Source organism: Phasianus colchicus, chromosome 17 (assembly GCF_987193195.1).
Source record: "Phasianus colchicus chromosome 17, bPhaCol1.hap1.1, whole genome shotgun sequence".
NCBI classification, from domain to species: Eukaryota; Metazoa; Chordata; class Aves; order Galliformes; family Phasianidae; genus Phasianus; species Phasianus colchicus.
Window position 1 is genome coordinate 9660131 of NC_143452.1, and position 116632 is coordinate 9776762.

At 52.8% G+C, this 116632-nt stretch overlaps 5 protein-coding genes, 1 long non-coding RNA gene and 1 pseudogene across 19 annotated transcripts; 4 read left to right on the plus strand and 3 right to left on the minus strand.

Moving 5' to 3' along the window:
* Window positions 1–10572: 10572 nt before the first annotated feature.
* LOC149915624 (ammonium transporter Rh type B pseudogene) lies at window positions 10573–11921 on the plus strand (annotated as a pseudogene).
* Window positions 11075–21244, minus strand: C17H20orf204 (chromosome 17 C20orf204 homolog). Its single transcript, XM_031589621.2, has 6 exons — window positions 21199–21244; window positions 19784–20064; window positions 17459–17593; window positions 17213–17275; window positions 16981–17133; window positions 11075–16309 (listed from the first exon to the last, which is right to left on the minus strand). The coding sequence occupies exons 1-6, from the start codon at window positions 21242–21244 to the stop codon at window positions 16178–16180; spliced, it is 810 nt and encodes a 269-aa protein (XP_031445481.2). The 3' UTR covers window positions 11075–16177.
* Window positions 20698–44139, minus strand: PRPF6 (pre-mRNA processing factor 6). Its single transcript, XM_031589607.2, has 21 exons — window positions 43984–44139; window positions 43179–43347; window positions 42299–42417; window positions 41619–41697; window positions 40708–40884; window positions 39730–39885; window positions 39077–39171; window positions 38484–38640; window positions 38106–38268; window positions 35612–35730; window positions 34872–35090; window positions 33356–33478; window positions 32640–32761; window positions 31429–31567; window positions 30356–30475; window positions 29480–29656; window positions 28483–28616; window positions 27901–27992; window positions 25787–25901; window positions 23457–23583; window positions 20698–22688 (listed from the first exon to the last, which is right to left on the minus strand). Exons 1-21 carry the CDS (start codon window positions 44052–44054, stop codon window positions 22536–22538), a joined length of 2826 nt encoding a protein of 941 aa, XP_031445467.1. The 5' UTR covers window positions 44055–44139; the 3' UTR covers window positions 20698–22535.
* A 6547-nt stretch (window positions 44140–50686) lies between these two features.
* SAMD10 (sterile alpha motif domain containing 10) lies at window positions 50687–60389 on the plus strand. Of its 4 annotated transcripts, none has more exons than XM_090151986.1 (5): window positions 50687–50803; window positions 55094–55284; window positions 57199–57367; window positions 58599–58739; window positions 59056–60388. In XM_090151986.1, the coding sequence occupies exons 1-5, from the start codon at window positions 50773–50775 to the stop codon at window positions 59118–59120; spliced, it is 597 nt and encodes a 198-aa protein (XP_090008112.1). In that variant the 5' UTR covers window positions 50687–50772; the 3' UTR covers window positions 59121–60388. The 4 variants fall into 4 exon arrangements, with proteins under 4 accessions (XP_090008112.1, XP_090008111.1, XP_090008110.1 ...); XM_090151985.1 differs by having other exon boundaries at window positions 59013–60386; XM_090151984.1 differs by lacking the exon at window positions 50687–50803 and adding an exon at window positions 53250–53450 and having other exon boundaries at window positions 59013–60387.
* A 5839-nt stretch (window positions 60390–66228) lies between these two features.
* ZNF512B (zinc finger protein 512B) lies at window positions 66229–93953 on the plus strand. Of its 9 annotated transcripts, none has more exons than XM_031589547.2 (17): window positions 66229–66333; window positions 70303–70419; window positions 73830–73909; window positions 74646–74774; window positions 75087–75259; window positions 75408–75661; window positions 76432–76503; window positions 78306–78440; window positions 79729–79853; window positions 82342–82434; window positions 83280–83378; window positions 84046–84333; window positions 84910–85101; window positions 90434–90535; window positions 91437–91499; window positions 93114–93212; window positions 93543–93953. In XM_031589547.2, exons 2-17 carry the CDS (start codon window positions 70305–70307, stop codon window positions 93834–93836), a joined length of 2313 nt encoding a protein of 770 aa, XP_031445407.1. In that variant the 5' UTR covers window positions 66229–66333; window positions 70303–70304; the 3' UTR covers window positions 93837–93953. The 9 variants fall into 9 exon arrangements, with proteins under 9 accessions (XP_031445407.1, XP_031445448.2, XP_031445431.1 ...); XM_090152265.1 differs by lacking the exon at window positions 66229–66333 and adding an exon at window positions 66553–66657; XM_031589588.2 differs by lacking the exon at window positions 66229–66333 and having other exon boundaries at window positions 66551–70419; window positions 75451–75661.
* A 2696-nt stretch (window positions 93954–96649) lies between these two features.
* Window positions 96650–100090, minus strand: LOC149915625 (uncharacterized). Of its 2 annotated transcripts, none has more exons than XR_016472001.1 (3): window positions 99394–100090; window positions 97064–98060; window positions 96650–96887 (listed from the first exon to the last, which is right to left on the minus strand). It is a non-coding gene; the product is annotated as an uncharacterized LOC149915625 (long non-coding RNA). The 2 variants fall into 2 exon arrangements; XR_016472002.1 differs by having other exon boundaries at window positions 97045–98060.
* UCKL1 (uridine-cytidine kinase 1 like 1) lies at window positions 98903–111711 on the plus strand. 2 transcript variants are annotated; one of them, XM_031589517.2, is made up of 15 exons: window positions 98903–99144; window positions 100762–100955; window positions 101226–101332; window positions 101503–101673; window positions 101935–102006; window positions 102799–102988; window positions 103428–103489; window positions 107214–107233; window positions 109194–109292; window positions 109400–109493; window positions 109645–109707; window positions 109961–110083; window positions 110344–110451; window positions 110779–110935; window positions 111363–111711. In XM_031589517.2, the coding sequence occupies exons 1-15, from the start codon at window positions 98903–98905 to the stop codon at window positions 111437–111439; spliced, it is 1779 nt and encodes a 592-aa protein (XP_031445377.1). In that variant the 3' UTR covers window positions 111440–111711. The 2 variants fall into 2 exon arrangements, with proteins under 2 accessions (XP_031445377.1, XP_031445385.1); XM_031589525.2 differs by lacking the exon at window positions 107214–107233 and adding an exon at window positions 104493–104509 and having other exon boundaries at window positions 111363–111710.
* The last annotated feature ends 4921 nt before the right edge of the window (window positions 111712–116632 follow it).

The following is a 116632-nucleotide window of genomic DNA, read 5'->3' on the forward strand; positions in this document are numbered from 1 at the left end:
CCTCACGCTTAATGAGCGTTGGTCCATGTTACGGGGGAACGGCACAGCTCGGGGTGGTTGGCAGGATGTGCAAGGGGCCGGCGGCCAGCGGGGCCAGGGTGGATGTCGTGGTGGTCCTGGCATGTGTGCCCCGAGCGAATGGGGCAGGGGGATGGGGATGGGGACAGCACTGACACACTCAGAGGAAGTGATTCTGCAGGAACACTGGTACCCGCAGGGGTGAGCTGCGTCACCAGAACGCCAAATGGCAAAGAAAGAGCATCGGGAGATGTGCTGGGGTTAAAACTGGCAGAGAGAGATACAGCATGGTGATGTCCCCAGGCATTGCATGGCAAAGTGGGAGCTGCCCCATTCCACCCCATGCGCTGTCGGGCTTTTTGGCAAACAGGCTTGCATCTCTGCTGGCTCGTCCTCAACTCAGCATCACTTCAGCTGCAGGAGAAGAGCTCATAGGTCACAGAAAGGAGATGCAGAGGAGGAGAGCGGGGCTGCACACACAGCATCCATCCCATGTGCCCCACACTGCCCAGCCGCTGTGCCATGGCAGCCCCACTCCCCTCCACCGATGGGGTCTGATCAGAAAGATGGACATGAAAGTGGAGCTTGGCTCTGTTTTCTCTCTCATTCAGAACATTCAAAAACTATTAACTGTGGTGGGGGTAAAAAAGCAGCTGGTTTTAATATCGTGCTCTTCCAATTGTGTTTCTTTTTTTTTCTTGCTTTTCGCGAGCACTTTAAGTGACATGGTTACATGTATTTGATTAAAAAGCTGTAATTCAACGAGTGCGTTTTCTTGTACCGTACAAAACTGCTTAAAGACACAGGATTTATTTATGGTGGTCTCCCAGTTTTCTAGCTCTGCTGAAAGACAAGATGACAGGAGAATCAAGGAAAGGGGACAAGAGTGGCAGACACGGACAAGCGATCCTGTCTGCATATCCCAGTGTGGGGAACATGAGTGAGTCCTTCCTTGCCATACAGAAAAAATCCCATTAGTTCCAATGTAGGACTCATCCTGCTGCCTCCATGCACGTCCTGGGGCCATCTGCCCACCCCTGTGTGCTGGTCCCAAAGACTCCAGCCCCTTTTTGCCCTTCCCAAGGTTGGGTCACATCTCACAAAGGATTTTGGGGAATGGTTGAAATCTCCAGGCCTGGAGAAGCAATGGATAAGGTGGAGACAGGGGCTGGCAAAGCAGTGACAAAGCCCATAGTGACCACAAGAGAGACCCCAGGCTTTGAGGACGTGGACCCAGTTCAGGCTGAGCTGTTCCAGTGCACTGCAGAGCACATCCCACACCAGCAGTTCCAATTCTGAAGGAGGAAAAGGCCTTTATGAGATCCCAGCGAGGAGCCGGGGCCACCAGGAACCCACAGTCTCCTCCTGTTAACCCTGGCATCTCCCAGCTCCATGCCACGCTCACTTGCACTCCGATGAGTTTTCCATTTCAGAGTGATGCACTGGCCCCAAAAAGGTAGGGGGACAAGGTGGGGGAGGTGACAGCAACATGGGGCTGCCCAAAGGGCGATCCCACCTGCAGCTGTGGGGTCCTGCCGTCCCTCTCCCTGCATTGCAGGGACGGACCGCTCCCAGAAGCATCTTTTCCTTGGCTCGCTCCTGCCTGGGGATCACCTGCAGTTCAGCTGATTTATGAACGGAGAATTTTTCAAACTCCGTTTCCTTTTCATTGTTGTTTCAGTTGCTGCGCTCACTTCCGCCCTCCTTTGAATAACTGCTGCCATGCTGCAGGCGATGAGAAAGGCTGCGGGTAAACACTCACACTTGGCTCCGGAGCCAGGACCCGGCTGGACACATGCAGGAAAATCCTTCTCCCCACCCCACTGCAGACCCAAACCGAGTGCCCAGGGGACGGGGCCGCCCAGCAGCCAACCCCCCCCAGTGCAGATGATGCTCAAAGAGAGCAGAGCCCCCTCCAACCACGTCGTTCCCACGGGTGGGCGCTGGGAGCATCTCAGCCCCCGTAGGGATGCAGCCCTTCAGAGCTGTGCTGGGGGGAATTCAGGCTGCGGTGGAACATGTGGTTTTCCTGGTGGGACCCCGAGAAGTGTTTTGTGGTGGCTTTCAGCCTGCGGGGAGGGCAGGGTCCCCAGGCTGGGGTTTTGCAGAGCAGAGTGGTGACACCCAGCTGCTGTCCCATCCTGTGCATGGCCACACTGGGGGGGTACCTGGGATGTGGGGGGGGCTCCTTGCCCCCATGGCAATGCTGTTGCCAACTGCAGTATGAAGAACAAGCTCTGGGGAGAGTTCAGGTTGGTTTACAGCTAAATTCTTAATGTACATATCCGTATTTGTATAGATGTATACAGAAGGAAAGGCAAAGAAGCCAACCCGCAATCTCAGCTCCGCACTCCCCAGCCTCTCCCCTTGCAGCCGCAGCCACTGCTCTCCATGCCACCAAGGACAGCCTCAGCGCAGCCCCAGCGCTGCATGCTCAGTGCCAGTCCCAATCCCCATCCCTGTCCCCATCTCCATCCCTGTGCCATTGTCCTGCCCTTCCTCCCACCGTCCGCCCCGGGGCCACGGGGAAAACAGGAAGCTGTCCCCAGCGTGCGGCTGCGGAAATGAGACAAACGGGCTGGAGCGGCCGCGAGGACGGCGGGCGGAAGCGGACAGGATATTTGGAACGGACGGTGAATTCTTGGGCTTATCTCTGTGCCGCAGAGGCTCGGGAGTCCTTACACAACAGCGCCCAGCTGGAGCAAGGCCCACGGCCAGCACCGGGGCTGGGGCTCCGTCCTCATCCCATGGCACCATGGATGGCATCAGGGAGGGGACCTGGCAATGGGTGCCATTGGGTGACTCCAGGATGGCTGCAGGATGGACTCGATGCCAGCACAGCAGCACTTCCAATGCATGCACTCCATTGCAGCCCCTCCAGCTGCTGTTTGCCTTTTCCTAAGTTATTTCTCATAATCATACCCTGTTACTGACTTACATTCAGCACATAGAGCATGGCTGAGGAATAGAAAATGTGTCCACGGTTCCCAAAGATGACATTTTGTGTGGTGCTCTAAGGGCTGCCAGCTCAGGGTGGGTCTGTAGCAGAGGCAGAAGTTGTTGGGCATCACCTTCACATTGCGTTCCCAAAGCCACTGGGGTCCCCCAGTTGGCCATGGTTCATAGCAGCAAGCTGGGGTTAATCAAAGCTCTTATGGAGATGGAGAGCACTGGTGGCACGGGCAATGGCCGGGGGTGGGTGGAGGGGACAGCCCCACACGGACACAGGGACACCACAGCCACGTGCTCACCTCAGAGGACTGCCGAGTCCAATGGAGTTGAATTATGCAGCTGAGGGGGGGACAGGGTGTGATGGGTCACTCTGGATGAGGCTGAGACTCCTCCTCTGCATGGAGGAAGACAAAGAATGGAAGCGGCCGCACATTGCAACACTTCCCCGGCGAGCACAATGGAAATGCCATCCTCCTTCTTGTGAAACAGAAACCTCATATGATCTCGCTGAAGGCTGAGACACTCTTGTAGGTCTGGCCAGGCTGACTTTCTGCACACAGCAGAAGGGGACACTGGGGATCTCATTGCCACGCACTCCCACTCGGTGAGGGCTACACGGATGAACCCACTACTGTGGCACGAGAAGGAAAGGGGGATTCCCTCTGCTGCCTTCATCCCTCTTCTTCCTCCTCCTCCTCTCAGCCCACCCTCATACCCAGCTCTCTGTGCCACCCGCACCCGCTGCCACATCACCGGGCACCGCACACACCTCTCTGGCTGCACAATGGGACAATAAACTTCTTGCCATCGACTTCTTTCTCCCTTTATATTCTTGACCTGGGATTTAATTAGCCCCCTGCTTCCTGCCTATATGAAAAATCACTTCCCCGAGCAGGTGGCTCCGATACCACCGGCGCTGTTGTTGTGTTTGTTGGGGGATGGTGGGGAAGGTGGTAAATGGGGGGAAGAGTTTGTTGTTTATTTTTGTATTTACAAAGCACAGCTTTTTCCTGGTGCCGGGCACGGGAAGAGCGGCAGGATGTGACCTCCATCCATCTCCCCCTCTCACACACAATGCGCTGTGGGTGCCGCCGCCATTGTCCGCACGGTGACGGGCACCTGGCGCCCGCCGGCACCGCCGCCACCACCTCCAGCTGGGCCCCGTGCTGTGCACATGCACAGAACAACAGCAAATTGGAAAAAAAAATAAAAAAAAAAGAGCAAGGTTGCAGATTTCCTCTCTGGAAAACAACAGGGAGAGGCGTGGGAAGGAGGGAGCGAAGCGCTGTGCCGGTGTCACCTCTGCGGCGCAGCCCTGGGGGGGTCCTGGCTGCCACTCCTGGAGCGCTGCAGTGAAGTCCCTGCGTGCATGGAGAGCCTTCGTGTGTCCCATGGGCTGTCCTGTCCACTGAGGCACGGTGTCATCCTGGCTGTCCTGGCAGCCTGGCCCTCTTCCAGGGCTCACACAGCACAGGGGTAGAGCCCAGGTATCCATCCTGTGCACGGGGCAGATGTGCTCTCCTTCCTCATGCGTGGAACAGGTGTGTCCTTTATCCCTATGCATAGGGTGAACTTGTCCCTTGTCCCTGTGCAAGAGGCAGATATGTCCTTTATCCCTATGCATGAGGCATATGCATCATATATGTCCTTTATCTCCATGCATGGGGTAAATGCACTCTTTATCCCCATGAAAGGAGCAGATATGCTCTTTACTCCCATTCATGGAACAGATGTTCCTTTACTCCCATGCATGGGGCAGATGTGTCCTTTATCCTTGTGCATGGGGTAAATGTGCCTTTTATCCCCACATATGGGCCAGTTGTGCACTTTTTCCCCATGCATGTCACAAACACACCTCTGACTATGCTGGCTGCAGCCCTGCCCAGGCCCACACCTGCCTTCCCCATGAAGAGATGACAAACAGAGCACCACCCAGTGCTGCCATCCAAACCCCAGCAGGGACACACAGAGGGGACGCACTGCCCCACGGCAACCACCCCCAGCATGTGCTGCTCCTCTAGCTCCGGGGGCCAGCTCAGCCCTGGGAGCATCCCCAAGCCTGCAGACCCCAGCAGGGCTCCAGGCAGCCGGACACACAGCTGTGTGCTGGCTCTGCACAAGCTGCTGTGCTCTGTGGAGCAGCTGGCCTCGGAGCAGGGCTCACGCTGCCCAGCCTTCCCCCCAGCCAAACGTGGGATGGATTAAGGCGTAATGAAGTGAAATCTGCCTTCTTTTATTATGCTAAATAAACACCACTATATAGACATATGTACTGGTGTTTAATTTGGGGAGAGGAGCGCACCGACGCTGATTGCATCCGTTTTCACACATTAGCGTCTGGGCAGCCAGGCTTTGCAGTGACAGAGCAAAGAGAAATGGAGCAAAGGGACGTGGCTGAGCTCCATACAAAGGGCAAACATTTGATATAACCCCCAAATCTGCCACCGCCATCTCTCCCACGATACTTTTTTCCCATGCATTATCATTGCCCCAAATAAATAGGAATCTGCTGCAGTATTTTACAGAGCAAAAGGGATTTCCCCCCAAGAGCAGCTTCTTCAGCTGCTGCCTGCGTGCAAAGCCCCAGCACCACCAAGCTCAGCTTCATATCCCATGCCAGCCCTACCTATGGCTTTGCTGGGGCTGGAGCAGAATTGCATGGCACGGTTGAGATCCGAGTATCTCCAGCACTGCAGTGTGCCCCATCCCCACTGCAGAACCCCCGTGGTGCAGCTCGCAGGAACCCCACGCAGAGCAGCATCGCCCGCGGAGCAGCTGGCACAGGGCACGCATTGCTCAATGCCCCTCTCACAGCCTCGCCCCAGCAGCAACGAAACACAGCAATGAAGGGTGGTGCCAGCACGGGCAGCACACAGCATTGCGTAGCATTGCACAGCACGGCGTAGCACAGCATGGCATGGTATCGCATGGTATGGCTTTGCATGGCACAGCACTGCATGGCAGAGCACGGCACTGCAGGACGTTTCATGGCACAGCACAGAATTGCACGGTATTGCACAGCATTAGGCAGTAAGGCATTGGACAGCACAGCATTGCATTGCATGGCATTGCACAGCATTGCATGGCATTGCACGGCGTGGCATGATACTGCCCTCCCACAGCCATGGCAAGGCTTTGTGCTTGCAGAAATGTCACCCAACACCTTGGGAGTAAGTCGAGCACTTATTCCCAAATCTTTACATTGGTTTATTTCCAAACGTAGCCCCCAAATCACCGTATCCCCCATCCCAGCAGCACATCGGCCCCATCCTGCCGAGCTCAGCAGGTGCAGCCCTGTGAGCACAGCACCCACCGCCCCACACAGCCCCCACCCCACTGCCCACCCCCAGGCCCCCTCAGCCCACCTGGGAGCGGGGCGGGCAGGCACACACGTGCTGCTCGGCGCAGTTGGTTATGGTTACGTTTGGCATCAGTCGCTTCCATTGGACTCAATAGGGGAGGGAGAGAGAAAAAGGAAAACTCAGCTCAAGGCGATTTAATAAGTTCAGCGTTACGAGCTGGGGAAAAGCTGTGGAACACACAAGTGGTAACGCAGGATTAATCTTTCCTTTAGTCTTGGGAATTATGTTTTCATTAATCCTAATTTTTCCAGATGTTTCACTCCTTATACCAGGCTCTTCAAAGCCTCTGTGGCTGCAAATTCTAATGAAGCCATGAGAACATTTTAAAGAGAAAGATTCAAAGCTTAAATTGCTTCCTTTTTTTTTTTTTTTTTCCTCTCTCTCTCTCTCTCTCTTTTTTTTTTTCTTCATTTTTTTTTTCTTTTTCTTTCGTTCCCCCCTCGTTGGGCTGTTGGGGAACGCATGTGTGTGCGGTCCCGGTGCCTCCACATGTTGTGTTACACAATGTGCTAACAAGATGGAGCGGGCCGTGGCCGCGTGATGCGCGGTGACGTCTGTTCCTCTTTGTCCCTGGGCAGAGCGAGGGGTTCGGGGAGGGGAGGGGGGGGGCTGGCCACCTGCCCAGCTCCATGGGGCAGAAGCAGCTGGTCGCTGGTGGAGGTTGCGGCATCGCCACGACAGCATGGGGGGAAGAAAAATGGATGGGTTAGAAAATAGCCAGGCATTTGGGTAGGACCTACACTACGTGTTCGGGTAGGACCTACACTACGTGTTTGGGTAGGACCTATTCTATGTGTTTGGGTAGGACCTACACTACGTGTTTGGGTAGGACCTACACTTGGTGTTTGCATTGGGCATACACTATGAGTTTGGGCAGGACCTACACCGGGTGTTTGGGTAGGACCTATTCTGTGTGTTTGGGTAGGAGCTACACCAGATGTTTGGGTAGAATCTATGATGAGCATTTGTGTAGGACATAGATTACGTGTTTGGGTGGGACATACACTGTGTGTTTCTGTAGGACCTACACTAGGTGTCCGTGTAGGACATACGCAATGTGTTTGGGCAGGATCTACAACGAGCATTTGGGTAGGACCTACACTGAGTGCTTAGGTAGGGCATACACTATGTGCTTGGGTGGGACCTACATGGGGTGTTTAGGTAGGATCTACGATGAGCATTTGGATAGGCCCTAGAGTGGGTGTTTGGGTAGGACCTACAATGAGCATTTGTGCAGGATATACACCACGTGTTTGGGTCAGACTAACAATAGTGAGTGTTTGTGTAGAACCTACAGAGCTGGAAGAGGAGGGAGGAGAACTTCACAGGCAGAAGCACAACAGCAGCTCTTTAGGAAATGCAACTTCTGCTGTGCCCATGGGGTGACACCAAGGCTAGGAAGGAAAACAGGGCAGTCCCCAGCAGCTCATGGGCAATGCATGGTGCCTTGGCTGAGCATCCCCTGGTGGCCCCCTTCACCCTGATACCAGCCCGATGTCAGCATGACACCCCCCCAGTGCCACTGCAGCCCCACACTCCCCCAGCCATCCCACACACAGGACCCATCCCCACGCCGTGTCCCCAAGCCCTGCAGTGACGCAGATGATCTGAACAATCCTCCCGGTCCGCAGCGCCCTGGATGCAGATCCATGTACTTATATGGCCTGCAAGATGCGGTGGGACTATGACCAGCGTCTGGAAATCCAGATATGACTAGATCCCTTCATTAGTAATTTCTTGTACATGACTTTCTAGACCATAGGGATTTGTTAAATTTGCAGGAGTGTTTTCTCACAGTGCCACGGACTGGCTGCTGCCAGCATACATTGGCTCGGATCTGTCAGATCCTGTTGCCTTATATGACCCGCCGTTAATTCCGCTTTTCTTTGTATCCAGCCCTCAGCAGGGAACTCCTCGAGCAGTCTCAGCGTGGATCATGCTAAAATGGTTCCCCGGCCCTCCTGCCATAAAACAACTGCCCACACAGTGAAAGGGGGATGCGGGGGGTGGATGCAGCTCTCCCTCCCCACCGCCCCGCTCCTCTCCAGATGCTTCCTCCATCCCTGCGCTCCGGTGCCGAAGCGAAACTCATCCTATAAAACCCATCCCACAAAACTCATCCCTACAAAACTCATCCTGAAAAATGGTCCTGGAAGGACCAGACTTTCCCCCATTGCCCCCACACTGTGGGGACAGCAGTGTCCCATGGGCGTACCCCGCTCTGTGAGTTAATCATTGTCTGCTCTGCAGGTCCAGGGGTGCCAATGGGGCCAGGGGGACTTTCCCCTCCCTGGTGACCTCTTGAAACTTTGCCCTCTCTTTATGGGGGCCATAAAGGTTATTTTTTAATAGCGCCCCAGCAGGGTCCCCTGTGCTTTGCAGCGGGGTCCTTGGCCTGGGACAGCTGGCATTGCTGCTCTTTGGCCTCGTGTGGGTTTGGAAGGTTGGGGTGGGTTGGGATAAGGCCTCAGGGTGCCGAGCAGCACCATACTGTCTGCCCTCGGCTTTGCACCTCTTTGGGCCCATATGCACATTCTAAAGCCTACAGCATTGCCTGGGCAAGATTTCCAGCTGGAAAGAGAACACCCACCCAAGCAGTATAGGGCATCCCGCTGAGCCCGCAGTTCCATATCAGCCACTGACAGAGATAAGGAGCCATCACCTCCATACAGCCCCCAGCTCTCTGCTTGTTAAATGCCTGCTCAAATCTCCTCTTTCCTTATAGGCAGCTTTTCCTATCAGCATTTTTTCCAGCCCTTAAACGTGCTCTGAACCAAAGCACTTATGTTTGTTGCAAAGATTCGCCATGTTGTTGGAAACCCCAAATCAAAACCCATCGAGTGGATGACGTGGCAATGGGGTATGGGTGAGGGGTCAGCTGTGCTGAAACCACTTTTCTTTCTCTTTTTTTTCTATCAGTGAGAAGGACAGGGCATCCCCTCTGTCTCATGGCATAGGATGAGGGAAAAGATGGGAGCAGGAGGAGCCCATGGCCTCCCCACTCTGCTATGGGGCACCCCATTGCACATCCCAGCCCCACATCAACCACCAGTACTCAGGAATATCGGGTCAACCCCTGTGCATCCTTGTGGTCCCAAAATGGCAATCTCCTGCCCTGGCCACGTGGAAAGGACAACCCTGAGCCTCTGCTGCCAAGGATGGAGCATCCCCTGGTCCAAGCCCACAAACCCTCATGGCCCTCTGCCCTTTATTTTGCAGTCCGAGGTGGATCAGCGCAACGCGACCCCATCGCCGTACCCAAAGGCGCTCCCTCCAACGCACCTCCTATCGACGTTGCCCTGATTTCCAGCATCGCTGTGTTGAAAAATGGCAGGGAAGGGTTTGGCAACGCGGCCGCGCGCGGATTATTCAACAATTGTTTCCCATTTTGCGCCCTCGCCTGCCTCATCCTCCAGTAACAATGACGAAGAGCGGCGCGGAGCCAGCGCCCGCGGCAGGGGTGTTGAGATCAGGGACAGCACAAAAATATCTTCTCTCTGGAACAAATATTTACCAACCCTTCTGCCTTTTGTTCTTGTGGTTCTCATATTTTTTTTCCAGACATTCACTGGCAAAATGTCACATTAAACAGCAACCCAGAAACTTCGGGGTAGCTGCTTGGCTGCTCTGGGTTTTGTTTTTCTCGCGCGCTAATTGTTAATGAATTTCCAGCCATTCAAGCCAACACAAACCTGTGAGAAAAAGATCTTTGCGGCCTGAATTCGGGGCTTTACAGGGCATCGTGAAGGTTGGGCAATGCGTGCATGGTACCAAAGCCACGGTGAGCCCAGAGCTGTCCCCATCCGGGCAGAGCCGGCAGCGCTCAGCCACGTCCTGCTGCGTACCAACACAGGGGACCCTCCCAGCATCGGTACTGCTGATGGGTTTTGGCTCTGGGGCTGCAGATGGGGGAAAGTGGGTGTATGTCACTGTGTTCCCCTCAGTCCCAGCACCACCGCCGGCCCCATGGGCTGTTCTGCTGCCCCACAGCAGCTGCCCTTTGATCTCTTCAAGACCCAAAAAGCCTCGCATCCAATTTTTATGGTTTCCAAACAGGAGCGCAGGGGTCATTTATTGCACTGAAAGAAGTGGAAGGGGGGTGGTAGGTGGAAAAGCCTCCCGGTCCATCAGCTCCTATTTCCTGTTAAAAATTAACTGCGGCCATAAAATCCCCAACACACGGTGGAGCACAGCTCAGCACCAGCCCCTGCGTTGCTGTGCCACTGCCACTATCCTGTCTCCAGCTTGGGGATGGCATTGCCACCATCCGCCAGCACCCGCTGCCTCCTGCCCCTCTCACTGGGCCTGTTCCAGGCTGCCCTGCTGTTCTTCTTCGCCCTCTTCATCACCTATGACGAGCACTCAGCTGCACCCACAAACTCAGAGGACGCCGAGCATGCAGCCAAGCAGCTCCACAGCACCTTCCCCTTCTTCCAGGACATCCAGGTGATGCTGGTGGTGGGGCTGGGGCTGTTGCTGGCTTTCCTGCCCCGCTATGGGCTGAGCGCATTGACCCACAACTTTCTCCTGCTTAATGTGTCAGCACAGTGGGCACTGGTGCTGCAGGGTCTGCTGCACCGCCTGCACCATGGCAAAGCACTTCTGGGGCTCCACAGCATGCTCAGTGCTGAGTTTGCTGCTGTCACTGTGCTCATCTCAGCGGGAGCCGTGCTGGGCAGGACGAGTCCCTGCCAACTGCTGACCATGGCCCTCTGCGAGGTGCCCATCTACCTGGCCAGTGAGTGGCTCATCATCACCCGGCTGGGTGTCCTCGATGTGGGTGGCACCATCACCATCCACATCTTCTCCTGCTACTTTGGCCTTGGCGTGTCCAAAGTGCTGTTTGGGAATGTAAAGCCAATGGTGCACCCTAAAGAGACCCCAACGCCGCGCTCCGACCTCCTGGCCCTGCTTGGAGCGCTCATCCTCTGGGTGTTCTGGCCCAGCTTCGTGGCTGTGCTGTGCCAACCAGGGGATGCCCAGCACCGTGCCATCCTGCACACCCTCCTGGCGTTGAGTGCCAGTGTCATCACCACTGTGCTGATCTCCATCCTGCTGGAGAGTGACGGCAAGCTGAGCGCGGGTCACCTGCAGAATGGCAGCCTGGCGGGCGGCGTGGCCATCGGTGCAGTGGCCGACATGCATATCACTCCAGCAGCAGCCCTGGCACTGGGCAGTCTCTCCTCACTGCTGTGCATTCTTGGCTTCCAGTTCCTCACCCCACTCCTGGCAAAGAAGCTGGCGCTGCAGGACCGCTGTGGGATCCACAACCTGCATGGCTTGCCCGGCATCCTCGGCGCGGTGGCCAGTATTGTGGCTGCTCTGCTGGCCCCTGGGGATGGCAGCGAGGCAGCAAGGCACAGGCAGGCACAGTGGCAAGCAGCTGGGCTGATGGTGGCCCTCGGTGGCTCGCTGCTCGCCGGTATGCTGGTGGGTGCTGCACTGCGCCTGCCCTGCCTGGCCCCACCGCCTGAACCACTGTGCTTTGAGGATGCACTCTACTTTAAGCTCCAGGAGCGGGCAGAGAGCCCCCGAGCACTGGGCAGCAGCACTGAGGTAGACTCCCTGGCCATGAAGGAGTGCGTGTAGGCACCAAATGTGGGACGTTCTACAGCATTTCCAGCAGGGGCTCATGCTGAATGCACAGCTCTGGCTGATGAGGATTGCAGCACCCTTCTGCCCACAGCCACCTGAAGGCTGCAAACCTCTGCCCCCATGCAGCACCAGGAGTTGAGCGCACATCCCTGTGGATCCACAGTCCCATGGATCAGGCTTTATGTCTCTGGATGTCCCTTCCCTACCTGCCAACACAGGACAGCAAATATCCCAATGCTTCCCAGGGCTTCCCCACCGCATCACTGCTGGAGCAGCATCGTGGATGAGATGGCCACAAGCGATGGATTTTTAGAGGGATTTCATAAGCTACAGTGTCCTGGATAACCCAAACCCAACCAGGGCTCCCAGGATAAATTGCACAGGGAGCTGCATCCCTTTCTGGCCAGCAATGCCCGGATTGGTGCTCAGACAGAGCCAGGTTGCAGAAAGGACCCCTCAACCCATGGAACTTTCTCCACACCCCGACAGCAGGGTTGGGAGAGCAGAAGGCAGGGCAGGGGCCCCTGCAGGAAGAGCAGCAGCCCCATCACACGCAGCCCGGCCCCACTGCCACCCCACTGAGGACAAAGGCTGTGGTCCCTTGACGGCAGGCGGCACGGGGCCTCATCCTGCCTGGGAAAGGTTGTGATTCACAGCCCTCTCTCCATCTCCATGAGTCACTGCACTCTGCACTCCTGCTCCATCACTGCCACAGAGACCACGTCAAAGGCTCCCAAAGGGGGTAAAGGCAGTGAAAAGCCCCCCCCAGTGCCTGCTGCAGGGATGGGAGCTCTGGGCACATAGGGACCCCACTCTGAGCCCCGCAGCTTGGGGCTGCATCCCCACTGCCTCGCATGGCCCCAGGCAGAGCCAACACCAAGAGCGAAGCTGGGGAATTCGCCCTTCAATAATCACAACCAGGCTCGGCAGCCCGGGCGGGTTTGGTTAATTGTTAGAATAAAATATTGTTCAGTTCTGACAAAGGAATCCTGCCCCGCAGCCCGGCGCGGCAGAACAATGGGCCCCGGCGGAGGGTGCTGTGGGCTGAGCAGTGGGGATGGGGCCTGAGCACAGCCACAGTGCCCCAACAGAACCAGTATGGCCTCATGGAGGTGTGCGTGGTGTGGACACGGAGCAGAGCCTGCTCCCTTCCTGCCATTCAGCCCACATCACACATCAAGGGCTGCTGGAGCCTGTGCTGCTCCACGGAGCTGTGATGCCATCAGGGTCTGGAATCGCTGCTGCTCCGACTGAGCCCAGCATCCTGCTTTGCTGGCATCCTGCTGCATGGTTGCAGCTCCAGCAGGGACATGGAGGAGGGTGCATGGGGCCGGTAGCTCCAGAGGGTGCTGCTACTGCCTTGGGAAACTGCTATACGAGAATCACATGCACACATGTGCATGCACATATTCATATCCACGTGTACACATACATGTCCACACGCAGCCCCAAAGCTACAGCCCCTGTGCTCATCACATACAGCAGGATGGTGGTGCTCAGCACAGGCCCCTCTCTGCTCCCTTTTGGAGTTCGCACGCTTTACCCACTCAGCCTTTTTGCAAACGCTCCCCTCAGCTCTGAGCTATTTCCCAGCACCCCCAGCCCATCTCAGCAGGGCTGCACCTCCCGCAGAGCACCCAGCACCACAGGCACTGCTCCACCAGCAAAGCCAGGCCGCATCCAGCACCCATGGGGCCACGCAGCATGCTGGGAAGAGGGCAATGAGGGCACCCAGAGCCATGCCCACAGCTTGGTGGCATGTCCCAGCATGGGCCCAATCTGGTCGACAGATGCCTTCCAAAGCAGCAACAGCCTGGGAAGCTATGGGGGGGCTGCCCTTCCCCACTGCGGGACCCAGGGGTTTGTGTTCACTGTTCCCAGCACGGTGCTCCTTTGGGGGCTGACACCCCCAGCTCAGTGCCCACCCACAGTGTCCATATGGGATCAGGGCTCTTGGAGCTGCTATTCCATAGCCAGGGGTGCCAGCACCCACCTGGGTCACGGCATGGCTCTGTACGGCCCCACTCTGCTGTCCCCATCCCCTGGGATCCGCTGTCCTGCAGCTGGAGCCAGGCAGAGCTGCTGCTGGGTGTGCCCAAGCCCAGCTCTCCTCCACCACCGCCTCCCTCCAAAGGATGAAGCAGTAAAATATTAACCAGAGCCCCTAGCGTTTATCACACCGTAAATCTGGGCTTTCAACAGCTTTACGATGCTGCAGGGAGATGGGAAGAGAACAAAACGCTCTTCTTCTTTGTCAGACACAGGCTGCGTGTGCCAGTGCCCCCAGCGCTCACTCCGTGCCCATATGGGGCTGACAGCCCCATCTCCGGCCCCATATCCCCCGCCCCACGAGTACCGCAGCTGAGCAACAGGGCAGGGCGTACGGTCCTTGATTGCTGGGGATCGGGGCCGCTGCGTTCCCAGGATGGGGATGGCACCGCTCCATCCCAGCAGCACTTTGCTGGAACGCAGCATTGCAAAAGGGTGAAACGTACCCCCGCTATCAGCTCTGCATTCATGTACCAGCTGGGTGCACTGCCAGCTCCCAGGGTTGGGGCCGCAGCACGCTGAGCTTGGCACAGAGCAGCCGTCCCCACAGCCCCACACACGCTGACCCCACTCCCTGGGGCGCTGATTGCAAAACAAGAGGCGAAGGGAGGAAGCGGTGATTGCGCTGTTTGCAAAGCGCTGGGACGCAGCTGGGAAGCCGATCACCAGCAGGGCATGCACACACCTGTGGGACAGCGTGGCACGTGGCTGCGCAATACAGCAGCTCCTTGCACGCATCCCAACGCGGCGCATCCCAGCGCAACTCAGCCCAGTGCGGCATCTCCTCCCGCACGATGCGTCTCACGTTCTTACCCTTCACACGGCCGCCCTTGAGCGAGGCGGAGGCTGGCGTAGCGCCGACAGGATGCCAAGCGCCTGGCACCGCTCAGGGGCCGGGGGGAGGGCAGGGAGGGCTGCAGGGAGGCAGCGGCTGCTGGAGCCACATCAGAGCAGCCCCCCCAGAGCAGCCGGGAGCGTGCGGTGCTGCCCTCGAAGGAAATGCGCTCACTCCCATGTGCTGCACACTTGGGCTCGCCTCGCTGCTATTTTTATGTGACTTTTCAGGCCCGTTTCCTTTTTCCGGCTGTTTTGCTGTGATTCCACCGGCGCTTCGACCTCGCTTTTCCCCTCCCTCCCTTCAGCCTCTTCCTTCACTCTTTCCTTCCTTTCCATGCACTCATTCCTGCCGCCGCACCGGGCTCCCCGTGCCCCCGAAGGCAGAGATTGCGGCAAAACCACCGGCGCTGCAAACGCTTTGTGCAGGCGGTGCCGCCCCGGTGTCACCTCCCTCCATCACCCCAAGGAAAAACAAGCAGCACCGCACGCACCCACCCCACCCCACCCCGCTTCTTCCAGCAGCAGGGGCCGTGCACCCCGAAGGGCGACCCCGAAGGTTGGACCCCCATCTTGCTTCCCTCCCCCCAGCACACGCACACAGCGGCGCCGTGCCGGCTCACAGCCCGCTGCTGCCACCTCGCGTCCCGTATCGCCGTCCCCATAGGCAGAGCACTGAGGGGGAAGAGAAGGATTGGGGAAGCTGAATCAGCGAGCACAGCTTCGCCACAGTGAGGCCGGGGAGCCCCCACCCACCCCAAAGCTCGGGGCTGCAGAGCCAGGAGAGAATTTATTTCTGGTCTCGCACAGCCCATACTCCAACCAAGGGATGGGACACAGCCTTTAGGGCTGCACTTCCCCTAAGTGTTCCTCCCAGCTGTGCTCACACTGACCCTCCATTCCCCAGATGTTTATCCCACTGCACCCCCCAGGTCCCCATCACACAGCCAGGGACCCAGGGCAGCTCTCCCAGTCCCAGAGCCACACTCACTAGGGATGCACATCCTTCTGCCCACGGATACACAGCACTCCCATGCCAGCAGAACTCTCAGCCCAGTGGCTCACATTGTCCTCTTTCTGCCCAGGAAAGCAGCTGGTGTCCTCACAGGGCAGCAGGGGGAGGGGATGCAGGGTGAGGAGCAGCACAGAAATCACTGCATCTCAGTTTTCTGCACTTCATCCCTTCTTCCCCAGGTTTCGGGTTGTGCCCCACATGTGGTCCATGGGTACCATATGGGCCAGGAGGGCCAACCTGGGCACCTGCCCGTATCTGCTGAGCCAGCTGTGGGATTCGATTCACCTCAGGGTTCGATGCAGGATGCCAGCAGCCATGAACCCAGATGGAGGATGAGGTGTTGGGGTGTCCCCTATGAGTCCCGGGGGGCTGCGTGCAACACGTTGAGCTTCTCCCAGCACGTGGCCAGCCTCTGTGCCTTCCGTGAGATCTCCTTCAGCTGCTGCCTCCTGCGCTGTGGCTGCTGTGAGGGGCGCGGGGGGCTCTGTTGGGGGTGAGAGAGTCAGGCATAGGGACAGCAGCCACCAACATATCACCCAATGCCAGGGGAAGATGCTGGCCTCACACACACACTGTGGGATGCAGGATAGGGTGCCCGAACCACACGCAGACACAGCAAGAATGAGGCCTACGGAGAGCTCAGGGGTACAGCAGAGCAAAGCATCTCTGCAGCACCCACCCAATGGCACATCCCCCATGCAGGGCAACAGGTGGCTTCCCTGCACCATGCTGATATGCACCCAGCATTAACCCTGCAGGGTTGCAGCAGGGATGTGACTCCAGCACTTCGCCAGGCAGAGCTGGGAGCACCCTGGTGCTTCCCCGCTGGTTAATGAGTTCTTTGTGGTAGGGGATTCTCCCCTGCTGGGGCTTCCCCAGCAGATCCCTGGGGATGCCCAGATTGATGTTTTGTGTCCAAACCACAGGTTTTGCCCATGAGCACAGGACTGAAGCACCCACCCATCAGGACCGTTTGCTGGGTGCAGCCTCCAGCCCAGGGCTGGGCAGATGGAAGCCCTTAGGGTTGTGCCCCCAGCATAAACCCAGAGCAGCTCTTCACCCTTAGGGATGCTGCAGGGAGAACCTAGAGATTCCCCACGCACAAGGTGGCAAATTGGGAGCTGTAGGGTGATGGGGAAGGGGTGATGCTCTCACCTTGCCAATACGCCGGCAATTCTCCCTGAGCACAAACTCCGTGTCCCGGACCACCTTCCACACTGCTGCCTCCTCAGGGCCCCGCAGAGCACCGCCCGCCACGTCCCGCAGAGACATGCTGATGTTGTAGATGGACTGCAGGATCCTCTGGTCCTGGGAGGGAGAAAGGAGAGCAGGCAGGAATGGGGCTCGATGGCTCAGCCCATGATGTGCCCATGATGTGCATCCTCACCTTGTCAGAGCGGCACACTGGCCCAGCCCGACTGCTCCTCTCTGCCGACCCGCTCAGGTTTTTCTGCAGAAAAAAAGCAAGGACTGCATCAGGCACCATGAAGCACTACTGCATTCCACGTGGGGCAGGAGTCCTGCATCGAAGCACAGCACCCTCCCCACCAACCTGCAGCGCGTACAACCCCGCGTTATGCTTAATGTCCCCTTCCAACCCAAACAGTTCTATGATCCCCCTCTCCCCACTCACCAGGTTCTGGATCTCGTGGAAGATGACAGCTCGGTACTGCCGCAGGATCCTGGCGATGCTGCACCTCCAGCCTCTGCCCAGCACGGTGGCGAGCAGCAGCAGCAGCACAGCACAGGAGAGAGCCCTGGGGAGAAGCTGTGCAGGGAAGGGCTCAGCATCAGCCACGGGAAAGCTCGGGGACTCCAAGCAGAGTTATCCCCTCTTTTACAAACGCAGCATGCAGGAGGGAGAGCAACAACATCCTCCCTGCAAAGCCATCGCCTCCTGCAGCAATCGCTCTGCTTTCAGCCCTCTTCACGACCCCACTGCAGTGCACACAGCACAGAGATGCAGGAGCTCTGTGCATCCATAGGGCCTGCCTGCACACTCTCCACCCCAGCACAGTCCCCCCTCCCAGCACCCCAAGGCCAATGGGAACTGAAAGGGACATGCCCTAAGGCAGAGTGGGGCTGCAGCTTCCCCACCAACAAACCTCCGCAGCTCAAAGCAAACAGCTCCAGGCTGTTTGGAAAGATGCTCCCCATCATTCCACAAAGCTCAGAGCAGCCTCACCGCTCAACAGACTTCCCAGCAGAGCGGGGAAACCCAAATGCTGACACCTGAGCTCACTGGGAACCGTGCACACGGACACTCTGCGGGATGAGCTCAGGTTCTTTGAAGGAAAATTGAAGGAAAGCCAGCGCAGCCTCAAATGACCGGGACCAGGGATATTTGAGCAGCAGGGTGAGGATGGGAAGCGCCCTGCACGCTCAGCATCTGCCATGAAAGAATCTTGGTGTCCCTGCTCCCCTGTGCAGCAACAGTGGCACCACTATGGGATGGCACAGTGCTTGGGGCCCATCCTGGCAGCGGGCATTGCTGCCTGCTCCTGTCTGCAGTGAAAACCCCCACCGGTCCCAGCTTTTCTCCAGCTCCCAGTGTCAGGTCTGGGCAGGCACAGAGCAGCTCAGCACCCTTCAAAACGCAGCCCCTGCGCTGCAGCCAAAGCACACGTGACAGGGAGGGTTCCATCTGCAGCTCAGGGCCTGGGCTTCCCCTCTGCTTTCTGAATCTCTGCACCAGGTGCTACTCAATGAAGAAACCTTCCAGGTTTCCACTCCTGAAACCTATATCTGCTTCATGCTACCCCCAGGACAGCGTGCTGCTCCTGGCTCCAAAGGCTGAAAGAGCCCATCCTACCCCAACACTCTCAAAGCTCAGCAGGAGCAAGGGAAGAACAGCGCGATGCAACATGCAAACCCAGCATGGTGCAAGGCTGCAAACCTACAGACAGCAATGCACAGAACCCAGGGTGTAACTCCCCAAAGGAGAATGCTGCTTCCATGAGGTCGGCCTGTCCAAAGTCCAAAGCTGCTCTCAGGAAGCATCTGCAGCCAGGAAGACAAGGCCACGTAATTTTGCTCAAACCATTAAGCCAGCAATGACTTCCCTGAAGTGCCTTATTAAACAACTGGGACCAAATTCCAGGAGAAAGCACAGCATTTACAGCATTTCCAGGCAGCCCAGCCTGGCATGGGGGGTTCCAAGAGCTCGGCAAGCAGCAGGACAGGAACCGAGAGACCTCTATGGGTGCTTCCCACTGCCCACACAGCACAAAGCATGCTGCTTCCCTCCCTTCTGCACGGGAAAACACGTCTGACTGCTGCTCTGTGGTTATCCCTCCTCCCTTCAGTGCCAGGAGGGCCAGCACTGCCCGCACACTGGGCTACTCTCAGGCTTGCTCCCTTCCCGCAGGAGGAAAACGCAGGGAGTATGGCTGCGGGACAGAGCTAATCTCTTCCCCAGCTCTAATCCTCCAACAAATACACAGAGATAAGGGAAATCACCATCAGTGATACAGCAGCTCGGGGCGGCACTCGCGCTACCCTCGGCTGCACAAAGGCACAACACTCCTTTCCAGCCCCGGGGGTCCCCGTCCCATCCTCTCCGAAGGGCCCCTCGCAGGACCAGCCCTACGTCCAGCCCCCCAGGTCCAAGCCGCAGCCCAGCCCCGGCCGGACCGGCCCTCCCCACCAGCTCCACGCCCTCCCGGCCAGTCCAGCCCCGAGCTCCATCCCGAGCAGACCCTTACAGCAGGACCTTACAGCCCCATCCCAACCAGTCCAAGCCCCCTCCCTAATCCAGCACAACCCCATCCTTAAGAGTCCCCTCCAATCGCACCGACCCCTATTCCCAGCTGCTCCAAACCCTATCCTAACCATACCCCCCCCAATTCCCAAACCTCATCCCAATCGCTTTGAACCCCATCCCATCCCATCCCCTTCTACCCCAAATCCCAGCAGCAGCGAGGTTCCAGCCCATCTCCCCTCGAAGCACCGCACTCACCATGGAGCCCCGCAGGCGTTGGGGGCCCCCAGGTTGGCCCCACGTCGCGTCCCGCTCCGCCAGGGCTGGCGGTTTGAACTTGGCTCCACGCACGGGGCTGCGGTGGGAGGGGACGGGCCCGGCCCCGTGCAGCGGGGGGAGCGTCGCGGCCACAGCACCGCCGGCCCAGCCCCGGGCTCCCCGCTGCACCCAACCCGCAGCACGCAGACCCCAGCGTAACACAACGGTGGGAAGCCGGGGAAAGAAAGGAGACGTCTCCGGGCTGAAGGCAGAGCCGCGGGCTGCTCGCACCAAGAGATCACGTCTGCGAGGTCAGGGTACGGGAGGCTGCTCTGCCCTGAAAGGCCCCGAGAAGGTGAGTGGGGAAGGGTGGTGTGGTTTCACAACCACGGATGCTGGAAGCGACACAGGTGCATCCAACACGACTGAGCTGAGGCTGCTCCTCCGTGCTGTGACAATGCCAGAGCCTGGGGACATGCAGCGCCATGAGTGCTGGTTGCTTTAATCATTCCAAATTCACAGCCAGAAGCACTAGGAGCCTTGGTTAGCACTTCTAGCTGTGAAGGGCAGGGTGCCTCCCGACAGCCCAGGACATGGCTGCAACACCCACACGCACCATGATGCTGTTACAGTGAGCAAAACGCCCTGCTGCTCCCCCCTCCGCAGTCTGAGCAGGGGACATCAATGCCAGCACATGAATCCGGGCTCAGAAAACTCTGCCCTGACTCCAGGGTTTCAATTGCTTTCACGCAGGAGGCGATGAAAGTCACCGACACACAACGCTGCACTGGGGTGAGATAAAGCAAAGAGCTGAACAGTCCGACTTCTCAGCTTGGCACGTGGGAGCAGGAGCCATCCGAACAGGAAAATGTTCCACCACGCAAAGTGGGAATACACAAGAACATACCATTGCAGACAGGACCCATATAACTTGTTTATTGAGCTCTATATATAGTTAAATTTCGTAGGTGCCATAATCTGCTTAAAAACACAGAGACATCTACGAACATTGAAGGGCTCTGAGATGGATGATCCCATTTATCTGTGAAACAAAAGAGAACATAAAGGCCCTGGACACCAGATGCAGTGAGCAGGCTGGGTGAGGGGAGCGTGGTGCCCATGAGGAGGATGCAGCCCAGCCCTGGCTGCAGGACACTCGCAGTCAAACCCTTGGAGATGATGCTGACACCTGAGAGGCAGGGAAAGCCACTGACCCTGCCCTGAACCACACGGCTTGGGTGAGATGCTCCAAACACTCCCACAGCTCAGGAGTTTCTCCAGCACAAAGAGCCACGTCACTGTGGTTCAAACCATCCCAACCCTGCAGCCACCAGGGCTGTTCCAGAGCCCTGTCTGTCCCAGCCTCCTTCCTTTCCCACAACCCATCCTCTCCTTTCCACAATCCATGTCCTCACCCTGCTCCCCAGCCTCCTCCTGCTTCACCTTCCCATAAACCCACATCACAGGGCATCCTAAGCAAGTCTCTCAGCACATCCACAATCACCCCCAGCAGATACATTCCCAGAACAGAGAGAGCCTGGTAAGCTGGAAGGTTCCCACTATCACACCCACTCTTCCCAGTCAGAGCACAAGGGCAAGACCATTCCAAGAGAACATAAGGAAACAAAGCACAAGCTGTATTTTATACATATTTTCCAGCTAAAACCTTTGATAAGGTTTTTTTTTTTCCTCCAGCTAAATACATTATATGACACACATACACAGACCCAAATACTTTTCATGTATCTAACTTCAATGAATGATCACAAGACAGTTAGGTTCATTAGGTCAAAAATAATACAGATTCCAGATTCCAAGCATAGAAAATTGAAGACAGCTTATAAAGGGTCCCAAGAACACCAAAGCTCTCCTTCCAAAACATCCACTTCCTGCCCTCTGCATCTGAAGGTGGTCATCCAAAACATGCACAGTGAAAAAGCAGTTGGCACTGTAAAAGTGCACCTTGTCCCAAAGGCTTTAATGAAATCTTATTCCTTTAAAGGGATTTCAAGGATTGCTGGATTTTGCCTCATTACTTTAAAATATGACTGTGCTTAATGAAATTGGGCATCTACAAGAATAAGGTTATACTATGTACATTTAAAAAAAAAGAAGTCTCTAAAAGTACACTCTGGAATTTCACAAAATGCTCCCTCTAGTCAGGTTTGAGGAATACTGAGCTGTGCTGCAGACTGCCAGCAGAGGAGATCAATTAGAAAAAAGGATCACCCCAGCCATCTCCCCCTGCTGCCCAGCTCCACCCCAGCAGAAACCCCCACCTTCTCCAAGAGGATTCAGACAACAGAACAGTTGGGCCACGCACTACCAGTAGTGCACAGAGTAGAGGACAAAGACAGGCACTTCATGCTACAGAGGAATCCAGAGCCACTGCTGAAGATCAGAAGCCACACAAGCAGTAATTAAGGCTTGTATTTAGAAAGGGGATTCAGGTATCAGAAGGAAAGTGCCAATGCAGCCTTACAGAACTGCTCAGCTCCCCTACATTTACACCAGCAGCAACATCCAGAGGAGATTTAGATACACTTGTGCTAATTACTGCATTGTGTGAGCCTAGAGCACTATTGCTGGAACAAGGAGGAGGAACCAGCATTTGTCCTGGAGGAAAGATCTTTCACATTGCCATCTATCTCCTGTCCTCTGAGCTCTGTGCCACTGTAAGGGCAAAAGAACTGAAAGCAGGGAAGCAGACAAGTCCTACAGAGGTGATCAACGTGGCTGAAGCCAGCAAGGTCTAGAAGGTGTTTTTCAGCTTGGCTGCCACAAGCACGAGAATCTCTCCAATCTTCTTCTGCCAGTTCACTATGTCTTTGGAGACATCACACCAAAGCTCTCCGTGGCGGGGTTCAGCGTTCTCACAGCGCTTCCTCACCTCTTCTTGTTGTTCCTACACAGAAGAGAAATGACAAATTTCAAGTCTGTGAATGCTCTGGTTTGTTCCAAAGGGCCAAACATTTCGTAGTCTTCTCCCTAATTTAAACGCTTACCCAAAGCCTTCCCTCACCCCCCACTCCCCACTAAGGTATGGAAGGAAGTTTTAATTCCAACTCAGCAGCAGCAACTCTCCTGCCTTGCTGAACAAATTGGCCTAACTACAGTCAAGCAGGTTTGGGCTACCCGAAAGAAACTGCAGCAGAAATTTCCTTTGTGTCACCGCCCCACAGGTCAAGTGAGAGGTCTTTGTGAAGTCAGAAGATAACACTTCCATCATTTCAGTAATATCAGGCAGTAAAAACTGCCATAGAGATTAGAAGTGTTCCTCCAGCTGTGTCCATGTGCAGCATGTGCTCAACACTTGGCAAGACACAGGACAAGTTGCACAAATCTAGCATCACAACTACAAGAAAAGCCTCCTATGGGAAAGCTTGCATTTTACAGAAGGAAGATTGATTTCATAGGTCTTTGCATGAACTAGCATGACTGTGGATAGCAAAGCAGCCAGGAAGACAGCTCTGCTAATGACAGTGCCTTTTAGAAATCACCACACGTCTGTGCATGCTCACTCATGACCAGATGTGACAGCCTCAGCCTCCTGCCAGCCAGCAGCAGCGTGCTGTGCCCAGCACTGCAACAATTCCCAGTGCTGAGTAACCAACACCAACCAAGGATTCCTGCTGCCTTCCCTGGTTCCCTCTGTTTCCAGGTGCACACTCACCTCTGTGCCATGCTGGAGCTCAAATTTGTAAAAGAAAGCCCAGGCATCTCCCAAGTCAGAATCAATCTTCACTGTTCGGTGGAACCATTCTCGGGCCTTCGTTATTTTACGCTCACTCCAGAATAATCTGTTGGGAAAAGCAAATAAACAAACGTCCTCTTCAGAGGAATACAGCAATCTGCAAGCACTGTGCAGGTATTTCATTTCTTTGTTCTCCCAAGAAGGAAATGCCAGATTCTGTGCTCTCCCAGGGAAGGGAAGAGACATGAGAGGACTGAGCATTTCCACTGCTTCCTCATCACTCTGCTCACTGCCAAAGGAAGAGACAGACACTCCAAAGAAGGCCAGTATTCATTACTTTTTGAGTTCAATCCTTGCTAACTTGACTGTTTATGAGGATGGATAGTGATAGGACAAGGGGGAATGGTTTCAAAGTAAGACTGGGGAGATTTAGGTTAGATATTAGGAGGAAGTTTTTTTTTGGTGAAGCGCTGGAACAGGTTGCCCAAGGAGGTTGTGGATGCCCCATCCCTGCAGGCATTCAAGGCCAGGCTGGATGTGGCTCTGGGCAGCCTGGTCTGGTGGCTGGTGACCCTGCACATAGCAGTGGGGTTGAAACAAGATGATCAATCCAGGCCATTCTATGACTCACTGTATGATTCTAACTCATTCATTTAATTTTGCTGTGGGAAGGAATAGGATTATATACATCCACCTATTTTCTCTCTCTTCATTTCTTATTATTTCAAGTTGATTTTAGCATCATAACAATTAACTCCAAGCAGTTGCAAATTGTACATGTGTTAATAAAGCCATGACTGCATACAACCACAAACACTAGGAATGCTCCAGCCTCTCCTGCCATCCCCACCTTACAAGGAAAGACACGTATGCAACACTCCAAGCTCAAACACAACCCTGGCACACAGCCCCAATGGCTGCCATTTCAAAAAGGGCACTTGTGAATCCTGAAATTTCTCCCCAGTAATTAACCAGCTGAGTCAATAGTCTATTGGTTTCATTCCTTTGCACTAAAGAGTTCATTTGAGCTAGTAAGGTCCTTATCAAATCAAACAGCCATCCCTCATAAAGAGCTTAGTCAGCCATAAAATTATACAGCTTATGTGATTGTTTTTAAGCCCTATAATACTCTTGATTGTTCCGTGTTAAATAAACTGTGATTTAAAAGGGCACCAACAATGACAGCAGAGGCTAAACACCTGCAAGTAGTGGCCATATTCAGAATAATGCCTCAAGCTTTCCACAGATGTGTGACTGACCACAGTATTACCATACCTACAAGCAAGTCACAATGGAAGGCAGAAGCTAAACTGCCTGAGGTTGCACCAGAAAGCACCCAGAAGCTGTTTCAACAAAAGTTAACATTTTTCTCACTTGCTGCTAAGGCAGAACAAGGCAGCTGTTATCTGTCAGAACCCAGCGTTGCAGTCACTGGAGTGTATCCTACAGTTTTCTTTGGCCTATAAAAAAGTTGTGAAAGAATTGGGCAACTCTCTGGGCAACATGCTTGCTGCATTAACCTCTGCTGGTATTCACAGAGGAAGAGAAGTTTGTTCCAGTCATAACTGCTGTGGAGTGGTCTGCAATCAGATCAGAAAGGATATGGTGTGAGTCAATTCTAATAATAGTTGTTCATCACTGGAAACCTCACAACTTGATCTAGAGAAGCAGACAATTCCTAGTAGACTATCTTCCTGTTCCAGTGAAGCAAACTACAGTGTGACTTGTAGTCTGCATTCCAGGAAGGGCCACAACTGAAAGAAAACTGACATAGCAGAAATTTGTGATGGGAGAAGACTAAAACAGCACAAGCTAGCTTAAGATTGAAAGTATCTGACAATCTAGGATAAAGAGAAAGGATGAAGAGTACAGCACCAGCCACTTAAAAAGCAAACAACCACCAACAGAAATGGTTCATATTTTCAAAAATACTTCAAACATATCCTGTAAAACCTAAATAAGCCTAGCTCATCTGAAAGCATGCCAAAATTCCATCTAAGGGGCACAAAGATGGTTTTCACAAACTGCCAATACTCAGTAGAAAAGGACTCAGTGTGAATGTATTACTGTCCATGCTGCATTCCCAAACACACCAAAACAGCTTGAGGGCAGCTCGACATCCCTTGTTCCGAATCAAGGGAGAGCAGCAGATTTGCACAGTTACTAGGAGACAGCTTGAGAGCTGCTACTTGCTCTGAGGCTTATTAGAGCTGCTGCAGCCAGCACCACATGCTCAAGTGCAATGTTTCATCAGGGATGCAGTTACCCGAAAAAAATGTGTCTTTACCACATCAAGCTCAGGAACTTACTTGGCCACAGCCAGCAGAACATGTGGGTCATGCTCACACTTCTTCAGGGCATCCACACTCTTGGTCTTCCGTTGTGGTCGTGCTTCAAGGAAAATTGCCTCTGACCACAGGATTCCTTAATCAAGTAAAGTAGAAAGATTGTTTAGTGTGAATCAGAGATTAATCCTTCCTTATCACGTCTGTCAGCAGGCCAGCTGTACTACTGTTACAGTTATCCCTGCACCTCCACCTCATCTCAAATCACTCTTTCAACAGGGATACTTCATTCAGTACTCTGAAATTTAGCAACGAGCCCTCAGTTCTGAATGTTTTTGTACCACAACACCAGTGTGCATGAGCACAGAGCTTAAGTCTTTCCCATAAGACACTGCACACAACAGTGGGGAACTCATTAGCAGCAGCAAACTTGTCTGAATGGAAAGCTACAGTGGCAGGTGAAGTCCCACAAGGTGCAAAGTACACCACTTGGGAGCAGTTTCATGGGTGCCAAAGAACAGCACAGTATTATTGATGCTGGCTCTCCACACATTCGACGAAGGACACGGTAGGGGCAGAAAAGCTGGGTTTAATCCCTAGTTCCTTTTATTGCCAAAAACAAGAAAGGAAACATGCTCAGAGGAGCATGAAATCTTCAGTCTCTAATGTCAGTCAACCATACCTGCTGATCACTTCAAGGCAAAGCCTGAAAGCTTGAGTCTGCCAGGACTCTATCAAAGCACTCTCACTTCCCATAAACTGCACATGGGAATTTACACCAACTCAGATGACAGCAGCGACAGACTGCAGCAGAATCTCTTCCCTTCCTGTTCACAAGATTTACTCTTTACATACAGAGTCAAACCATTTTCACAGACCTCTCTTTTCAGGCCTGCTGAGAATACAAACACTGTTGTATTTCAGTTCTATCTTTTGTGCCATCTACCTATGTCAGCCAGAAGGAATGGTAGCCAGATCAGCAACTGATGGACACAGGTCTCTATGGGTGTCCAACAAACTAAGTCTTGCAGGTTTTTCTTCCTGGTCTGTAGAGTTTTAAGAGTTGGAAGTTATTTTATTTAAACAAAATCTGAGATCTTACTGCCTATTTCCATTGCAATAGGCAGATTCTGCAAAAGAGCCTGAGGAAGCAAACACAAGTAGTGTTAGGTCATTCACAAAACAAGGCTGCTTTTGCTTTGTTGACCCATTCACACAGCAAGCAGCTTGCAGTGAGTTTATCAAGCCATAAAAGCCACTTAATTCCCATTATTTCACTGGGGTGACTTAAGCAGTCATCAATTAAACACCTTTCAAAACCCAGCCTGAAGGCAAATTAAAAAGGCTTGCCCTGTGGTAGGTTACTACTCTTTCTACTCAAGTGACATCTCTCCAAAGATGTCAACATGTTTAAAGCATTAAACCTTCCCACAATTCTGTCAAAAAAAAAAAAAAAGAAATATTATGCACTTTCTCTTCCAAACCCAAGAGGCAAATGCTTCCATTGCTGGTTAGAACCAACTAACTTAGTTAAGGAAAGGCAAATAGGACACATATCATAAGTTAAAATAACCAGAAAACAGGACTAAACACTCATAGTACACAATCCCCTTATCATAACTGACTGAAGTTTGCTGTCAGTGCAAGTTGTGAAGCACACAAGCCTCAACAGTAATGTAATCAGTGTGGGCAAGCCAACAACAGGAAGTCTCCCCCGGCCAATTATACTCCAGTAAGACAGAAACAAACATCCTTTTTTCCACCAAACTCCCTAATTATAAAAGCTTGAGAGACTTTCTTCAGTTTTAAACCTTGGCGCAGACTTCCACCAGCTTCAGAGAAAAGCCACCCATATCCATCATTATTTTGCATTAAACCTCTTGACAAACTGTGGACCACAGAATCAATGATGCCAAAACCAACCCATGTCCCCTCCCATGTGAGGCACTACAAAGTAACCAGTATTATTCACAAAAACCCCCAACTTCCCATTCTCCCTTTGTAGAAGAATGACTGACACTTCTCTAAAATGCATTATTCTGAGACGTGGCCAGAAAGGACATCTTGGAAAAAGAAGAGCCTTTACTAACTGAGCAAACACACAACTGTGTTTAAGATAAAAATGAGATCCAGCTCACCTGAATTTGGGCATTCTTGCAAGGCCTTGGCCATCAGAGTATTCGCAATGTTCTTCAGCCCAGCTCTGTACTCCAATCGCACAGACTCTAACCTGGTAACAAGGAAACCCAGTGATGATATTTATTGTAACACATTCACTGTGTACAGATCAACTCTGAGTCATGTGAAAGTCACTGGAAGTTACAAACATATGCCTATGTGAACACATGCACATTACGGACTTCTTCCCACCCCTCTCCATTGAAAAATACATAATTTTACAACGGCCTAGTCAACTTCTCATATCATTTTTTAATCTGTAATAGAAACAATATAATAAAAACAAAAGACCCCTTGATTTTCACGTTCTCTCCATGTTCCACTACAGCTATCTGTAAAGAAACAACAGGTTCCCAGCTCCTTAGAGTAGCTACACACTAGCCCTCCAGAGCCCTTCTGCTATTCAGAAGCTGTTAAACCAGAAGAAATGCTAGGATAGGTGTGCTCATAAGTTCTGTGATCAAATACCTGAGGTGTAAGATGCTTGAAGCATCTTACATTGGCCTTACAACTCACACTAAGTTCATGTCTACACAACTCACCAGAGATCTGCATTCTTTGGATTCTTTAGGCGAGACTTTTCCAAGATGGCCCTTGCTCTGGTCAACTGCCCCACCTTCTCTTCCAGTCTGGACAGCAAAAGCCACAAGGGTATGGAATGGGGACACTTTTTCAGCTGTTTAAAATAATAACAAAAGATATGGTTACTATGTAGATCTGAAAACACTAACTATAAAAAGGAATTCCTTCCTTACATCTTCATGAGGAGTTCAGAAGTGAGAGGAAGGTGACCACATCTCTCAAATTTCTCCTAGTTAATCTTATAGCACTGAGCAGTAGAAATCTAGTTTTTTGCTATAATTAAAACAGCAAGTACACCAGCTATGGCTGTGCTATCCTAGTGCCAAGCAAAAAGAAACAATACATCTCCCTTAGCAGTTCATGTATATCCTGTGCTCCATCTAGAGATAGAGAGCTCTAATAAATAACAAAATTACGTCCACAGAGTATGCAGGAAACACACTGCCCTTGAAGCTCACAAAGTCATTAGGATACAGACACTGGCAGAAACCTTCTCCCCTGTTACTTTCAGGGCAGATGAGTTTCAGGAGCATTCCTACAGAAGGACACCAGTTACCATTTAAAAGACACAGGAGTACCCAGTGGATCATCTCTTTTTACAGTGTTTACCTAACCTTATTAGCAGGGTCTTCTGTTAAGAAGTTCTGCTGTTAGTCCTTGCAGGTCTTAGAGAATTATTATGTAATGACTCTCCTGCTAGCGAGTAGTCAAGCATACAGCAAACTCTCTCAAGCAAGAAAGTGAATTTTGCACCAGCAATACTGGCTAAGAGATAAATTCTCACTGCTTATTTCAACACCCTAATATTTTTCTGTTACTGTTTTAACCAATGATAGGGAGAGAACAGAAATTACTTCTACAGTTAATCTGGGGCAGAGCCCTCTCCATCCTGACTTGAAGACAGACATCTGTCCATATCACAAGCACAAAGCAAGCTTGCAATAACATGCATCTTACCCCTTGATTGTAAGCCTCCCTTGCTTTCTCTACCAGCTCTTTTTGTTCCTCAATTTGTCCTTTCATCATCCACAATTTGGGGAAGTCTTCATAGTGCTTTAGGGCTTCCTCACAAAGCTCCTGTGCAGCAGCAATGTTTCCAAGCACCCATTCCAACTTCACAGACTTCATGAAGACCTGAGAAAGAGCCAGAACTGTTTATTACTAGCAGCCATTGGGGAAAGAAAAAAGCAACAAAAACAAGAATTCTGTCAATGCAGTGGATTTCCATGTTTGTGCATTCATTGGGAAGTTATTCATGAGCTGTAGTCTGGAGTAGAAGGCTCCCTGACTGACAGAAGAGGAGGATAATCTAAAAGATCCAATTTTCCGCATAGCAAATCAGGCTTTTTCTCTTACTTGGACAAATTAAAATGATTCTGTAGGCACAGCTAAATATTGACAAGATTTATCACACCAGAAGTAACTGCAGAGATAAACACAAGACTGTAACTTTAAATAAACCCGATGAGTACTGCCTTTAGCACAGCATAATTGATTCTTCTGCGAAAAATGTTTTCACTCTCTTTTCTCCAAGACACGCTTTTATGCAACAGAAACATTATACAAACAGCTGTAAACTGGGAATTTCCTGACTTTTGCCATTTGTGTGAAAAAATTTGAAACCCTTCACTTGATCCTAGCCTCTGTTCCCATCATGCCACAACTCTGTGTTGCAATTTGCTGGAGAAGTGCTACGCTGCCTGCAAAAGGCAATGGCAGGGAGCCATCTGGTCAATCACTTGAGGCCACAGAACTGAAGAAGCTCCTGCTTACGACTCAGCTCCCCCATTGCCACAAGAAGCCTCGGCCTCTCCATCCTCCTCACATCCCTACCCTTGCAGTGGGGGCACTGCTGCGAGCTTTTGCCAGCAGCCTCCTTGCTCTTTCATATTCATTGTTTTCCGACTCGAGCTTGACGGCAGCCAGCCAGATCTCCTCGCTGTTGGGGTTGGCCTGCAAGAACACAAAATGACAGACAAATGCATACAGTGAATCAACAGCAGATTTAATCCTTCGTTTGATCCAGATTAAAATTGAAGTCAGAGCTCTGTCAATCCACATTAGGACTTTTTCTTCAGTTCAAGCTCCTCCCAAACTTCTTTGACCTTTGAAGTTCATAGAAATTCTATGAAACAGATGCGCAACACAAAGATATATTTCAGTTGAAATGTTGGAAGCTTCTCAACTGTTGAAAAGCATTAATGCTTGATCTCCTGAACTTACAGTTCAACTACTGCAAAAATCAGAGAGCCTGTCACAGTGAGACCCTCACTTCATTGTCCCTGAACAAAATGCTGAAGCTCAGATTCCCAGCAGAGGGCTGTGAAAAGCACTCCTCAATGCAACTCATTTCAGACACAATCATGTCAAGAAATCTTCAGAATATTCACAAAAAGAACCAAGATCAAATATAGGAAATAAGTCTCTTTCACCTCCTTGCTGAGGAGCTATCATTTATTTTTGCTCCTCAGCTCCTGAGGCCTCATTCCATGTTAGAACTGTACCTCTCTGCCCATCTCCCAGTATCTAGTGGACAATTCCATTCACTTTAGAGAAGTGGATTTGGTCCAAACCAAGGTAAAACAGCAATGTCACTAATTGGGGCAGATCACTACCCTGTCAAGTGTGAAGACAGATGAGCAAGCACAAGACAATGCAGATCCATGGCTAGGTATGGTAGAAGCAACAGTACTAATAGTAATGATCTGTGAACTCACAACTTGGTGTGGTAACACTAAAAGAGCAGTAATGCATTCTTACTTCCAGCTTTTTTTTTTTTTTTTTTTTTTTTTACAGGAGAACACTTTTGACAAATAAAACTATCAAAGGACAGAGGAAATCTCATATCAAAAGGTGGCAGAAATCAGGTGAGCACTGACACCACTACACAAATTTAACACACCCACCTGGAAAGCCAGGGCCAAGATGCTTCTGGCTGCTGGCACATCTCCTGCCAGCCACTTCGATTTGGCTCCCATGAGCCACAGCACTTCTGCTTTGGGACAGTGGGCAACAGCTCTCTGCAAAAGAGCCTCCAAGGATTCTCTGAGACAAGAAAGAGCAAGTTACAATCGCTCGAAGCACTGCCAAAGGCAAGCTCTCACACTTGGCTTCCACTATCACTCAATGCTATAAATATTGTTGCAAAGTCCAACGCTGTAAACCTTGATAAGTTGTTTCATAACAAGGAAAGGGTGGGGTCTTTTTTTCCACAAGTGTTCTGAAATCAGTGCTCCACAAACGGCTCATTGTTCAGACACCTTTGTTTGATGGCTGCTGGAGAGAAACTCTGCGCATAAACAGCTCATTTGTCTTGGAGAGAGCCAGTCTTCTAAACAAACCTCAGCAGAAACCGAGACAGGAAGTTTTTCAGAATTATTAGATGAAGCTGGCCTGATCTTATTGACATTTTCTTCCTCCTCTGGAAAACGCACTTAATGTAGAACAAGGAGCTTAAAGGCCAGCCACCACTGGGAAACGCAAAGACACACTTGTTCCAAAAGCATGACACAGAACTGTCTCCACAGTCACTTCCATGCAACAGCCACGTTAGCTTTAGCAAGACTAATTCCATCTGCATGTTTACTATACAGACAGCTTGCTTTGTTATAAACCTTGTACAGAAAGGTTCAGGTGTGTGGAGTTTCATGAATAAACACCAAAATAAGAGGCCCAAGCTGTGACAGTATAATACTCATTCATAATTTGACATTATGAGAAAACGCCAGAGATGCTCAGACTCAGTACTAAAGTATTTTATCTATAGAAGCTAAACAAAACACTTGCTGCATTTCTTGGCAATATTTTATTCTGTATTCCCAATTTTTTCTAGGAATGCTTTCTTAAAGATGACCATCCCTACCTCACTTATTCATAGCTACTTCCACTAAGTAATCTCTTTTCCTAAAGCACTCTTTACGATCTCACAAAGAAAATAAGCAATCTGACCACAGCAAAGGTCAGACCTGCAAACAATGCCACTGAGCTTTCACCAGCTGAACTAATTCTGCCTATGGAATGGTACACTTTCTTGCTGACCTTGTAGCTCTTCTACCGTCGCAATCTATCACACTGCACTCAGAAGGAACAAGACTTTCAGCCGAGGATGACACAGTACCTTGTTCCATGGTTCTTTTCAAAGTATGCTGCTCTCAGCCACACGCTCTTCTTGCTTGGGAAAACTTGCAAGGCATAAGCATAAATGGCTCGGGCACACTCCAGAGCATTATGAGCAACACACTAAGGAAAAGCAGAGCAGAAGTCAGTTTAAAGTTGCAGTGAAATCAAGAGCAAGATAGAACAACATGTGTAATTCAACACAGAACTCAGAAACTATATGAATTAAGGCATTACATACTTTGATATCAGCTTTTGAAAAGGAAGCCCAGAGGAACGTTCCAATTGTCTCTTGCAGTACCCAAGTATCATGCCAAAATATAATTCAGTTTGTAGTGCATATTTAAACTATTCCCCAAATACAAAGAAAATGGGGTAAAACTTTCACGCGCTCTCTGCTCAATCCTACATCACCTCTTCAACTACAATGTTTACGCCTTGAAATTCAACTCTTAATTTGTTGAACAAGACCTTAATCTTCATTGACAGCCCATAAAGAAAGAAATAAATCAACAAACAATATATTAAGAGTCACCAACTTCCTGCTTAATGAATACTCGAGTCTGAAAAAAAGTTCTCCAGAGTGGGACTGGCCAAACGCAGGCAGATGCTGTGCACATCACATCCACTTTCAGTGATTAAAACAATCTTACTTTCCTGGCTCCAGTTCCACTTCCCCCAGTTTAGAAAAAAACACAGCATCACAGCTGGACGTACACTGTCTGCATCTTCCATCCAGGTGTGTTTCCTATCTTCTTCCTCAATCCCAATCCCAATCACAGCTCGCATGATTGCCTGGCATGTGGCCACACTTCCAGCTTTATCACATTCCTCAGCATCCTGGGGACAAGAACAAGAGCTGCTCATTTTGAGACATCAGCACAGTAAGTTAGATTCTGTAACATCAATTCCTCATCTACAAGCACATGAGGGGACATTACAGGTCACTGTGTATTACAAATATCTTATTACTTAAACATATTTCAACACTAAAGAGCACACCCACAAGGAAAGTGCTATAGCTGCACACAGAAACAATCTGAATGGTGACAACGTGTGACCTTTCCAGCACCACCTCTGGGTTGGGCTGTACACAGACTCTGCTAATAAGAAATGCAGAATTAGAGAAGAACGAAGTGTAACATCACAACTACTGAGCTTCCTGCAGCTTTTTTTTTTTTTTTTTTAAGTCTGGTAACAGAAATGGAACAGCTGTAAGTACTGAAAAGAAACTCACTGAGAGACAAGGATGCAAAGGGTGGTGGTGTTTTTAAATAGAAAATTGAAAGTAATCTTTAATTGCTATAGTGCTGTAAACAAAGTTGTAATTCATTTAGATGCTAGCAAGAATATCTGTTTAATATTAAATACTTTGTTAATTACTACCACTCTCTTAAACAAAGCAGGAACATTTTGCTGCCTGGGCTTACTGGAAGTGGCATCAGTAGTAGATTGGCTTATAAGGTTATGATTAAACACTGCAACTGTAGATATTCAGAAGGAAAGTTCTTTTAACCTGAACATCAAGCCACTTATTTGTTATTTAACGACAGTATTTGAAGAGTCTCACTAACTTGGGAAACTCAAAAATCACAGTTTTCAAAGGTGACCAAATCACTGAAATCCACAGAACTTTTTGCTACTTTTCTAGCACAAAAGTTCCAAAATAGGATGATGTGTAACAGGGTGATGAACCTGCACAGAGGCTGTGTTTTGTAAACATCCTCAGAAAACCTGGCTCCACGTGTGAGCTGTGCCTACTTCACACAGCCTCAGGAGGCACTGTGAGCCAATAAAGGACTAACAGAATATTTTCCATCTGCTGTATATGCAATATTTGTATTGACTTCCTACAACACCCTCCAAAGACCTCTCTGGCAAACAGGTACCTTTTAAGCCAGAAAAGACATATGCAAAACACATATAAATCCTTAACTGGAGGCTTAAAGCTTCCCTCCTACTTGAGGCAGCAGCTGCTTCAACTCAAAGCTGGTTATTTTCCAAGAAGTAAATCTGACATTCCACAGCTCAACAACCATAATGCCATCCCAGTGGATCGCTTATCTCAGCTCTTGGCACTCCTCAGTGTTTTAGTCACCTAATATTTTTTCCACAGGGATTTCCACTGATAAGCCCAGTGCAAAGCTGCTCTAACCTGGCATCAAGAAACAGGAAGTTTCAAAACAGAACCTGAAGGGTTCATCCGGGTCACTAACTAAGACCAGGCCAATACCTGTATCCATTGCTCTCTGTTGATTTCCACACCATTGGCTCTAAGAGATGTGATGGCTCTGTCGATGATTTTCTCCACCATCTGGGTGTTTCCATTGGCTTCCTCCAGCTTGGCAGCAGTAATCCAGATGTGACGATCTGTTGGAATATTCTCACGGGCTTTGTTAAGGACTTTACGAGCATTCTCATATGTCTCCAGTCTTGCCAGAGCAAGCCACAGCTGCAGAGCAACAAAATATGTACTTTAGATTAGAACAAGGAGACGACAACGCCTCCGTATGGCAGCATCAGCCTGAAGAGCTGAGCAGCTTTATTCTGTTTGCTACCAGTTGGCAACTGCCCTCATGTTGCACAAGCAGGCTGCAGAACACCAATGCAGAACTAGCAGAACCAGAGTCTACTACTGTCCTCAGAGCTAAATCCTAATCATCTCAAGGTACTGTTTTCATTTGGCAGGCTTACGCTCTAATATTTACTGCCTATATCCCTTTTTAAACAGCTGAACAGAAGATGCTTTGATTCAGCATTCCAGAAACAAGCAGGAAAATTTACACAGGAAAATGAAGCACATAATGACTACTAGACAAGTCAAGGGGAAAAAATACCACAGTCCACCACTCATCACATCCTTCTGCCTGGCACAAAACTACAGCGCTCACTTGCCTTCTTGTTTTCAAAGCTCTACTGCTAACCTAAAGCAGAATGCAGGGGGTTGCTGTATTTGACTTTTCTCAAGCTTACTTCAACACTAGTAGGGCAGCACTCCACAGCACGGCTCAGCATGATTCTGGCATCCTCAGGTTCTTCCAGCTCCACAGCTGCCTTCCACAAACGCACCGAATTTGGAACATGCTCAAGGGCTGGAGAGGCAAAAACAGTAATGCAAATCAGGGGAAAGAAGTTTTCCAAAGAGAAATGCAGTTTTCAAAGATAATATGTTAAAGACTTAGGTCAATTACAGATAAATTCCCTGCAAGAGAAAAGAGAACTGTAATTATATTAACTCTCGTTTCAACCATGGGAATTTAAAATGAAAATAAAATTTAAAAAAAAACTTAATTTTAATTGGAATCAAGTTTGGCCAAGACATGGGCTTTTCCAACTGCAAGCTGTAATTACATCCTGCAGTAAAACACCTAGCTGAGCAAAGCCTCAAATCTCAGCATGGTGAAAGGGATTTCTGTACTCTGATGAATATCTGAGATATTGTTTTAATACACATAACACTGATAAAAAAATCCAAATACATAAGGTTTAAGTCTATACTACTCTAATAAAGAATTTAGACTCTCTAGAATTTCCATGCCTTACATAAATGTGCTACAGCAACACAGGACTGAACACATCCTTTACCAATGGGGAAAGCGTAACTGCAGAACCAGAGAGATGAGGAAAGTTGCATCTAAAACTATTTTTGGAATTAGCCTGGCTTCCAGGTATCGCTGTTCTTTTAAGCACTCCTGGGAAGGCTGAGGCACACTGCTGAGCATGAACTTCAGAGCACATCTAAGCTCTACAGAAACGCACAAAACATTTACAAGTAGTGTGCACTGAGGTTTTGGGCATTAACCATTCCACCTCAAGTCTACAGCAGCAGGAGATTCTTCTGAAGCATTTTAGGTGAATAACATCAGCTTGCAAGAGCTGAAAGCACTGCTCAGCAGGACAGAGCATGTTTTTGTAGATAGAACATTCAATTTTTACACCTTGAGATGCATTTTGAACACTCAGCTTGCTGTCTTTAGACAGGCTTTAAAAGCTCCAGAGGTTCTGCTGGATGGTAGGAATGCACAAAGCCAAGAGACAGAAGAGAAATACACTATGAGAGATCACACCTCAGTGACATCACCTGGCCATCAGCCTTCTTTATTTTTGAATAAACACCAGGTTAAATTGCCTCTCATCTTAAGGCTGTGCATCCAAACAGTTCCAAGTGCTGCATGTTCCCTAGATAGCACAGGGGCACTGTGAAGTTGATTCCTAACACATGGAGACTGCAAGCAGCAGGATAAATTGTATTCCAACTCCACCAAAGCTTTGTGTCAGAGTTTAAGCAGGTGGTTCCATAAACTGGAACATGATACAATGCTTAAAGTGATAGGACAGATTCTGAGCTTAATGCACAAGTAATTGCTTTCACACAATATGCTTCCCTTCCAGAGCTGGACTTACAAATCTATTTCTGATCACGTAAAAGCATTCTCTCATTCAACATCCATTATTATTCTTGCAGAAGAAGGGGGTGTCACAGGAGCAATGCTCCACAGAACAATGCACTGTTTAGCCAGTGAAAATAAAACAAGCTACCAAGAAGTGCTTTCCATGCTCTAAGAGGCTATTTCACACCAATATGCAATTTACACATAACAGTAAGAAGCAGAAGGCAACTTACATCCTTTGAAACCAAGTCAACCTAATACTGTAGACTGCATCATAGGGATGTATTAAGTGTATTAAATACAGATCCCTTACCCTGGCTAGATTAAAGTCCTGAGACATAATCGATGCAATTTGGTGAATACATGCACATCAATTTAAAGTAATCAAAGAACACTGGGAACCTGCAAGGAAAACCTGGATTCAGGACAACACAACAAATTGCTGTTAGAAGAGAACAGGTTTAGGAAAAGATGGCTATTCCATAAAAGAGAAAAACCTCCAAGTTCAATACAATAAAGACAAAAGGTTTTAAAACAAGCACCACACCAAAAAGCCGTTTGTTGAGAACACAAATTGCTACACTAAAACAAATCTCAAGGCCCACAGCAATCAATTATATGATAACTCCAGAGCCTCTAAAGCTCTTCCACCAGAAATCACTGTAGTTTCCAACAAATTACAGACAATCCAAAACTCATACACAGAGCCTGACATATTTTCTAAAGCATAAGAGATGATGGTCAAAACATCCTTTTCCTCTCAGACCATAATTTTTGAATTGCTTTCATCTACCTCTCTAATCTTCACCAAGTTGGAATTGCTTTCAGTAAATAAAACACTGCTTTGCAATTGCTCTGTAACAGCAGCTTTCTGCTGAGAGATGTCTTACAAGTATGACAGCCACTCTACTCTGACTCAACAGCAGTCATTTCCATACATTATTAACAACTATTTTCACTAAGAAGGCAAAAAAAAGAAAAAGCATTTAAAATCCTACAGATATGTCTTGAACAATTTACAACACAATACAAATGGAGACTCAGACTTTGTTCCCTGGCCCTGCAGCAGCTCTCACCTTTCCTCAGGACACGTTTCTTTGCACGGATATCTGTCTCCAGCTCTGCTGCTCTTATGTAGATTCGGACAGACTGAGGGAGGTGACGGACAGCTTGGGCCACAACAGCCTTGGCTGTATCTCCAGGTTGAAGCCGAGCAGCTTCTAACCAAACATCTTCACTCTGTCAGGAAAAAGCAGCAGCCTTATTTTGTATCAAAAGGATTACTGTGAGCAGGACAACAGAACTTAGCTTTTAGCTAACTATGGGTTCTTTTAACATCGCACAAAGTGAAGCAGTCTATAGCTAATAGCAGCCTAACAGAGAGATGCTGTTGCTTGTAACCACAACCTTCTACTGTCCTGCAAAGATCAGCAGGGAAGCAAAGCAATGCTGACCTTGGGGCACATCTCAGTTCCTTTCATGATGAGATTCCGAGCCACCTGCAGTTTGCCAGTGACTTCTTCCAGTCGGGCTGATGCTATCCAGGCTGGTGGATGATGAGGATTGGTTTCTCGTACAGATTTCAGAAGCAAACGAGCTTTTTTGATATCACTAATGAAGGAGAAAAGATGGAGGAATGTTTTCAGGACACTAGCAAACAATTCTCCTGAATCACTAAGTACTTCAGTTAGTTTTTCCACAGCCCACTCGGATGTACAGTACCTGCAACCTCACACATTTCCATATTGGTGACAACTTTTATGCTACAGCTTGCTAATATTCACTAACATAGCAATTAGAGAGAATTGGTTTAGTATTTAGGTATAATTATTTAGGAACTACAGCCAGGCACTTGCAGCTGGAAACTAATAAGCAAAAGCTCATCTTCATGTTTTATCATCAAAATTTGCACATACCAAAAACTCACCTATCATCCATTACAAATTAGATGTTAGCTGAAAGCCACCCACTCAGACAGATTTCCATTTATATGCAGGATCACAGCCATTATTAAGAGGCTTAATCAGCTAATCCTTCTTAAACTTACTTGATATCTCCTCCATGTGTGGGAATCATTGAATTCAAATCTGTCAGATATCCTTTTGGGTCCACCACAGTCTGCCCACTCACAGAATCAGACACCTGGAAAAGTCAAGTCAGCACCACTGAAGTGATCACTCACAGCCCCACAGCCCTCCTGCACACATTCAAGACTGGAAAAGACACTGCTCCTATACTATACAAAAAAATCTTAAGACATTTACCTGTTACCATGACCAAGGAACCAGCAAAACAAGTCCTTGCTTATTAGCTTTTTCCCCCTCACTTCTAAAATACATGGGTTTACTTTTAACTTAGCAGTTAAAAATACAGTACCATTGAAAATACAGAAAAAAAGCAGCTTAGTTTTCAGTCACTAAAAGGACTTTTAGCCTTAGCAGTTAAAGCCCATCCTTTTAGCGCAAACCAGATTTAAACAAGAAAATCAATGATAGAATGGAAGTCAGCAACACAAGAACAATGTTTTCGGCATTCTGTCCTGAATAAATCCATACATAAGACCAAGAGGTCATAGCTGAGCTATTTCTCCTACCTACCACCCAAGAGATAATAAGACTATCCTAAAACCAGGTCTTAAATAGGAGTACCCCACCCACTCCTGGTACAGCGGCAGCAGATCCCACCTTCTAGCATGCTCACCTGGCTTAGCCTCATATCCATCAAGGTGTTCCTGGCTTGGCCAATCTTCCTCATATCCAATTCACCTGTCCCAGGTGTCATTAAGCCTGGAGTCATTCCTCCTGGGTATGGAGTATTCAAGCCCCCTGGATACGGAGTATTCAATCCACCAAATTGCTAGGAACAAGAGTGAGAGAAACAAATTCTGAAAATGTTTTCTAAGATGTCAAAAAAGAATTCAGGGTCTTTGCCCACCTGCCCTTATTGACTGACTGCCAGGCATAGATGCCAGTATCCTGTCTTACTTCTGACCTTTTCTCCTGTGCTGATGACAACACAACTAGAACAGCAGCTTCCTTGAATCACAAGGCATTTCTTACACAGGTTTTACAAATCAGAAGGTAATTACAGATTTAGCCAAGTCAGCAAAAGAGGAACAAGAAAGTAATTGAAAAATTTGAATACAAGCATATGAGCCTAGCACATTTAAACATCAATATCCACAAAGAAATCATAGACATCTGGTGCTGATTCAGGGCTAGTCAGCTACTTCTGTAACTGTATGACCAGAGTATTCCACGGCAGCACAGCAGCAATCAAAATTATCTGCTTTATTGTCAACTGAAAATTAAATTTTAATGCAGGCTCCTGGGTTGAGCAAACCACTAGGTGAACTCGCACTTTATTTCTGTTTCATTTCTGCAAGACATTATTGCAACAGAAACAGATGTTGGTTAAGCACACGAAAATTTCATTATCACCATTCTACAGCCAGAGAAAAGTAAAACTTTTTGCCTGCTTTTAATACAAGATCCAAACCTTCACTGTCCATCCTCAAGCTTTGTCTGCTAATGGGTACGTGCTGAAAGGTTCTAGCAAGCACAGGAATTTAACATCCATAGCTCCTCTGACAGACTCAAACTACAACAGGATTTTCGTTACCCCTTGTCTCTACTTACAAAGCACAGCTCAGACCATCAGCTTTGTTTCCATACTCACTGTTTGCCGCGGGTCCACAGAAGTGTGATTCTCCCCGGACTGCAAATGCTTTGCAAAGAAGCTGTCAGGGACAGGAGTCAGCTTCTCATAGCGAGGATTCCTCTGGCGCTTGTTCCTGGCATCACCAACCTCTGGAATACTCAGCCACTCCTCTTCTGTGACCTCTGCTAGCTTCCGCTGTTCAAACACAAGTTGTCACTGTTATTTCTTTTGGACATTTATTTCTTCAAGCTGCTCATGGCCCTTAATGGATTTTATTTTTTTTTTTAAAGGATTCAAGATGAATTAAAGACTTACAGGTCAAATATCAGATGTTTTCCTAATTAAATGTAAAAAAGAATTATATGCACTCAATTATGATTTGGTTTTAGTCCAGTCTGAGATTCCAAATCAATTTGTTCTTAAGCACAGCGCTGCAAATACACAAATTAACCTCAGTGCCTGCAGCAGCATGCTTTATTACTAATCATTAAACAACAGCTTAAGTGGCATATTTTATTTAACAGAAGATTTAGAGTCAGTAGATCCCTCTCAACTCCTATTCCAAAGGCACCAAATTATTCATCCTCCAAAGATGAAAAGTCTATTGCCATCTCAAGAACCAAAAGTAACAATTATCCACAAAACAAGAGCATACATTTACATTAATTTCACTAAGATATGTAATCAGTGGAAAATGCTCAGTGTGAAGAACTGTATTCCCACTTGCCCCTAAAACTATCTCATAATCACCTCCTACAACAGTAACTTTGAATGTGGCTCCAATAAAGATCCTTCTGCTTTCTCAGGAAAGTAATTCTAACCTGGAGAATAAGAAAGTCCTTGAGCAGAATCTGAGCAAATTAATGCTGAACAGCCATCTCCCATAACCCACACTGATATGTCACACTGAACAGAGTATTTTTCCTTACTTTCAAGTCTGAGAACTGTTGCTGAATTTTGGGTCGTTCCATTCGGTATTTTTCTATTTCCTCTTTTTCTCGTTGTTCCCTTAGAAAAAGGAGTACTGAAGTTATGCTCAGAGTCATGAGTCTTTAAGCAAAGTATTACAGAAAGATGTGTTCCATCAGAAGAAAGGCAAAACAAATTTTTCCAAGCACAGATTACAAACAGCTGTGACAGAGGTCCCTCATCATGTAAGACAACATTGTAGCATAAAAACAAATATTTCTAACCAAGCAAACTTCAGGATTTACCATCCTCTTAGCTGCAGGCCAGGAGTTTAACAAGTTAATTAACACTGTTTTACAAGACACCCACATCACACAACTTCTCTAATGATTGCCAGCATGTTGTGCAATATGTGAGGTGTCAATGCCATTCCCCATTTCCCCAAATCATCTTAATGAATGACAGTGAACAAATTCAACCAAATCAAATTCAACTCCAAACCAACTCTCACAGTAAGTTGTGCAAAGAATCCATCAACCTTAAGATCTTTTGCTAAAGTATCTAAGACACAGTATTTAAACAAATAAAACTTCTCAACATTTTAGCTAGTAGACAATGAAAAAGTGGAGGAGGCAGAAGAAATCTTTGAAGCACAAATGAACTAGAAAGCATTCCGTACCAATGCTCTAATTAATCCTACCTTCTTTCTTTCCTCCGTTCATCCATCCTTTTATCCAGAGCAGCATAAATAGCATCTGCTTCCTCATCATCTTTTTCGTAGGGACCACTTGAGAACAGGCTGCCAGCATATCCATTGAACTAAGAATGTGAAGGAAAAGAAAAGCAGTATCCTCAGTTTAAAGCTCCTGTTATGTACTTAGTACAGCCAGCTGTCACCCAGGACATTGGAAATGGGTAAGCAAGCTGTTTCTCACAACACTGCATCACACTAACACATCCCTTAAATAAAAGCAGCTTTCTTCTACCAATCCTACTGTTTATTGTCCCTCACCATTTCAAAAGTAGAACTGCTTCAAAGCTGCTTCTATTTCCACTTTGCTTCTATTAAGCAATAAACAAAAACCTTGTACATTTTCTTCCATCAATAACTTTTTACTCTAAAGACCACTGAAAGCAAACAAACAGAATAACACAACATTTAACTAACCAAAGTGAGGTTTAAACACAAGAGACTGCACAGGCCACATGAATATATATCAAAGCACAATGGTTTACATTCCATTTATGAAGGAGAACAAAAAAGCACATCCCATAAAATACATCAACTAACGTTGTATTTATGGACCTCTTCATGAGACTCTCAGTGCTCCATACAGATAATAAAACCACAATACAGAGCCCAAAAGCAGAGTAAAAAACTGCAAACATATGGCATTATGTATAATGGACTTTCAATTAAAGTAAAGGAAGAAAAAAAAAAAAAAGAGTTGTTAGGAGACTACAGGAAATCCTGGCCTTGAATCCTCAGCTCATACAGTGTTTCAAAGGAAGAGAACTGGGAGCTCAGGGATGCCCCTCGTGCTTGGGGAAAAGCATCTCTAGGTCAGTTATCACATCACCTCATCATAATTGGTGTCATTCAAATCTTCATCATCATCATCAGCTGTCTGATTCTTCTTCATCTGATCCCCCACTGTCCTTTTCCCTGGCGGGGCATGGCGGTCATCCACGGGGTCGTTGGCATCGCGTGCGGGGCCGATATCAGAGCGGGTGGTGAAACCTGTGGCTCTGTGTGGGTAAACCAGGGACAGCTCTTCAGCACACTGTAACCTCACTGCTACACAGCCAGCCAGAACTGCTACTTAAAGCCAGGTAATAAAAACATCGCTCTTCTGTAAGCACGGCACCAGCCAGCTCCTATCCCTGCTGCTCATAGAGCCAACGTTAAAAGAAAAATTTTAAAAATTAAAAATTCTTCTGTAGGGGAAGTTTTAGCTACAAAGACACCGGGATCACAATGCTCACCACTCCTGCATGAGGACTTTCTTTGCTGAAGAGTGTCTCAGCAGGACACAACACAGAAGATGGCCCACAGGCTGTGCAGCACTGCGGGACGTGGGGATGGGAGGAGGGGGTGCTGAAGGGAGGAAGGCCTTCACAAACCACACAGTCAGAGTCAGCTGCTCCCCAAGGGCACCATCTGTGGGCCCCACAGGGACGGTGTGCTCCGGAGAAGTGATACAACCTGAGAAGAACCACCCCGCAAGGCGAGATACTCCTTCATCCCACAGCCCGGGTAGAGAAGCGAGAAAAGAACAAAACGCGTTTCCATAGGAGGCTCTGCAGGGCCCGGGGCCCGAGGGGCAGCGGGGGGGGCGGGGACCGAGGGTCGGGGGGGTACCGAGGGCCTGGCAGCGGACTCACCCGCGGCCCAACCCCGGCACATAGCCCAGGGGCGCGGGCATGCCCAGGAACGGCTTCTTCTTCTTGTTCATGGCGGCGCCAGATCAACCGAGGCGGCAGAGACGGTGACGGCGGTGGTGAAGGCGGCGGAAGCGGCGATGGGAGTGGGCGGGGCTACCCAGAGTGCAGCGCGGCACTTCCGCTCCCGCGCGAGGAACAGGGAGCAGAGCGCCCCCTCTTGCTGCGGAGGTCCCGAGGAGAGGCGTTTGAGGCGAATGCGCATGCGCACAGCTGCGGGCACCTGAATGCGTGTTCATGCGGGCGTGCATACGCGTGTGCAAGCTCACGGGGCGCCCTGCGCAGGCACCTGCACGCTATTTGCACTTGTGCGCTTTTGCACACACACCGGCAAGCTTCCATGCATACACGCACGTTTGCACGCATACTTCCATCGGTAAACCCGGCACCTATGCATGTGCATTTGCACGCACACACACCTGCAGTGCTCCCTGCGCGTGTGCACATTCGCACCCACGCTTGCATGCTCACACCACACTTCTGCGCACGTGTGCACATTTGCACACGTAGACTCAAGCGTGTGCTCTTCTGCAGGCACACACACCTCATGTGTGCACACATCTGCAAGGACGTGCGTGTATGCAGTCTCACACACCTGCACAATTGCCCACTCACACACACACACACACACACACACACACCCTTTGCACTCTGTGCATGAAGCATGTCCCCATATGTGCTCCCATCTCACCCCAGTGCCGCAGGGTCAGCTCTCAGGAGGGCAGCATCCCCAGCACTTTCCTCCTGTTTCCGTCCAGCAATCCCTCCTCTCCTCCCCCTACTCTGCACCCAACAAAGGGCACTGAAGGACTGGGAGCTCTTTGCTGATTAATTGCAAGCTCAATCCCTCTTCTTTTGCGTTTGCAATTAGTGGATGAGATGATGATTGCTCCGTTTAGAGGCGGTGGTGCCTTCCTGCACTGGAGTCCATAGAGCAGAACGGAGCCATCCCTGCACTGAGCAAAGGGCAGGAGGGGGAAAAGTTGGGCTGGGGATGCTCCTTCACCCCTTTGCTGCCCTTTGGGACTGTTTGGGACAGTTCCCCCACTCAGAGCGGTGCTGCACTATGGGATGGATGCTCACATACAGCAGCCCCACAGGCTTTCTGTTCATTCAAGGGGCTCGGTACCAAAATGCATGGGGCAGGAGGGCACAGGGGCTGCAAGGGGCTCTTGGGGTCGGGGCTGCTTTTGGGGCCATCCGTCCCTGCTGGATTCCTGAGCTCCGAGCAGATCACAGCAGCTGCAGTGAAGACAAATAGCCCCATTCTGCACAATGGCAATCCCAACCCCCAGCCACTTACTGCCCATCTATTTTTGGGTTTGGCTGGAGCTGAAAAAAAAAAAAACCTCCCTTCTGCCAAGCAGTTGGGTGCCAGCAGAGCTGTGGCGTTTCCCAGCTTTGGGGCAGGATTTGGCCCCAGCCCATCTGCTGTTCCCCAGCTCTCATAGCCTTTATGGCCAGGCTCATACAAGCCCACGCTGGGGTGGGTCTTCTGCTCTCTGCTGAAGCTTTATGAACTGCAGGAATTTCACTTTGGGGGATATTTCCTACAAAACATGGTGGGTAGCACAGGGTGAGCACATGCTGAGGGTGGCTGGGGGCTCCCAACATTCTCTGCTCACACATCTGGCCAGAGCCTGCAGTACAGACAGGGCTCCAAGCAAGGAAAAAACTCATTTGTAGACTCAATAAAATCAATCCTAAATGATTTTTAATAATCTTCATGCACGTTCCTGGTGTTTATTACAAAATACTGGGTGCAAGAGCAGCAGGAACTGATGGAGCCTGAGGTTCGGAGCCGTATCTGACCACAAACTGGGAGCACTGGGAGCTCTGCACAGATTTCCCAGCGCTGTTGAAGCAGAGCAGCGCAGCATTCAGCCCATAAATATCTTGACCGACTGGTCTCCTGCCTTTTTAGGGTAGATGTGGCACCGAGGGACACAGTCAGTGGGCATGGTGGGGGTGGGTTGGGGTTGGACTTGGGGATCTTGGTAGCCTTTAATGACCCTGTGATTCTTGATTTGGGTATGCAAGGATTCCTCCCAGCACCAAAGCAGCCAGGTCTGAAGGCTGGCACTGTGCTCTGACCTGCCTGGGACAGGTACCACAACTCCCAGGAATGATGCTGATAAGGGCAGTGCATCACCCTCCCATCCCCAACATCCCCATGGCTCTTCCTGCTGGTGTCCGGACTTTCCAACTCTTGATTTCTGCATTCCTACAAGCTGGCATCTGCAGGGGATGCAGCGCACGTCTGCGCGGACACGCGTGGTAATTGCTCACAAAGGCTCCAAAGTGAAAAATCATCACTTAAATGGGAGCACGTCCCTGCAGATCCCACAGGGGCCGGGCAGCCCTGCACAGCTCCTCACAAAGACACCTCTGTCCCTAACCCTGGGGCCGGAGGAAAGCAGGGCAGAAGGAAAGCAGGGCAGGGGCACCCGGTGTTGGGGCTGGGGGTTTGACGTGTCCCATAGTGCAGCAGGGATGCAGCTGTGGGGATGAGACAGCTGCAAGGCTCATTCATACCCCTGCAGTGTCCCTGTTTGTTCTGCTCAGCCTACACGTGGATGGGGTGTCCCAACCACAGGGGGTAAAACAAAGCAGATCAGTCTGCCTTACACCCAGGGCTGTGCAATGCCCTGTGCAGAGGTGTTGCCGGTTTGTCGCTGATTTTGTTCAGATTTCAGATGGGAAAGGGAGAGAAAAGGCTGAACCAGAGGACTTGGTTTTAATCCCCACCTGCTCGGCTGCTAAATTAACACTTTTAGAGCCTGTTCTCACTTGATTATCGCCCCGTGTCGTGAAATCCTCTGAGGACAGGATGTCCTACTTAGCAAAATCAACGCAGCATTGGGTAAATAGACTTTCTCAGGTTTTAATTAGTCCCATGCACTGCTGTGTGGGGGCTCCCAGGACGTGGCTGCAGTGGCTGCTCCACTCCAAACCAAACCCATGTGCTGTAGGGTGGTGACATGGGACCTCTGGCATCCATTCTGCAGCCACCCCTGATCCTGCTGTGGTTCTCAGAGCAGAGCTTGGAGCAGTGCTAACGGCACCTGGCTGGGGCTGGACCTAAGTCCTGCTCTGGGAGAGAGGGACAAATCTCTGAAAGAAGCAGTGATGCAGTGGCACAGCTGCCTGGGGAGGTGGTGGGGTCACCATCCCAGAAGATGATTGGAACACAGAGTTGTGGCACTGAGGGACAGTGGGCACAGTGAGGTGGGTTGGGGTTGGGTTTGGGGATCTTGGAACTCTTTTCCAACCTCAATGGCCCCGTGATTCTGTGATTCCCAAAGGGCCTGCTGATGTGGGCTCATGCCCCACAAGTTTGCAGAGCTGGAGCCCAACCCCAGCCTGTCTGCAGTGCTATGGGTTTTAGTAAAGGTGCCTGAAAGCCCCAGTGCCCGTGGTATTCATCATCCTGGGCCAAGAGGTGGCTGGGGATTCGCTGATTGATGCCTCTTGGGGCACTGCAGGTTCCAACCACGTTCAGGTGGGGAGTGGAGGTGGAGATGGAGGTGAAGGTGGAGATGGAGATAAAGGGGAAGCAACAGACACAGGACCCCAGAGTGCCCAGCCCTATATGGACCAGTGCTATGCCCCCATGCCCTCACACTCCATCCCTGCATGGGTCCTGCAAACACAGCACCAGGCTCTACAGCCACCTGGTGGGGACCAGATTGGGCTGAGGGAAAGTCCTCAGCCAGCACAGCTCCTTAGAACATATATATATACACATATATATACATATATATACATATATATACATATATATATATATAGGTATCTTTTTTTTCTTTATGGAAAGAATTAAAATGTTGCTTTGAGTCTTTTGTTATTGCTGCAAGTGGATTGCAGTGCTGGCTCGCGGTGCCCATGCAGCTGATGGCACTGTGTGTGTCCTCTGATTGGATTAAGTTGTGAATTTACAGTTTCATTTGGGGAAACAATATTAAAAAGGAAAAAGATCTGCGTGGAGAGAAGGGAGGCAAACAGGACGGCGTTCTCAAATAATTACCACTGCCTTGAAAATAACCGTGATGCGTGAAAATCCAATTACATATATCTGTAGAAACCTCTGAGTAAAAGGCATCCCATGTTCTCAAGTCCCCCCCAGTCCTGAGCCCGTGGCCAATGCTACCCATGGGTGCTGTGGTCCTCTGGATGGGTGCTCCCTCCTCCCGCTGCTTTGGGGTTTTCAATAGGGAGCAGAGCACCAGGGAAATCAGCCACGTTTCTCCTTAGACAAATAACTTCCATCTGAAGTCTTTTTATCTCCTCTTCCTTATCCTTCCTGGGCTGCAGCAGGAGGAGAGCTGGTGTTTAATGACATCCTTCATCCTCTGAATAAGGAGCATGCTGAATCATCCCATCTGCAGGCACACTTCCGCGGGGCTGCTGGCGGGTGGGGATGGGGGTAGGGATAGGGATAGAAATAGGGATGGGGATGGGGATGGGGATGGGGATGGGGATAGGGATAGGGATAGGGATAGGGATAGGGATAGGGATAGGGATAGGGATAGGGATAGGGATAGGGATAGGGATAGGGATAGGGATAGGGATGAGAATGGGATGAGGATGGATGGGGATGGGAAGGGGATGAGCACAGGGATGGGGATGGGATGGAAATGGGCATGGGAATGGGTGCAGGGCACAGAGCACCAACTTTGCCCTCCCCAAGCCATGCTCTGGGTTTGGGCTCCACATACAGCTTTCCCCCCATTTTTTCTGTTTTCTTGGGCTGCAGAGAGCTCTCAGCCATGCACCGAGAGACCCAAAGGGAAACCAAAAATTTCCTAAGTTCTCATGTCTTTTTCATCCAAGTTGAGACATTGGAGAAGTGCCCATCCGTGGGTTCATCCTTCTCCATGGGTGTGTGCATGTGGTCTCCAGGGTACTGCAGAAATACTGGGGGATGCTCAGCCACAGCAGGACCAGGGCGATAACCCAGAGGCTTTGCAGCTCCTCAGGACAGTTTTATTCTGAAAACAGAGGAACCACAGCTCGGTGGTTCCCACAGCATTGCCACACACCATAGGGACAGCAGATCTGCACCGACCTGTTTGCAAGCAATGAGGAGGAGCAAAATTCTTTCCTCCTCACACATTAAACCTTTCTTGGAGATGTGCAATTACCACTGAAAAACCAGGCAAAGCAATGGCTGGGAGCAGTGCTTATTTCTAATAACAGCTTGGCGCAATCTGCACACATTTTTCAGGCACCGTTTGCCTTTCCCTGCCAAGGGCCCTGCACACACGTTCTGCTCTCTGAAGATTTCTGCCCGGGCTCCAAAGCTCTGTGTGCAGACAGAGACTGAAGGAGAACTGGAAATTTTGGAGTAATGGAAAATAGCTCGCTGGGTATTTGAAGGAGTCGGATGCCTGTGATAAACAATACTGCCTGAGCTTCTCTCTTGCAGAGGTAATAAAAGGGATGCCAATAGCAAGGCCTGGGAGGTGGTGTGGTGTCAGCTCAGTGCTGTGCTGTGTGCTCTGCTTTAAGAGGGGCAAGCTGAGCAGGAAGGGCTGCACCCACATCGTGCAGAGGGATGTGTGAGCTGAGCCCCATCCGGAGCAGCTCCTGCGTGAGCATCCAAACTTTTGCAATTTTTTTACAACATTTTGCAAAATCTTGTGGGTTTTTTTTTTTTACAAGTGCTGTGTGCAGAAATGAGCCTGTGCCACCCAAACACGAACTGCTTTGCTGTTGTAGCAGTGTTAGTTTTTGTGCACAGTCTCATTCCAGCTCAGTGACAGCGCGGCACACCTGCTGTGCTCTCAGCTCCTGGAACTCTCTGCTGAGGACAGGGTGTGATTTTGGAGCCAGCATTCCACAAACATGAGTTTTTCTGATCTTAAAACAAGGGCAGAGCATTGCTCAGTGCTGGGATGGGTCTGTGACAGGAAGTGCTTTGCAAAGGTGTTGTGCTCCCAGCAATACATCATGGCACAGACACCTGCTTGCCTCCATCCTGGATACACAGCTGGGTCCCAGTCCCCATCCAACAACGAACCCATGTGTCCCCAAGCCCAGTGCTTGGCTGGAATGGGCTGGAGGCAGCTGGGAGTGTGTGCCTGGAGGAGGTAGGGGCTGAGTCTGGAGCAGGGGGTGGGAGGTAAGGAAGGTATCACTGGGGCATTGGGCATCAGTAGGGAGCAGGGATCATTGGGAATTGGGTATCACTGGGGATCAGGGACTGGGCATGGCTGGGAATTGGGTATCACTGGGAATTGGGCATCACTGGAGGTTGGGCATCATTGGGAACCAGGTGTCACCAGGTATTGGGCTTGTCACCATGGCTTGGGTCATTACCGAGTGCACAGCAGCAGGGACTAGGCATCACCAAACAGCAGGCAGCACTGGGAATCGGGCATCACCGAGAATTGGGCTCATCAGGAGCTGAGCAACACCGGCGATTGGGTGGGACCAGGGATTGGGCATCAGTGAGCGGATAGCACCAGAGACCGAGCATCACCGGAGACAGCGCATCACCGGGCAGATATCACCGGGGATCGGGCAGCACCAGGACCGGGCAGCACCGTGCTGGCGGCGGGGCGGCGCGGAGCGGAGCGGCGGGCGGAGCGCCCGGGGGTGGCGGAGAGCGGCACCGCCCCCGGCGCGGGCACCGGGGCGGGGCGGGCCCGGAGCTCCCGGTGCCGGCGGCGGCGCTGGGGGGCGCGGGGGCTCCGTCCCCGCCGGAGCGCGGCCCCTTCCGAGCGGAGGATGAGCTGCGGAGAAGCCAAGGACATGGAAGGTAGCGGCGGTGGGGGGAGAGGGTGGGCTCAGGTGCACCGCGGGGGTCAGGTCCTCCTACCCGAAATGCGGGGGTTGTATATCCGTCCTGGGGGCTGCCTCCATCACCCTCCTGTCCTCAGCTCCACCCTCCATCCCTATGTACGTCCTCCATCCTTGGTGGAACGTTCCCTCTGTCCCTGGGCTCCGTTCCCTCCATTCATGCTGTTTGCCCCCTCCATCCCTGAAGCTCTGCCCCTCCATCCCAGGGTCCATCTCCCATCCCGGGGGCTGCTTTCCATCGCCCCCTGCAGTGTCCTCTCCATCTCACGGGTCTGCCCTCTATCCCCAGGATTTGTCCTCCATCCCCACGTGCTGTCTCCTCCATCCTGGGGGTCTGCACCTTCATTCTCATACGCAGCCCCCTCCATCCTGGGAATGTGGGTGTCTGTCTGTCCATACCTATTTTCATCTCCAGTTTGGGGGATACCAATGAAATGGACTATTGGGCTGGAGAAACGGGGTGCAAGGGCAGGAGCAAGGTACTGAGCAGGGTGGGACATCTGGGAAGAGCTCGGGGACATGGAATGGGCTTTCTGCATGTGGTGTGTCTGTGCTGGTGGGCTCCTACCAGGAGATCCTGCCTTTCTCACATCCCTGCCCCAAGATGATCAGGGACCCCTTGGCAGTGTCCATGGCCTCAGCAGCCCAGACACCCACAAAGACACATACAGCATGGGAAGGACATTGCCTTTTGTTCCCTTCCTCCTCCCTTCCCACTTGGCTCCGTCCCCAGCCATGTGAGGGGCTCAGGCTTTCACCTTCACAAGCAGGGAATTATGAGGAAAATGATGGGATGGTGCTAACTGCAGCAAGGGACTGAGCCAGGTATGCCCTAGGGGTGACCTGGAAAGTGTGAGCTCCATAGGGTCATTGCTCTGCTTTGGGTTTGATCCTGTCCTGCTCAGGGACAGCAGGAATTTGGGAATGTCTCAGGGCAGGACCAGGCTTGTAGGACATTGCACAAGTCCAGCTTCCAGCACTGTATACCATGGGGGTCTCAGAGAGCATCGCTGTGCCCCCTGGCTCCAGGGCTCCATGCCAGCAGCAGCTCTGCCCTGCATGGTGGTGAAGCCGCAGGGAAGGGATGGAGGAGCCTGGGACAATGGCAATGCCAGGCAGGTTTGTGGCTCATGTAGACAGTGCTGAAAGTGAGACAAATCTCTCAAAGAGCTGCCCTGCAAGTAGAGCTGTGCTCAGTTCCCCTATCCCAGGGGTTCCTGGAGAGCTCAGCTCTCAGCCCTGTTCTCACCTCGAGGAGCAGCAGCAGCAGGCTGAGCACTCCGGTGAATCCCTGCCACAAATCCCCCTCTGACTGCAGGAAAATCTCTCGCACCATTTGGTGCTAAATGCCTCTTCCCCTTGGAGACACCAAGCACACCGATGTGGGGTTTGTTCCCTGCAAAGCAAATATCTCCCAGGGACTGCTGCTGCATGTCACCCCTGGGAGCCCCTCCACTCTCCATGGCAAATGCGTCCCTGCAGCAGGGCAGGAATGGGGGACATTGATGGCATCAGGGGCACAGAGCAAGCTGCTCCTCACACCTCTGTGCCATGCTCCTTGCACCATTAACACATGAACTTGGGCTGCTTGCAACTGCATTCCCTGGGGAAGCACAACACGTGTGTGCAGGCACAAAGTGCATTTGCAGAAGGTATGATTCCACTGCCCAAGGATGCACTGGCATTCAGACATCCCATCCTCAGCTTTCTGTCTCAGTGCCACATTCCAGGAGGTTCCCATATATCTCCCCCTCCAGTGGTGCTGCTGCTGCACTGAGCTCCTGCAGCACTTTGCAGCCAGCCCTAAAAGTGTCCAGAGGGGGAAAAATACGGACAGACCATGTGCAGGGTGAGGGGAAGGCACAGCCACACAGCAGCACGGCCTCTGTGCTTCTTGCCTGCCCCACACAGCTGGAGGAGTGCCCAAAATGCATGAAAGCCAACCGAGGGAAAAGGAGCCAGCAGCAATTCCCAAGGCTGCAGGCACCCATTCCATGGAGCAGGGCCCACAGGCCTGGGGGGAATTCGGAAAACCCCCTGTGCCCAATGGGAGCAGAGGAGCTGCGCATCCTAAGCAGGGTCCTAAGGCCATGCCTGGCTTTGCCAAGGCTTTTCCTGGCCATGGTGTGCTTTGATGCCCAACTGCTGCTCACTCGGTGCCAGCTGGCCGAGCCCCCCCCCGGCCCCGCCACCGGATTAGCCGGGAGCACGCGGGGAGAGCACGGAGCTTCTCTCCAAATCCAACGGCGCGGGTCGGATTAAGGCCCTCGGGCTGCCGCCTCGCCCGGCTGCGGCTCGGTGGGATGCTGGGCAGGGGACCGGCAGGTTTGTGCCCCCCCGTGTGAGGCTGGAGGGGGCTGCTCAGCCCGGAGCTCCCGGATGCGGGGCGAGCGTGCGGCCGCCGTTTATTGGCAGAAGGACGGAGGCAATCAGCGGAGGCAGTCAGGTGTGGAAGAGGCATGAGGGGAGGAAGGGATGGAGCGGCGCTGGTGACAGCCGGTGCCGAGCGCTCGCGCGCATCCCTCCTCCCGCCGGGATGCAGCAGGGCCGCCCGTCCCTCTGCTGCGTCGCCAGCATCCGCGGCTCGCAGGGCGCACCTGAGCCAGGTGAGAGGGCCCGGGCTGGGGGGCGGTGCGGCATCCGGAAGGGGTGGGGAAGCTCGTTTGGTTTGGGAGAGAGGGATGTGCTGCTGGAATGGGGATGAGAGGAGAAGATTTTCCTCCGTTCCCCCTTTGCTCTGTAGATGGTCCGTGGCTCTGGCACGCCATCCACGCAGGCAGCAGCTCTGCCCTGCGCCATGGTGAAGCCACATGGAAAGGATGGAGGGGATGGGAGTTCTGGCTCAGCACTCCTTCAGTGCCTATGGTGGGCACCTGGGGTACCCGGGGCTGGGATGTGGGAGCGGAGGGCTGCAAGGTGCCCCCAGCACAGATCAGAACCCCAGCTCTCCCTGCTCACTGCTGTTCCGGGCTCATTTCTCCCATTGCTTCCCCCCTCTCTCCCATCTGCTCTCACTGGCTTTCCTGCTTTGCCTTGAGCTGTACTGCAAGAGGAGCAGAGATACCCATGTCCTGCTGCTCCGCGAGCCACAATGATGGCACTGGGCGCTCTGTGGTCATCTCTGGCTAAAGGTCCCCATGGTGGCAGACCCTTTCCACAGGGACAGCCCTGGCACAGCTCCATCCCTGGGCACAGAGCATCTCTGTGCACCTCCAATCCATTTATTTTCTGCAAACCCGCTGCTCCCAGGGCAAGACCTTGTTTTCCAAACAAACCTGAGCAAGAGCAAAGTTTTAGGGTCAGGCTGCTGTTTCCCAAAGATGGGTTTTGAAACTGGGAGGCCAGGAGAGGGCATGGCATGGCATGTGCTGTCCACATTGCTGGGACATGGAGCTGCTGCTCTCCCAGCACAGGTGCTCATGGTTTTGTTCAGCTCATACCCAACCATCCCCTTTTCTGGCCCCACGAGAGAGGGCTTGGGAGGCTGATCCAAAGCTGGAGCAGCACTCATGGAGCCAACTCTGACATTCCGCTTTTCACTTCCCATTTCCTACAGGATCCAACACATCCAGCCTTCAGACACATTTATTTCTGTCCTGGCTATAAATTGCACAGGCAGCATTTACATCCCACCTTCCCCTTGCATAAAGGTGTGTGGGAGAGGTGAAACCTTCTCCCCTCTGCACCCACTGGGGCCGAGCAGCAGCGGATCCCCTCCAGCCCTCCCAGCCTTGTGTTATTCTCAGCTACTGGTGCTTTCCTGCTCTGCTTTAAGGGGTGTTTGGGGGCAGGTGAGATGGGGATGCTGCTGCAGATCAGCGCTGCTCATCCCGAACCGTCTTCTACCCACACACTCCCAGCAACATCTAATCCCCTTTGGCCTGCAGGAGAGCTTTGCATCTTCATTGCAGTGCAGTCAAACAGAGTGCGATGAGCTGAACTTACAGAGGTAAGGGCAAGGGACTGAATCTGGCCATGGTCGCTGCAAAGGTGAGCACGTTGGGGTGCTGCATGCCCCAGGCCAACCTGCACCCATTGGTGTGCCACAGGTCTTCTTCTCCAACCCCATGGGAACAGCTTTACTCCACCTGGTCTCTGGAATCTAGCCGACTGCATCAGAAAAGAGTTTCCATCAGAAAGAGGCTGATGGAAAGGGAGAGGATACGGCTGGGCAGCTTGGAGCTAAAAGGGGCATTTTTGGGGGTCCCGGGTGCAGGGCAGACACCTCTCACCCTCTTTCCTTCTGCAGCCGCTGCCGCCGCCGCTCACTTCAGCTTCTGCCGCAGCCTCCTGGAGCACACGGTGTCAGCTGAGAACCTCAGCTACCGCCTGCAGCGCAGCCCCGGCACCAGCCTCACCTGGCACGACGGGCGCAGCCAGCGCGGCGAGGGCAGCCGTGCCATCAAACTCCTGCGGCAGCCGGGCACAGAGGGCTCTCAGGTATTGCTCAGTTCCAGGGTCGGGATTTTTTTTCACTGCTGGGTTTTGTGGTTCTGGGCTTTGCAGGGTGAGCTTTGCATTGTAACTCCTCCCTGCTCAGAGCTGGAAGTTGGCACCGTTTTGCAAGAGATGCGCCAGAACCGAATTCCTTGTAATGCCTTAAAAGAACAGAGGACTTTGTTATGTCTCTTAGGAGGGAAATGGTCGGAACTTGGCTAAAACTGGGAACTTTATGGCACTCATGTGCAGCAATGAAGCAGTGAGGCCAAGGTTTCCGGCCACCCCACTGCTGCCGTGCTCTGTGCTGCCATGAGGAGAAGTGGAACAGATCTTTGGTGCTCTGTAACCCCGAGCATCAAAATCATTGTAGCTTTTGGTGCCCTGTTAACCCAGGATGTTGAGGGAGCAGCAGAACCTGGCTACTGTGCTCATGGTGCCTGAGAGCTCAGGGCATTGCTGGAGCCCTTCGGTCCCCACCACCTCCATGTCCCCTTCACTCCCAATGGCCAAGCAGCACAGAGTGGAGCCACTCCCCAGGCAACAGCTGTGCCTCCCCGTGCCTTTCAGTGGGGTTTGGGAGTGAGAAAGCTTCTAATTGTGCCACAAACAAGGGAAAACAGCCCGGGGAGTGGAAGTGACTCCAATTGCTTGCTTTGGGTCCTCACACTGCTGTGTGGGCTTCCCCCTTCCAACCCCCACTTCTGGGCATTGCTGCTGCCTGCTCGCCTCCGTTCACGGCTGAGAGTTCATCAGAGAGACAGCGCAGCTCAGCCGCCTGGAAAAGCAGCCCAGCATCCATTACAGCCATCCCCACGTCCTGCTGCTCCCACTGAGTGCCTGCACCCAGGGCATAGGGCTGCTATGTGCAGGGGTACCTGCAGCACAGGAACCTGGAGCGCGGATATAGCCCCCATTTGTGAAATGGAGCTCAAAAAGCAAGAGGATTCGAGCACGTTTCTGGCTGGGGAAATTGCGGGTTGTCAGTCTCCTCTTCCCCAGTGCCCCTGAGGTTAGTTGGGTAATAGCTGCTGGGAGCTCACCGTCATCTCTGTGCGTGATGGTATGAAGAGAGCACACAGCAGCAGCAGGCTCAGCCCCTGCACTGCTTACTGCTGCATGGCAGTGAAACCAGAGCCAGAACCCAGGAGCAGAAGCAGGGTGCAGGGGTGCAGCGTGGCAGGGGGGTGCAGCATGGCAGAAGGATGCAGCATGGCAGGAGGATGCAGCATGGCAGAAGGATGCAGCATGGCAGGAGGATGCAGCATGGCAGGAGGATGCAGCATTGCTCCCAACCCTGCAACTCGCTGGAGTATCTCTGACCCCTCCACCCTCCATTTCCTCTCATTTGACATCACTCAGGGATGTGCCATTCATTTCAATAACCGCAGGATGTCTGGAGACCCTGTTGCACTAATTATCTCTACTCCTCTATTAGGCATGCTTAATTAGCCAATGTTCACACACAGAGGTCGGTGCTGGCACACTGCAGTCCAAGCACTGTCGACCTTTCTGATGCCAGCAGATGCCTACCTCATCCCCTTACTGTCCAAGACAAGGGAGAGGAGTTTGCCAGGAGGGACTCTGGGAATCCAACCCCCTGCCATTGCAGCACAGAGGGAGCTGCCTGGCTCCATACACTGCTGTGCATTCAGTGTCACCACACACTGTTCCCTGTCCCTCACATCAGGACTCAGGTCCCCCCATCTGCCACCAGCGCAGAGCCCACAGGACCCAGGTGATGTCCCCAGGGGTGGTCCTGCTCCCTTGCAGTGCTCCACTGGGCTGGAAGGTGCGTGGTGAGCTGGGCCTTCTCCCTCTGAAGGAATCATCTCTGGGCAGATGGGGCAGGACCCATCGCAGGAGTTTGCTCCTCATAGTGCTGAGCCCCACTGACACTTCCCATCTCCCTTGTAGGGCCGTGGCTGCGATCACTATGGCATCTACCACACCAGCCCAACGCTGGGCAGCCTTACCAAGCCAGTGGTGCTGTGGAGCCAGCAGGATGTGTGCAAATGGCTGAAGAAGCACTGCCCACACAACTATCTCATCTACGTCGAAGCGTTCTCCCACCATGCCATCACAGGTACTGCTGCTACCCCCAGTGCCTTGTGCTCATTGCATAAAGCACTGCTTCAGTCCCATTACGACAAGTCCATGCCTGGGCAGAGCTCAGAGCTGACCAGCACCCATGGAGTGTAAAGTGCAGTGCACAGAGCTGCAACATCATCCTCCCTGACCCTCAGTGTCCCCTTTTTTCTGGGACCAGGGATGGGCTCACTGGAGTGGGGCAGCTCTATGCGCAGCCCTGTGCCCTTGAGGAATGCAAAGCTCTAATGCAGGAGCTCAGCGAGCCCTCTCATGAGAAATAAAGGAAGCATTAGCTGGGGAACAAGGACAAAAGCTGGTTGTGAATGCCTTGTTTAATAGCCCCTGGACTGGAGGAGAGTGGCTGGATGGTGGCAGCGGCACTAATGGGTTTTGATGGGTGCCCTGTTTCCCCCATCCATCAGCCCACGTGGGGTCAGGAGAATGGTCCTGATCCGGGAGGTGGAGTGGAGAATGGAGAAATGGAAAGCTCCTGCCTGCAGGGACAGGGAACGTGATTGCTGGGGCCAGCACTGGTCCTGATGCTGGCACCTCAGCCTGCTGCCCCATGACCTCCAAATGCAAGAGGCCAGGGGCAGGCTTCTATTCTATTCTATTCTATTCTATTCTATTCTATTCTATTCTATTCTATTCTATTCTATTCTATTCTATTCTATTCTATTCTATTCTATTCTATTCTATTCTGCTCTGCCCTGCCCTGCCCTGCCCTGCCCTGCCCTGCCCTGCCCTTCTCCTGCCCTGCCCTGCCCTTCTCCTTTCCTTTCCCTTTCACCTTCCTCTTTCCCTCCCCTTCTTCTTCCCTTCCCTTCTGTTCCCTTCCCTTTGTTTTTTTCCATTTTCTCTGTTCCATTCTATTTTCTTATTCTATCCTACCCTGTGCCATCCCATCCTATCCTACCCTAGTCTCTATTCTATTCTATTCTATTCTGTTCCGTTCCATTCCGTTCCATTCCTACTTTATAATTCTACCTTATTCATCCCATCCCATCCCATCCCATCCTATCCTGTCCTGTCCTGTCCTGTCCTGTCCTGTCCTATCCTACCCTATCTTAGGATTTGGTTTGGTTCTTTTTCTCTCCCTTGTTCCCATTACATGGACACGCACCCCAGCTGATTTTCACATTGACAGTGTCCCCAACCACACATTCCCTATGTCCCCGTGGTGCCCATGGCCACTGGGCAGCTGCTGAGCCTTGCTGTGCTTGCAGGTCGGGCTCTGCTGAGGCTCAATGGGGAGAAGCTGCAGCGTATGGGCATCGCCCACGAGGCGCAGCGGCAGGAGGTGCTGCAGCAGGTCCTGCAGCTCCAGGTGCGCGAGGAGGTCCGGAACCTGCAGCTGCTCAGCCAAGGTAGGATTGGGACAGGGAGGGGAACCATGGGGAGATTGCAGCTGTGAGGATAAGGAGAGAAGTGAGTGTGTGTGAGCTGGAGCATGATGAGCTGTGCACGGGCTGTGCTGCTGGGGGATGGGTTGTGGGGTACAGGCTGTTGTGCACAGGGATGGGTTGTGGTATGCAGCACAAAGTCTGTTGGTGGCAAGGTGCACTGGAAGGGTGGGATTCTCCCAGGAAGGCTCCAACACTGCAGGCTGTTCATTCCTTCCTCTTCCCTCCTTGTTCCAGCATCTTTCGGAAATGTCTCCTAGCTGATCCGTCTGTTTGGCAGATTGTACCAACACTGTGAACCGAGCAGCTCTGGGATGGACTGTGCACTGCAGATACGAGACCTGAGCAGCATGCTTGGAATATGAAGAGACAGCTCCTGAGCCACTCCAGGGCTTTTCTCTTTCTTCTCTCTCTTTCTTTTTTATGAATACATTTCTGGGCAGAGATGGGATGCTTTCTTCAACAGACGTGGTTCCCAGCTGGAGGAAAATTAGCAAAGCAGTCAGTGGGACAGGTGAACTTTGGCCCGTCTGAGCCTGATGGGAGAGACTGCAAAAAGAACCAGCAACGGGCAGGGCTGGGCTGAGCAGTGTGGGCAACTCCAGCACGGCCATTTGTGGGATAAACAGAAGCTGCACATGGGATGCTGATGCCTTTGCACATGAGTGGTGCCCAGCACTCGGAGTGGCTGGGAGAGCTGCGGGTTCTGCTGGTGTCAATGGCTTGGGGCTTCGTTCTCCCTTCGAACTGGGCTGTCTTCCAGTGTCCTAGGAGATAACGTTATCGGCAGCAAATAAGATGACCCAACCAGGCAAAGAAATTAAAAGCAGGGCAGTCACCAGCACCTGATTCCACTTTGTGAATTAAAAAGGGAGCTGAGTCAGCAGCAGTGGAAGCCCAGGGGTCAGCACGTTCCAGGGGATGCTGCACAGGAGATGCTTCACGTCCTTTCTCTGTCCTCATCCACATGCCTGGATCCCTGCTTTCTGGTCCCAGGCTCTATTTATTCCCTCCCAATGCTGCCCGGGTTTTGTCCAGACCCTTTGCAGAGCTCTACCCCTCTTGCAAACTCCCAACCCTTCAGGGGGCTGTGACAGTGCCATCCATACCAGCACCGTCCCCAAATCCCAGCTGATGATTGAAAGGAGGTGACATTTCTAGTCGCATCCCCCAGTGCCACTGGTGCCAGGGATACCCCAGGGCCGTGGCAGAGCAGGCATCCAGGTGGCACCACACACCACCTCCTGCTCTGCAAATAAAGTCAGACTGTTGTTTCCATTTGCTGCTCTCCTGCTCGTCCTGTGATTCTACTCATTCCCTGCCCCCCAGCTAGAGAAAACAAAGTGAAAGATTTCGGCCACTGAGTCAGGGTGAGGGAATATCCCACTGCTGTCCCTGTGGGAGCACTATGGTGTGTGAATGGGGATGTCCCCCCTCCAAACATGGGGTTGCTCAGGGACTCATTTGCAGGGACCCCACAGCCCCAGGGGTTTGCTGTTCACTGCTCCTTTCCCTCCTCCACAGACACTGAAATCTGAATTTCCTCCTCCTCCTCTGCTGATATTGACCTTTTTAGAAATGCAGTGAAATTGGCTCTTCTCACCTCACTAGAACTTCAGAAGCAACAAAGCTGAGCGGATTTATTGAATTTTAGGAAAAAGAAAGAAAACAAGCAGGAAGAAAACCATCCCTCCTGCAGCAGCCAGGAGCTGCTGGCACTCCCAGCTGGAGCAAAACACAGTGTGTGGTGCCTGATCCCAACCAGTTCAGGGTGCAGATTTTCTCCTTGCTGTGCTGTCATGCAGAGCGAAGCCCCATGCAGAGCAAAGCCCCATGCAGAATGTGGCCCCATTGCTTCTTCTGTGAAATCTCTGCACCAGATCAAAACCCACCATGCTGCCGCTCCAGCCCTGGTACTGGGCACTGGGAGAGGGTGGCAGTGGGGTGGTGGCAGTGGGGTGGCTGGCAGTGGGTGGCTGTCCCTGTAGGAGGAGGTGCTGTGTCCTAGAGCAGACCATGGTGGCAGGGCTGGAGATGTGGATGCAGCATCTTTAGAAGTGAGATTTTCTGGGAGAGCTCCGGAGAGGTGAGGGGGCAGAATGGCTCCTGTCGTGCTGTGCCCAAGTGGTCTGGGGACAGTTTTGCTGTCAGAGGGTCCCTCGTTGGGACCCCAGCTCTGGCCTCGTGTGCCACCTCCGTCTGTGTCAGGCTATGCTCCAGTTCCCCTTCTGCAGCCAGAGACCCGCTGAGTTGATGGAAGCTAAAAGCAAACCCCACATCAGGGCTGCACACCCCATTCTGCCACTGCTCTGCTATTTCTGCATCTGGTGCAGCTGGTGAGAGCTGAGCATTCTCCAAGGCTGCATCGGAGCACGGGTCCGCCTCTGGGCAATCATCTGGCGCCCTCTAATGCCCTCTGTGTCCTAAGTCCCAGCATCCCATACCCGAAGAGGACCGGGGCCGGACCCTGCTGGGTTGCAACCAGAGCTATTTCCTTGCTTTCGGCTATATTGTTTGCAATAAGCAGGACAAAGAGCTATTGGGATAAAAAATAACGGCCAGCTTTTTCTTGCTTTAAAAAGGAAAAATGCAGCAATCCCTCCCCAGTGGTGGAGGCTGCTTGCAGATTGCAGCAAGGCTTCGCAAGCAAAAAAAAAAATAGTCAACACCGACACAGTTGCACGTAGCAAATGCATGCCTAATTTGTCCAAGTAATTACCGTGCCTGGCTTGATGATACAGATATCTTCAGAACTGAAATGCTGCTGATTGCCTCTCTGATTCAGGAAGCGATCTCCCAGCATTCACATTCATGCTTGGCTACAGCCGCAGCCACAGATATCCCTGCTGCATGCAGCTATGGAACACTGTTTGCTGTTGGATGTCAGTGTCTGCTCAAGGGCCAAACTGAGGCCAGTTGGGATCTGCTGCCCTTCTCTGGCTGGTTATGTGCCTCAGCTCATCAGGAACCTGTTCTCCCACCAGGTATCTGCTGGGCTATCAGTCACAACAGATCCCCATCCCCGAGTCCTGGTTCCCATCCCAGGGTCCTGGTCCCCATCCCATATCCCTGGTCCCCATCTCATAACTTTGATTGCCATCCCAAAGCCCTGCTCACCACCCCAAACACCCGCTTCCCATCCCATACCCCTGGTCCCCATCCCATACCCTTGGTTGCCATTCGAAAGCTCTGGTCCCCATCCTGAAGACCAGATCCCCATATCAAAGCTCTACTTCTCATCTCATATTCCTGGTCCCCACGCTGAAGCCCTGGTTCTCTGATCCCCATTATACACTCCCAGTCCCCACCCTGGATCTCTGGTCCTTGTCCCTGTCACTGCACACCCAGGACTAATCAATCTAAGATCATTGCTAATGAACTTGGGAACAGTAGTGGGATGGATCAGGTGCCACTCAGGGTGAGATGGATAATATAATTAAGATTTCCTCAAAGGTCCTGTCTTTCTTACCTCGTTAATTAAGCTGATGCAAGTCCCTCCATGCAGAATGCATAATGAGAGGCTCCACAGACAGAGCTGTCTGTAACCAGGAGGTGATGCTGGCAGAAAGGAAGCACTGGGGACATTTTGGCAGCCCCTGGGCCTTTGCTTCCCCTGGAGCAGCATCCTGCATCCTCTGCACTGCAAAAGCACACAGAGCACACAGGGCAGAGGACACAGGCAGGGATGAGCCTGGGGTTGCAGGAGGAGGTTGGTGATGTTCAGTTTCCAAGAGATGCAGGAAAGAGAGGAGCAGGACTGGGAAATGCTGTCCCCAAGGTCCAGGCATATTTTGGGTACTCACTTTCCCGATGGTGAATTATGACGATGAATTAATGGCCTCTTAATAAGGATGACAGTTCCCTTAATTAGAATGTATCAGAGCGGGAAGAATTGCTTCATTTCATATATTTTTCCCCATGTAACCTCTTTCACTTTCAGGTTCTCATTTCCAACCCCTGAAGGACTGCAGTGAGTGATGCCCCCCAAAGCCCAAACTCCTCCAGGCAGCACCAGGCACAGAGCAGAACAATTTTGGGGGAAAACTTGGTCTTGACACATCTCCGGGCTGGTTTGGTATGGGCTGTTTGTAGTGGGTCTCAAGTCAAAAGCGCCAAATTGCCAACCTGCAGTGAGCCACTTTGTTTCCCACCAGGTAATGGATTCCTGGGGATCATGGAACATCCCATGCTGGAAGGGACTAATAAGGATCATTGAGACCAATTTGAGGGCATCTTCACACATTACTGCTCTGTCCCCAAACCCACTATCCTCATCTCACCCCACTGCCCTGGGGCAGCCCCAGCATTGACCCCCCCAGCTTGGGACAGGCTCCCCATAGGGCCGATGATGCCCTATAAATAACTAATAGCAGCGCAGCCGTAGGGTTTCTCCATTAACTTCCCCTCCTTGCACCGCAGCCATTTTGCTTCCATGCCCTATCTAAAATTAAATCTGCTCGGATTTTTGCTTGCTTTTTTTCCCCTCTTTTTTAGCTTATATTTGCTGAACTCATTCAAGCACAGTGGGGAAAAAAAAGAAAAAGGAAAAAAAAAAGAAAAAAGTCAGAAAAAAAAAGGCTATCAGCATCATTCATGGTTGGCACATGCTCTGGTTTCCAATCAGAGGCCCACGCTGCAGGGCTGGCAGGAGGCTGGGGATGGCCTGGATGGTCATGAGTGATTCCTGCATTGTTCTGGCACCACGCAGATGGTGGCTGAGCTGTGAGACTGTGCTCTCTACCATGAGGACAACAGGGAGGGAGCAGCCACCACCAGGGGATGCCCCCAAGGGCAGCGCTGGGTTGGGGACAGGGCCATGGCAAGTGTGTGTCCCCAAAATGCATGCAGGTGACTGTTCATCTCCTTGCAGCAAGTGATGCTCAGTGCACACAGGCAACAGCTGGGCTCCAGTGCCTCCCAGTGCCACTCCTGGGCTCCCAGTGCCCTGCTGTTGGTGATGCTGCTGCACATCCCAGCTTCAGGCTGCGGTTCCCTGTGCTGGCAGCTTGCAGTGTGAGTTTTGGAGGTGCATCAAGAGCAGCAGCAGGTAAAATCTCACATCCATGTCATCTCATAGGTTGGATGGTGTGAAGGATGCTGCTGCAGACTGCTGGGTATTGGGGGCTTTGGAGTTATTCACTAGTAAGTGCATGCTAGCAGCCAGCCCTGTTCTGGGACAGAGGGGCATTCCTGGATTCAAGAACCAAGAGTGCCCAGTCCCAAACTGCCCCTGCATCCCTCTGCCCCTAGGGAGGACAGACCTGCATTCTAAAATCAAAGAATTTCCTGCCCTTCAAAGGGATTTTTTTTTGCTCATGTTTTGCATTTTTAGATGCTAGCCAGGTGTACTTCAGGTCAGACTGGCTCCTGGGCAGCAGTGCCAAGCCCCAAGGTGGGACTGTGGGGATTCATATGAGGGACACCCACCCTGCACACCCACTCCAGAAATTGGGAAGTGTGTGTGTGTGTGTATGGCAGCAGCTCACTGCACTGCTGCAGCACCTCCAGGGCAGCTGAGCCCCACAGCTCTGTCCTGACATGGATGTGGCCTCCTGGTAGCATATGGTGAGATGTGCCGCAGCCGTGGGCTCTGCATCCCTCCTCCATGAGCCACCCTTTGGCAATGCTACAATGCAGGATGATCACGATGGCTTCCCATGAGCACAAAAAGGGTGGCAGTGCTCTGGTTGCACAGCTCCTCTGTGCCATGACCACCTCCCCCCCCCCCCCCATTTTCCTTCTCCTCCTTGCTTTGCCCTTCCCAGCTGGGTTCTCACAACTCTACGCCTGGAAAACAAGAACAAAAAGGCGCTTCTCAGCATCTGTTCCACATTTGCTGTTCTTTTCAAGTTCATTCCTCGGCCCCCTCCCCTTCTCTGAGCATGGCCTGAAAATAGGAACTGTAGCTGTTGTTCCATGGTATTATTTAGGATTTCTGTACCTTGCTCGGCCACTGGCCTCTCTCCAAACCTGTCCATGTCTGGGCTGCACAGCTGCTCCCTGTCACCATGCACTGCAAAACTGTGCTTGGCCAGTGCAGAAAGCCGGACTGTGGCAGAGAGCCCCTTCTGAGCCCCTCTTAACATCCCTCAAGCTTTGGGGCTGCAGCTCTGCCACTGGCACTCCCAGCTATGCCATATGTGTGATGGCACTCGAAGGGACGCGGGTGCAGTTTGCAGCCTTGCACCGAGGAGTTGTGCAGTGGATGTGCATCAGCCCCACTGCAGCTCCACGGCTCTCCCCGCTGCAGGGAACGGAGCTCCCTCAGCTATACCCCATTCATACAAAGGAGGTGGGTTGTGCCTCCCCTCCCACCCTGCTGAGCACCCTCTGCTCCACTGATAATCATACCCGGCAATTACATCGAGCCTTACATGCTCTCTGCAGACGTTAATTAAGCTCCTTCCCCTCCATGGAGACAGAGGGGAATGGCGGGGGAGCTCTCAGCTGGTGTTGTATCGCTCCGGTGATGCGACATAGCTGGACCTTGCAGGGCGGGCAGCACGGAGAGCTCGGCCACAGAAACATCTCAATGTCCACCCATGTGGCCACAGCATCGAGCCGTCCCTGCCGGGTGTGAGCCGCGATGGCAGCGCTGCCGGCTCCTGGGAAATGCCATTCTTCCCGAGCAGAACGGCATTTCACAGCCTTCTAACCCGCAGATCGCTCACCCACGTGGCCTGGAGACCGGGGGAAACGGAGCAGGGACGGAACTTAGAGCACTGCCATGTGCCTGCGGCGTGCGCTCAGAGCTGTCGCAGTGACGTGTGACGCTGAGCAGGGCCAGCAGCCCGGTAGCGATGGACACCGGGCTGCACTCCCACCTGCCAACAGCCTCCTGATTTCCCTTCGTTGCTGCGCGGCCACGGCTACTGGGACGGCAGCAGGGCTGCAGCGAGCCCCGGGTCACGGTGCTCCTAGGGACGGCTCTGCCGACACACCCGTCCCGCTGCCACCAGCCCGCGGGGTTGGGCGCTGGGGACACGGGGCTGCCGGCGGGACGGCCCGAGCTTAAAGCCTCGGCAGCGGCCGCCAGCGCTCCGTCCCAGCTCTCCGGCCACGCCATCCCCACGGCTCGCTTCGGCCACGACCGCCGCCGTGCCCCCTCGCGTCCGCCGTCCCCGTCGCGGCGCAGACACCCCGCCGCCCACCGGGGGCGGCCGGAGGGGAACGCGGAAGGCACCCGCCCGGCTCCGGCCGCGGGTTTTCGCCGGGGTGGGCGCCGGTCCCGGCCCGGGGGCGCCGCCCGGTCCCGCCTCGCCGGGGCGGTGCCGCCGCCCTCCCGCCCCGCGGCCGGGCCCCGCCGGCGGAGCCACGCGAGAGCCGCGCGGCGCTGGGCCCGGTGCTGCCGGCGGGCGCGGGGCGGGCCGGGCCGGGCGGGGAAGCGCGCATGAGCCGCGGCGGCGGCGGAGGGGCGGGCGGGAGAGCGGCGGCGGAGCGCGGGTGGCGGCGCGCCGGGGAGCCCCGAACGGCGGCCCCACAGCCGCGGGCGGCGCCGCTTCGCCGCTCGGGGGGGCGCCCGGCCCCAGCGCCCCGCACCGCGGCCGCTGCCGCCGAGGTAAGCGCCGAGCGAGGCCCCGGCCCGGCCCGGCCCCGCCGCGGGGACCCCCCGCTCCCGCTCCCGTTCCCGCTCCTCCGGCCGCAGCCCGCGTCGCCATTTTGCCTCTCGCTTCCCCTCCCGGGAGCGCGGGGCCGGTGGCGGGACGGGGCCTCGGCGCAGCCCGGAACGGGGCCCGCGCGGGGGCGGCGGGCGGCGGGGCCCTAAGCGGGGTGACGGGGGCGGGGGAGGAGCGGGGAGGGGCCGGGCCGCGGGTCCGACGGGTCGGTGGGCCGCGGGGTGAGCCGGCCCTGAGCGTGGCCGGGTCGGCGAGGTGACGGAGAGGTGAGCCGGGAGGGAGGATGGGGGGCACGGCGACCGGGGGTGGAACGGCCCGGGCACCGAGGTGACGGGAGGTGGGGCGGCCCTGGGCGAGAGGATCCTGGCCGGGGAGCTGATAGGAAGATGCGTTGGCCAGAGCGGGAGGATGAGGGACCCGGGCACCGAGTGTGGCGCAGCCCAGGCCGCGGAGGTGACAGGTGATGGCGTGACCCAGGCGGGCCCAAGGAAGTGACAGCAGGACGAGCGTCCACCTCTGCTCACACCGGCGGTACCCAGCAGTGCTGTGACACAGTGATGTGACACGCAGTGATGTGACACGCAGTGATGTGACACACAGCCCTGCAGGTCACCGGGCAGTGGTGACACCGGCCGGTGGCTCCGGCCAGGGCTGCTCACTGTCTGCTGGGATTTTGTGTGTGTTTGTGTGTGTGTGTGTGCTTTTCCCGTTTGCTTTTGTGCCTGAGGATGGCCGAGGGGGAGGGACTTGCTAACGTGTTTCAAACAGAAACTTTCAAACCATCAAAAGCTTCACCCGCGCCCAGAAATAGGCACTTGGGTGAAGTGCAGTGGCTGGGTGCTATTTCTGTTCCATGCAAGTGATTTCCTGCAGAAGAGCCTCATAGAGGTACTAAGGGGAACCACTGGCCAGCGGGTGTTGCTGGGTTTGGGTGATGATGGTGATGCTGAAGGACCTCAGATGGACACCTGCAGCTGCACAGCCACCAGCTGCACTCAGAGCACTGCAGAGGGGCAGGGGAGGCAGCGACATCCATGGCATCTCCACAGGCATAGGGTGGCCATCCTTACCCCAGGGGTCACGTCACCTGCCAGGTGCTTCCCTCTTTGTGATTCCCCTTTCTCCTAAGGGAGCCTCTCCCCATGCCCAAAAGTTTCTCTTAGTACACAACGCTGAGCTCCTTTTGATGGCTGTCACCTGTGATGGCCTTGCTGCATCCCCATTCCCCCAGCATGCCACTCACCTCACAGCTCACTTGCCTTTTTGGCATTACCTCCATCACACCGAGCCATCAATTAATTATTGACAATAAGTGGAGCGAATCAATGGGTGACGTGTGCTGAGGTGGTTGCAAAGTGCTGGGATCGGGGGCACCACAGCATTCCCTGGTGCTGTGTGTGTGTGCTGCTGCTGGTCTACACTGACTGACAGGTGTTGAAGTGTGGAATCAGTTCCCCTTTTCCAGTTCATGCCAAATGTGCCAGGGGTCAGGCTGTGCCCAGCACCTCCTCGGGAGGAGTTGTGATAGAGTGAAGCTTGATCTGCAAAGATGCTGCAGCTGTCCCGGCCTCCCCCAGTGCATCCCAGCACCGCTCACAGCTGGGACCTGCCAATATCTGTTTCTCTCATCACCGGCTGCAAAATGCACCAAAACGCAGTGGAAGCATGGAAAGGCACACAGCACAGGCTGTTGGCTGGTGTCAGCGGGTATGACTCAAATCAAGTGAGAAGTTTGGATATGACTGAAGACAATGGGCTGATTTCTCCTTTCTGGCTCTGGGGCAATTCCTCTGGGATCCCCGGGGTTGTATTGATGGTCATGGAGTGGCATTTGGCTCTCGCTAGGAGGTTTATTGGCTTTTATTTTTCATTTAAGCTAAAAATTAGAGGGGAAAAAAAAATCAAAGCAGTATTTGATGGGGAAACAAAGAAGTTTCAAACCTCCACAACTGGCCAAAAAGGACCTCTCTGATGGGACAGAAGTGATCAGCAGTGATAGCAGGACTGCAGGTCCGGGATGGGAGTGCTCAGGAGCGATGCTCAGCCCCATGGCTGGAGCGTTAGGAAACGATGCTCAGCTCATCCCTTGCCCCTACTCCTGCCCATGCACTACTGCTGGGTGTGAACATGCGGGGTGTCTGCTCCCAGCAGGACCTTCCCTGCATGTTGTCCTTCACAAGTGGCACAGCAGGGGAGGGCACTGGCACATTTGTCCCTGTGGATGAGCTGCAGTTTGGGGAAAGACTGCAGGGACCCCACTGGGTGCCCACTCCCCGATGCAGCTCCTATCAAGATCTTCTGCTGCAGGAGTGCAAAGGAGTGGAATAAATGATTCCTGTGTTCAGCACCGAATGCCAGAGAACCTGTTGCCAAGAGTGGAATTTCTCATTTGATTTGATTAACCTTTGTGTCTGCACAAACAACCCAATATTTGTCACTGGCTGAACACTTGCTGGAGGAGTTTGCCAGCTCGTCTGGAAGCATCTGGTCTGCATGCCATGCACAGTTATGCTTTCCTGCACAGGAAGTCCCTGTTGCCACCTCTGGAAGGACACCTCAAGGGACAGCACAGTGTCCCACACTGTGATAGCAGTGCTCTGGAACTGGGGGCATGCAACCACCTTTTCCATGGTGTGGGTACAGGGAAGCTGCTCCCCAAACACCGCAATCCCACCGGGCACCTGGGCAGGGTGATTGGGGATGCTCAGGAGGCACATCTTTGGCTTGGATTGAGCTGAACGATGCAGATGAGGTTATGTGAGAGGCATCAGAGGCTGACAAGTCACATCTGTGTTTTAAAAAACATGTGCACGTGGGAGAGAAGTGTTAAGCAGAGGTGAAAAGAAGGCAGCAGGTGGCACTTCCTGCAGTCGCACTGCTCGTGTCTGGCTGAGCATCAGCATTGCTTCCCTGGCACTGTCCATGGTCTTCAGGCTGGGTGTGGCCATGGGAGCCAGCAGGACCCACTCCAAAAGCCCTGACACCCCTGGGGCAGGTTTGGTCCCTTGGTGCAGCTGGGCTCTGCAGCAAGATCTGAGTTGAGGGCTATAGCGCTGCATCCAGACCCTGCTCATTGGTCCCCAAACCCACACTTGCTCAGCCCAGCAGTGAATTTTGTCTGCATTGCAAGAAACGTTTACAAACCAGGCAGGCTGAGCTCCTCCTGCAAGGTGCATCCCTCATCCTGCTGCATTGTACCGGGCTGTACAGCCCACAGCAGTGCACCTGGGTGGCTCACTCCAAGCAGCTGTGTTATCTCCCTTCATTCAAGTGTGAGGTTTGGGTTCAGTGTCTGAGGATACTTGAAATGAACTTGGGCAGAAGCAGCCACTCCATGGCCTTAATCCTCCTGAAGCAGAGGGGTCTCCTGCTGGTTGCTTCTGCGGGGAGCATGACCAGGCCTTCCGTGATAATTTCTGATGTTCATTATTTATAGAGAAGCCAAATTGAATTATTAATACAGAAAATTTAGATAACATTAGCAATTCTCGGTTTATAACAGTTTCCCATTAATAAGGAAAATTGGAAATTTATCACTACATCTGTTCATTAAAACTCACTATTTTTTTTTTCCTTTTGGTGTCTTAAATGAAAGCATAGAAATAAACGAAGAGGAAAAGCCATTTACTTGTTACTTCTCTGGACGAAGCCAGCCCATAATTTTTAATAAAGTCTTTGCTGTTATACGTGGAGAGGAAATCAGCTCATCATGAAAGCAGCTTTTCAACCATGTCTTTTGCATTGCTCAGCCAGAGGACAGATACTCAGAAAGCTATCCTGTTTCTTCCCTTTGTGGGAATGCTTCAGCTGTCAGATTTCTAATTTCCCTCCATTCCAGCAGCTCTCCTTGCTTTCAGCATGTGTTCTTCCCAGCTCCATGTGACTTCTAATGCATCCCCTGCTTGTTTCAGAGATGGCGGATTCCTATGCCTGTAAAGGTGGAAGGAAGACTGCAGGTTCCACCAAACCCAGCAAAGAGAGCAGGGCAGAGGCGAGGCTGAACCCTCCAGCAGAGCTCCCCAGGCTGGGTAAGGAACTGCTTTTCTGTCTCTGAGTGTGGATGGGCTGCATCTGTCTAATGAGATGGGTGTCTCTAAGTCTATTTATCATGGTGGTAGCTAAATGTTATGTGAAAGGGTGGAAAGGCTGAAATGAGTTCAGCCATCTGCTGCCTCCCGTGTCATACCCCCTGGATGGAGCTCCTCGGGGACCCATGCACTGTCGCTCTGATCGATGGTGGATTTCACTGTTCAGGCATCTCCAGACTCAAGGAGATTTTCTCCTGTCTGCTTCTGCTGAGCGGAGAGGCTCTCAGCCCCTCTGTGGGGCTCACATGTGGCTCTGAGCACGGAGAGTACGTGCACCCAGGGTTGGTGGCATCTTATCAGCGCCTTAGAAGTAGAGCAGACTTCATTTCAGCCCTTCGTTCTGATTTACTTGGACCGAAAGTGATGCAGTGGAGTGAAGAATGATGAAGGTACCTTGTTGCAATATCTGGGAAAGTGCTGAGGGTGGAGACAAGTATAGGAATTCCCTTTGTCAGGATAAATAAGGCTTAATGCTGTCCCCAACTAGCAGCTGGTCAGTGAGGGCATTGAGAGGCATCTGGACTGGGAGCTTTCATGCACTTAATTGACGTGAAGCATTACCAAAAGTTTTGAAACTTGTGGAAGTCGTAGAAAGGAAAGAAGAGCTGTGCCTAAGGCAAGCTGTGGCTGTGGGCTTGCTGGGCTGTTAGATAGGGGTGTGCTCTTCTGGCCGCTCAGGGATCTTCTGAATTGGGGTTATTTTGAAGCATTTAGGAGAGAAAGCACCTCCAAAAAAGGAGAGGAATAGCAGTTAACTATTGTATTGTGAGATTATGTGGTTCCCAGCTCATAAAGTCCCATGATGTGCAGTAGCTCCATTTCACCTGGAGGATGAGGTCCTTCCCTACATAAGCACATAGGAAAAGCCTGGGTGTGTGGTCTGAGCGTGCACGTAAGAGCAAGACTGAAAATGCAAGAGGCATAAGGCAGGTGTGGTGAGCAAGAGTCCTCAAAGCCACTCTATGAGAGTTTTGGAATGAGCCCTGCAATGCTGCTCCGAAGCCTGCAGTTTGGGGGAGTGAGCCTGCAAGGTCTTCCCTGCAGCTCTGGAGCAGTGAGGCTGCCTTGCAGGGCCAGGTGGGCAGCTTTTTAGGAGTTTTTATTTTCCTTAGAGGTTGCTGCTGCGTTGTACACGTACAGCCAGCTCTTGTAGATGAGGCCTTCTGAGTTAGTGGGATTCCCGAGGGATGCAGCATCTCCAAATGATGCCTTTATGGGTACCAAAATGAAGCAGACCAGCTGGCTCAGCTTCAGAGGGCTGGGAAATAAATGAGGAAATTGTCTTGCTTGCTATTTTACCTCTGGCTGCTGGGGAAGAAGGAATGAAAATGGAGAGACCTATGGTTTTGGCAGGGCTTCTGTAGGTAACTGGATGGCTTTCTATTTGAAGCATTTAGGTGAGAGAGCATCTCTCTCACTTACTGAGAAATCCAGGATTGGCTTCAGAGTGCCACCAGTGCCAGGCTTGGAGCTGAGCTCTGGTTGCTCAGGAGCTGGGACCATTGCTGGCATGCCTTCTGGCCTCTTCTTCATATCTGATTTTCACCAGGGAAGGGTGTTTTATATATTGAGTTAGTTGAAGTTTTTAATTTCAGTTACCCTCCGCTAGCTGTTTCGGGTTTTCTTCTCTGGGATGCTTTTTAGCTTAGTTCTGTTGTCGTAGCAAATGGCTTTCATTCTCAATCCCTCTCATTAAGCCCTCTCAGACCTCAGTCTGAATGTTGTGCATGAGACTCAGCATCACTTAAAGCATGACAATGTAAGGAGCCTTGCAGCCATCTCTCCATTCAGGTGGGTCTCTTACAGCCATGCTGACGCTCCGCACGTGTGCTGCTTGCCTCCAGAGGAAGAGTTGGCAGTGCTTTGATCGCCTTGCTTTTGACCAGGCAATTTTCATTCCTCTTGCTTGTTACTTTTGCTTCCTCCTTTTGAGCTGTGCCAACAAGTGCTTGTGCAGGCAGATTTGTACATGCCCCAGTAGGGAGCAGGGTAACAACACGGCCTGAGCTCCCGGGCCTCTCCTTTGTCCATGTGTTGGCTTTTGTACAATTGCAGCCAAGCTATGAGTCGTGCTGAAATCTATGTCAGAAAATTGCCATTTCTATTTCCTGCTATTTCCATCACTTCAGTTCAACTGCCTGACCTCTATTTTCAGAAATTGCCCTGATTTGGAATGTTTCTCTTAGCAATTGTTAGACTCTAAAAGCAGAGCATAAGGAGAGGGACTGAGCAGCACAGAGCACCCATGGTGCCAGGGCAGTCATGCGGCACCATCAGCACTGCTGGGTCCTCTGGGAGAGGCTGCTTGTGCTGTAGTTCTTCTGAGCCAGGGGGGTGTGAGCTGGCTGCCAGCACTCTGATGGTGGAGATAAACCTGAGCATGTGTCAGGTGAGCCTGGAATTGTCCTAGTGAATAGATCCCCTGCCCAGAAGCACCTCACCAAGGCTCTCCAGACCCACAGGGTGACAGCAGAAGGATTAAAGGCTCCAGCTAGGAAGGATGAAAGTTAGAGTGTTACAGTGGATTGATTTGAGAAACTTCCTCAAACTCTGCATACAAACCCTGATGAAAGTTGTCATGGTGTTTGTTCCACTTGGCTCAATACCTTCCTGTTGCAAGTTAGGTGAAATCAGGACTTTGCTGTCCTTGTGAGTCTCAGTGTGCAGTCTGGGACTTGGCACAGTTGTGCCCCACACCACCATGTTGGGAAGCTCATGATCTCTCTGGCTGTTTGGAAGTAGTGACAACATCGCAGCATCTGGCTGAACAGAGCAGGTTTCTGGATGGGACAGTGAGAGTTTGCTGTGAGCACACACAGCCATGGCCCCTCACAGAGGTGTCTGTGTCACCTCTCCTCCTGGTCTGAGCCCCTCCAGGCACAGCCTTACTTGTCCTTCACCCCTGCCATTCCCATTCCTGATGCTCCCCGTGGAAGTCAGTGTCCTGCAGCCCCAGGGCAGCTCAGCCCCACCAACCATGCAGAGTGAACAGGGGATTTCTGTGTTCAACAGCTGCTTCAGCGCACAGATTTCTTTTGCTAAGTAGCATAGTTATAGAAGGATTTCCATCTGACTCAAATGGGAGTATGGCTTTCAGCTCTGCTGAAAATACTCAATGCTATTCTTCTGCAAATTAATGGAGAGCAGTATGCAAACTGCAGGAAAAGCTGGACCGTGCTCAGTCACCTCCTGCTCAGGTGTCTGCAGGTGCATGGACTTTGCACTGAGTTGCAGGGAAGCTGGAATTGCCTTCAGAGGGGGATCTGCATCTTGGGCAGGACAGTCCAGAGCCGGGTGGACACCATGGGGTAGACTGGGCAGAAGGTGACTTGTGCTACATTTGTTTGCAGGAAATGCAACCAGTGACAAAACCGAGGGCAAGAAGAAAGGACGACCCAAGGCCGAGAACCAGGCACTGAAAGACATCCCTGTAAGATCCCGGATGTGGTTCTCTGCCTCTGCCTTGCTCCCTGCACCACCCACTACAGTCAGCCCTGCTCTGTTAAACCTTCCTTTCAGGTGGTTTAGTCTTCAGAGCAGCATGTTAGTGTGCTTAGCAGGATCTTGGGTCCTGTATCCCCTCTGTGTGAGTGCACAGCATCGCTAAGCACCCTACAAAACCCTGGTGGGGAACAGTACCCCTTCAAACTCCCCTTCCCAGTGCTGTTCCCAGATGAGCTCATTTCTCTTGCAGCCACCTCGGGTTTGGCTAACGATCAGGGAGCACTGGTTGATTTATTCCCCCTAGAATCTTGCAGTTTAATTCCAGCACACCGGCGTGGACAACGCACAGAGCAGTTAGTCGTGAGGGAATGGGCACAGTGTGATTTACCACCCAAATGAAATGTGGGGTAGTTAAATCACCCAGGCAATTTCTGGTCTGATTTATTCCCCAGCCTGGCTGGGAGCATGCTGTGTGCCTCGGAGGCACAGCAAGGTAAATTCTCAGGGGAAACTGAGAGCCTGCAGAGCCTGCAATGCATGGCCCCATCCCCATGTCTTTCACAGGTGAGAGGGAGCACTGAAACCATTGGGAGGGGACTGGGAGTGGACAGGGATGATCAGAAGTCCCATCTGTGCCCCTGGACCTCTCAGAACATAGTGGTGCACCCCCAGGCACAAGGTGCTCATCGCTCAGCTGCGTCTCTCATCTCTCCTGTTCCCAGCTCCCACTGATGAACCAGTGGAAGGATGAATTCAAAGCCCACTCCAGGGTGAAATGCCCCAATTCAGGCTGCTGGCTGGAGTTTCCCAGCATTTATGGCTTGAAGTACCACTATCAGCGCTGCCAAGGGGTAAGGAGACCAGAGGGCCATGTATCATTCCCAGTGGCCTTTTACATTGCAGTCTACAGGGTAAAGCTGCTCTCAGGCCTTATACCCTATGAGAAACATGGGATGAATATTGGGAGGACAAAGATGGGCCAGGGACAGGCTGGAAGGTGCTTACAAGTGGGTCACTTGTGATTTTGGAGGGAATGTGGGCCTTTGGGAACTGCTATGAGGGGAAGGGTATTATTACACACTGTGTCCATAACTGCATCAGAAAAATCCTGGCTCTGCTGAGGTCTGACATCCACGCCCACCTTTCACTCCCTCTCCACACAGGGCGCAATCTCGGAGAAGCTGACGTACTCGTGCTCGTACTGCGAAGCTGCTTTCAGTTCCAAAACCCAGCTGGAAAAACATCGTCTCTGGAATCACTTGGACCGACCAGTGCCAGCCAGCAAAACAGAAAACAAAGTGCAGAAGGCCATTGGGAAGAGCAGCGGCAAGAAAAGGTACCGGGCTGCGGCTGGGCTGTGTGGTAGTGGCATAGGAATGGCTGGAAGCCTCCATTCCCGTGGTCTGGGATTAGGAGTGGGGAGAAGTGTCAGGACATGTGTCTTTCAACCCCTCTTTAAACAAGCCCTCTGTGCTTTGCCCTAGAGCTGCTGAGAGTTCAGCTTGCCCCACCATCCATCCCAAACAGGCAAAGACGGAAAAAGCCGTGTCCCAGGATCATGCTGAGAATGGCGAATGCCCGGCAGAGAGCCGGGAGAGCAAGGAGTTTCAGATCGCCGCAGCCGAGGCAATTGCAGCTGCCACCCCCACAGCAAAGTCCTCGAGTGGCAAGGATGGCGGGCAGCAGGGGGGCAGCCAGGCCTCACTGCAGGAGGAAGACCCTGAAAGGATGAAGCACAGTAAGATTAGAGCCTGGGGCTATGCTGATTCAGGAGCCCAGGGGAGAGGGTTCCCATGGGAAGGGTCAGGGTTGTGATCCAGTGAATGCTGCTGAAGGTTTCTGGATGTAATTAAACCTTTTTTTTAACATCCTGCTAATTTGCTCCCATGGTTTCTCGCAGCAGTGAGTTTCACTGTGAGTTAAAAACAGGTAGTAGCTATAGTAGAGGTATTTCTGTAGTACCCGTGGGGTTGGACATGGATTGAATTACTGCAGCATAGCGAGCTGCTTAGTCAGCTTCTCTATCCTGAGTGTGGCATTAAACCAGGCTGAGTGACAAACACATTTTCCTTACCTGTTGGGTGTCAGGAAGCTCTTACTAGCACTGTGTGGCTGGCAGACAGGGCTGGACTGAGCCAGGCCATGGTTACCCCTGTCATAGCATGGGTTTGCACTGCTTGCAGCTCCCCAAGTGAACCAGCACCAAATTCCTTAGCTTGTGAGGCTCTTGGCACTGGACAGAACCCTTGGCTTCCGTCATTGAATTGGCCTTAGATACTATGACTTCTAGTTTTGTGGTGTGTGAAGCAGAATCCTGTTAGCGTTCACTAGGCTGCCTGCTGCATTCAGCATCTCCTTTATTTCATAGTGGTAAAGGCTTCCTTGGGATGAACCCTTTCCTCCTGACATGGAGTGTGTGTACAGCCCTGGCCCTGGGACAGCTGAAATCCACCTGGCAGTAAGGGTATTTGACCAAATCTCTCTCTCTGTTTCTCTCTTTTGAGTCAGGAAGGAAACAGAAAACTCCTAAGAAGTTTACGGGGGAGCAACCGTCCATCTCGGGAACATTTGGATTAAAAGGTAACATGGATGGATCAGCTGTGGTCTGTAGTATCTCTCTGGGACGTTTCAGGGAGAAGCTACAGGACATTTCAAGCCCTTTCCCTGAGAGCCTTCCCTATGGTAGAAGCAAAGGGGGAGCCACTGTGCACAGAGATGTCATGGCAGAGGAACTGGTGCCTTTGACCATAAGAGAGTTGGAAAAGAAAGGAAATGAAAGGCAGTAACATTGTTATCATTGATACCAACCCAATCTGCTCTTCCTGGGAGCCTTTCCTGGAAAATGAGGAAGAGAGGGAAGGACCTGGTTAAGTCTGTAACACAGAGTAAAGAGCTGCTGGCACCAGTGAGCTGTGAGGCAGGCGATCTCTGGCTTGGGATGCCACAGTATTGCCAGTGGAGCTGAAAATGATTTCTGCTGAGTAGAATGGTGACGCATCCATTCCTCAGACTGTCTCCAGTGCTGGTCGCCCACATTACAGAAAATGAATTCAAGGGGGAAGAGATGCGTTGCTGGGATCTTTTCTGAGAGGAGACTCAGAATTTGGCTTCTTCAGCTTGACAAAGCAAGAGTGAGTGGGACTGTGGTCGTGCTCCATCAGCACACTCAGCTGGGTATGGAGGGAGGAAACCTGGAACACCCCCAGCTTGAAAGCAACTGGATTCGTGCTGGCTATGAAACTCATTCAACTGAGGAAATAAAACATGCGTTTCTAGGCACTGGAGGAGGCAGCACCTTCCAGTACAAGTCCTGGGGGAGAAGCACTAATGGCTTTGAAGGAATTAAACACACTTACCAAAGAGCAGATGGGATGTGGTCTCTGTGATTTCCTGTCCTCTGGCTCCTGGGAAGTCTGGGTTTGTTTCCCTTAACTTCCCCGCAGAGACACTGCCACAGACTGAAATGTCTGCTGTGGGTTCCTTGTGAATAAGCCCATTCCCCCATGGCCTACTGCCTCAAATGGAAACTGAAATAGAGCAGGCATTTCCCAGTGTCCCTGTGGCTCAACATACCATCTGTAACACAACAAAGTTTGTTCCCTGGGAGCAAGGGTGCCACTAAGGTCATGGGGTGCTGTTTCTGCATGTATGGAGAGCCCTGCTTTCGAGTCCCTCTCCCAAATCATTCTTTCAGAGCCCTTTCTGGTTTGCAGGCAGCTCAGTGACGGTTGCCACCAGCCAAGTGGACTGTGCTAGGTTTCTTCTTTCTTCTTCCTGTGTTCCTGTTGCCAGGTCACCTCTTCTCCCCTTTTGTCCTTCCTCACTTTCCCAGAAGCCAGGAGGACCAGGAGAGACCTGTGTCCATCATGACAGTTGTGTAGAGAGCTAGTGGTGAGAGGTCCTGTGGGATATGGTGTCTGGGAACCCAGTTCGCCCAGTTTTCTAAAAGGAATCTTCATTCTTTGGAGGAAGCACTAGGTCTTTCCAGTGCAAGTTCACCAGCAGGAGCATCCCTTTTATATCTTGAACTTGCTGTTCAATTGCCTCTTTTGGTTTATTGCAGAATGGCCTTTTGCCTTCTCTCCAGGATGTCTTCTTCCTGGTCTCCCTTGCCAGAAGCAATCTATCTGCTTTGCCATGATGTTTCTGCAGTTCCTAAATTGTGAGGATTGAGAGAAATGATTATTTCAGTTTACAGAGCACCACATGCTAATTATAACATTGTCTGTTATAATTGCGGATGTGGTCCTACACGTACAGCCTTGCCAAACCTACACCTATCTCACTGTACCTATGCAGAAGTACAGGTATTTTTCCTGCTATGTGTAAGGTGGTCTGATGCTATTAAAGCAAGTGTTGAACAAAATCCCTTCTTTCTACAGGTCTTGTAAAAGCAGAGGACAAGGCAAAAGCCCATCGAGCCAAGAAGCTGGAGGGGGGCACCAACATGGAGGAGCTGAAAAAGAAACCTCCAGGAGCTGGTGTGAAGAAGGAAGCAGCTGTACACCTACCAGCAGGTAAGGCTGGTGGAGGCAGAGCAGAGGCAGCAGCTCTGCATGCAGCCTGGCTGCTTAGCAGCTCGGTCCTCTGCTCTGCACTGTGCCTGCCCACCTGCACAGCTTGTGATCCCTGCATCTCTCCTGGTCTGGCAGCCTCTGTGCTGAATGAGTTTTCTTGCAGGTTTGTGAGCAAAAGCAGAAGCTAGATCCAGCACAAGACTACGAATAGGAGCAGATAGTTCCTGCCCTTTTGAGGTGTAGCAGGCTGACCTTAGTGTCACAGCTGACATCCTAAAAGTAGTCACTGTGAGGATAGATGGGTTCACTGTAAGTGCTGAGAGTTAGCAGCCAGATCCTGGTTCCACCTGGCTTCAGTGTGCTCACAGTTCAAAGCAGCTCCTGGGATGCTGGCAGTTTTGTAACTTCATCTCCATGAACAATGCCAACATATAACTGACTATGACTCTGTCTTCCTGGAGCCTCCAGGGTGCAGCCTACAACCTAGCACAGGCTGCCTTTCCCTGGGAGCTCTGACAGCAGGAGGAACGCAGGATGTGCAAGATAAATACAGCTGCAGTACCTTGCACTGGTTTCAAATTTAAATAAACGACTCTGTGATCTCACAGCCATGCAAAAGCATCCAAATAAACAGACTTGGCGGATTTTATTCAGACCAGGCTTCCCTTGCATGAAACCCAGCACAGTTCTGCTGAGAACACGGCATGAAATCTGGATCTGGGTGCAGGTTTTGGCTGCACGTATCCTTTATTGTAGGTGTTTTTAAGCTGGACCTGGCCATTTAAATAAACACACCCCTGGAAGACAACACTCCCCTAACAGCATGTGTGTCTGTTGGGAAAAGAAATGCCAGAGAAGCTTTCCAGGCACACATCTAAATGGAGCCGAGGCGCTCACCTTTGTTTCACTTCCGCTAATTGTTTTATTTGGCAAGAGGGAGTTATTCTGAGCAGGGCAAGTTCAGGTGATGAGAGGCATTGTAACTCCCAGTAAGCAGAATACCAGCAGGGAATAGAAATGTGAAATACCACAAAGTGCCAGCAGGTCATGTAACCCCACATCAGTGACCCGTTGGCCCTGTTTGCTGCAGCTGCAGGAGCAGAGGGACAGGCATGATTTACACATGCATGATTTCTGTCCAGCTTTGCTTTGGCCTGTGCATGTAAATATCTGTCTTTTAAACATCACAAACTTTCCTGCTTCAGTACCTTTCAACATGACCAACCCAGGCTTATGGGTGCTCTCTGCTTGTCCCTGGGTGTCACACCTCCCTCCTCTCTCTCACCAGCAAATCCCGAGGACCAGTGGCAGCGGGAAATCAGTGAGAAGGGAGAAGTTGCCTGTCCAACCTGCAGTGTTATAACCAGGAAAACCATCGTTGGGCTCAAAAAGCATATGGATGTCTGCCAGAAAGTAAGAGCTTGCCATACTCAGTCACACAGATCTGGATTTTGGAGGGGATTGGCTGTGTGCATGCGCTGCTTTTAAATGCGTATTGGTATTTCTAAAACCAGTTCTGGGCTGTGGCTGATAGAGCACTTGCTAGTCGTCTTCAGAGAGCTGGCTGCCTCACTTTGATATACGAATTCACAGGGGGATATGGACACCTAATTCTCATCAATTCAGAATCCCTTTGTGGTCTTGGCCCCTTGTTGCCATATCTCCAGCAGAGTTGGGTATTTCTAGTAGCTAAATGAATAGTTTCAAGGCTGGAGAGATTGTTGGGGTTGTCTCTAATCTGGCCTCCTACAGAGCCCTGGCTACAGGATTTCGCTCTGTGTTATGCCTTGCATCAGGCCAGATAAATTGTGGTTGAATGAGAGCATGTCTCAGTGAGATACCAAGCCTGAGTGTGCTCAGGCAGACTGTTGAGATGCAGGAGTTTAGTAATGGTGCGGTGAAAAATTGTCTCTCCGCCACACCACCATCCATCAGAGCAAAGGATTACGTCTTCATCCATCACCTGGTGTGGTGCAGAGCCATTGCCACAGAAAGCCAAACATGGGAGCCATGGGATCAATGCCTCCCACTCTGAAAATAACTTTGCTCAGCTTTGATTCCACATTCATTTTCTGTAAATGCTTCCTCAGCCTGTGCCTCACTATTTATATGGCAGTGAGAGGCTATTATCCCTTCCAAACCATGCATTACATTGATGCCAAGCAGCGTCCTGCCTCTGCTAGTGTCCTGGCTTCAGTGGAATGGAGATCTTGGCCATTTTATCTCTTATCTCTGTGCTTTCCAAGCAGCTCCCTATCCAGGCAGGCTCCGCGTGGGCTGCAAGGCTAGCCAGCCTGCCGAATGCAGATCTTTGAGAGCCATCAGGCCTGTCTTCCCCTCTATAAATAGACATGTGGGTGTTAGCCGAGGAATTGGGGCTTGCACAGCCTGCCAAGCTTAGTGGAATCACAATGGCCTTCAGAACCAGACCTGCCTAAAAGGGCACACCTGTGCTCCGGCTGTGAGAACAGACACACCAGCCCTGGTGGATTTGCAGACTCCTGCTGTAGGAACGGCTGTGCCACTCCTTTTTCCCATGAGGCACAGTCACTCCTGAGGTAACTGTCACTCAAGGAGCTGGGGTGCTTCACAGCATCCCTGCCAGAGCAGTCTGTGGCCCAATAAGGACAGTCTCCGTGTGTGGCTGCAGTTCCACTTCCCAGCAGCATCTCTGCAGTGAGCCTATGGAATAGCTGTGCCTTGAGCTACTCCCATCAGAAATGAGTCTGGAGTGCAGGCACCCTCTCCATTTGTTCTCTGCTGTAACATTAGATTGAAGTATGCCTTCTTTCCTTAGATTATGGAAAGGAAATAAGGGATAGGAAGGGTTGCAACGTGCTTGGATCTGAAGGAGTTGAGGGCAGGTATGTCCTGCCAGCATCCCAAGTGAGAGAGTTTATTAGGATATGAACGTGTTGTGTTCTTCAGTGTTAACCAGAGCAGTAAGCCCTACAGTGACTGGCACTGGCATCTGGTGAGTTAAGGCTCTTTTAGCATTGACCTTGTTAGGATTGGTGATGCGATCTGGAACAAGATTAACCCATCAGAGCAGAGGTACAAGTGAGTCATTTCCAGTTGGCTACTGTGAGGTTTCGTTTTCAAGAGCTCCAGGATGAAGAGGGATTTGCAACTCCGTCTGCATTCCCCTTCAGCTTCTAGGCCAGGTTTGAATGAATGGTCTGTGCTGAAGGTGGAGCATCCTCCAGACAGGAAGAGCAGGAACAACCACAGCCATCCCAATGCAGTCTCCCTGCTGAGACATCCTGTCTCCTAGAGCTCAGAGCATTCCCCTGTTGAGTCAATAAATTCTTGTACTTGCCCCAGCAAAAGTCATCACTCGCTTACTCACTTTCCAAGATCCCCTTCTGCATCAGTGTGTGCATCATTCAGGAGACCAAGCTGGGTCAAACAGTGGAGTAACATGAGAAGTGTATGTGTGACTGTGTCCTGCAGTGTCTTAATTGTAAACAGTTCAGACACCCAGAAAGCACATCATACACCAGCATCTGTCATGGTTAATAGGGGCTTTGCAGAGAAGAGGCTCTCACATGTCAGTAGATCAAAGCTGCTTCTCTGTCCTGACCCTCTCACAGGAAGACACCAGGTCCAGATGTTTCCAGCCAGTGGGGTTTAAATCTACATGCAAAATTGAATGTTTTCCAAATATTGGGGCACATGGGTTTGATAACAGCATCCAAATTACAGAGAGATCCAGGCCAACAAAGAGAAAGCTGAACTGCAGGCTCAAACTGGGTCGGGAGGACGGGGTGCTGAGTTGTCTGCTGGGTCCCACCACTGGTACTGGTGCAGCAGTGGCTGCCCATGGGGCTCACTGATGAGCAACCCTTGGAGAACTGAAGGTGTCGGGGCCTCCATGGTGACTTGCCTCTGATTCCTTCAGCTGCAGGATGCCTTGAAGTGTCAACACTGCAAAAAGCAGTTCAAGTCCAAAGCTGGGCTGAATTACCACACCATGGCTGAACACGTCAGCAAGGTAAGAGAGCTGAGCAGCTCTCATCTCACACCTCATTTCTCCTCTCTTCCTAAAGATGCACATACAGAAGAGGAAGCAATCAACTCTCCACTTTCCTTTGTCTTTACAAAGGAGGGATTCACAACACCATCTCTGCAGTGTCCTGCATGCTGCTTAGTCCAGATGATAGCCTTACCCTTGCTAAGCAAAGCCATTCATTCCCAGGCAGCTAGTTAAACTAATGTTGATCCCTGGGAAAAGACCAGAGAACTGGAAAAATAAGACAGGAATTCAAATCCCAGAATGGGGGAAGATTCAGAGTATGGTGAGGTGGATTTTGAGTGGCAAAGCTCTGCCTCCAAAACTGTGCCCACACACCCAGCACTGATGGGTTCTGCTTTGCACAAGTCTCAAAATCCGATGTTTTGCTCTCCACCGTTTACATGAGAAATAGCAATAAAATTGGTTGTGAACAAAGTCTGGCAGGCAGCTATTTTGGTGCTGTGCTTAACAAGCCAGTTGTGTCTGCCTGTGAGATACCAGGGCAAGGCATAACCATATTTCTACATGTCCCGTGCTTACCAGTTGTGACTTGTCTTTAACCTGTGCATTCATCTCCTGCTCTTTAGCCTGGCTGGTGCCTTCTTTGCTCAGGAACTGCTCATTCATTTCTCAATTAACCCTTTCAGTGCAAACACAGAAAATGCATGAGCAAATCTGGTGTTGAACAGCAAAGGCTCAAAGCAGTGGGAGACCTAGCGCGAGGTTCACAGCTGCAGTGAGGCAGGGCTGTACCCCCCACTCCTGGCACAGAGGACATGAGTAAATGGTTGACTCTGTCGCTTCTGTTACTTCCTTGTTTCCAGCCTGTTCCTGTGGAAACCGCTGCCCTTGGTGAACAGGAAGAGCGGGAAAGGCTGAGGAAAGTGCTAAAGCAGATGGGAAAACTGAAATGCCCCAATGAGGTATAAGAACGATTCCTGTTTCTTGTTCTCTGAGAAGATGGAAGGAGTGAGTCCCAGTGCAGAGGGGACGTGTGTCCTCTGGGCATCCCTTGGTGTGCTCTCGACTTTGCACACGATTCTGCCTTAGCTCAGCTGTCCCTGTCCCTGTCCCCATCCCCATCCCTCTGGCTCCCAGTAGGAGGGTGGCAGCAGAGCGGGTTGAGGAGCACTGAAGTCCGAGTTCTGCCTCCTGAACCCAGCAAGGGGCACAGGGCTGCTGGTGTTGTCCTGGGCACAGTGTAAAAATCAACCGAACAGCACCAAAATGGTGACAGGGCGGTTGCAGACAAGTCACGAACAGGTAACAGGGGCGTGTGGCTGAGGTTTGTCTCTGCAGCTGGTTTGCTCTCTGCGTAGCATACTTGGCAATGCCTGCCTGCCACTCGCTGCTCCCTGCCCGCCGTCTGTCTGTCTGTCTGGGGAGCCCTGTCTGTGTGTCAGAGCAGGGCAGGTAGCACGGGGCACTGGGACTGCTCCCTCTGCCTCTCCGTGTCACTGGGGCTGGTGATCCCCCGTGTCTCAGAGGGGTTTGCAGAGCAGGACGTGTCCCAGCCGTGCCCAGATCAGTGGCACCGTAACCGCTTCGTCACAGCCCTCCCTCACCCCTCTCTTTGCCCCACCTCTGCAGGGCTGCGCAGCCAACTTCTCCAGCCTGATGGGCTACCAGTACCACCAGAAGCGCTGTGGGAAGCAGCTCGCCGAGGCTGACAAGCCTGTCTTCAGCTGCCCACACTGCGGGAAGAAATACAAATCCAAGGCTGGCCACGATTACCATGTACGGTCAGAACACCCGGCCTCAGTGAGCCCCCCGGACACCTCCGCCGCCCGAGAAGTGGGGCCATCCCTCCCTGGGGGTGACTGCAGAGCTGCAGAGCCTGTGGGCAGGAGCGAGCCGGGCAGAGCCGGGCCAGGCAAGGCAGGTGCAGACGTCAGACTGATGTTGTTCTCTCCATTCACGTTACCATGCGTGTGTGTGGCACCATGCGGTTTAGGTGGGGAGCAAGCAACAACCCTCCCCACTCCTCTAAAGCAGGAAGCTGTTTTAAAGTGAGGGGAGAGACCAGCAATTCCTCTATCCTCCAGCCAGCTCTGTGATTGCAAAACAAAGATCAGACTGTGTCCTCAGGGCCAGCTACTCACAAGCCCTGGAGTGGTGGGATCCGTCCCTGGGGAGCATCCTTTTCTGTTCTGTTGATCCCTGCTAACACTGTGTCTGACTCTGATAACCCTGTAACTAATAAATGGGGATGTTTGTACACATGTGAAGGCCGAGAGTATGGAGGAATGCCATCAGCCCAGTGCTCAGCTTGGCTGGCAGTGGGAGGAGGCAGTTGAGTGTGTGCCTGTGGTCCCCAGCTTGGGGTGCTGATGTTTCTGCAGCCGTCTCCGGCACACTGCAGGTTGGCAAACACATAACCTGAACCTGAGTATCCGCATCCCAGGACTGGAGCCCACCTCTTCTCCCCTGCTCATAGCAATATCTCTTTTGCAGCCACCAGAGGAGCCAGAGGTGAAGCCAGAGCCCCCCCCCATAGAGGATTTTGAAAGGACCCCGAGTGGCCGCATCCGTCGCACATCGGCTCAAGTGGCCGTCTTCCACCTTCAGGAGATAGCAGAGGATGAGCTCGCCAGGGACTGGACCAAACGGAGGATGAAGGACGACTTGGTACCCGAAACTAAGCGGGTAGGAGGATTTGCTTTCTCCTTGTTTCGGGCTAGGTGTACACAGAGATCCAGGAAGGGCAGCGTGGCCCCAGGTGGCTGAGCCCTCACGTCTTGTATGCCGTGTATTCAGTGAATTAGCAGTGATGGTAAATGTATTGCTGAGCAGCCCACCTAGCAGTGGAAGTGCCTTTTCACTACTGCAGCCTGTCATGTTCTGTCCTGCATTGTGTGGTCTTGGCATATTGTCCTGCAGAGGCACTGAGCTCACTGACATGCAGCAGGCAGGCAGGAAACTAGCACACAAACAAATTGGCATCATTCTTATGTGTCTTGGCATCTCCATGAGGTGCCCAGCTTAGAGAAGGATCAGGCCGTGGTGCCACCACCCGTCTTGGAGCAGAATTGGAAGGTTTAGAGCTAGTGCTCACTAAACACTTTTGATTTCCCCAATGTGTTTCCAGATGACTTCAGCTGTAATGCATTTATAGCATAAAAATAACCAAGCCCAAAGGAGCTGTTTCATTTAAAATGCTCTGCAGTCCTCAGGGAAGAGAGGTGTTGTGCTGTCCTTCCTCCCTTCATGCATTCATTCTTCTTTTCCTCCTTTCTATTGACTTTGGGTACTGGACACCAGACCTATGCGTGAGTGTACAAAGACATCGGAAGGGTTTCAGCCCCTGGCACAGCTGCACCATGACATTCCTTCGTGCTTTTTATGAGATGTTTCACGTTCAGAGTCTGATTGTTTTATGTGAGCCCCACATCACTGCTAAGAAAACAACACGCAGGGAGGATGGTGGAAGCAGACTGGGGTTGAAGACGAGATAGAGGGGAGTTGGACCAGATCCCAGGTGGCAAACAAGGCCCTTGGTCTGAAGGAGTGCGACCCTGAGCCCTGCACATGCTGCTGTCCCTGCTGTCCCCAGCTGTGCCGGGTTTGTGTTGCACAGACAAATTTGAGGTCAGTGCAGGGAGCAAATGCGTGTGTAGCTGTGAGTGTCTGTCTCTGGGCACGTCTTGCAGTGGCTGTCACGTTTCCTTGACAACACTCTCAAATATCAGCTGCTCAGTCTGTGCCATCTTTTCTTGAGGCGCAGTGCTGGGGGAGGTGGGAGACAGTGGGAGCTCTGTTGGGTCCGGCACTGCCGAGTAGCGCCTTGCATCACTCAGGACCAATTTGTGTTTAAAAGGTACTTCAGTTAAGTGTATGGAAGAACATCCCAGCATCCCAAATACAGCCCCAAAATAGCTGTTTCCTCAGGATCAGCTTCAGCCGTGCTGGCAGAACTGTTCTGCAGTGGGTCCAGCCCTGGACTACACAGGAGCAGAGCTCAGCATCCCTATATCCCTGCATCCCTCTGCATTGCTCCAGCACTGCTGCTGAGCACAAGCTGTGGCAGTCCCTCCGAGGGATCTGACAAACCCACAGCCGCTGGGGCTGCAGAAAGACAAATGCAGGCTAACCATGACCAGGGCAGATGGTTCCCAGCACACCTCCACCTCTTCTTCCCACGGGCTGTTTCCAGCTGTTGGATGCATGCTGCTGACCCACAGGCCCCTCGCTGGACCCACGGAGAGGTGAGATGTTGGAGGCCAGCAGCAGATTGCCGCTGCACCAATGCCATCTCTGCAAGATCTGCGGCATCCCAGATGGATCGATGCTTCCCAGCTCCAGGCAACACCCAGCGATGGTTGGATGTGCTGCTCACCATTTGCTTTGGAGCTCTGTCCCCAAGCTCCCAGTGACCCACTGCAGCCCTCATGCCACAGCTGGTCCTGGCCGGGAAGGGATTGTGGCTCCGGATCCCGTTGGTGGCCCATGGTGAGATGCATTCGCCTTTTCCCAGGAGGGTGGATTCCTTCGCACCAAAGCAATGGCATCAGAATAAACGATTGCTGTTCGGATCCCAGGCCCTGCAATGCCTTCATTCTGCACTAACCAAATCCAGCACTTCTAAATATACACTGGAGTCTTATTTTCTCGCGCTGATCTTTATTTGCCTCTGGATAAGCTGAAACAGATGGGGTATTTCACAACGGCCGCTTGCTGAGGATGTCAGATGGGGAAGGACACACCCCTGCTGCTTTTCTGGGAAAAATCCCCTTTCAGAAGCTCCGTGAAGATGTTGCTGTTCCTCTGAATCTCGTCTGGCCTTTGCTGGAGCCATCTAGCACCCTACCCACTATACCATACACCTACCCACTGTAAGGCTCAGCTCTGACCCAGTGCTGCTGCAGGAGGATTCCAGCTTTGGGCAGGAGGAGCGAGAGGTTGGGAGTTACCTCTGCCTGGGCTTTGCAATCCCTGTCTGCAGGGGAATGCCCTGACCCTTTTTGGAGGCTGGCTTCAGAGAAGCAACCCCGTAGAGAAGAGGAGAGATGGAAGAAAACACTGTGGAAACTCAGCTAGGTCATGGTTTGATGCTTCCTCTGCATCCCTGTGAAGCAGTTTGTGCTCTCAGAGGTTTTTAGAGGAAGGATGTCTTTTTGCCACAATGAGCTCTGGCCCCATACCCTGGTCCTTCCTGGACTCTTTAGGGAACAGTTTGCTTTTGTGCTTGCTCCTGGAGAGAACTGCTTGCCTGCTCTACTCAAGCTGCTTTAGACTGCTGGGTTAATGAGTTATTAATCGGTGACAGCTTCAGGTGAGGTGCCTCATTTCTGGTTGCAGCGAGAAGGGAAGGTCTGGTCCCAGCTGAGCTCTGTGCCAGAGCTGTTGGGTTCATGTGGTGGATGAGGTGGGGGTGTGTGCCCCCCATCCCCAGCCTTTGGGGTCTGCTCATGGCACAGGATCTGCATGGCACTGCAGTGCCAGGCTGCTCTCATGCACGGCCAGGCAGGCCAGGGCTGTGAGTGCTGGCAGAGTCACTGCTCTCAGCAACGGGCTGGTGTAGGCCAGTTTGAAAGCTGGAGGGCAAAAGTCATCTGCGGGCTTGAGTCTTTAAGAAAACCCCATACTGGAACCAGAATACATTCTAGACCAGAAAAATCTGGCTGAGATCTATCTCCCAACACAATGGCTCTGCAATCCCCGCAGAAGTCCTGGAGCTGGGCTGAGCCCTGCAAACTCATCTCACTGGTGGGCCGAGCCAGATCCCAGTGCAAGGTCGGGTGAGGACCACATGGGGGACCTGTCCTTCCTCCCTGCCCTCTCTTGAGAGCTCTGGCTGGGTGGCAGAGCTGCCCTGTGCATTGCAGCAGCTTCCGGCCCACCACCGACTGTGCTTTGGCTTTGCCTCCAGGATGGAATGAGCTGTGGTTTCCATGGGGCAGGAGCACGGGGCGATCCGAGGGGCTGCGGACCCCGTGCCGCGGCAGGTCTGTTCGAGGGGAAGATGTTGGCTGAGGCCGAGGCAGAACACATGGTTCTCATTTGTCGCAATATATTTTGGGGAAGGGGAGAGCTGTCTAGGGAGCAGAGAGGATGGAAATATGAAAGTTAATTAAATAAAACTGTCAGTCAAAGAGAACGAGCCTTCCCACCCTAGCATCCTTCAACTGTTCAGGGGAGATGGGCCGTGGCCAAAACCAGTTGTAGTCGTTTAATGATTTGGCCATGAAGATTTTCACTTACGGGCTGTTTGAGGAAAATAAATGGTAGAAAATAAAATATTCCATGCCTGGGGCTCCTTCTTAATAGAGACATAAAGATGGCTTTGACATTCCTAGAACCGCAGCGCCCTGGGAAGGCATGGGGTTTGCATGTTATTGTGCAGTGCCTGTTGGAGCGGAGCGGGGAGGGATTCTTCTCTGCAGTGGGATCCGGAGCAGCAGAATCCGCATCTCTGAGCATCCCCCCCCACCTCCTCCTTGGGGACACGCAGAGGGAGAGGTTGTTGCTGGGGCTGTGTGCGGTTACCATTAATGTTTGCTCATTCATGGGATTGATTGGCTTTTAATTAAGGAGGCCGGCTGGCATCCCAGCTCTCAGCATCAATGACAAAAAGGGAGCCCTGTGTTCTCCGCCGGAGGTGGCATTGCCTTCCCCGAATGGTTGACGAGCACCATCCCAGTGCTTCAAAGAGCTCTGCTGGCATCCTCGTGGCTGCAGAGCACGACAGAACCACAGCACACCAGGCCTTGGGGCATATTTCCACATCCATCCTTAGTAACGTCCCTACCGCCGTTTCGCAAGTCCCTTTGCCCCTTCTCCCTTCCCTGGCTGCGTGCCGAGGTGAGGGCAGAAGGGACCTCCTGGGTTGATATGACAACATCTACTGCCAAACCTCCCCATCACCAGTACCTCAAGCTCAGTGGGAAGGAGGAGGAGGTTTTGGAGCAGCACGCTCAGGGTTGACCCAGCTGGACAAAGGCAAATCTGCTGCTTATCAGCACATCCAGGAAAAGTCACAACTGGGAAAGAAATACAGCCAGCCACCTCCCTGCGTTGTCAGAAACGGGAGTGCAGAGTTTGACGTGCACACTTGGATAAAACAGCTTGGGTTTGCACTTCTCTGCAAGCGCGGTTTGTGCGCGTCTCCTCTCCGGAGAGCAGGAATATATCAGTGTGCCAGTAGAGCTGCGTGGCCCTAAAGCTGCTCAGGTGCCTGCACCCACTCACTGCGACCTGTAAGCTCACCCTGCCATGCTCTGCCACCAAGCAAGCTGGGAGTTCAGGGCATGATCAGCATCCCTGCAGAGCTCCTGTTGGCACACATATGGCCAAGGGCAGCTCTGTGCTGCGGCCCCCATGGAGCATATACTCACAGGTAGGGCCATGTGCCACGGCGGGCACTGGGCACGAGGTGCCACAGCTGCTCCTGTGTGTGCTGAACATGCAGAAACAGAGTGGGAAGGGCCAGCCCGCTGTGCTAAACCTCCAAGTCACTAATAAAGTAGTAATTAAAAGCACTTGGGAAGAGCTGCCCTGCCAGGAGAGGCAGAGACACAAGAGCCTTTCATTGTTTAATAGGCTCTGCTCATTAATGGGTGGAAGGCAGCCATGGAGGCTCTTCAAACTTGGCATCATTCCCTCTGCCCAGTGTGCAGGGCTGTTTGTTCTGTGGATTATGAAACATGGCCGAAGGGCAGCTGTGACATAGGGCACCAATAGCACAGGGTCTGGCCCCATGCAGCAATGGGGTATGTGCCCAGGGAGTAGGAGCACGAGAGACTTGTCACCACAGAGGTGGCCACGGTTCTTGCCCTGCTATTCCTGCTGTCCTGTCCCTCCACTGGTGGAAGGAGAGCCACTCCCAGGGGGTGACATCCTGTAGGGCAGCTTCCCAAAGCATTTTTGGCCCCACTTTACTTCCATGGTGGGGGCAAAAGCCATTTGGTTTTGCCCAAGGACTCCACCAAGGATGGGACCGGTGCGTGCCACTCCAGTAATCATCTCCCACTGTTTGCAGCTCAACTACACCCGGCCAGGACTGCCAAAGCTGAATCCAAGGCTGCTGGAAAGCTGGAAGAATGAAGTGAAGGAGAAGGGCCACATCAACTGTCCCAATAATGTGAGCATCTTTTCTCTTCTCTGGGCCAGTCTGGTTTTGCTCTGCAGGAGTCAGGGGGAGTTTGGGGGGCAAAAATCCACTAGTGTCAGGTTCTTATTGGTTACTGCTCAGCCCCTGGCACTGGGGTCAGGCTGCACCATGTGCTTTGGGCTCTGGAGCTGCTTGTGGGGAGCTCTCAGCACCAGCACTGGGTGAAGGCTGCACAATCTGTGCTAAGCCTTTTTCTGCACAGAACCTGCTTTTCCCAGAGCAAAGCTGGAGCTGATTTTAAGTCTTTTTATATGTTCTTTTTTTTCTTTTTTTGAAGTGCTGGGATAGGCAAAGGCCTCCAGGACATGGTATGTGTGCTCCATCTCGCTGTAAAGCACAGCCTTGGCCTGAGCTCGCAGGGAGATGAACTCCACCCTCGTGCTGGGCCATTGATTTATAATCTGAAACAAAGCCTTGGTAATGGGAAATTTGAACGAAACTGTTACCACAAGGCCGAGGGAGACGCGCTGCCTAATTAATGTCATACACAGGCACTTTGAAAAGACGTTGCTCAGAAACTGGTCATGCTGCTGCCCGGGTGATTTCTCTCCTCCATTAAGCGTCTGCTGTGGCTCCAAGAACTCCTGTAGCCCAGCAGGACCTCCTGACTGCTCCCAAATGTACGTTTTTCACGGAGACATTTAAGGGAGACATTTTTCAGCTTGTTGTAGAAGGATGTGGCCACATGACTCCCATTAGCACTAATAGGAAACGTGTGACCGGAGCCCTGGGTGCCTCGCAGAGCATTAACCTCATGCTGCTCAGCCCAGACCTGTGGCCTTGCTGGCACAGCAGGCTCCTGGACGTGGGATGGAGGAAAGTACGGAGATGAGGGATCATGACAAAACCCCTCCTCTGTTTGTTTCTGCAGTGCTGTGAAGCCATTTACTCCAGCGTCTCGGGGTTGAAAGCTCACCTGGCCAACTGCAACAAGGTAGGTTCCTCATTTCACAGCTTTGGCTCGGTGGTGAGGTTGGTTTTGTCCTTCCATGCCCACGGCTCATCTGAGAGTAGCATTCCTAGGGACAATGACATGGGTTAAAGGACTGTGACCACATCCCTGTGGCTTCCAGCCAGCACTGGGAGGGGTGGAAGCTGCCTGCAGTGCCCTGGTTGAAGGCAGGGCATGAGCTCTGCAGAGAGGGCAGGCTGAGTGTCACTGCTTAGCTGTGGCACTGCTGCAGCCAGAGCCCAGCACCGTCCTGGGCAGGATCACACCCACAGCCACGGTGTAATGTCCTGCCCAGCAGAAGTCACAGAGAGGACTTAGCAAAAACCTGAGCACTGGAGGAGAGCTGTCTCCTGTGCAAACCCCAGAACAACGCACAGCAGCCCCTGCACAGCTCCTGCAGCTCCCAACTCATCTGTGGCTGGGGCCAGCACCTGGCATGGGACTCCGGTTGCCTGCAACCACTGCGGGAGGAGTGCTCAGCATAGGGGACTGGGTAAGAGCTCATAAAGCTTTATACCCTGAAACATTTCCAGCTGCAGCTTCCATTGAATGTAGCTTCCAGGAGGCAGCTCCAATAAATACCCCATCGTTATTAAAAACACTAACTCCAGCACTCCTCCAGCACTAGCTGGAACATCAACCCCTAATGAGATCATTTAGAAAGTGGGCTGCAGAGATCCGGCAGAAGAAGCGGTATTCATCCAGGATAAAAGTGCAAGCTCAGGAGGCTGTAGCAGTTCCTTTGCTGGCATGCAGAACCAGCAAATGGTTTCTGGGAGAAAATGGAGCCTTTTTCCAGCTGCCGTTGTTGTCAGTGTTCCGGTGCTGTGCACAGAAAGCAGCCAGCAGTTGGAAGAACATTTTTTGTAAACATACAGCTGCACCGCCCAGGTCAGGTGAGCCTGGCATGGCCCACAGCACAGCTGGGCACCAAGGGTGGAGGAGGCTCCCAGGCACCGCCCCACCCTCAGATGGGTCAAGATGATCTTGACATGAGGATTTATGGGGCCAGGCTGCCCGCATCCTGCCTGTCTCCCAAACGGGAGCCCTGTCTGGCTGCAGATTTACGGCGCAGAGCCAGCTACGGGGAAATTCCCACGGAGTGGATATATTGCCTGGAGAGGCCCATCCATAAACCCCTCGTCAATAGAGAACACATTATCTCCCCCGAGTCGTGAACTGCGGCAGAGCAGGGAGATCAGTCATCCCCAAAAGGACTCTAATGACAGAAATCCAGCAGTGGCTGCATCTCCCCGCCGGCATAAAAGGAAAATTAGGTGAGCCTGTCGGACATAAATTAGCTGAGGGCTCAGTCCCAGTAGATCACAGATCTGCTGACAGTGAGGAAATGAGCCCATGTGGCCATGTGGACACACACCATGTCAGTGCAGCACCAGCAGAGCTATGGCTGCTGCACGGCCAGCACACACTGCATGTGGAGCAGAAGGTGCAGTTGTGGCAGTTCTGGTGCTTCAGAAATGAACGTTTCTTTTCTGTTGCTTCTGGGTTGAAGTGTCAGCCTGCTTTGGCTGGGAAGGAGAAGGGGAGGGATGTGTTGGCTCTGCATGGGGTGTAGCAGTGTGCTCTGTCTTGCAGGGGGAGCACTCAGTGGGCAAATACCGCTGCCTGCTGTGCCAGAAGGAGTTCAGCTCTGAGAGTGGGGTCAAGTACCACATCATCAAGGCTCACTCGGAGGTAAGAAAGCTCCGGGGCCACTTCAGGTCCCTGCCATGCACTCGTGCTGGCTCTTTCCTTCTCCATCAAGGAGCAGAGCACGGCAGCTCCCATCAGTAGTGGTGGCATGGTGGCATGGCACAGACTTGGCATCCCAGGCTGAGGGGCTCTGTGTCCCCAACACCTACAGGCTGATGCCAGTCTGGCTGCCCTTGGGGAGGTGACAACAGTGGGGCATGGAGAGGTGAGAATGTGGGGAAAGAGGGCAGGAGGGTCCTCAGCTGATGTGGGTCAGGGGTGCCAGCCCAAGGCCAGTCCCTAACCACCTCTGTTGTAACCCTGTGGACACAGAACTGGTTCCGAACCTCCTCAGAAACTGCCCGGAAAAAGAAAAACAGAGAGCAGCTTTCATCCAGCAAGGAGGAAAAAAAAAAAAGCACAAATGGGAAGAAAAGAGGGAGAAAACCCAAGGAGAGACCTCTGGAAACATCGTTGAAGAGCAGAGAGAGTGTGGCAGCAAAGACTAATCACAAGAAAAGCCCTGAGCACTGGGAGGGCTCCCGATGCAGCTCCGATGGGGATGAACGTGGCCCCAAAGCCCCCAGCCAGCGCAAGGGGGGAGCCAGCAAGGTGCCCGAGAAGTGAGCATTCAGAGACTCATCTGCAAGGATTCGTTTACAGCCCAGGGTAACAGGGTGGGGGTCGCTCCCAGTTTTCCATCCCCCCCCCCCCCCGCCTTCCTTTCCCCCACCCTTCTCTCACCCCCCCCTTTTTTTTTTTTACAAAAAAAAAAAGTCAAAAAAGTCAAAAAAAAAAAAAAAAAAGACAGAAAATACCAATTAACCACTTTAAGCAAATCATGGACCTTGTTTCACACTGGAAAACAAACAGGATTGAGCAAGCTGGACCACTCTCGCCCCCTCTGCCCATGTACATACTCCTGAGGCTGTGCCCATGCCCGGGGGGGGCCCTGCTAACGTCCCCCCTGGCATGATTTCCCTTCCACCTCTGCGCAAAACTGGTGATGCTTGAGCAAAAGAAAAGTGCAATAGCAGCAGAGCCGCATTGGACCCCCACCTGCTCTTGGACCCCCATGGCTGCAGCCTCCCAGGACGGTGTTCCCAATGATGCTCGTCCGGTGCAGGCAGCCTTGAGAGGTGGGAAGGGACAGGGGACAGCAAGGCCTGGCAGCAGACATTGGGTGGCACTTTTTGCTGTAGCATTGGGCTGCATGGGGCTGTGCATCAGCAGGGACATGCCTTGAGATGTGTGTGGTGCAGGGTTTTTGTGGTGGCACAAGGAGGGGACGGTGCCCGGGTGCTAGAGTTGATGGGAGAGGGGTTGCTGCAGGATGGGTCCGGTTTGTGGGTTTAACTGAAAGTTGCAGAATGATGTGAGCGTGGTGAGGGTGAGGGATGGAAGGGCGTGCGGTGGGACAGAGCAGTGCCTGAGGGCACTTGGGGGGTCCTCATCCCTTGCCCATCCCAAAGATGCTGATTTGGGATTGGGGGAGCGGGTGTTTGGTCACCCAGTCCTGTGCTGGGCTGCGGGCAGTGTGCAATGGGGACACGGGGTCAGCATCAAGTGACAATCATGGGTCCTGCTTTCGGGTGAGTCCCCACTGCTGGGCACGTTGCAAGCCGAGCCTTGGGGCAGGGTCACTGCAGGGCATTCTGCCATCCTCGCTTTATTTTGTGTCTGTATTCCCACACTGGTGTCATTCTGGCACCTGGCTTGGAGGAAGCGCCCCAGACCGAGATGTGTCTGCGCAGACAAGAACCAGGCTACCTCTGTCCCTGGGTTGTGGACACATCTCGCTGTGGTTTTCTCTTGGTAACAGAGCAGAAAACCTTAATTCTGGTTTTCCTGCATTCTTCCCCATAACGGGGCTCAGGAAGGCGACCTTTGAGGGAGGAGAGGTTCTGCTTTTACTTTGTTCGATTGAAATCTCAGCCCTCGGTTTCCTTCGCTGCTCTTCACAGCCCATCTCGGCACCATCCCCTGCTTGGGAACGACTCACATCCTTTCCCACCGATGCATTGCTGCAGATGGGGACAGCAGCAGAAAAAGAGCTGAGCAAAAAAACGGGGGGGGGGGAGGTGAGCAGGGACGGCGTCCTGCCCTGCAGGGTGCTCTGATAGAGGGGAGCTGGGGATGGGTTGGGGTATGGGGACAGTGCTCCTGGCACCAGGCTGTGCTCCCAGCCTGCAGCTGGCTGGGGAGCACCTCTGAGCCCCGTGTGAAAATGGATCCCTGGGGAAAGGGAACATTTTTATGAGGAATTGAACTCTGCAGAGTTGGAGTTTTTCCCCTTAGGAGGTATTTTTTTCCCCCAGTCGTCATTATTCAGTGAGGAATGTGTTCTCCCACTGCTTTCTTAATAACAGTTGAGGCAAAAAAAAAAAAAAAAAAAAAAGGAAAACCAACCTATGAGTGATCATAGAAGTGCAGGGAGGTGCTCCTCCCCAAGCAGTAATGGGCAGGGCTGGGTTTGGAGGCAGCTGGGAGCTTTGGGGCAGAGCGAGCACACATCCCTTGTGCCCAGGTCTGCCCCAGCCCCATCCTAGTAATGCAGAGAAACGTTTTGCTTCTCTTTGCTTTGCTCTGAGCACCTTGATTTCCCGTTCCAAAGCAGCACTGGGTTGGTGCTGGCTGTGTGCTCTGGGGCAGCACCAGCAGCCAGGGCTGAGATCGGTGTGATACGGTGAGCTCGGCATCTCCTTATCCCCTTCCCGCTGGAATCCCCTGCTCCTGGGCACCACAGCCCCACATCCTGCACCTGCAGCACCACCAAAACTCATCTTCACACCTCCCACAGCCGCACATCACTCAGGATAAGGGCTACACCTGCGTGCGTGGGGCTGGGACCCATCCCTCCACACAGCCCACCCCAGCAAGGGCTCCGACAGCACCCAGCACCGGCGGTACCCACGCCATGGAGCACTGACAGCACAGGGGGGGCAGGAAGGAGCCCCCCCATCCCCATGGTGCCATAGCCCTGCTCCCCAGGCCCCCCCAGCTGCACTGTCCCCCTCTGCCCATCAACGCTGGGCCCGTTCTGCTCCTTCCTTTCTCTCCTCACAGCACCCATCCCACGGCATACCCGAATGTCTCTGTCAGTCGATGCCAGTTATTAGTGCATTAAGTGTATTTTGGGGAAAAAAAAAAAAAAAAAAAATTAAAAAAAAAAATTAAGAATTTTCAATTTATCACTTGTAACCATATATATAAATATATAAATATATATATTAAAAAAAAAAAAGTGTTTATTTGCAAAAAAAAAAAAGAAAAAAAAATCTGTTTTAACAGTAAACTATCTTATAATGAACTCCCGATTTGTGCAGATCCGTTCTTTTGTTAATCATTGACAAATCCTCAGCTGCGGAGCACCGCAGCACGCAGCTATCAGCGCCGGGGAGGGAGCACTCCATGTACTGTATGTATGAAAAGCAGCTGTATCGAATAAATGTTTATTGATTTTTTATTGTGGTCATCGTCGTCGTTTGCTGGGTGATGACATCTGCGATGAGGTGGAGCTTTGCAAGGGGGGTTTCCTTCCTCGTGTTCACTCTGCTTTTAGCACTGAGTTATCCCGGAGGAGCCCTGCCCAAGGAGGCTGTGGATGCCCCATCCCTGCAGGCATTCAGGGCCGGGCTGGACGTGGCTCTGGGCAGCCTGGTCTGCTGGTTGGCGACCCTGCACATAGCAGGGGGTTGAAACGAGACGATCGTTGTCGTCCTTTGCAACCCAGGCCATTTTATGATTCAATGATTCTGCGGGGCTCCCAGGTGGGAAGGCACGCATCAGCATCCCCGGTTCCGCCCACCCCGTCTCCGACCCCTTGAGCACCAACCTGTGCCCACGACACCCACCGGAGCCTCACCGCACCTCTGCACGCCCGCGGCAGCCGCCCGTCCCCGCATCCTCCTCCCGCACTACAAGTCCCGGAGATCCCCGCGGCAGCTCCGCCCCTCCCGGCCCCGTTCCGCACCTCCCGCCCGGCCTCTCCCGGCAGCGCTATGGCCGCGGCCCCGGCGGCCGAGGCGGCCCCGGCGGCGGACGCGAGGTACGGGCGGTGCGGGGCGATGCGGGGCGCGGTGCGGGGCCGGATGGATCCGCGCTTCTACCGCCAACGCGCAGCTCCGCGCGGAGCCGAACGCGTCCCCGGGTGGGTCGGGCTCTGAGTCAGCGCCGGGGGGATCGGGGGCCCGTCCTGCGCTCATCCCGCGGGGCGGGGCTGTGGGTGGCGACCCTGCGGGTGTCCCGGGCCGTGGATGGGGCCGCCGGTGCGGGTGGGGCTGCGCGGTCCGGCGGTGCGTGGTTCCGCCGTTCCCGTGAGCCCCGCTGTGACGCAGCGGCCGTGGGCTGCTCCGCTGGGACGGGTGGCGGCCGTGGGGAGCGTGGCGGTGATCGCCTCCCACCGCCGGGCTGCGGTGCGGCCGCTGAGCAGCGGTGCGGGGCACGAGAAGGGTCCGGAGCAGCGCTGAGCTCCCGGGGAGAAGCGGAGTCCCACGTCCCGCACAGAGCCCCGCATCCCGCACCTCTCAGGGCATCCCCATCTCTTCCCCCTGCGACGATCTCAGTTCTTCTTTAGCCCGAGCCCTCCGCTCCTGCGGCCCATCCTTGTGTCCCGAGGCCACGGGTGGGATCTTAGAAACCTTCTGGTAGGAAAAGATGAAATCCCGAGCCGATCATCCCGCACGGGAGCTGAGAGCGCGGGGTGAGATGCGGGCTGTGCTGCGCCCTGTCGGACGAAGGCAGGAGAAGCACCGGCTGCGCGATGGGGGACGATGGCACGTGGGCAAGGACGGCTGCGTTCCGGTTTCTGATCCCTTTCTTTTTTTTTGTTTTGGGAAAGAATAGAAATCGCTGCGGAAGGGAATTTTATTCTTAAGCTTCTGAGTGTGCTTTCCCAGAGCAGGAAGGGGAGTTGGCTGCAGGGCTGCGGTGCTGGGGATGCACCCCCGGGTCCCGCTGTCCCCATATTTCCCAGCACCGTGCCGGCACTGCTGGAGTCCCGCGCTCATCCCGTGCTGCACGTGGCATTGGCACTGTCCTACAGCACTGTGCACGGGGACAGCAGGGTCCCCATGTCCCCAAAGGAGGAGGAGGAGGAGGAGGAAGGTCCTGCCCCATCTCCAAACCTTCCCCTGCCCGGTGCCTGCATTGCCCCTCGGAGCTGTCACCTGCCCGTGCAGGGGGTGATTAAATGACTAGGAATGCGTCCCCAAAGCTGTACCCGCTGTCACCTGGCGTAGCACTGCATTCTCGAGCACTGCAGAACGAACCTTTGGATCCCCAACCCCTGCGTTGGGCTGAGAGCTGCCGAAATGCCGGGAGGGGGGGGAAGGGGAGGGGCGGCAGCGGGCGGCCGGGACCCGACCGAGCAGCGTTATTCTTAGTGCCGGTGTTGAGTTTCGCACTTGTTTACTGCTGTGGCTCTTCCCATGGAGCCGGAGGGGCTCCGAGCCGGACGCCGTGGGCTGTGGGAGGCTCAGAGCCCCCCCAGTGCCCCCTCTCCATCCCCACCCCAGGACCCCCCCGGCCCCACGCTCACCGTGCTGAGCAGCCCCGTGCTCTGAGTGCCCGATGCAGCCAAAACAGCCACTGTCCAGCAGTTGGTTGTTTGTCTGCGGAGAGGAGGTGTCACCCTTGCCCCCCCCTCCCCTTGTTTTTTTCTTTAATCAAGCCAGTGCTATTAATATCAGGTAATGAACATAATCTCAGTGCTAAGCTATCCTCTTATGCACGCTGAGCTCCCAGCACCTCCCGTCCCGGCGCCGTTTCCCCCTCCCCTCCCGTGCTGCCTGGCTCCGGCCCCCCCGCACTACTTGTGGCCATCCCTGCATGGCTCATCCCCACCGAGCAGCACCGAGCCCCCAGCCATGAGCAGCCCCCCCACCTACGGCAGCGTCCGCTTCTCAGGCTGCCGAGCCCTGGCACCTGCGGGCAGGTGAGCTCCCTTTTATGGGGTGGGTTTGAGGTTAGGGTTAAGGGTTTTTCCCAAGAAGAGGGGAGTGGGCATTGGGGCACAAGGGACCCTCCAACACCATGGGGCTCTCTAAGCAAATAAAGGGGATGCACGGGCAGTGGGGGTAGCAGAGGATCCCCAACCCCAAGAGGAGGTCGGGGTGCCCCAAGCCCCAAGCAGGGCTCTGCAGGAGGGTTCCCCACCCCGGGTGACGTTTCCATTTGGGTTTACCTTGTCCTGCTGTCATGCTGCTCGGAGCGAAGGGCCCCACAGGGCTGTGTGTGGGACAAGGACAGCACTGCCCTCGCTGCAGCCCTCCTGCAGGATCCACCCGGTGCACAGAGCAGCGCTGTGGGCACTGCTATTAATAGGGCCCAGGGCTCTGCACCGGGTCAGGAGTGCAGCCCTGAGTGGTGGGAAGGGACAGGAGGAAATGGGGAGTGGAGAGGAGCAGGAGGTGGTCGGGGCAGCCCTGAGGCCACGCAGGGAATTTGTGACCTTTGCAGAGCTCCAAAGCGGTCGCTCAGTGCTGTTTATCTGAGATAAATCATGGGAACGTTGGTTTGAGAGGCAGAGTGCAGAATTTACATAGAAGTCAATAAGGGTGCGGGTGAGATGAGGCAAAGCAGAGAGGCTCTGGAAATAGGATTAGGGCTCCCTGGGTCCAGGAGCACACTGCACGTGGATGGCAGCCCTGCAGCTCTGCGGGATGGGGCAGCATGAGCAGCACTTGTGCCACTGCCATCCTGGGATCATTGGGGTATTCATGGGCTGGGGGCAAGCTGGGGGCTGGCAGGGATGCAGCTCTGAGCAGAAGGTGCTGATTGGGTAATGCTGGTGGTGGTTGAGAGCTCCTGTGCTGGAGGGGGCTGGGTTGCACTGGGTGCAGTGGATGCCCTGGTTGCAGTGGAAACACTGGGCAGCTTTACACACAGATGGCCGGTCTGAAATTTTGGTCATTATCTAGCATTATTCTAAAAAGGGCCGTGGGAGGGAAGGGAACTAATCTGAATGCTGAAACAGCTTAAAATCCAACAAAATCTGCAAAACCCTGCAGTTTAAGCCCTCTGAAGAGCAAAACAGAACTGAGAGGCAGCAAAGCCCCAGCCAAGCTGTACTTATTGGCACCGGAGCTCTCGGACATAGAAATATTGTCCCTACCCAATCCCACCTCTGTGTCCCATGGGTGTTTGGGGGGGAAAAAGACTGGTTTTTCAATGCTGGCTTTGGAGAAGCAGGACAAGCAGCTCTGGCTCTGGGTGTCAATCACTCTGCCATGGCCACGCACACACAACTTATCTCCTGCCCTTATCACCTCGCAGCCGCCGTGTCCTGCTGCCAAGTGCCAGCTCTGGGCTCCATTTGCTCCTCTCCCTCCTGATGCAGATAAGAGGGAGCTCTCAGCAGCTGCAGCCCGCACAGCAACGCAGCCCCAGGAGGGGCGTTCCTGCCTGCAGCCCCACTGCCTGGTGCTGGGAAGCCTCATGGGATGGTCCTGAAGGGTCTCAGCCCTATATAGGATGGGATTTGGGCAGAGTTGGAGGGCTGCAGGTGGGGTTGCCGTGCTCGTTCAACCCACTGCTCCTTCTCTCTCCCCAGCAACAGCAGCGCCGAGTCGCTGGACCGGCTGTACCCGGCGGTGGGCTCCTCCAAGCCACCCCGAAAACGGACCACCAGCCAGTGCAAGTCGGAGCCCCCGCTGCTGCGCACCAGCAAAAGGACCATCTACACCGCTGGGCGGCCGCCCTGGTACAATGAGCACGGCACGCAGTCCAAGGAGGCCTTTGTCATAGGTGGGCATGGGTGGCTGCGTCCCACCACTGTTGGGCTGTTGGTGCTGCTGGGGGAGCCTGGGAGGGTTCCTGCTATCGCCATGCTCCCACAGCCTCAGAATTGTGGAGTCACGGAGTCGTGATGGTTGGAGATGATCATCCAGTCCAAGTGGGTTGGAGCTGAATTGTCTTTAAGGTCCTTTCCAATGCAAGGCATTCTATGATCAGTGAGGCGGAGCTGGCCTTGGAGGCAGGTCAGGGCTCTGTGGCCCCATCCCTTCTTTCTGGCAGGTCTGGGAGGGGGCAGCGCCTCTGGGAAGACCACAGTGGCCACCATGATCATCGAGGCTCTGGATGTCCCTTGGGTGGTTCTGCTCTCCATGGATTCCTTCTACAAGGTGAGGCTGCGCAGCCCTATGCGGAAACGTGGTGGGGATGAGGCGGCATCCTCCTGCTTTTCCCTGGCCCCGTGGCATTGGGGCAGGAGGAGACGTGGCACAGCAGTGGGGCGATGGTGATCTGGGGCTGCAGAGTGGATGGCCGCTCACTGACCCATCTTTGGGGCCAGGTGCTGACCAAGCAGCAGCAGGAGCAGGCAGCCAGCAATGACTTCAACTTTGACCACCCCGATGCCTTTGACTTTGACCTCATCATCGCCACCCTGAAGAAGCTGAAGCAAGGCAAGAGTGTGAAGATCCCCATCTACGACTTCACCACCCACAGCCGGAAGAAGGAATGGGTATGGGACATCGAGGGGCATGGGATGAGGTGGGGGGCTGCCAACTCTGTACAGCCTGCCAGCAGATTGCAAGGGCAGCGGGCTGCACAGAAGAGAAAACCTATGGGTTGTGCCTGTGTCACAGAGCTCTTTGAGTCCTACAAGTGATTCCAAAGCACAAGAAATAGAGGAGCTGATCATTCATTGTGTTATCATTTTCCCTGGAGTGTGGTATCTCTCCACACATTCTCTATCCAACCACATCGATTTTTGCCTCTGCAGAAAACCCTCTATGGTGCCAATGTGATTATTTTTGAAGGTATCATGGCATTCGCGGACAAGGAGCTGCTGAAGGTGAGGCAGCCTCATCCTGCAGCCCGGGCTTTGCTGGCTGCAGTGGGTATGCTGGGTGTATATCTTGCCCTGACTATACTGGTTGCAATACTGGTTGCAGTGGGTGTATTGAGTGTACCAGTTGCAATGGGTGTCCTGGTTGCAGTGGGGGCACTGGGTGCACTGTCCTCTCACGCTGCATCACCATCGCCTGCATGCCCACCCTGCATGCCCCATCCTGATGTTCCACAGCAGGGGAGGAGCCCCAGGCAGACGTAGAGCACAGGGCCATGCCTCAGCCATTCCTTCCCAGGAATTTGGAGCCAAGTTGTGAGCTGGTCCTTGGCTGCAAAGGTGTATCAACATGACCAGAAGTACCTCCGTGCTGCCCGGCTCAGCTTGCCGCAAAGCTGGCTGCAGCCATGCTCTGCTGAGCCCGGTGTTCCCAGGCTGACCTCGTCCAGCACTTCAGGCATTCCTGAGAAGTGCTCGGCTGCATGAGAACCCTATAGGCTCATAGCCATGCACAAGCATAGCCAAGCTCAGTCTAGGAAGTTCCCTTCCCTGCCAAGGGCGCGTTTGCACTGCACTTTCCTGGAGCAACGATGACCTCCAGTGGACAGCTGAGTGCATCCCCAAGCAGCTCTCTTTCTACGCATCCTTCAACCAAGGGCATCCCAGCCCCCTGAAACGACATCCCCCAAAGTGCTGGGGCTGCACAGTGTGGGTGGAGGTGTGTCCTGGAGCTGGACGGGTTTTGGGGTTGGCTGGAGCTTCAGCTGGTGTGGTTTGTTTCCACTGCTCTCCTTCCAGCTCCTCGACCTGAAGATCTTTGTGGACACGGACTCGGACATCCGCTTGGTGCGCCGCCTGCGCAGGGACATCAGTGAGCGCGGCCGTGACATCGAGGGAGTCATCAAGCAGTACAACAAGTTTGTGAAGCCTGCCTTTGACCAGTACATCCAGCCCACCATGCGGCTGGCTGACATCGTCGTGCCTCGAGGTACCCCACGTCCTTATGCTAAATGGTTCTGTCAGGGCTCTGTTTTAGGCTCAGTTCTCTTTAATGTTTTCATCAGTGATTGGATGTAGGGATAGAAGGCGTTGTGGACAAGCTTGCTGACAAGCATGGGATCATTAATGTTGGAAAAGACCTCTCAAATCCCTGAGTCCAACCTCACCCCACCGTGCCCACTGACCCTATCCCTCAGTGCCACATCTCCACAGCTCTGGAACACCTGCAGGGACAGCACTAAATTAGGAGCTGTTGACCCCATTTAGAGTGGAGAGGCCTTGCAGAGAGATGTAGACAGATTGGAGAGCTGGGCAGTCATCAACTGCATGGAGTTTAACAAGAGCAGGTTCTGGATTCTGCAGCAGGGCAGGGAGGCTGACACTGTGGCCACACCTCACTGTTTATTTCTGGTTTTGTTTCACTCCAGGGAGTGGAAACACAGTGGCCATTGATCTGATCGTCCAGCACGTGCACAGCCAGCTGGAGGAGGTATGTCCTGGCTCCGGCCCCATGAACTGCTCTGTGCCTTGCTTCTCCGTGTCCCAGTGCTCCGCTGGGAACAAACCCACCTCACACACTGCAGTGCCCTGGGGGCAGCAAGCCATGCAGGGACAAAGCATCCTGCCTGGCTCCAACACCTCTGCGCTCTGGCTCTGGCTTCTCCTCTTCACCGCCTGCAGCCATTGCTGCAGCATTCCCAGTCCAGAGCTCTGTTTTCCACTTCAGTGCTGGGTGCAGCCCATGAGTGTGAATCCCAAAGCTTTGCCACAGCTTACTTGCAGCCTGAGCCATGTCCTTCCCTACTGCTGACCACAGAGAGTCATATATTGTATGGTTCTGAGCCTTGAGCCTGGGACCCATCCGCCAAAGGACACAGTTATGTGTTGCCATCCCTGAGCCACGCAGCTTCCTCCCACCCTACTCGTAGCTTTGATGTTGAAGCTGTGACGATGCTCAGGGCGATGCCCTGGGACATTGATGGCTTTATAAGTAAAGGGCTCAATTCCAGCAGACGTTCCTGAGCCCCAGATGAGCTCCGTGCAGCCCCAGGGCCGGCTGCTCCTGTGCTACAGCACGGTGGGAGCTTCCCTTGGGCGCTCACTCCCTGCAGCCAGGGCTTTCTGGCTTCCCCAGTTCACAGCAATACACTCTGGCAGTGGCAGGGGGGTTGGAGATTCATGATCCTTGAGGTCCCTTCCAACCCTGGCAATTCTCTGATTCTGTGATTCTGTGAATCTAAACCCTGCTTCTAGGACACAGAGCTCAGCCCAGAGCCCTGGGAGTTCTGCAGCCAGCAAACACGGCAGCTCCTGCCCAGAGCAAGGGCTTGGCCGGGGCTTAACGTTTCTTTGGGGAGGGGAAGAAGGGGAAAAAAAACTACATGTGAATGCAGGAAAATATTCCTATTTTTCCTTTTCTTTTGTCTTGAAACGCCCCTGGTGTTGGCAATGCTTAATACCGGTTGCATTGTGTCTTTGTGTTGCTGCCGCAGCGTGAACTCAGTGTCAGGTAAGAGCCCCTAACTCTGTCCTGTCCGTGCAGCCCGAGGCATTTCCAATGCCAGGCACTGCTTGGCCAAACCCTGACCTGCAGGCAGGTGTAAGGCCACCTGTAAGGCCATCCTGTCCCTGGTCATGGGAGAGGCTCTGCAGCAGCACTCTGTGTTCAGACATCAGCTCCTATTGCCCTTCCATAAGACAAACGTTCTGACCCACCTTCCAAACCCTGGTGGATGCTTTAAAGCATGCAGCCATTTACTTCCCTTCCAGTGTTTGGATCCAGATGGGCCATGTTTCCATTAGGCAGTCAGCTGGGTTCACAGGTATTTGTGTAGGAGGCAGAGCAGCATGTTACTGCTCGGGTTTCCATTTAGATCTTCACTGTTATATGGAGACACTTAGGGAAATAACCCAAAAACTTAACTTTGGCACACAAAAGCTTTCAAAATAAGAAAGATGAGCAGGAAAAGGGTCTCTTCTTTACTTCTGCTCAAGCCATTTGTTTCCCAGACTGAGCGATTGGATGGTTTATTTTATTTCTTTTTGCTTGCTCATTGGACACCGTGGGGCCTGGCATTTCCATGCAGTGCCATGTAAGCCCCCCATGTGCCTGGAGGTTCAGGTGGGAAGCTGCTCTGCAGCATATGTATATACATGTATGTATAGAAAGACATACCCGTATCAAATTTCCTTTCTCTCCACTGATTCTCTGCTTTAATCAAAGCTGGCCCTCAGTAGAAGTGATCTTTGCACTTCTTGTGCTCCCTAAAGCCCACGTATGGAGCAGTATGTCAGTGTGAGCAGTGCAGTGACAGCCAGCTGAGGAAGTGACTTTGACCTTTAGAGGTACCTCCATGATAACCACAGCCATGGAAATCTTTAAGTTTTTAAGTTCAGTGCCTCCTGGTTCCCATTTATTCCTGTTCCAGAAAATCTGGAAAATACATCCTGTGAAAATCCATTGATGCTCCTGGAGTGCGGGTGGGTGTCGCTGTCTCTTGGCTGTGGGGACACAGCCAGGCCATTGAACAGAACCTGGATGCTCAGACCTGGCCCCAGCTCAAGGTGTCCTCCTGTTTCCCATGTGCCAGGTTGGTGTGCCACTGCCTGGCCTCAGATGCTTCATGGTGAGGTGGTGTGGCTCTGACTCTGCTGCCCAGAGAGCTGTGGGTGCCCCATCCCTGGAGGTGCCCACAGCCATGAATGGACCCTGTGCAGCCTGGTCTATGGGAGGTGTCCCTGTCCATGAGAGTGGTTGGAGCTGGGTGGGCTTTAAGGTCTGTTCCAAGTCAGCCATTCTGCAATGCCATGATTGTGTGGTTGTTAAGGTCCCTTCCAACCCAACCATTCTATGATTCTGCGCAGTGAGTGAATTCTGAGGAGGTTAAAGAGAGCAGTGCCCCAGATCCATGGGTTGTTCCCCACCACTGGCAGCCTCCACTTTGCTCTGCATCCTCTCAGGGTGAAGCTCAGGTCTTGGGGTCATTGCATCCCACCCAGCCCCCCTTATTTAACCACACGTGTGCTGGAGCTGTGGTTACCCACCCTTTGCACCATGCCAGGTGCACAGCAGCACCTGCAGCCTGTTTGCTGTCCCATTTTAGCAATCAGCCTGGCTCAGGGAGCCTCTGCTCGTTTCAGCTGACTTTCCCTCGCCGATCGATCCCCCCCTCCTCTCCCAAGGTCTGGATCAGCTTGGCATGCCCTTTGCCAATTGTGTCTTTAAATATCAGCCCGTGGCGCAGTCTGATAGCCCTTGTTTGAAATGTCAGCTGTGAAAGCCAGCCGCTGTACGTATTTGAAATGCCTTGACTGCATCACTCCTTTGTAGCTGGATGTCTCTTGTCTGCTTCCTGTTTGATAGCATGCTCAACAAAGAGCCAAGGATGTTCCCTGAAGCCTTCCTGAGTGATGGCCACCCCTCTTCTCTCCTTTCTCCTTCTTTTTCTTCTTCCTTTTTTTTTTTTTTTTTTTTTTTTTTCCTTTCAAACCTTTTGTTCCGGGGGGAAAAAATAAGTTTCCAAAGTGAGATGATGTCTTCTTGACGTGCTCATGGCTGCCTGTCTGAATGCTCCGCCGCCTCACTGGGGAGAGGGTGGGAGCATCACTGGTGGCTGCATGACCTGCTGTGCCCGTGTCCATGTATGGTGTGTGAGCCCCCTACGTGGATATCTGGTCCAGGGGAGGCCTTGGAGGTCCTCCCAGCTGCTGGTGATGCTCAGCTCAGGGCTGGGTTTCTCCTACTGTTCCCATTGCTCTGGGCTTTACGGTGTCACCGAGGCTGCAGGAGGTGGGCACCGCCGTGTGCACACTGGGTGGAGGTTGTGCAGGCTTCAGCTCCTGCACGTGCTTTGGGATTGTGGGGCTCGATGGCTCTGGAGGCATCAGGCAGCCCTGCAGTATGGTGCTGGATGGGACCGAGGTGTGACAGTGTCCCTGCGGTGACAGATGGGGCTCAGCATGGAGCTGAACTGGTGCTTTGGGGAGCAGAGGTGACATGGTTTGGTCACCCCGGAAGGGGCGTTGGGGTCTGTATGGAGACGGCCATTCCTGGGCAGCTCCAAGAACCACTGATCCACTGGGACTTTTTTTTCCCCCCTTTGACTAATGCCAGTGCTTTTTCCTTTATTTCATGTCCTGTTTGTCCCTCTCCCTTAAAAACTCTGGTGTCTCCCGTCTTGTCTCCCCGAATGTCCCTCCCACCTGGTGACCAGAGGAAGCTACGCTGGGATATGTGAGGAGACCTCCACTGCTGGCAGCGTTCGGGGTGTGACACTAACAGCATGGCTGGGGCCAGGGCCGTGCAGCGTGAGCGTGCTACTAACCTGGGCTGCACACGGGGTCCTGCTTCTCTGGGGCTTCACAGATCAAAATAGGGTGGGAGGGACCCGAAAGTCTCTTTCTTCATCCCTGAAAGTGATGGTGCTGAACAGCATCCCAAGAAGCAGGGCTGCATCCCCCACCCAGCCCCGCGCGGGGGTTGCAGGAGGTGCAGAAGGTGCAGTGAGGAGCTGCTGACAGCATTCCCCCAGGGTTGCTGACAGCTCGAGATGCAGGGGAGGTGTTCTGGGGCTGCTGCAGGAAGTGGGAAGGTGGGAGCAGGAGCTGGGTCTCAGGGCACATGGAGCTGCCCTCCTGCATGGGGTGGCGGTGACGGGGGGAGAGGCTGCAAATTCAGGGACGTGCCCCAATGCCCTGGGCTGTGCTGGGTTTTGGGACAGCAATTTGGGATGAGAGAGCATACGGGCTCTGCACTGGGAGCAGGCACCCGCATCTGCCAAAGGCAGGGATCAGCTCCTTGCACAATGGCTCACACCATGTGGGTCAGCATCCCCAGGGCCAGAGGGGTCAGGCAGGGCTGTGGGTGGTGTCTGTGTCCCCAGGACCCGTCCCCAGTCTGGGATTGGTGGCAGGAAGGAGGGGGCAGAGCCATGCGGTGCTGCTGCGGCGCGGTCGTGGTGTGGGCATAGCTCTGAGGGCAGCTAACCTGAGTTCTGGTGACTAACGGAGTGAGCTCGCTGGGCTGGTGCGGGGCACTGGGGGGCTGCTGGCCAGAAGGAGCCCTGATGTACCCCCAGGCCTTGGGAATGTCCCATTTTGGCCTTGGTTGGCCAAGACCAACCTGATCGAGCTGCAGGTGTCCCTGTTCATTGCAGGCGAGTTGGATCAGATGGCCATTAAAGGTCCCTTCCAACTTGGACCATTCTGTAATTCCGTGGTGGCTGGAGGCCTCACGCCATCGCGCCCTGCCCTCCTCCGTTCCTACCCAGTCATTTTTCTCTTCCTCTCTGCTTGTGTGCCTGTTTGTGTGCAATTAATGCAGGTTTCTGCTTGGTTTGAAATCTTACTCATCTGCCGCTTCCATCTGTTGGCTCCCTTCTCCCCCTCCCCACCATCTCCCTGCCCAGCTGTGGCCATGGCACATTTGTGGTCTGATGCGTGGCTTTGTGACCCCAGCCCTCCTCCCAGACAAAGGCACTTGCCCATCCTGCCCAGCCCCATGGAAGCCAAAGAGATGTGACCTTCATCTCGTTACTGCCGCTCTCAAGTAGAGAGGTGACTAATGGGGCCCCATTGTGCGCTTCCCCGTGAACGGTGTTCCCTTGATCCAAGAATAGCTTCCAACCCTATTAGTTATATGGAGATGACTCACACAAAGCCAGCCCCGTCCAGCAGCAAAGTCTTGAAGCTGTTCCCAATTTGGCATCGCTGCAACCAGCCCTGAATGGGCCGGATGTGCTCTGAAGCAGCCTTACTGCAGCCCGCCACTGCAGCACTGGGGGAAATGGGGATGGCATCATAGCGCTGAGCTCCTGCCTCACACCCAGCCCTTGTCCTGTGGGGCAGAGACTGCTGTGATGGCCCTTCCTCACCCACCGAGTGGGGGGACCCACCGCCAGGTCCTCTTCCTGAGCAGGGGGAAGTTTTCATATTGTTTTCCATTGAAATTCAGCCACAGTGGGTCGGCCGTGGCTCACTGACCCAGCAGGGAGGGCACGTCCTGGGGCTGCACCGACCACCCCTTCCCTGCCCCTTCAGAAGGTCCTGGGCAGGGCTGGCTGCTCACTGGGCTCGGCCACGTGGCTTTGGGTTGTGTTGAGAGCTGACATCTGGGAGAATGGCTCCGGCCGTGTGCTGTGCCCCGGCCTTCAGGCACCTCCCCGGAGCCCTCCTGACCCTGTGTTTGGTTTCAGGGCCGCCCTGGCCTCTGCCCATCAGTACCACCCCCTTCCGCAGACCCTCAGCGTGCTGAAGAGCACCCCTCAGGTGCGGGGCATGCACACCATCATCAGGTAATGGCGTGGCACCGCGGCTGCTGGGGCGAAGAGGGGGCTTGGCTGGGTGGGCTCAGCTGGCTTTGGGCTTCCGAGTCCCAAGAGTTCTGCTCATTGCCTTTCAGAAACAAGGAGACCAGCAGGGACGAGTTCATTTTCTACTCCAAGAGGCTGATGCGGTTGCTGATTGAGCACGCACTCTCGTTTCTCCCTTTCCAGGTGGGTTCAAGGCTGCACCTAGTGATGAGATTTTGTCCAACCTCAGCTTCTACGCGCTGGTCAGCTTTCCTGACCAGCCCCCTACCTGGCTGTCTGGCAGCAGGGCTCACTGAGAGCCACTGTGGTAATGCTTCTCATGGGGTTTTTGCAGAGCTGCACTGTTCAGACTCCCCAGGGACAGGACTACGAAGGGAGGACATACAGTGGGAAGCAAGTAAGTGGGAGCAAAAGGTGTTATTTTCAAACTTCTGTGTTGGGCTTCACTAAAAGCCCTCTGCATGCACAGAAGAACACTACAGGCATCTTGGGGTTCCTACCAAGCCTGAGTTTGGTACCTTGTGTCAATGGGGCAAGGATGCCACCAGTGCCACCGATGTGCAGCACAAGCCTGTGCTGGAGGGGATGCACTTTGGGGTTGCCCTTTTGAAACCGAATGCTATGTGCCCCCACCTGCCCTCTCACTGCAGATCACCGGGGTGTCCATCCTGCGGGCAGGTGAGACCATGGAGCCAGCACTGCGAGCTGTCTGCAAGGACGTCCGCATCGGGACCATTCTCATTCAGACCAACTGCAACACGGGCGAGCCGGAGGTATGGCATCTCCTGCCCATGGGCATGCACGTGGGGTTGGCTGAAGTAGGTTTTGTCAGTGTATGTGTGCACACAGGGCTGGTTTGGTGTCTGCACTGGTGCCTGGCCCCAGGCTAACAGCTCAGATTGCAGTGGTGGGGACATGGAAAGATCCTTCCCTCCTCCTAAAGATGAGCTGGAATTGCTTTGTTGCCTCCATTCTACACGAGGACAGAGTGCTGTGCAGTGCCCTGAGCTGATCCCTCTCTCCCCTTGCCCAGCTCCACTACCTGCGGCTGCCAAAGGACATCAGTGAGGACCACGTCATCCTGATGGACTGCACGGTCTCCACGGGAGCTGCAGCCATGATGGCTGTGCGGGTGCTGCTGGTACGGAGGGTGTCGGGTGGATGGGGGCCAGAGGGGGGTTTTGCCTCAAGCAGTGTACAAAAGCCCTGCTGAGGGCCTTGCATTAACGCTGAGCCTCCCAAAGGGGGGTGTTGAGGGTCACAGCAAGAGCTGGAATGTCTCCAAGGCGTTGACAAAGCCCTTCCTAGGATACTAGCAGCTTCAATTTAGGTGGTTCATTGGTCTTACACCCACCAAACCCTACACCCAGGGAGAAAAAGTGGCTCCAGGAAGGTTCTCGAGTGCTCTGAGTGCCAGAGTAAGGTCCATACCACATCTCATCCCACACGCTCTGTGCCATTCCTGCAGGATCATGATGTCCCAGAAGACAAGATCTTCCTCCTCTCCCTGCTGATGGCAGAGATGGGTGTCCACTCAGTCGCCTACGCCTTCCCCCGGGTGAAGATCATCACCACAGCTGTGGACAAGAAGGTGAACGACCTCTTCCGGATCATCCCTGGCATTGGTGAGTACCTGAGGAAGAATGTTCGTGTTTCTGGCCTGCTCACCAGATGAGGTGAAGCCCTGTTTGTCAGCAGCTCAGCCTTGTTTTAGTCTGCCCTTGTTTTACTGAGGGACCCTTTGCCTCTCCTGATGGAGAAGCTGGGCTGGGGCAGCTGGGGCAGCTCTGTGCCTCATTCCGTGAGCTGCTGCCTGAAGGAAGCTTGTCCTCAACAAGCTCACTGCGTCCTTCCATCCTCACCTCTGCTGTGCCAGGAAACACCCCTGCCATGGCATGCTAAAACAGTCCCCAGCGTGCTAAAACAGCCTCCGGGCTGCTCCAGTTCTGCTGCTACACAAGTGCAAGCTGTCAGATAAACCTGGTTTTGTTTCCTCGCCTGCTGGGCCAGTCCCAAGCTCTCCAGAGCTTTCTCTCTCCCTTCTCCCCATAGGGAACTTCGGTGATCGGTACTTTGGGACGGATGCTCCTCCTGACTGGAGCGACGATGAGGATGCTCTCAGCACTTAGCTGGGTGGGAGATGCTACTGGCACCAGGCAGCTTCAGCACCGCACCTTAACCCCTCCTGTCCATTGCAGAGATTTCTCCTTTTCTCCTCACCAAGCATATATTTTTTTCAAATCTTTCATCAGAGATCTAGGGCATATTTTTTCAAACACAAATCCTAGTGTGACTTTGTGGACAGCCGCGTGTCCCAGCATAGAGTGGAGTTAATTTATTTTAATTTAACTATTTGCCTATATAACTTATTGGAGATATTTTATAAAAAAAAGTAATAAATTTTTTCTCTGGTTTTCTTGAACGGAGCCATTGCTTGTCATGCCCCAAAGGAATCATAGGGTCATTATGGTTGGAAAAGACCTCTGAGATCCCCAAGCCCAACCCCAGCCCACACCACTGCGACCCTCAGTGCCACATCTCCACAGCTCTGGGACACCTCCAGGGTCAGTGCCCCACCACCCTCTGTGCAGCTGTGCCACTGCATCACTGCTTTTTTGGAGAACAAATTGTTCCTAATATCCCACCTGAATCATAACCCTTTGGGATTGCCCTGCTCATTCTGGGAGCTCCTGGGAGCAGAGAGATGTTGTCACCTTCCTGCAAGGCAGGGTAACCTCCCCCCAATGCAGGTCTCCCTGCTGAACCTCATCAGGAAGAAAACCCACCACTCTTCCCCCACTCCCTCCTCCTGCAGCCTCATGCTAGAGATGCTGTACTGCACTCCAGATCCTGCTGTATCCCTCCTTCCTGCAAGGAGGCTGAAGTTCAGCTTGGATCCTGCTGCACTCGAGCTCAAAAAGCACCAACTCTTCTTCCAGTTCTGCAGCCAGACCGAAGCACATCTCACTCAGCACAGCCTGCTCTCGCTGCATCAGAGCTGTTGGAGGTGCAGGTCCGTAACGGCCTGCAGGAAGCTGCCAGCGGCCAGAGAAACCTCAGTGGGAGGGAGAAGGCAGTCAGAGGAGGCTGTGCTGAGCACAGAGCGTTTTCCTTTCCTGCACGATGCAAAGTATCGATGCCACATCCTTGTGCTGGCAGTAAGCGGGCTGAGACGAGCCCACTCTGCATTGGCCAGGATGGGAGAGGAAGACGGGACATTGTGTTTGGCCACTGCCAAAACAGAGCCTCCGGGTGACAGCTTGGTGTGGGCTCGGCAGCGAGGAGCCCGAAATAACTGCCATCGCTCTGCAGCGCGTTGTGTAAACCCTCCACTGCATTTAAAAGAAAGCAGCTGCCCGAGTTCCTGCAAGCGCACGGTGAAAGCACGAAGCCCTCAGCTTGAAAGCCACGCTCCCAGCCAGCGCCGGCGCTTGATTAGTGCCTCTAAAAATAGCTTCTTGCGTAGGTGGAAGGAGAGCTCATAAGCACAAACACAGGAGAGGCAGACGTGGGGCTTCGGGCTGGGGCAGCGTGCGGCCGGGAGCTGAGCATCGCCGGGCATCGTCTGCTCCCAGAGCGCTGCCTCCGTGCAGCCCAGCTCAGCCCCATGGAGGAATGCCCACCAGCCTGCATATGGCTCCTGCAGACCTCCTGAGGGACACGAGGCTGCGTGTGGTCCTGAGCCCAGTCTGCTCTCAGGGTCCACCCTAAGGGTAAAGGGCCCACTGGGGGGCAATGCACCCCTTCCCACTCAGCATCCTTCATTCCAACCCATGCACCTCGGAGGCCTCATGGACGCGGCAGTTCCCGGTCCCTCAGAACAGCCCCCAGCAGGCAGCATGTCAGCGACAGCCATGGGGCTGTGAGAAGTGTGGGTGCAGCAGGGCTGTGAACCGCCACAGCAGCAAAGGGCGTCCGTCATCTGTGGTCCCTGCAAGCCTGATGGGCACCACCGGCAGCTGTAGGACCCTCCACCACAGGAGGGGAGAACAAGCTCGGGGGGAAGGAGGAGGCACCACATCTTGTTTTGCAGCACATCCAGGCTGCCGAGTGCCACCCACGCACCCATAGCCCCAGCACCCACAGTTGGCACCATGGCAGCACAGCAGGGCACCACGTTCAGGGCCAAGCACTCACACCTGCCCCGTGGGCACGGCCCAGGGCGACCACAACAACCAGAGCTGCTGGAGACCTCTGCACCCTGGGCAGCTCCTGCTTTAACTGCACTGCTTCACCATTTTCCTTTGCACGTCTGCATTTGTCCTCGGCAGATTCACGTTTTCCCTCAGCAGACCTGGACCTTTCCCCCACCAGACACACATTTTCCCTTACCAAATTCACATTTTCCCCCCCAGACCCCCTATTTTCCCTCAGCACACTGCACACCAAACCCCCACATTTGGGCACCACAGTGCTGAATTCCACCTCAAGAACATGGCGCCTTCCCTCCTCACCCCTGCCCACCCTGCCCCACTGGCGGCAGAATCGTTAAATTTAGCAGCACGTGCCACAGTGGGCGGCCTTGTCCCATCCCTGCTGCCATCACCCTTGCCGCCAGCCAACTGCAGGATGTGGTGCTACCTTGGGAGGCGCCATCTTAGGAGGCCGCCATCTTGAGAGGCGCCATCTTGGGAGGTCGCCATCTTGGGAGGCCGCCATCTCCCTCTCCCCACTCCGCCATTGCCATCACTTCAAGCTGAACTTTCTTCTGCGTGTGACAAACTGCTGGTGGCAAACACACCACCTCGGAAACACCGCGTGGGTGGTGGGCGGCTCCTCCCCACCTCTCCCTTTGAGGCAGCCCGGTGTGGCAGCCATGATGGCCGCTCATGGGGCCAGGCGGTGAAAACAAGAACAAAGCAACACCTTTTTTGGCCAACATATTTGTAGGTGCTCCTCAAACTCTGATGGGTGAGAGGTAGTCTTAGTGTTAGCCAGCGTGGCTGTAGCCCTGCAGCACAGGGGATGCTCTGCAGAACAGCCGCCTTCAGAGCCCAGCGACCTCCATCTGATGCCCAGGGGTACCAAATAACAGGGGAAAAAAAAAATCTCCATTTTTCTCAGTTCACACCAGGACAACTCCATGCTCTCAGCTCTCCTATGTGCTGTTCGAAACAGCCAACATTTTTCCAAACAAATTGCACTGCTATCATACAGTATTGGTGCATTGCCACCTCTTGCTTGAGCAGCCCCCAGCTGTGTCCCCCACTGCAGCCCCCAGTGCTGCCCCACCTCAGCCCCCAGCCCTCCCCCCCCACCCCAGGGGCTTCCTGCCCTGCCTCAGGAGCAGCCCAAACCACAAACCCTGACCGACAGCAGAGCCTCTTCGGCACCATCCTCCCAGCACTAAAAACAGAACAGAGTGGTGAAAAAGAAAAAAAAAAAAAAAAGAAAAAGAAAAAAAAAACAACCTGAGAACAATATCTGCTTGACCATCAAAGAGCAAACGTACTCATTTCGAGGCAGAAGCCCCTGTGAGGAGAGTTTTTGGGTTGTGTTTTCTCTTTCTGCAGCAGATGGCCCTGGGTTTTTCTGAGAGAGATGAAAAGTTTTGCTGCTGCCAGCCCTGGGCTGAGGCCCCTCCAGCACTGCCCATTGGTGGGGCTCTCTCGGGTCAGAACAAACAAGCCATTTTCCTTTCGAGCTCTCTGCCCATTGGTTTCCTATCTGTGCAGAAAGAGGGCTTCGATTTGGGCATTTCTCCACCACTCATTCCAAAACTGAACAACTCATCGTGGGGGTTCCCATCCAACCCCAAGGTCCAGCAGCACACCAGAGCTCCAGTCAGGAACAGCTCTGTCCAATTGCAAAAAAAGCCCAAAAAACAACAAAGAACCAAAGCCTCAATTTCTGCGTATTGCAAACAAGGACATTGGTAGCACACAGCCTGCAGCAGGGCTTGCATTGAAAGCATTCCTCCACTCAGGTGGTTTTTCAGCATCGAAACGGCAGTGGAAAATGGGGTGCATGTGAGCACGGCGATCAGACAATGCATGTCTGAGACACTGTACAAATTGCACAAATGTGTTTTACCTGTGGCCAACACAAAGAGTGACTGGAAACTTCTTCAGTAACACCTTACATTGGGCTCACAGCCCTCGGTCCTATCTGCTCACCGCAGAGACATTTATAAAAAGCAAAGACATTTATAATACATATACATACATACATACATACATACATACATACATACATACATACATACATATATATATATATATATATATATATTTTTTACAAAAAACAGACAAAGAAATGCAAATTTTCCCCCACCGTCCCCAAAACTGAATAATTGCAAGAAGAGAAAGCATTGGGAAAGAGTTCATAGGCAAAACCCAAAGTCCCCACTGCGTCCACAATACAAGCTCTGAGCATTTGGGATCTTACAGAGCTGCCCTTTGGGGAGGTTCTCCCTGTTCTGGGACTCCTTCAGCAGTGCCACAACTTCCCAGTTCAGAGCGGGGTTCCCCACTGGGCTGCAACCAGGAGCACACAGCTTTGCTCATGCCTTGAATCTGCAGGGCACATCACACCGCAGCCAAAACGTGGGGCATCAAAAGGAGGAGAAAACGTTGGATCTGGAGCGTTCGTCCTCTGCTTCCCATGAACTGAAAGAAAACAAACTCAAACCAAATAAAAACCATGCAGATGCTCCACTCTCTCCGTTCCTTTCTTGTGCAACAGTACAAGAAAGAAGGGCTGAGCAGCACCAGCGGGTCCCTGAAGCAACCTGTAGTTCCTGGGCAGCTCCAACACAAAGGAGAAAAAAACCCAAAGCCCCTGAAAAAAGTGAGACCTGGGAGTCAGGGCACGTGGGGAAGGAGCAGGGCACAGCTTGGGTGGGAGAGCAAGGGAGAAACGCTGCCTGGAGCAGAGCTGGGTGCAGCAAGATGGTCAGTGCCCATGGCAGAGGCAGCAGGATAGGGCCACGTGTCCCCACTGCGGACGCAGTGCTGTGGCCGCGCAGGAGGAGCGCAGTGCTTCACATCTGGGGACACTCCAGCACTGTCACAGCAAGTTTTCAACCTTTCCTTTTGTTTTTCATCCGCAGACTGTATGTTCTACGGCCAGCATGGCTCTTCTTGGCCTGCCAAGGGAAAACAAGGAATAGCAGTAAGTCGGATACCCTCCAGATCCGACACCTTAAGGCTAAGAGGAGCAGGAGATTTACTGCACTCCGCTGCTGGCCTCGCTGGAGGATCTGCCATGGGGTGGATGGATGTGGCTGATGGGTCCAACCCCAGCACTCTGCCCCCATTCAGAGGGGCAGCAATTAGGAAACACAGGTTTTGGTGGCAGGGTCAGAAATGAAAATCTTTGAC

What these genes read in the sequence shown, in the direction of transcription:
- UCKL1 (XM_031589517.2), top strand. Translation starts at nt 98,903, where the DNA reads ATGAACATAATCTCAGTGCTAAGCTATCCTCTTATGCACGCTGAGCTC. An exon ending in CAAGGAGGCCTTTGTCATAG is followed by an intron (nt 100,956 to 101,225) that starts GTGGGCATGGGT and finishes TCTTTCTGGCAG; the next exon opens with GTCTGGGAGGGGGCAGCGCC. An exon ending in CCATGGATTCCTTCTACAAG is followed by an intron (nt 101,333 to 101,502) that starts GTGAGGCTGCGC and finishes CTTTGGGGCCAG; the next exon opens with GTGCTGACCAAGCAGCAGCA.
- C17H20orf204 (XM_031589621.2), bottom strand. Translation starts at nt 21,244, where the DNA reads ATGTGGGTTTATGGGAAGGTGAAGCAGGAGGAGGCTGGGGAGCAGG. An exon ending in TCCACGAGATCCAGAACCTG is followed by an intron (nt 17,276 to 17,458) that starts GTGAGTGGGGAG and finishes TTTTTTCTGCAG; the next exon opens with AAAAACCTGAGCGGGTCGGC. An exon ending in CAGTGTGCCGCTCTGACAAG is followed by an intron (nt 17,134 to 17,212) that starts GTGAGGATGCAC and finishes TCTCCCTCCCAG; the next exon opens with GACCAGAGGATCCTGCAGTC.
- SAMD10 (XM_031591321.2), top strand. Translation starts at nt 53,381, where the DNA reads ATGCAGCAGGGCCGCCCGTCCCTCTGCTGCGTCGCCAGCATCCGCGGC. An exon ending in CGGGCACAGAGGGCTCTCAG is followed by an intron (nt 55,285 to 57,198) that starts GTATTGCTCAGT and finishes TCTCCCTTGTAG; the next exon opens with GGCCGTGGCTGCGATCACTA. An exon ending in CCTGCAGCTGCTCAGCCAAG is followed by an intron (nt 58,740 to 59,055) that starts GTAGGATTGGGA and finishes TCTGTTTGGCAG; the next exon opens with ATTGTACCAACACTGTGAAC.
- ZNF512B (XM_031589539.2), top strand. Translation starts at nt 70,281, where the DNA reads ATGCATCCCCTGCTTGTTTCAGAGATGGCGGATTCCTATGCCTGTAAA. An exon ending in ACTATCAGCGCTGCCAAGGG is followed by an intron (nt 74,775 to 75,086) that starts GTAAGGAGACCA and finishes CTCTCCACACAG; the next exon opens with GGCGCAATCTCGGAGAAGCT. An exon ending in ACCTGGCCAACTGCAACAAG is followed by an intron (nt 91,500 to 93,113) that starts GTAGGTTCCTCA and finishes TCTGTCTTGCAG; the next exon opens with GGGGAGCACTCAGTGGGCAA.
- PRPF6 (XM_031589607.2), bottom strand. Translation starts at nt 44,054, where the DNA reads ATGAACAAGAAGAAGAAGCCGTTCCTGGGCATGCCCGCGCCCCTGGGC. An exon ending in GTGCCGGGGTTGGGCCGCGG is followed by an intron (nt 43,348 to 43,983) that starts GTGAGTCCGCTG and finishes TTACCCACACAG; the next exon opens with AGCCACAGGTTTCACCACCC. An exon ending in GAAAAGAACCATGGAACAAG is followed by an intron (nt 31,568 to 32,639) that starts GTACTGTGTCAT and finishes TTCTTGTCTCAG; the next exon opens with AGAATCCTTGGAGGCTCTTT.